At 41.1% G+C, this 144,179-nt stretch overlaps 2 protein-coding genes across 16 annotated transcripts; both read left to right on the forward strand.

Annotated features, from left to right (window-relative positions):
• Positions 1–13,038: 13,038 nt before the first annotated feature.
• Positions 13,039–88,410, forward strand: plekha5 (pleckstrin homology domain containing, family A member 5). 14 transcript variants are annotated; one of them, XM_069695118.1, is made up of 29 exons: positions 13,045–13,152; positions 13,257–13,333; positions 15,462–15,519; positions 52,973–53,056; positions 61,782–61,902; positions 62,088–62,192; positions 64,277–64,349; positions 66,427–66,527; positions 67,790–67,905; positions 69,345–69,851; positions 71,934–72,414; positions 73,477–73,560; positions 74,266–74,385; positions 75,337–75,390; positions 76,252–76,332; positions 78,831–78,893; positions 78,982–79,062; positions 79,963–80,112; positions 80,200–80,301; positions 81,094–81,252; positions 81,875–82,030; positions 82,572–82,692; positions 83,293–83,408; positions 84,500–84,715; positions 84,860–85,021; positions 85,756–85,889; positions 86,351–86,493; positions 86,771–86,870; positions 87,269–88,410. In XM_069695118.1, the coding sequence occupies exons 1-28, from the start codon at positions 13,061–13,063 to the stop codon at positions 86,860–86,862; spliced, it is 3,849 nt and encodes a 1,282-aa protein (XP_069551219.1). In that variant the 5' UTR covers positions 13,045–13,060; the 3' UTR covers positions 86,863–86,870; positions 87,269–88,410. The 14 variants fall into 14 exon arrangements, with proteins under 14 accessions (XP_069551232.1, XP_069551219.1, XP_069551217.1 ...); XM_069695116.1 differs by having other exon boundaries at positions 86,771–86,852; XM_069695117.1 differs by having other exon boundaries at positions 86,771–86,852; positions 87,274–88,410.
• A 2,409-nt stretch (positions 88,411–90,819) lies between these two features.
• LOC138618988 (zinc finger protein aebp2-like) lies at positions 90,820–110,782 on the forward strand. Of its 2 annotated transcripts, XM_069695132.1 has the most exons (9): positions 90,822–91,402; positions 92,276–92,486; positions 93,929–94,036; positions 94,717–94,903; positions 96,085–96,209; positions 99,733–99,800; positions 107,583–107,696; positions 108,767–108,796; positions 109,820–110,782. In XM_069695132.1, the coding sequence occupies exons 1-9, from the start codon at positions 90,885–90,887 to the stop codon at positions 109,824–109,826; spliced, it is 1,368 nt and encodes a 455-aa protein (XP_069551233.1). In that variant the 5' UTR covers positions 90,822–90,884; the 3' UTR covers positions 109,827–110,782. The 2 variants fall into 2 exon arrangements, with proteins under 2 accessions (XP_069551234.1, XP_069551233.1); XM_069695133.1 differs by lacking the exons at positions 107,583–107,696; positions 108,767–108,796; positions 109,820–110,782 and having other exon boundaries at positions 90,820–91,402; positions 94,717–94,892.
• Positions 110,783–144,179: the final 33,397 nt, after the last annotated feature.

Genomic DNA, 144,179 nt, shown 5'->3' on the forward strand with positions numbered 1-144,179 from the left:
GCTTTAAATCCTTCTGCCATTTTTTTTCTGATGTGTTTTGTAGAATAATCCAGTTCTAGGTAAAAATTTGGGTCTTTTTTTTTTTTTTTTTTTTTAGATGTTATGTAAAAATGTGAAAAAAGTGTATTTTTCCTTCAAGTTGTCAAAATGCTTCATTGCATCACCCTCAAAGAGCTTAACAGGGTTGAGTCCTGTCTCATGCCAACTTTTAAACACAGAGTCCTGACATGAAGGAAGACAGTCCAGTCCACTGTAGCTCGGAGGGCTCACTAGCCCTTCCTGAACGTGAAATGGACAGACTCCCCCTTGGCCTGCAGATCCTCCTTAATGCTTGCAATGATGATTACTGATTACTGAGAAAGTATGAAATCACAAGACTCTACTTCCATGTTTAAATGACTATTAGCAAGCTGTTGAAGTTTATTTATCAGACCTACTTACTCTTTACAACCATAATGTTGACATGCGAATGCACAGGAGAGATTAATTAGATATTTATATTTGCTTTATTAAGGGGGCAGTTGAGGCACCTTAACTGGATTATCCACCACGGAAATAACCCAAATCCTCAGTAACATGTGGTCTAACATGGATTGTTTAAATATTACCACTGTCTCCTGTCACATTTAAGGTGCAGGAAAAGTACTGCTGTATCTTGAAGGAATTGTTTTTATCATTTTAGGAAATGTGCTCATTTGCTTTCTTCCCAAGAGTGACATGAAATGATCAATATCAGTCTCACATGTCTGTTAAATAGGAAAATGAGTCCAGCAGGTGGTTATTTTAGCTTAGCAAAAAGACTGGAAGCAGAGAGAGAAAAAAAATAGATTTGTACTGTCACAATGTTAAAAAAAAAAAAAAGAGAAGAAATTATATCTTCTTTGTTTACTCAGTAGAAAAAAAAACCTTCTTGAGATTTGTCATCACCAGGAGGTTGCCAGCTAACCAGAGGAACTCCAGAAAGTCACTGCAACCAGCCAAGATGCAGCCCAGCACATAATCCCATTAAAATTAGTGACACTGGTCTTTAAAACTACATTTGTTTTAAAGCTTTGGATAAAAGCAGCCAGCCGTTTGGCCTATTTTCAGTCTTAAAGTTAAACTAACCCTCACCGCCTGATGGATTTTACAGACAAATATGAGAGTAGTATTAATCAATTCATCGAACTCTCAGTAAGAAATTAAATAAGTGCTATTACCCAACATTTTTACTTCAACCTTTGCCTCAAAGATCTCCTGTTGTAAAATAAATGGCTGTGTGTCTGTTAAGTGTGAGAGGTGGTGCACTCCCTGGACCGCTGGGACTGAAAAGAGCTCGCCCACTCTGGAGGCTCTGCTAATTAATCAGTTGCTTGGCAACCTCTGACAGTGATCTGATTTTTGCCAAATAGTCTAAACACTTGTTATACTGACATAGGAATGGGTGGAAGTGGAGTCATTGTGCAGCCAATCAGGCCCTCTCGCAGTGTAAACATCTGGCAGCAAAATTTGACTGAGGAACATTTGAGTTTGACTGGGACATTTACATATTTAGTCCCCCCTCGCTCCGGATTTGCACAGATAATTGGGTTTCTATTGTAAATGAACACAATAGCCTGCAGTGGAGGATGTTTCGACTGAAGTCTTATTTACATTTTTCACACCAGCATCGCTTCATCAAATCACATGCGGCATGCCAGTTGTGATTAAATGAAAAGCATGCACAACATTTCTCTTGGTACGGGGAAGATAAACCGAGGCTTTGTGACTCTACAAATGTTTCCCTCACACCCCCATTAATACATCATACATTGAATACATCATATTCAAACAAAGCTTAACTACAAAGAAGAGATTTCCAGAGGGTCCCTCCAATTATTAACACGTTGCGTCCTGTTTTCCCCTAAATCTTCAAGTAGCTCGCTCGCACATGCAGGAACATGGCAGTCATCCAGAGAATCTTGTTGTCTCACATTTTTCAGACTGTTCCCCTGGCATTTGTGTCTTCATAAAAAAGACAGATAGACTGTGCCCTCCACCTGACTCATTCCAAACAATGGGCTGCTGTTTTGACATCTATGTCACCTCCTGTAGACCTCAGAGTGACACAGTGCTCCAACTGTCAGGTGATCCCCTGCTTTCTGTCTTACCTCAAAATATAAAAATCTTATTTTATTCTTTTACATAGCTACATCTAAATTTACATTTCTTTGATTGTACCTTTCCTTTTCTGCCTCCTTTTACACCCTCAGAGACAGAACAACTTGGCTGTCTGAGGGGAACTGATGCTACGCCAGGAAGGAGTGTGCGCCGCAGTCTGTCTCAGTCAACTCGCAGTATGTCGTTTATCACAGCTCACTAATAAATAAATCAGGAATCCATTAATTGCATTTCACAGCAGTCATGATCTGCAAATTAGGAATCAAAGTGCTCATTTTGTGAACACTGGTGTAATTGCATGGTACTGTCAACACAAATGAAATTATTTTAATCCTTTCTGCTCTGACTCTTTGCCACTTTATTCTTTTTCTGTCATTTACTTAATATTCTATCATGTATGAATATGTATTATTTATATACAAAAATGCTTCATGGTTAACAAGAAGGCCACAGGAAGTAGAGAATAACCCTTTGCTATTTAGAGTAAATGATTCATGTGATCAGCACGGCCTGTTTAATCCCACCAGTTACAGTTATGACTGCGTGTTTCTGGAAGCTCTACAAGTGTTGTTGTTGGCTTCAGGCGAGAAATGTAACTTTTCACTGTCATGTGATCACATGATCAGATCAGTTTACTTGACTCTGGAGGAAGATGTTACCCTCAAACTTCTACAAAATTAAGTAAGACACCATAATTAATTGATAAAAGTATAATGTTTAAATTATATTCTTTAAAAAGTCTACTACTGATGTAATTTAAGAATTATACTCCTGCATATATGTTTTGTTGATAAGATGTAAAAATACATTATGACCAAGTGTAAAACCTAATATTTTACTAAGTTAACCAACATAAAACAAAAAAGGGCATAAAGTCTGTTTTGTAGGGAGGTCTAAGCAGTAAAATGCATATACTCTAATTGCGAGGAAAAAATTGGGATAACAGATGGGTGAACAGATCCGTTTCTGTTTTTCTCAACACCACAGGCTGCCTGCAGTTGATATTACACCTCAGGACTCCAGGAGGAAAACCCTCTGGATGCTTTCAAACAAACTTATTAGTCATCAAGTTAAAGCGATCTTATTCTGAGTAAGTCAACAAGTGGATATTTGTGTGGACACTCCCCGCACTGAGGAGAAAAGTGTTGCTTTGGATCAGCAGGGGATGGGAAATCAGGCAGCAAGTGAGAATTTATGCTTCTCTGAGTGTGGTGCGACAGTCCAAGCGTGTACAGCGATGTTACGGTAAGAAATTCTAAAAAGAAATGATTGTACACAAGTCAATGTATTAACAACCCAGGAAATCTGTCTTTGCAAGCTTTACGAGAGGTGACAACGGCTCATTGTCCATGAGGTTGCTGCATACACCGCTTATGGTTAAGCTCAGGATCAGAACCACAGAATCACAGGTTTTATGCATCAAAGGCAGGTTGTCCGTCCATCTGTACGTCCATCCCATATCTCAAGAACACCTTGATGGGAATTTCTTTAAACTTGGCACAAATGTTTTAGTTGTTTGAGTTGAGAACTTGATGAACTGAGTAGGTTTTGGTTGTTAAAGGTCACTGTGACTTCATGTCTGTCCCATCCATCTGTGTCATTCTTGTAAATGCATGATCTCAGGAATGCCTTGAAGGAAATTTGGCACAAAACGTTTAAGTGGACTCAAGGATGAGCTGATAAGATTTTGGTGATTAAAGGTCACTGACCTCATGGCCGTCCCATTCTCATGAACGCAATACTTCAGAAACTTCTTCAAATGTGGTACAAACGATTACTTGGATTCAAGGATGAACTGATTACATTTTGGTGGTAAGGTCGCTGTTATCTCATGTCCGCTCCATTCTTGTAAATGCGATTCCATAATTCAGGAACAGAAGGGGAGATTGTGACCATATTTTGCATTTGGTTGAACACTGAACTGGTGACACTAATCTTAAAACTACACTGATTAATTTGATTGTCTAAGCTGTTGAGCTGAAGAAGTGTGTGAATCATCCATGTTGTAGAATATGTAGCTTCTGTATGTATGTATGTATGTAAATATCTATTTGAAGCATTGTCTACTGTCATGGCTTTGACTTTGTGTAGCTTTATTGGTCAAATGTCCTCAAAGTCTTCTCCATATATCATATGAGTCCGGACAGACATGGAGGTAACTGCAATTGGACTAGTTGCTGTTAATTCTAGTTTCTGACTTTAAGCAGAATCCATATTTTGTGACAAGAGTGACAGTGTTCATGTATGGAAGAGGTTGGAGGTGGTTGGATGTCTAAAACACAAGACCTTCACCCAGGAGACGTCTGTTCAGGTCAGCGAGAAAGCACAAATCAACATGGACTTATTTTAAGTAACTAGTAAACATTTTTAATATACGTATGTAATGTTACTTTAAGTACCGTACTTATTGTGACCCAAAACGTGATCTTTTCCCAAACATAACCACGCGGTTTCAGTGCCTAATTCTAAGGAATCTCGTGCAAAATGTCTGTGATGCCAGCAGGATTCGTTTGACAGTAACGTGATGTGGACGCAGGCCAAACAAAACAGAGGCCTGTCACGATTTTCGCTTCACTTATAATTTTGTGTCAAAAAGTTTAGTATGCCACCACTGTTTTTGTTATTCTAACTTCAGAATCTCTACGTGTGTGACATCAACCCTGTCTTTCCGTCGATGTCCATCCATCCATCCATCCATCCATCCATCCATGTGACTGTCAGTTTAGATGGTCTGCTCGCTCTTTATTTATTTTACCTTTCTGCTGAGCACAGCAGCTGCAGTGAATGTGAGCCATCCAGCCGACAAAGCAATGATTAATTGTCTGCCTGCAACAAGAGAGAGAGGGAGCAGCAGCTGGAGGTTTAGAGATGAACGGTAAAAGGAATAGCAGCTTTGACAAGTCCAATCTGAAAAAGTAGATAGCTCTCTGGCTGAATAATTGCATGCCTCTAATGTTTGAATCCAAGTCTGTGCATACCTGTCCCTTTCTGTGTGGAACTGTCTTTCTGTCAGTCACTGTGTGCTTAAGTGTTTGTTTTCTTAAAACTAAAAGTACTCGCGTTGTTTTTTGCTTTTGCATATGTAAATGTTGCATCTGTGTTACACAGCACGCCGCCTACCAAACTAACATCCCCACTCCCCTCTAGCTGCAGGAGGTCAGATGTGTGACATCTCATCAGCCTGGCTGCATTTGAGATAAGTGAGGGATCAATACTTATTGATTAGAGAAGCCGCCACAAGAAACTCTTCCCCTTTCCCCACCTGCTTTGCCTGAGCATCCCAATGTAGAAACCAGATGGCCTTTACCCAGTGGTGCTCAGCACACGGGACGTGTTTACTGGCCCACACACAACCTCTCCACAGGACTCAGCTGTGTCCTGCTGCCTCTCCAACAGACTGACAAATTTAGATTCGCATGCAGACGCACACATACTGCGGTGCTCTCTCATGGAAAGAGATATCAAGGAATAAAAAAAAAAAAAATAAAAAAAAATCATATGATTTTGAAGAACATTGTGAAGTGCGTTTTAATCTTGTGTTTTTACTATCGTTGCTCTTTTCATTAGGGAGAGTGAGTGTAAACCATTCTGTTCACCTCTGTGTGTGATGTGCAGTAAACGCCTGAATGTTGATCTACTGCCCTCATGCTTGCTGGACCTTGACAAGGGAGGAAATGAGCTCAGATTTCCCACAAGCCAACGCTCCCCCTCATCGATTTAGAGACAATTTACTGTCCCGGCTCTTTTACTGTTGCTGACACTTGTCCTCCTGCCACATGGCTCCACTGTATGCATTTATGTTTCAGTTTGTAGCATAGTTAGGGAGCCCTGTATTCAATATTTCAAAGGAAATATTGAAGTGACTGTACCTGAACAGGTGGAGAGTGGGAAGCTGACTCAGCAGTATGAGCAATCTGCCACATAAGCAGAACAAATGAACCACCAGCGAGAGACTCTCAGAAACAATTATACGTGTCTTTCTACAATTACAGTGTTTTGTTTTAATCTATAACTGATAGGGTGACTTAAAAACTGAGATAGAGACTTGTATTTGTTTCACAGATATTATTACTGCGGCGCACATCGGGAACACTGTGACCTCAGATATTTTTGTATTCATTTCATTAGAACAATTTATAACAAACATTGAACAGACTGAATGCTGCAAATGATAGGAAAGTGCTGCCTTGAAGCTGACACATGTAGTATCACATTCTTCAATGTCCCAGCTGAACGGGTTATCTGTGTTTATTTTTGTATTGCCGTAAATTAACACATTGTGAGGGAGTACTTCTGATGCAGAGTGACTGAAAGTGCCTGTTTTGCTCGGGTAGTTTTATGAACATGCTATAAACTGCCAGCCTTATAAGGTCTCTGAGGACAGATCATCTCTGGTGGAACATTAAATGCTTGTGCAGCCTGTCAACACGTCATGATGGCTTTTATGAAGCTGTGTGGTTTCTAACAATCGATCATAGGCAGATCCATCCTTTTATGAAGTACAGAGTGGGGCATCATTATATACACAAATAAATAAGGCAGAGCATCTCCCACTCAGATCGCTCTCTATTTCTGCAAAAAGCTCATTTACTCATTGCCGAAGGATGTGGGTTGGGCTGTGAACAAAAAAATAATAATTACCAAAAACCCCCAAAAAAACAAGCACTTCTGTGACAGGCTTTTGCTTCAGTTGATGCAACTCCCTCATTTTCTTTGGGAATTGAGTGTGTACACACTCCAGCGAAGAGCATGATTAAGCAGGCAGACACAAGAATCAACACTGCCGAGCTATTTATGCAGACTAAAGGAGTGACTGACTTTCTGTCGAAATCCAGGATTTCACAACAACTTCCTGTGTTTGTGACTTATAGGAGTCAGGAACAAAGCCAATGAAGAAATTCCCCTGAAAGGAAAAGGGGTGCAACCAAACAGCTTTTCATGTAAAACAAATAAGGAAACTTATTGAAGCAGCAATGAGACTTTGATCATGAGAATGGTTGTGTGGATCTTGCACATTTTGCGTGACCTTGAATTTGAAAAACTCCAGGCCCAAAATAGCCCCGAGCAGAACAGATGTTCATACATAAATATGTGCACTGTGATGTCAAAGACGAGATCATGTGTTTCCTCCCTTTTGAGGAATATTTAATTTTGACTTTTTACATAATGAAGTACTTTGGAGGTTACTCCATCTCAACTGGAAAGTGTGCTTTCAAAGCTACTACTAAGAGCTCTATTAAGCATAAATCTCAGTTCATTTTGCTGAGTCAGCATGAAAAACTACTTTTCTGTTCCTTCTCATTTGGGTAAGATTGAATCACATCTATACTTTAGTGTGCGTACCCAATTAAAATGGAGACTTTTTCTTTCATTAGGAAGCATTATTAATGTATTGAATTAAACGGGGCACGGTGGTGCAGTGGTTAGCATTGTTGCCTCACAGTGAAAAGGTTCTGGGTTTGAATCCGGGCCTGGGCCTTTCTGTGTGGAGTTTGCGTGTTCTCCCTGTGCCTGTGTGGGTTCTCTCCGGGTGCTCCGGCTTCCTCCCATCATCCAAAAACATGCACCTCTAGTTAATTGGTGGCTCTACAAATTGCCCATAGGTGTGAATGAGAGCATGAATGGCTTTTGTTTCTATGTGTTCCTGTGATAGACTGGCATCCTGTCCAGAGTGGACTCCTGCCTTTGCCCAAAGTGAGCTGGGATAGGCTCCAGATAAAGTAGGCATAGATAATGGATGAATTAAACAGAAGGGGGAGGGGGTGTAGTCAGATAACCAACATGTTTACTTTATTGTCTTAAACTCCAGCCTCAATTGGGAATGTAAATGTTGTCCTTGAGGAGTTCTTGCTGTCCGCCTTTAAGAATTTTTCCAGTCCGGGATCCTTTCTCACTGTCGCTCACATGACCCTCGCTGCCCTGAGAAGATGCTCATGACCTGTTCGTCACACGGCTCCGCTTTCCCATCAGACACAGGATATGTGTGTCAACAGGGGAGGACTGCACGCTGAGACATCCTGAATATTGCAAAGCCCAACAGATGTTGTGTTTGCACTGTTAATATGGTACATGTCATCAGCTTCCGCATTAAAAAAAAAATACAAAAAAAAAACCAAAGCAACATTTGTTGTTTGGTGTCACATCCACAACTTAATTAAACACTATAGATCACCTCAGTCATTTAAAGATGTCTGCAGTGGAACGCGGCCTCTTCCATCCCCACAGCGCCAGATAATCATGCCTTTGAAAAAAGCACTTTGCCTGAAGTAGTTCTCCATGAACTGATCTATAATCTGCTACTTAAGCATAAATACACTGCAGGGTGAAGGTGCAGGCTTGCACTCATGCAGATGAAACCAGGAGGTGCTGCACATCAGAATTTGGTGATGTCAGCACATGTGATGAGCTTTAATGATTCGGTGAATCACACACACATCAGCTCAGGTCCCTGATCAATGTTAAGTAGCTCTTCATCTTCATTAATAATCTGCTCCATTACTTAAATGACACAGCAGGATCCTTTTAGTGATGGTACCATGTATGATCAAAACAGAATCCACTTCTGTTATGTGTGGATGATTTTACGTCCAGTGTATATAGCAGTTGTCTTTTGTGGAGCTTTCTAAGTACAGATAGAAATGAATAAAACTGTTCATGGAGCAGAGAGAGCTGGAGGGAGGCCTGCTAATTTCATTATCTAAATGAAATGTCCTTGTCTAAACCAATACGACTACATGTAGGTGAGATTATGAGGATTATGTTGGTATGTTTAACAGACACCTGCATCTTGAGTCATCTCTACTTCATACTTGATACTTTATCCCTGTCTGGTTCTGGTCTTGTTCTTACTGCTTTGGCCCCCTAACCTCGGTCTGGGGCTCTGCGGGATACAATACAGTCAACCTTTTCAGTACTTAAAGCACGAGTATGCTATCACACTAAACACAAGCCCAGCTCTGTTTTTACTTTATATGGCCAAATAAAACCCAGCAGGTCTGAGAAACATAAATTTGCTGAACAGCAATGTATTTCCTCTCACAATCATTTCAGTTACAACTGACTCAGCCCACTTGCAGCATCCTCTAATTACAAAATAGCCTATCTATGCATTCACTCCTAATGACACATACCGCTGGTGGAAATGTCATAAACCTTGGGTAAGAAAAACACTTGGACTGCATCCAAAAATGCAATGGATACAGTGAGGTCATCACTGTGGTGAACAGAGAGCCGTTCGTGGGTTGGGTTTTCGTCAGGCTGTGACTAACAGTGATTCAGTGAGGTGTGTTTAATGATTCAGAGGTGAGTTGTGAGAACTACACCCCCCTTCAGGATCTTTTTTTCCACAATCTTTCAAAACCCCATCCTCTCATCCATATTGCTACCTCTGCATACTTGCAGCTACAACTGAATTAAGTGTTATACCATTTTTCCAAAGTCGCCTGTTGACCTGGTCTGCTGACTTGACTGGCGCTAATAGCTGTACTGGTTTGTGGGTTATGCATGCCAGTCAAATGATACTATGTGTTGAAATTGGCAATGACATCATATTCACAACACGTGTAAAGGACAGACTGAAGAATGCAGTACAGTAGGAAGTTATTGTTTTACTCTAAAAGTCTATATGAGGCACTGTTTTTTTTATTTTTTATTAATCAAAGAATAACTTCTGACTAACTGATTTTAAGGTGCAGTGTCGAGGCTGGAAGATGGCTCTATCTGCACTGGCTTTTGATTCCAGCAAATGAGAGGTCTGCACAAATGCTGAGTGGCTCCAGTCTAAAGAGGAGAGTCCTCCCTCTTACCTAGCACAGACAGAGCTGAACTGGCAGCAGAACAAAGCCCTCCAACAGCTGCTTGATAATGTGCAACCATTAATTACATTCTGATGCCTCAAGTCTGGCCTGTGTCGCTGAGCAGAGAACCCTCGCCTTGCTGTGCACTGAGCAATTATGTAAGAATGCGTTGCACAATGTTAAGCAGACACAATACTGTGTGACTTAATAATGATTGTCTCTTGCGCTTTTACATATTCAAACCCAGGGTCTCCTTCAGGACAAAAAAAAAAAAAAAAAAAAAAAAAATCATATTTTGTGTTGTACTACATTTTTGAGTGGCTGCTTGTTTTAAGTCTTCAGCTACTTGTGTTTTTCTTTGTTCTGTCTAAAATAATGATATAAAATAGCTTTGTATTTGCAAGCAGGAAAATGTTTCAGCAAATTTTCTACTGAGTCAGTTTTGTTTTTGTATTTGGTTAAGTGTGATATTTAGTGGATCCCAGAAAGGTCAGCACCTGACAAAGCACCTAATGGCCACAGAGCTGTTTGTCTCAACTTCCATTTATTTTGATTTTCTATTTCTCTACTAGATACTGCTAAGAGAGGTTTATACACTGCTCATGTATGTCGTGTTCAGCTCCACCTCATGCATACAAAAATATACCTATTTTCCACTCTCATTTAGGCTCAAACTTTAACTAAATGATGTTGGGCTGTTTGAGTGCGGGTGATAAAGTATAGCTCAATGCAGCATCGTTCACCCTGGCAACTGCGGGCCACAGTTGAAAAATGTCTGCTCCTTCCAAAAGAAGAATTATATGACCCACAGTGTTCGACTCTGTTATGTCAATACTGTCAGACCTTGGAAATAGAAGTCCGTGCACACATGCATATTGACTCGGGCAGCCGTGAAGTTCCTGATCAACCCTCTGACTTAGGATGCTGTAAGAAAAAGAGAAACAAAGCTTTTTCTGGAAATATGTTGTGCGAATACACCTATTAATATAAAGTGCTATGTCATAGCCTATTATTTAGAAGAGTTAGGTATCGACAGAAACAGTGCTTCTATGTTTTACTTTTCTTTTCTGCATGAATGGCAGGACACTGGTCCAGAGGTCCCAATGAGCAGATTGAGAGTGGACTGTTGGAAAACTGAGAAGGAAAGATCTTGGCTTCCAGACCTCACTTTAAAATCCCACGGGTATACAACCACATGCAGGTAGGTGTCGGGCTTCAATCCAATCATTTCCACCCTAATGGATCTTATATTCTGAAAAGGATTAAATCGTGATTGAAAAGCTGGGGCATGGATAGGTGAGATATCTGTCTCCTTTAGAAGGCAGTTTAAAGTCGATCTATCAGACAGTTGGGCAATGGATTGTATTTTATTGTGCATTTGGAAACACCGCCTATGTAATTTATCTCAAATCAACATGAGGTGTGTCAAAAGGACACGTGAAGGTCAGTTTTTTTTTTTTTAAATGTTATGGTCTGTCTTCTTGTAGATCACTGTCCTGCTACCTGGGGACAAACAAGCCATTCATTTGTTTGTCACAGTATTCAACCTCAGGTAAGTAGAACACAAAGAGCTCAGTGTTTGACCGGGCCAGGTATCAGTGCCTAAATGCTTCCCCTTCCTTTACAGTGACTCTCCAAGTGGATGACCCGGCAGTTGGCAGATGTGTCCACTCCCAACCACCACCACCACCACCACATGCTCGCTCCACAACAGTGGCTTACCATGTGTCCAGAAAACAATGCAACACAATGCACCAACAGGCCCGGCACAGTGGTGTTGGATGACTTGTCTTTGTGTGCTGAGAAAGGCTGATGCTGCAGTTTCAGAGCACAATGACAGAAGGCGGAGACCAAGAACCTGAAGGTGGAGTTGAAAGTGTGGGTGCGCTCGTAGACTTTGATTGTCTCTGTGTGTATGCCAGTCTGTGTCACCCTTGCGAGGCTGGATTACTCTCCAGGTAATGCAGGAACCTCCCTGGGGCACCAGAACTGCAGGGGCCACGGAAAAACTCCAGACTTACTCTGTTTCATCCAACCTGTTCTCATTCCCAGGGCCTCAAATATGGCCATTTTATCAAAGCCTTTCACGACTCCCATGTGCACAAGGTGCCTCATGTTTTTGGCACCTAAAACCATGCGGTGTGAGTTTAAAAAACAAAAAAGTACTTTTACTCACAAATAAACAGATAAAATAAGTACCTTTATTTACATTGCTTAAAAGAAGTTCACATTGACCCGACTTCTGCGATGTAATAGACTCAAACACCTGTCTCCCAGGGGTTAATCAAGAGTGTATTCCATTCAACCACCCCTGACCTTACCCCTTTTTGTGCTTTATCACATGACCTTCAATCTACCTCTTTACAGAGCACAAGACATAAGGTACGTTGTGCGTATGTTTTAGATGCCAACGGGCATCAGGTGCGCACCACAAGATGCTCTGACGCCAACGGGTTTGACAAAATGCCATTATTTCACCGTAGCATCATCTGGTTTATGCCGATTTGACTGATCATTTGTTTTGAAATATGTAGCACTAAAACACACCACCAGCTGGAAAAAAAAAAAGTGTCTCCTGGTATTACCTGACCTGAGGGCACAAGTCTTGAAAAGGGCCCCTGTATCAAAGACTAGTTTAAGGATTTTAGTTTTCATTAAAAAAAAAAATAGCCTATGTGCTTTGAAAAAGGCTTATAAGGGGCCCAGCAGATCAATTTTGCCCTGGAGCCCTGGGGCAGGTTAATCCATGCGCCCATGTCTGATGTGTCTTTGTTCAGAACAATATAGCTTAAACCCACAGCCATGCAAAAGGGCGCAAAAACACAGCCACAAATGAACGAGAAAAACAACAGCAAAAAAAAAAAAAGAAAAAAGTTTTTATGCAATAATGCAATTTCCACACAGATAAAACACAAAAACAAAAACAACCTTTTGAAATGCCTATGAATACATGTTCAGCATGTCAGTCAAACAGATCCTCTCCCCTACGAATGAATCCACTTTACCTGGCCGCCCTGCCCCCTCGGCTCCTGCCCTCCTCTCAGCCATCCGCCGTTGCCAAGGTTTCCGTGTACGCGCTGCCTGCGCGAGCGGAGCCGCGCGATTGTCATACAGTACTGCCAGACATGGCGGCGGATCTACAACCCGAGTGCATTTCTTGTCTCCCGTCTTCCTGGAGTTATGGGGTTACCCGGGATGGACGCGTCTTCTTCGTGAAGTAAATATCCCTCCAGAGGAAAACTGCTCAAGTCATTCTGCTCGTTTCTGATTCGAACTTAAGTCAGCGTTTAATTATGAATGCATTTCCCCCTCTCTCAACAGCGAAGAAGCCAAGAGTACAACCTGGCTGCATCCAGTGAGCGGCGAGGCAGTTATAACCGGGCACAGGAAAACTCCAGGTAAAGATGTCACTCGGCTGCTGTCAAGTTTCTCTGTTATCCGCGGTCACGTCGACCGTCATGTGTTGTCGGCCGTGTGTCCGCCGCGGACACTTCCCACACCGGGAGAGAGAGAGGCTGTGACATACGGTGACATTACGTCTTTCTTAACGCACGAGTGGGCTTCTGGTCGCTCGTGCGGTGTGGAAAAAGTCAGCCCCCCTCGTGCCCACCTCTGCCCGGCTCGTGCCGCTTCCTTCCTCCTCTCCTTCAGGTTTGGTCACTCAGTGGAGTTGAAGAGTGCACGTACGCTAACGTCACTTGAGAACTTGTGAAACGACGACTTTTACGAACAACCGGCAGCATGTGAATGATTTTCCGGAAGCAATCTTGAATATACGAACTGCTTTCTGTTGGCCATATATATATATATATACCAGCATATATATATATATATATATATATATATATATATATATATATATATATATATATATATATATATGCTGGTCAGATGGGTAGCTTCACTTTGCTCTGTTGACCAGTTCGGAGAGAAAGAGCCACCGGGCTCTTGTGTGACAGGTAAACAGCAACAGCTGCTCAACACGAGACTATAGAGCTAGCGAATAGCTGTGCATTTACAAAATCCCTGCAAAAAAGCTGCACCAAACATTCAAATGTTAAATCAGATGCTTGCAGTGCATATGCTGGTGACGTTACCATGCAGCAGCTGCAGCAGCCCCCTCTGTAACTTCAAGCATAATGTTATTGAGCGGCTGCTTCATCTCAATAGAGCCTGCAACTAATACTTATTTTAATTATGGGTTAATCTACAGATGGTATTATGAATCATTTTATTGGATAAAATGTAAAAAAAAAAAAAAAATGTCCATAAGAATTTCACAGAGCTCAAAGCAAGGTTAAACATAGGGGGGGCATGTATTCTTATGAATAGTGATTTTTGCTGGTAATACAAAACGAGGAATTTGAAAATGTCAGCTTGAGATTTAGGTATTTGTTATATTGCTATTTGCTGATATTTTACTGACATTTTATAGACCAAACTGCGAATGCTGCTTTCAAACCAATGACCAGGGTATCTCACCATTGTTCAACCCGTCTTTTGTCAATTCAAACCAAGTCAATCAGCATCCCTTGTGATGACAATTAAGATAGGACCTGGGTCACAACCCAGGAGAGATGCTTAGAGGTTAACTCTCAGACTGGAGACGGGTGGGTGTGGACAACAAAGCAGCCCCGGTGGTGCCATTCAGATTGAAATTGACCCTTGTCTGACCCCTGCTGAGAGGTGGGTCGCAAGGCCGAGCTGGACAACGCAGGTTGACCCGTTAAAACACAAAATCAATGTTTGTATAACCCTGGTTGGCTCCTCAGTGTGAGAGGTATAACTGATTGATCAGGGAACTTATTGACGCAATAATTGACAATGAAAACCATCATTAGTTGCAACCCTAAATGTGAGGTCTTCAGATTGTTTAATTTTCCAACCATTCCAACTAAAATATATGGGATCGATTATTAAAAATGTCAAAAAGCAACAGATATTCACAGTTTACAGTTTGTAACCAACAAATCTTTGACATTTTTGTTTGAAAAACAATTTAAATTGAAATGAGTTTTTAAGATAGTAGCCAATTTAGGTTTTTTTTGATTGACTAATCGCTGCAGCTCTGTGTCTTTGTGTGTGAATCAATAGATGGAAAAGCATTTCATTAAATTAAAGATCCCGTACTTTACAATGTATTGGTGTTTTATTTTTCCGTTTTGATATCCATAAGGATTTTCTTTTTTGGTCTTAAGTACCAAAAACCATGTAAAGGATTGGGCAGTGGGCCTTGCTGAGGGCAGACACATGACATGAGGTTAAATATGTGACATCCCAAAACTACCAAACTCCAAACAGCACAGTTGCCGAATACAGGATGTGTGTACTTCTTTGTGGACCAAGTTTTTGACTCTTTCACAGTATTTGTATAGCACCTAGACCTGCTTTATAATCAATAAACAAATTAAAACCTGAATTTATTAAAAAAAAAACAAAAAAACCCGTTAAAACACACAACTTACTGTATTCTTCTTCAATTAGCTTGTGTTCACATATTTTCTTCCACCTTTTCTGCTTTCACAGACCTACCAACTGGATGGGAAGAAGGATTTACTTTTGAGGGAGCACGGTGCTTTATCAAGTGAGTGTAACGCCCTTCCTCCACATGACACACAACCATTACAACCTGAGCACGTGCATACAATAACTAAACATGCCATATGAATTCAAAGCACTTCCCTGTTCCAGCTCACCAAGGTATCTTTTTTACAAGCAGAAATGTATTCATTCCCAGTCCAGTTTAGTCGCCTCAGATGAATTAAACGCTTATTCAAGTTCCTGTTGCTTCTGAATCCATGCTGTGTGTTAAAGGTAAATATTGAAAGGTTGTAAATTTAGAACCTTTACTCCCTTTTTCTGTACTGGCAAAGCCTATCGCCAAAGTTAATGATTATACATGAACATTGTGCAACTACTCGACAAACGTGGGCAAAGTGTCGTTTCTGTCTTGTGCGAGCTGTTTTTATTTATTCGGACTTACTCTGTGCAAAGCTCAGCCTACTTGGAGAGTTGGAGCCAAAGTCGAATGCTTTCTCTTTTTTCCTGACACTTATCCTCACCCTTTGGGTTTAAATGGTCTGCCCTCAGTAAAGAGTGACGCTTGTCTTAAGCTGATGCTGGAAAATATTCCTGAGATACATGCCAGTCCACTGCGTTACAGGAATTTGAAAAGACTTAAAGTCTCCTTCCATTGATTTTGGATGTACATCATATCCCCACGATGCTCATTTGTTGTGGTTGTGTGGGCCGGAGATGTATTCTCCATGTCCAGTAAAAGACTTTGTTCACTCTGTGCCCCTCTCTGTGTGTGAAGACCAGGATCGACATGAATCCCATTAGTGGCTGGTTATGTCACATAGTCTTTGAACTGCAGTATATCTCTTCTTCTTTCTGTAGTAGCCTGATGTATGCAGCTAATCAAAAGACATCACAAGCGCTGTCATTCAGTCGGCACTGATTCATCATCTGTCCTCCAAATCCAAGGATATCCGTTGATATATTTTGTTATTTTGCATGCCCTGCTGAAATGCTCACCTTGCACCGCATGTATACATATTTTGTAGATGAACTCCTCTTCCAAAATACAACAAGGTATGACTTGCAATGCGCACCCCACAAATGTAGGATATTATGCCTTATGAATCTGCTCTCTTTCTGTGACTTCCTCATGAATTTGAGTAGCTCATGTGGCAGCTTGCCAGGCAGTCTGACTGAAAGGCAATCATTTTATATCGCTGTATTTTATCACAGCTTCTCAGTGCAAAGCAGACGTTAGGCGACCACATTCACGAGTTGATCACTGTGATTCTGACATGGTAATGTTCCCTGTTACAAAGGAATCATGTTTTCCTCTTGAAAAAGGGCAGACGACATTTTGGTAAGCGTAAAAACCGTCGGTTTCATGCATTAGCTGAATCTTAGAAAAGTAAAGAAGTCATTCAATCTCGATTCTTTGGCTTTTGTCTCATATGCGAGATGTACCTGGTGTGCACACCGTTAACACACGATCAACAAGCAGTAAACAAAAACATGTGTTCAACCAGGTTAACTGAGCCTATTTTGAACTGAAGCAGGTGAAAATGTAAAACACATCTACAGCATCTGTCCTTGTTTAGTAGTAGCAGCGCCCTTTTGTTTGACAAAGCTGAAACAAGAATCACAATCTAGTAATGTGACCAAATCTGTGCAATGTAAAAACATTTTTTAGAAGAACATTTCCCCTTCGGTTCTTTGATGCAGCAGCTCAGCACTGCAGGTTAACCTCCCCTTTGTCCCATCATGTTGCCTCTCACGACTCTCTCACATCTCTTTTGCTCCGTTTCTTCATCCCCCTGTTGCTCATTAGTTACGCATGTCACTTACTTACAATATCGGTAACTTATTTTTGAATCTTGCAATAAAAGGAACTAACTGAAAGCTAAACTATGAGCAACAAATTTGAAATGCAAACTTTTGTCATACTGTCAGTAATTACATGTCGTGTATAGTTTTTGGCCTACAGAAAATACCGTGACATATATTACACTGTATTCCTGCTTTTAACGTCATGTGGATATACAGGCTTTAGGTCTGATGAAAGCTGTTGCATATTTTGTGGGTAAAATCCGCATAATTAGCCTGTATTTGACCGAGCCGGTCGGATATCTGCGGGCTGTTTTAATCTCGTTTTGTTGATTCTACTTAGCACGAGTCTTTAGAACTCAACAACGAACTGCGAGTGTCATTAAGATGGCTGCATGCACTGACGTAAGCGCGATGCGTGGTCAGTTGAAAGCATCGGTTGGTGTGTAGTGCTGAAGATATCGTTGAGACGTTCTTAGGCTCGGAGGCCGTGTTAAACCATGGCTGTTCATTTCATTGTGACTCATTGTTTTGACACAGAGATTTGTTGACAGGTTTATGTGATAACTATCTTGGACAGTGCTTGGGACATTTTGAGGCTTTGTGTGAGGCTGCCAATAAAAGCCTCTGAGAACTTTCCAAAACCATTAACCTGGTGACAGCTGGATGAGCCGTGGCCTTATATATTACCGTCGGTTATTATTACTTTGTCAACAGTTTTGTTTGGTATTACATGTTTGGGGCTCTTTTGTTTGTACTTTTTATGCAAACGAGGTGTGAATGCAAACAGTTTAAATCAGAAAACAACACTCTCCTCCATGACTCCAGATCTTTGATTAATTTCTTTGACTATTGTTGCTTAAAAAATCCTGCAAAAGGATCTGGTTTATTCATCATGCTGGCTGCGTGGCTTGGCTGTTACTGTCGGGTTGCACAGTGGGAGCATCAAGCAGCAGATTGTGCTGACGCACACTGTCCTCTGAAGCGATGCGTTGGGGGGGATGAGTTGCAGGTTGTCGGTGTGATAGTGCGAACCAGAGGCATGGTCCCATCCCAAGATTTGATTAAGTTATGGTACTGTGAGTTTTGAATGAGTGAAGGTCAGTGGAGATGTTAATTGAATAAGTCACGGCATCCTGCTCTGCTCAGACAGTGGCATCTTTTTGTTGTTGTTGTTGTTTTTTTCTAGGTCGTTTTGCAGGTGGCTCAATGCAAACATGGCATTTTAGTTTTGGGCGTTCCAACCGGTCGGTACTTGCTACTCCACTAACAGAGACTGAGATCACGACGAGGTATAAATCTGCAAACTGTTAGCTTGTTAATTTTTTTTTGACAGGCAGACATAAAAGTCAGTGCGTTCTGACGGTTTTGTTTCCAAGTCTGACAGCAATCCAAGCAGTGAAAATGTGCCCACCTTTTGTTGAGATGCTACAGTTAAAAAAAAAAAAAAAAAAGTACCTATGCAGTATGCATCCAGAAACTATCATTGTCATCTTCCCATCTCACGTGGCTCATTGAGAGGAGAGTAGTGGGTCAATTGCACCCACCTAAGTTTTCCAGCCAACATCTTTAGGCCCCTGTCACAGCTGCTGAGCTTGCCAATAAATCAGAGAACGCTGAACTCCATCCAGCTATTCTGCTGCTTTAGTCCTCCAAGAGCAGAAATAATATTCCACACATCAGAGTAACAGACACTTTTTTCCTGTAGATTAACTTGTCTGTAACTCTACCCTGCAATGAGAATTGGGAGCCGGGATGCTTATCTCTTGTTGGACTACACTTCTGTGCAAGGATCTACAGCTGGGCCCTCTGATGATGAAGATATGCACTTTCAAAAGTACACATGCATAAGTCTGTATGCTGCGTCGGCTCTGTGCAGAATAGAACACAGTCTCAAGCAATTTCACATTCATTTTCATGACATTTTCTCTGTATTATCTTCCTTTGTGTCTATTAGCGAATCCACCAGCCACCCTGAGCACAGTGTCTGCTCGGCTTGTTTTCCTTTTTGACATTAACAGCGTTTTGATGAGACTGTTCCATCTGGCAGATTTGTGGTTTTCATTTTATTTCTGCAGCACATAATCCTACAGTTTAAGATGTATGGCACATGATTTGGGCAAATTTTACTGTGATTTTTCATAATGTTTATCTGTCGCCATCTGCTAATGAGGATTCTTGATGTGTGAAAACCTGCCAGAGTTGTGTACCAGGATAAATGGAGCAAAGTCCATTTGGCTGGTGCAAAAGGCTTAATATTATAGTAGGAATGTGATAACCCTAATTATTTGTTTGTTGCCTCATGGATGCAGGAAGTATTTACAGCAATTACGTATATAAATTGACAGGTGCAGCTTCCTGCCAGTTCCCTCCCTACCTTTGTTTGCTATTCTTGTCTCATTAATTCGGTCTCAGGAAGGAGGGAAACACGCTAACTGCTGAAATCAGTGCTAACTGCTCCAGGTTATACACGGATGTAGTTCTTATCTTGGTTTGAAGGCTAATGAGTGAATAATAAGTACAGCAGACCCTCACAGTGCTATAGGTCGGCACTGCAGCTTGATTGCTGTCCACTTATTAATGTTTCATTTGATTGTCAGCGTCCTTTGAGGGCAATTTGCCGTTTCAGAGTGCTCATCAGCATAAAGTGCAACATAAAATATAAATATTGTGCCTGTCTGCTCTGCAACACCACTTTCATTAGGCTATTCACTTCTGCTGCTGCATAATTCATCACTCAGAATAGAAGAAAGCATGTAAATTGAAATGTGGCCAATTATGAGAAAAATCTCTCCAGTGGATCTCTGTTTAGGTGTTGGCTCATCCTCTGCTTTGAAGGCCCACACACTTTGCTGATGGCGCTTATCGGACTGCTCTCGGATCAATATGAGTTTGTGGTAATTGTCACTTAAAACTAAATTAAAACTATATTTTTTTTTCCTAAAATAATTACTTTTATCTATCTCATTTAATGTATACGTATTTGTAAATGTAGCCTTATTGTGTGCACCTTTTTTGTGTTCCTTTGCTGCTATAGCAACTGAATTTCCCCACTGTGGGATTAATAAAGTCTAAATCTACGTCTAAATAATCAAATGCTCTTTTTTAATGTTAACCTATTAGAGCTCCTGCTCGCCTGCTTGAAAACTATTGAGAAGCCTTACATTTCTTGTGACTGATATTTATCATAATGATAAAGTTTTAACTCCAACAAAGATGATGCTGTGATTGATGTTTTTCTTTAATCAGCATCCATTGTTGTGTAACTCAGATGAATGCTTGTATTGTTGTGTCATTTTTTTTTTTTTTACATTTTTTTTTTTACATAGCTTCCTTTGATTTATGACTGTAGTCTGAGAAGTTAAATTATGCTTTAACAATGCGACTGACTGGTGTCCAGAGCAATGCTTGTCCTGACTTCAATGCTTCACGTACAGTCCAAATATAATCATATCTACCACAGTGAAAGAGAAAGGAATGGTATTTGTTTATATCACTGCAGAAATTTAGACACAAATTAATTATATTCGTATTGGCTCAGAGAATATAAGATCTTTCCTCTGACTTATTTCTTGGAACAAGTACAGCTTTTATTGTTTCTCTAATCCTGCTGTAACAGTAGAAACAAGCTCAACACTGACATAACGTGTTATTACAGTTTAAGTTGACAAGTTGTCTAACTAGTTTTCTATTTATACATCCAGCAGATAATAGAGCAGCATTAACATTCATTTGAAGGGGTGTTTCTGGCTAATTAATAACTGCAAGTCCAATATTTATTCCCCTTTCAGCTCTGTTTTTGGTCTCCACCAACTCCTGAGGGAAACGTGGCTCTTTAGCTGCTGAATGCTCCACTCAGTTTACCGGTTTTAGAGCGTTACGCTGAAACCTGCTGCCGGTTTCAGGCAAAAACAAAATTATGACAACCGTGAGAATGAACCAAAAAAGCACTTCTTGCTGCCAAACATAGCCTCGTTCAAAATAACCTCCCTTTCAAAACACATCACCGTTACATTCAGTGTACCGAAAATATACTTATTTGTAGGGTCTACTAGTTGCATTCGTTTCGATGGTGTCAGCTGAATGATGTAATGCAGTTTGTTCGTATCAGTGCTTCTGTTCTCGCCTCTTCTCTTTCAAAGTTTCCTCTCTGGAGGTTCATCTTCAGATACTAACACCTCAGGCTTTAGTCAAATCAGACATCTTATCAGAGATCTGAGGAAAGGATTAGAGTGTCACAGCCTGCAAGCATAGGGGACTTGTTTTTAAGGTTCATGTGTGACACCAGCTAAAGTGAATATAAAATCAGTGTGAGGGGTGAGTTCGGATTGATTCTCTTTTCTGTCTACGTGGGTTTGCAGTGGTTTCATCTGTAGCTTTACCTGGATTCTTGTAAGAGCTGTGAGTTGAGGTCTTAACCTTCCAGGGCGAGAACGAGAACCATCCTCGACTCTTGAGACAGGGAGGGCAGACATTTAAAGGCTCCCCCTTCTCTCCAGGGAATAAGCCGATCTCCTACCTGTGAGTAAAGCCCAATATCAGACCTGATTACGTAACCCTAGAAACTCCAGCCACAGTAGTGACAACGAGAGAGGCGACCACGTGTTTGGACTCGGACTGGAATTCAATTAAATGCAAGATTAGTTTTGTATATTTAATTGTTTGATTAGATAAGTGACCACAGTTTTGCCCTCCACAATCAGGCTGTTTAAACTCTGATTAATAAAAAGAAAGCTGTGATCATCCACAAGTGTTTGTTTCAATCATGCTGTGATTAAATGCTCTCTGCCTCCAAAACATGATTGCAGCTTCTGACAAGAGCATCGCCACTCCACTGTTAACCTTCAGTGTAATGTAACTCCATTTTCTATGCTGGGATCAATTGGTTTTATGCCATGGACATAGAAAATGCTTGTTAGCTGGCAAGTGTAAAATTATTAGCGGGACATCTCAACGATACTTCCAATCAACAGTTAAATTGTTCTAAATCAGCGTGCACGACATATTAAACTCTGCCAGACTCCATCCTTAAAATGTCTTCCGCTTGTTGTGTAACAAGATACTAAATGTAATTCTGCATAGATTGTTCATACAGGAAGTAGAGACCCGGGGTTCAAGGTCGTTGGTGATGAGAGCAGAATAAAGAAGCTAGCTGAGCTAGCAGAAAGTTTCAAACTGGATATGTTTAATTTGACCTATACGAAACATACTAAATGCATCAAAATGTGTCAAACATACAGCTGAAGTTGTGTAAAAAACATAAACATTTAAACCGGCACTTTTATTTTGCGTTTTATTTTATGGAATGACACAGCTGTAAAGTTTTCTAGTTTTCATTCAGGGTGTGAATCTCATGGCTTCATAGAAATTTGGAGGCAAACAAATACTCACTATATTATATTGGTATTGTATCATTCAGAAGGTAATGCAATTAAATCAGGAACAACAGTCGACTGTCTCACACAAAGCGCTCCCTTCCTCACTCTGTGCACATCAAGTACGTGAAGAGACTTATTATGAGGGGAACAAGTAGAGCCCGTTTCTTTCATTTTTATTGCCTGAGCCACAGCCTGTCATAGGACACGCTGGCTGAGAGGCAGGGTGGACACTGGAGAGCTCGCCAGTCTGTCACACAAAGACAGACGACCACATTCACCCCTACGGGTGAATTTGGTTCCAGTTTTCCGAACCTCCGTGTTTTGCACGTTGGAGGAAACTCAAGCGCCCAGAGAAAATACACGCAGGTGACATGAACACTGTGAAACCGACTATCACTGGGAACCCACATTACAAGTCGCTGAAGCGTTTGATCAGTTGAATCTGCACCCACTCCGACCGCCGCTCAGCCGTCTCTCAGCAGCACAGAGGAGTTGAAAGGAATGCAACTGGACAAACGGTTGGCATTGTTTTTATGTATGGATTCATTCATTTTATTGATTTCTGTCCACTGGAGAGGGTGGGAGTCCTGGTGTGATGTGTGCCTGTGAATCACTGTGGATTGAAATATCAGATAAAGTGGAAGTTTGTTCTGTAACACGGCAGTGGTGGGCATCAATAACTCTCTGTATGTGGATTGGCCGCCTGTAAGTAGATTTTAAAAGATAAATGACAGTTTAAAATGGTGGAAAATTGCCATAGCATAAAAAGAGAAATGCCCTCTGAGGTGTTCCTTAATTGAGAATAATGAACTGCGTCAGATGTCATGCAGATAAATAATGTGTCCTCAGTATTGAATACTAATTTCAACCATGACCGTGAAGCCCATATCCAGTTTCTAGATCTTGAGAAATAAGACGTTGCCACATGCATTAACAAATAGCACACCGGGACAATGTCTTATTCAAACTGTTGAAAAAATATTTACTTCCCCCTCTCGGCAGGGGGAGGCTCTAGTGGCTGTGACCGCTGACTCACTAACCCTGCCGGTGCTCAGTACTTTTGTAGCTCACCTGTGATTGCGTGTGTGTGTGTGCGTGTGTGTATATATATATATGTGTGTAATGTGATTTAGGAGGGAAACCAGTGGATCTGGATCTGGATCTGCTGTACATCACCCCCGTCTCTGGCTCCATAAGTCTCTGTTGTGAGGCCGGGCGCTGACTGGGACACAGACTGGCAGCTATCGGCGAGCTTTGAGCGGCTCAGACGGCTCTCTCACGCATCTCGGTCTCTGTGGGGTCCCAACCATCTGTTTAGCACGGGAAGAAAAGAGCCGGTGTGTGTTGGTGTTTGGATGCTCTGCGTGTGAACATATGTGTTAGAGATCGTCCGATGTCGGTGACTGCCCCGGCTGCTGATTAAGACAGTTTCTCATTGAAAGTCCACAATAGACCAAGTTAGCAATAGCGTCATAGTGCATTTGTTTCTTTTTTTTTTACAAATGTTTGTGCGCTAATAGTCGATTGTTTCTCTGTTTTTTTCACAAGACTGGAAACGAAATTTACATCAGTTTTTCACAGAATCAAGAGACTCTTTAAAAGATGGTGGGTTTAAAAAAAAAAAAAAAAATTTTTTTACATGAAATACTTTCCTCTTTTTGCTGCAGTGCACATGAGTCTTGCTGCTCTGGCCAAATCTTCTCGTTCTTTAATGGGAACTCTGTGCAGTGTTGTCCAGTAATAAATCCCCACTGGTGCAGAATATGTAAGTAAATGTAGGCCCACCTCTTAGGTTTAGTAGGGGAGCACACAAACTGCAGTAATTCTTTGGTCCTAAAGCCTCTTAGTTGTGTGGTGTCTTTGATTTAATGCTGAGAGAGCTGTTGAACTTGATTAATCCCTGTATTAATCTACAATGAGCCATCCTTTGCTGATGTTGTGCCAGGTTGAATCCTGAAACAGCTGCCATCATGAAGATCCTGTTGTTGGTCTACTTCTGTCCCTCTCATTATTAGGTCTGCAAATGACGTCTTGGTAAACCAGGCCTTGTTCCAGTTTTTTGAGAATGAATCATACTTTGTATTTCTTAGGGAACAGCTTGTGTCTCCTCCTGGTTTCTTTTCTATACAGGCCAATTACCTTTATTATTTTTTTATCCATATAGGTGGAAATTAGAGAGGGACATGAAGTCCGAATCAAAAGGAGAAGTGAGAACATTTTTGCAGCATTTGATGTGAAGCTGAATGTGTGTTTGACTCTCGTTTCCTGGCTGTTCTCTTCTCTCCTCTGATGTCGAATGTTGTAAATACCCAGCCAGCCTGAGTGGCTGCTTTTGAAAGGCCTGTTTAGCTGAGGATGTCAAAAATGCCTGCATTTAAACTCGCAGTCATTATTGAGAGTGTCCCGTGGTAAGATCCTGTGGCAAAAACACAAGAATTGATCAATGGATGTGGAGGTGGCTTTCATTACCTCTGCAAAAGAGGTTATGTTTTTGATGCGGTTTGTTTGTTTGACACATTACATTAAAAAAAAACAAAAAAAACACAGGATTTTCATGAAACTTGGTGGAGGGCTATTAGCATGGGTCAAGGAAGAACCCTTTCAACTTTGAAACCAGATCCACAAATAACTTTTCACTCCCATTGTGAGGGCATCTGGCCGACTTCATGCCATTCACCGTCGAGGCAATCATGTTCATTAGCTGTGGCTCAGATGGAGGAGCAGGTTGCTTCACTAATCATAAGGTTGGCGGTTCAATCCTTCAATCCGGCTCCCTCCTGGCCACGTGTCTGTAGTGGGCAAGACGCTGAACGCCAAGTTAGCCCCGATGCCAGTCGAACACCTTGCATGGCAGCTCTGTCAACGTTGGTGTGTGAGTGTGCGTATGAATGGGAGGCAAAAAATACAAAGCGCTTTGTAAACCCAGATGGTAAAAAGCTGCTCCATAAGTGCAGACCGTTTCTCATTTCTCATTCTATCACGAAACATTCTAGAAGTATGCAGACGTTGTGTCCCAGTTTATATTCTCGGTTCCACGTAATCCTCTCGGACACGCGTGCACTCGCTCAAACTCAAAGCGGCAAGCTGTCGTCGTGGAGCATGCGGGGACGCTGTTTTAACAGAGGAGAACCAGAACCGGTACAGTTGCAAAAAAATATCCAGACATATATTGTGGTTGCAAATTTGCATATCGTAGAAGAGTGGACGATTGGCCTTGACAAATGTCTGTGCTCTACGAATGCCCTTTTAGTTTGCAGATGGAAATCCTTTTACTTCGGGTCCACGTTATCTGTTCTGTGATCCGTAGGTGGTGGATATCTCGTACGCTCCTAAAATGTTGCAGCTGCCATATCGTACCCTGAAAAAGCGTAAACTTTCTCTCCGCATCTTTATCTTCCTCTCTCTGCTCTCCCTGTCTGTCTACCTCTGTCCCGTGGACAGTGCACGGCCCAGTTGTTTTCCAGATGGTCCGTGATGATTAGAAAGCTTTTGGAAGCCATCACTCTGTTCAAATGCTCTACAGCTGTGAGCTCTTGGAGCACCATGTTAAAATGTCCACAGAGGATTTGGGACCAGTGTACGGTTTCCTGAAACAGATTGTTACAAATTCAGCTTCAAATTTGTCTTCATCCACATCCAAACAGGAGGCCGGTCGACTTTTTTGTTGTTGTTGTTCTTTTCTCCCTTCAGCTGCTCTGTCTGTTTCCACAGTCACACCTTCACGCGAAGTGTCCACTAAAATATGGCAGCCTGTGTTGTTTTCACAGTGTTCCAGAGGGTTGACATAAAAGGCACAGTGCTAAACTGATGAACTGGTTGGTGCCAAGTTTTCAATTTAGCCTCAGCAGTGGAGGGTTTAATATCGTACCCTCTTGGTTCTGTGGCTTTATTCGCTCCCTTCTCTCTCCTGGCAACGGTGTCGCCTGCAGCGCCCCTCCTGCAGACCTCACAGATCCCACACTGGTCTTTCCCAGGCACATGTCGATCAGGCGAGACGTAATGTATGCTAACAGCAGGACGTTGTTTCTTTCTCTTCTCAGTTTTTAATCCTCGCACAAATCTCATCTGTGTTTCATGAGCTCTGTGACAGCACAAATGCTTTTGGCTCCTTAGGTGTGAGCCTTTGATGTTCCCTGGCTCACGAGAATCTTATAGTGAGGGTGAATAATTGGGAATAAAGTGGCTGGCTCCCTAATATGTAGTTTGATAACCCTTAGCGTTATCTTTAATGGTTTATTCATTTCTGGTAGAGATTTCATCTAATCTCTACTGATTTTTTTTTTCTCCCTTAAAGTCCAGCTCCATTGCTGGCACTTGTAGGAGCCAATCATCTAAAGAGTCCTTATATCATTTTCCATAGTTCCTGTCAACCTTATCAGGCCTCTTGCATGTCTGTCTGCATGCGTTTTCTGTGAAGCCCATCATGACTTGAGTGCACTGCTGCCAAATGGGGCACTCGACAGATATAAATAGTAGCCAGGTCATCACGACTTCTTCAAATAGTACAAAGTTCTCTGAGTATCAGAACATCAGACCCGTCAGATTAGACATAGTAGAGATATTTAAAACTGATTGAAAATAAAATGACATCATGCCGTAACGTCTATACAGTACGAGGGTGAGATCCTCTCCTGGGATTTGGTTCTCTGTGTGTGGGACAGACAGACACGCATTGACAGTAGCAGTAATTGAATACTTGGCTTTTATTGCTCAACTGTGGGTTAGTAACTCCTCTCCCACACTCTGTCCTCATCTGTCTCTGCTTAAACAAATATTTGAACTCTTTCTCAAGTCTCTCATTGAATAACGTGTACTTGCTGTGATTGATATTCTACTTTTGTTTATCTCACAATCCTTTTTTTTTTTTTTTACATCACCTGAGTTACCATAAGAGTAATGTTGCCACGGTGTGGCAGAGCACGAAAAAAATTTGTCAGTCCCTATTGCAAGACCCTGGAGAAAACAAACTGCTAAATGGGCATCCGTTGATCTAAATTGGTGCCTTGGAAGTACTTCATGCGTCCTGGATCCTGGAGTTCTAACAAAGATGGTGAGTAGATTTAATGCAACATTTTTGTTGTTGATACCTGAATTGTTTACATTGGCCACATTGTGGTTTCTCCACTTTTATAACTCAGCCTCACTGCCAACCGTTTACTGCACTCAGCAGTCTGCAGAAATGTGCATCACTTTACCTCGTGTGTCCTCATGATCATCAGGAGTCGAGATATCAACATTCAACAAAACATCATCCTACATTGTCACCAGTGGCTGAAAACTCCATAGGTTAAGACGAGGTGCAATAAAATCAATCGCTCCCTCCTTTCATGCTGCATATCAGCTCTGCACAGCCTGTTTTCACTCCCAGTTAGGGGCTGTGTGAGAGATGAGGCCAGAGTGGAGTGAGCTGACAGGGGCTTCATAACCGTTGTAATGGTTGCACCTCATGGCGATCCATCAATCTAATCAGCTGTCAGCCTGCTGCAATATGTTTCTGCAGCAGCAGGAATGAATTGTCTCTGGAAGTCAAGAGTCTGGCTTGAATATCAGCACTACTTGCTCAAGAATAAATGCAGCCTTCCCACCTCTGTGCTGCAATTCACAAACTGTTGTGTGCAGCCATCCCTCCTCCTCCGCCTCCTCCTCCTCCTCTCTGAATGAGAGGGAACCCACTGTGTTTCTCTGCAAGACCTCTGCTGGTGGTTCAGATAAATAACACCCTCGCCTTTAACTGTGATGCTATGATTGCTATGTTTCTGCCTCTGTGCTTCTTGTGTAAGGAAGCAGGATTTAGCCGCTACCTTACCCAAGACTTTTAGTCCGTTTCCAGATGTCTTCCCCGGACAGCTTTAATACTGCCCGCCACTCGTCTGAGGATGGTCCTTATTGGGTCTGTGCTGACTGTGTGGTATATGTGTGTTTGTAGGGTTGGGAAATACAGCCGGTTTAAATGTCACAACTGCGGCGAGATGAGCCACGAGATCTTTTGGACTATACTGTTGGATTGTGCACTGTGCCATATAGCACATCTTGATGCATGCAGAGAGTACAGTGCATTTAAATCACGGTTTAAAAAAAAAAAAGAAGTATTAACATGATTAGAACTGCTACAATTAATAGAAATAATTTGGTGGGTGATTGGCAGAAAGTTCACATGCTTTGACAGTTAATTCACCGTTTCAATCATTTTTGGAGAAAACATTTCTCAATTAAAATGTGAGAATCTGCTGCCTTTATTGCATTTACATTACAATACATTGAAATTACTGGGGTTTTGGATTCTGTTTCTATGTTTATTATCAGAGAAGTAAATCAGCAGATTTGGTGATTTTCACAGTAAATCATTTTACTTTGACTTTTTTCTTTCATGTATCAAATGACCTTACAGAAGGTAAGGTCTCAAAAGAAGGTGTCAAAATCCACAATCAGAATGAAATATAATGACGGTCTGTGTATGAAGGTTCGTGACTAACTCTCAAGTAACTGAGAATTTTTAGTGTGAGTCAGACTTAATGTGGATCATCTGTGAAGTCTGACTTTTTAAGTGCTTCATAAATGTGGTTCGTGGTCAGTGATATTTCTAAAGACTCTGAAATCTTGCCCCGATCTACAGCAGGTTTCTTTGTAAGGATTTTACGTGGTCTGTAAGATCTTCTAAACTGTTAGAATTTGCCACTCTGCCTATTTGTTTTCATTGTTTATTTATGGGGGAGGCAGGCTCATTAGTCATTCAGCGTGACAGTGTAAATATGTACACAAGAAGTTTGCTCTTTGCCAAGAACTAAAGCACGGTCGGAACAGGCTCACTGCCAAGCTTAAAAATTGGCTTTACCCTACCTACAGTCAGAACGGCAGCGTTTTCAAAAACATGTTTATTCATTTTTTTCAGAAACCTGGCCAGCACAATGCCTGACAGGACTTGTTGTTATTTTAGGAGAATTGGTGTTACATCTCTTACCCAGCAATGAATTCACATAACTCCTGAAGATTATGTTTCACTATTTACTTGGTGAAAGGCTAGCGCTTGTATGATAGCTGAGCACAACACGCATGCACTCGAATTGCCAGAACAAAAAAAATGAACTGCTAAATGACTGGTTCTTTGACTGAAAGTCGGAGCCTGTGTACATAATAACCTGAGAGGAGAAGGAGGCTGCTGCGAGCAGCATTTTTGAAAAGCTACAAGCAGTCATCCAGCTGAAATCCTGTTGCCTGTGTCGCTAGCAGTTATCAGCTGCTGCAGTCGTGCCCTCGGTGGCTCTGATAGGCTCATTTGTTTCCTTCGTGGTTCCAGCTATTCACCAAAGGAACGTCGGACATATTTGATTTGCTCGACAGCCTTTTAATTGTGGTCCACGTCTGGAGGGTCAAGGCTGGATGAGAGACACTGACAGTGATATCTGTGCATTTTGGTTTTCATGTTTTTTGTGATACCTGTTTAATCAAACCTGGAGGTTTAAACTCTTTAGTTCTGTCCACAAATATTAGTTCCGATGTTTGGTAGTTGATGGCCCAAAAAAGCACAGGTTTTTACTGAATGCACGCTGTCTTCCTTTTGAAGCATCAAACCGGTCTTTCGGCCAGTCTTCACACTGAGCTGAGTTGTTGGCTGAGTTCCAGCAATGCTAACAGAGCCATTCTAGTAATGAAGTACTGATGGATTCACGCTAAGAGCTTTCTTCAGTAATGGATGAAGGACGTGTGTGTGTGTGTGTGTGTGTGTGTGTGTGTGTGTGTGTGTGTGTGTGTGTGTGTGTGTGTGTGTGTGTGTGTGTGTGTGTGTGTGTGTGTGTGTGTGTGTGTGTGTGTGTGTGGATCAGCCTTTCATTCTCATACTTCCACATGTCGTTGCAGCACAGCACACAAAATACAAAACATCTCCTCAGTGCAGTAAGATATTGGGAATCGCCGTGTGTTGTAAAGCCTCAGTTGTGCATTCATTACTGGCAACAATGTGAAACATCAAGGCTGTCCATTTCCACCTCAGTTAACCTGACATGAGAAACAAAAAAAATAGCGCCCTAAAGGGATATATTAATTTACACAAGGGTTCATTTTCATCCTCGATGAAAACGGTGGCTTCATGTGGCCTGGTGTGGCCTCCGTGGATTGTTAGTTGATAACACTTCGATAGAAAAAACACGCATAGAAACACTTGAACAGGCGTGAAGAATTGTAATAAATTGGCAACGGACTTTTAGAGTATTGTGATCAGTCCGTCTACGTGCACGGTGCAGGATGTTTTTAAAGACTCATGTCTGTGGTTGTCATGTAATCTATGACACTTACCATCCAAATCAAAGGTGCATATTGCTTTGATTTGGGTGGTAACTAATAGGGGATATGAACTTACACAGTGTTGCTCAAGATGATTGTGCCAGTTCAAACACGACCTTAAAAATACAACTACGGAAGTGCTTTGTTGACAAACTGATTGTTCATATTGCATTTGCGGTACACCCATTCGATTCTGCTGCTCAAATGTTTATTTCCTAGTTTGCAGTGCGGTGCAGTGTTGTTTTGCACTAACATGCTCAATGTTTCAAAGGATTTGTGCATACTTTTGTGTTATGCAGCCTTTGGAATTTTTTTTTTTTTTTTGTATTCGACACCTAAGAGATTTTCTGTGTTCTTCTGATGTGACCTGACAAAGTGCGGCATTCCTTTTCACTGCAGCGGAGTCAGAGGGCAGTTTAGGATGTGTTCTGTTTCGTTTCATGAAGAACACAAGTGTTTCAAGCTGCCTCTCACTGCAGGTTTACTGCAAGAGGATCCTTGCTTGTAAAATAGTTTTCTTATGTTTGAGAACTTTTCTAATGGAAAATGTTAATTATTCCCTTGAAGTGGATCTCAGTTACCACTTTGGTTTACAACTAGATTTGTTGATGCAGCAGGGGAAATCAACCAGAGTCTGTTGGGAACAAGTTCATATTCTGTCTGCAAAAATGTATCCGTTTCCCATCTCGGTCTCTGAAATGCACAGCCGTATGCTGGGTGCTTAATGGACACTGCTCAGACAGATGGCACTTTCCCTTACTGCGGCGGCCTTGAGCCTATATAAAACAACACTAAAGATGATTCTGATTATCCATGAGTCATGGAGATCTGCTAATCCTGTTTACATGCGTGTTGTGTGTGGGAAAGGTCCATGTCAAAGTTCCCCAAGGAATCTGGCAGGAGCTGCTGCGGGTGAGGCAGAGGTTTCCCCGGGTCCGCTTCAATACTCTAAACAACCTCGTTGGAATAAAAGGAAAGGAGGATTTAAGTCTGACTTATGATGGGATTTAAGTATACGTTTTATTTATTTGAGGTGATTCGGGCATGTGAAACGGATGCTCCCAGCATTTGAACTTTTAGAGGTTATCGGGGAAGAGATGACAGCAGCAGATGACGGGTGGCTCAAGAGGAGAGGCTCCGTTTTCAAACTGGCCTGAGGGCAGCTGGGGTTGCCCCCGCCAAGCAGCACTCACACCTGGAGTGGAGAAAAAAAAAAGAGAAGCGTGAATTGAAAAGTTATTTAGAAGTCCTCATGAAAGCGATTTTTGACAATGCCTGAGCTATGTGTGTCTGTCTGATTGTCTCGGTAACAAATGTGCTTGTTTTATTCTCCTCCAGAACAGCCATTAGAACAAGTTACACATCTATGTGCAGAGTAGAGAGATGAAAGGCACTTTGATCTGAATTATTTTGAGGTTTCCGTATTTGATTGAAGTTATTTTCCCAAATTAAATGGAGGCTGTTCTTTGATCAATGTTTAGTTTCTGACATTGTCTGATTGAGTTTTAAACATTTGTCTATTCTTTGATCTAAATAATATCCGTGCCTCTGCAGGAATTGAAAAATGCACAAGAGTATGATTTGTGTAAAAAAAAAAAAAAAAAAAAAAAAGGAATATGACTTTTTCACAACTCAGAAGCCCTGATGGGTTTGGCCTGTAGTTTGTACTTCTGTTTGATGCCACAACCACAACCCTAAAATCAGTATTATACACAATATTGGGCTTGCGTTTGTCTCGATAGAAAGACAAGTTCAAAAATAAACCGGTATATGTGCATGTTTTGTGATTGATCTCATTATTCATAAGCAGAATAAACATCTGCATATGTCAAGTCCTGATGTAATGAAGTGCCAGAAATAACCATGAAACATGAGAAGATTTTTTTTCTGGACTAGTGGCTGCACACTCATGACTCAAAGTAGGCGACACTCTGCTGTTGGATGTTTGCATGTGGTTGAAAAAGGAGTTGACAGAAAAACAAAATAGCCCGTTTTTGCTTTGGATTTGTGTCCGTCTGTTTGTAAGGCTTCTCATCCAAACACAGATGAGTCTAAACAGTCTAGCAGCTGTGCTCACACAAATCTTCTTCTTTGTGATCTTTGTGATGATTATTCATAGATTTAGTGAGATCATGCATGGCTCCTATCATGTGGGGGAAATTGTTTCATGCCTGCATGCGTTCCTTTGCTCGTCTTCAGAGAGTCATTTTCTTTTGCATCGTTTTCCAGCTGCAGGGGTAGCTGACTGTGCTGCTGAAAGTGAGAAATAAGCATTGAAATTAAGACCAGATGTGAGCCTGCATGCTATTAAGTGATTTTGCTAACTGCGTGTAATTACTGATTTTACCCAGCAGAGGGCGTCAAAGTAGCACAACATGTTCCCTGGTATAAATGCCGTTTTTTATATGGTGGACACGTCTGAGACGCTTTGTCACTTTTAATAAATTGAGACTTTTGTTCTAGCAACATTTCTAATGAGATATACGATCTCACAGAGTGTATCAGTATTTCCTAAATCTCCGAAACTTGTACTGGCAACAGTTTTTGTATCAGTGCATTTTATAATACAATTTTTGGTGATGCAGTCGCACACTCTTGGCCGGCTATAACGACTTCTACCAAATGTGTCTTAAAGTAACTTTCAACTGTTTTATTATATATGTGATTCATGTTTGCCATGCCAAACGTTTGCCATGTTTTGTTTTGTACAAATTAAGTGTAACAAACTCGAGTTGCCACTAGAGGGCAGTGTTGGATTTTGGCCATAACGTCAAGCATCTCGGTGTTCATTGTAACTTGGTAATTGTGATTAAAGTAAGCATACCTCTCACTCAGAGTGTGTGCAAATTAATTAATGCTTTTGTGTGGGAGTGTAAAGGTTCACAGACATGCTTGTGCCCAATTACGAACAACACATTTCCTGTTTTTCTTATTCTCTCCCACCTTGCACCCACTCTGTGTGCTTGTTGCATCATCCATCCAGGTAAGTGGCACTTAAGAACGTGTTTCATCTCAAAATAAAAAGCTTTTCCAGGAGTAGGAGGATGACTCGGTGTATTTTACCTTCAGGTGTTTACAGTCGAGTGTGGTGTCCCACAGGGAATATTTCTTCCTACTGTCTTCCTGAGTAGCACACAGCTGCTAACTCTTTTATGGAAATCACCCTGCGCATGTGGCCAATGCAAATCTGGTTTTGTTGAATCTTTTTTGGAAGGTCTGTGTTTTTCCTTCAACAGGAGAAGTTGGCTGCTTTTGGACTTTGGTTTTTATATTGTTTTTGTTCAGTCAGCTACCATTCGCCCACTTTTCTCTGGCCTCTCCAAGTCCTTCCCTCCCCTTTTTTATGAAATATGTGCTTGTCAGGGTGTTGATGTATTGCCCCCGTGACCCGTTACAACTGTACACCTGACACATGCAGCTGTTGGTCAAAGGGCTGCAACCAGGAGGGAGCTGCAGCCCACAAAATTTACAACAGATTGTCACGGAGCTTATTGATATGAAAAAATATCATGCGTCCACAGTTTATCATGAATAAGCTGGACGTGACTGCTTGGTTGTAGGCGTGCTGAGCTGTAGAGGGACAGGATTTGAAGCCCTGACAGGAATAGCTTGTTATCCTTTTTCTCAGAGGATTTGCGTAATACAGCTGCTGCACCTACGAAAACAGCAGCAGGTGACCTAAGAGGAGACACTCCCTGTAAAACAGATACAAATATGGCATCTCCCTCTAATGTGCCTGTTTTTAAAGAGCTAATAAAATTATGGAAAATATTTAAACCTGCCTCAAGAAGTAATGTCCTCCAGATTTAAAGCTTTAAAAAAAAAAAAAAAAAAAAAAAAAAATTGTTATGCCATAAAGAGTACTTTGATTATTTGATTGAAGAATATGATTGCAAGTGACAAGTGAGATGATAAATGAATGTGACAAACTCCCCTTGGATTTAGTCACTTACTCAGTTGACTGCCCGGCACAGAAAGCTGTCCTAAATTTGTCAGCTTCCTCTGCAGGCTGCGTTCACCCAGCCCCTGTTTTTGAGTGGCATTGATTGCCCCCATTTCAAACATGGATTAACAGGCTCTTGTCGTAGTCAAATCGGGATGTGGGCAACTTCAGTAAGGGCATTGTTTGGGTTGCCCTTTGGCCTTGCTGTTTTTATTTTACTTATTCATAATACTCATTTATCTGCACCTCGCACAAGAAAATTGCGTTTACGTACAAAGTGGCCACTTATGAGATACAACTGGTAGGTTTAGTGCTCTGAAATGGTCTGACAGACTTGAGATACTCTAAATACAATTATGGAAACCTCCATGACCATCCTTTAAACCTATCAGTAACATGTTTGCATGTGCTGACTGAAAAACTGAATACACGTGACTCCCTGTGAATGTGGAGCAGTCACGGGCTTTCTTTTTTTTTCTTCTTCTTCTTCTCTGTTTATCTGTTGAGTTGAATTTGGCCTGCTGATGAGACAACAGCCAGGTTTTAGTTTTGAAGCTGTAACCGATCCATTTCTTCGAGGATTCAGCATCCAGCATGACGTCACGAATTTGTGTCGAGTTTTGTGTCTGCTCAGAGCTTTTGTCCCATGATAGGTTTTATCAGTCACAGGTCTCATGCAGTGCCACTTGGTTTAGCTAATACAGATTTTACATAACACAATAAATGCGTGACAATCTAAAAAGTCACTAAAAACGAGGCTATAGAACTAATTGACTAATTTATATGCTGTTTTCCAAGGCACGTCTCTCACGTGACTGGAATTGTTTTCAAGAACTTGAGTATGTGCTCTCCACAATGTTTGCTTAGTCATCTGGTATTTGCTTTGTTGGAGCCTGAAGTTGATAACATTTGACAATACACAGCACATGATGAGTGTTTTTGTGTTTGCTGCCAAAGAGCTCATCTGGTGAAAGTAAAACTAAAAAAAAATAGGATTCTAATCAAAAAATGTACCTGTAATTGTAAGGTACTGCTCATGTTGCAGTAAATATTCCCCTGCATGATTACTGAGTTTTTCAGGTGTAAACAAACACTGTTTACTCCACAATTTTTCTCCTTCCAATTTCCAACATGAATCATTTTCTGAGGCTTGAGACTCATATTTACATGAACTTCCTCTGCCTCTAGCGCTCCCTTTCTTTCTCTCTGTCTCCAAGTATCTTCGTCTGTCACTCTTATGGCTGACCCACTTCTGTTGGTCATCTTTTCTATAATCAGCTGCACCAAAGTGAGCGAAGCACTGCCTCCCCATATCTCTGCCCGGGGACTCGGGGAACTAGAGCTTAACAGATCCTGCATTGCGTTTCATTACATTGTCAGTTAAAGGCTGCCTTTCTCTCAATCTTTCCGTCGGTCGAGAAGGAAACTCTTTTTCCTTCAGTTACAGTTGTAGCTGTGGCTTTTCCATCAACTACAGTTTGTCCATCTTTGCTTGTTAAAATTGAGTGTGATAGACAGACCAATAATGCCTATCAAGGGTGGGACTATCTGTTTGTGCTTATGATTGATTCAATTTGATTATTTTTTTTCTCCTAAATTGAGGCCACACATACTCCTCTCTATCACCCATTGTCTGTCAAACACACACACACACACACACACACACACACACACACACACACACACACACACACACACACACACACACACACACACACACACACACACACACACACACACACACACACACACACACACTGCAAAGAAACTTTCCATGACATTATTGGTTTTATCAGAAGTAGGCCAAAGCAGGAGCCTGGCCCTCTGGCAGGCCTACTGAGCATGCTCAGCACTGCTGAAGGCTAAGTAGTGGATCAAAACCTTGTTTTATACTGTCACCACATTTCACTCTCTCTCTCTGTGGGTCTGTGACAGCGTGGCTCATTGAGCAAGACAAAGAAGGAGACCACACAGGGTTTAAAGAAAGTTAGCCAATGTAATGGTTTAGGGCCACTGCTGTTACTGTTATTGTTGTTTTCGTTATTGATTTTCTTCAGATAGTTTTGCAGATCATTAAGTCAGTCCTTTGTGGTCGCAAATTGATGTCTTTAAATTTGTTATTTGGTTGCTCAGTCCAAAACTGAAAGATAATTCATTTACTAGCACATAAAACACAAAAAAAATCTGCAAATTCTCACATTAGGGATGGAAGACAACATAATGTTTGGCAAATCTACATAAACCATTACTTCATTCTTCAAATACTTGCTGATGAGATAACTTTCAGCTGTTTTATTTAAAAAAAAAAAAAAAAAAAAATCCTGTAAATTGACTGGATACACAAATTTATGGGATACACCACAGCTCAAATACCTCAGCCAACCTAGATGGAAAATATCAGGTCTATCAGAAGCCCCTCAATTAACTCATCAAAAGAAATGCTTTACAATTTCAGTCCTTTGTTCCCATTCATATGCATTTAGATGGTTATCTTGGTCTTCAGTAAGTGAGTGCCATACAACTTTTATTGAAGGGTATTTGAGACGGTGCTGTAGCCCTTGAATCTTTGAGTTGGATAGACCATTTTCACTCAGTTCTCTTCTTGTGGACAATGAAGAAGTATTTGCGGGAGAAAAAAGGAGCCGTTGGAGTAACTGAATTGTCCTACTGGCTGTGATGAATGGAAATCTGATGTGGATCTGGGGATTCACTGAGAAAATATGGTTATGGATGTTTGAAAGGAAGATCAGGTCAATGTTCTATTGTGTGAAGGCAAATAACTTTTATTACATGCAGACGCACATTAGCTCAAGTCTGGTGGAGCAGAGTTGATCATTCATAAAGTTGGGCTCAGCTCAATATGGTAGACATTTGTGTGGTAATGGCTGATGCTGCATCTCCAGACCTCTCATAATCAATCTTAATCTAAGCTAGTAATCTCAGGTGGGAAATGAGCTGATAGGATGAGCTATTCTACATGCTGAGCCGTGTTTTCTCCGCTGTTGTATAATCATCAGTTTTGTTGTTGGTTATGGAGACTCCCTGTGTATGTGGATGAGGTTGTTGTTACTGGCTCTATCAAATCAGCACCACAGCTTCCATTATCTGTTCCCAACCGGCTCATTACACCCGGACACCGAAGAGTTGATACGTTCATTAGGCTTCACAATGAACTGTATGCATTTTTTTTATGGGTCCATTGTGATAACTGAGAGTGAGAGGCCCGGCTGATAACTCTTCTCAGCTAGCGTTTACCTGGGGGAAGTGTGATTGGATTTGAAAGGGTATGTGCAGTTTCACAGTTTGTTTATGGCTTCAAAATCAATATATCTATATCTATATATTTCCATTGATGTCATGCATTCAGAGCCATTTTAGTATTTACTCGCGTTGTGTCCGTAGACGGAGCATGTCTCTGAAGAATGGAGTGCTGCTTCCTCTTGGTCAGTGCAGCGGTCCAACTCCTGATTAGCAAAACACTCCCAGATTTGAAGATTCCCACCCCCATGTTTCACTGTGGGTTTCATACAGGTGTTTCTTAGCCCATCCCAAGCGTTTGGCCTTGTTTCCCCTCCTGAGAAGTGGTTTAGAGACACTACTCATCCTCTGAGAATAATTCCTGCATGCAGTCCTGGCTCAATAAATACTTTTTTCGTCACACGCTGCGTTGTCAGTTTATATATAATCTTCCCAGAAGAAGACAGACAGCTTTCTTTGGGCTTTTGTTGAGTGGAGTCTTGCGTTCTTTGTTTTGCAGATTTTGCATCTGCGATGAAGTTGCTTTTCTTTCGGTGAACAAAGCTTGATGTATTGATCTTCTGATGGTGGGGTCACTTTTGGTCTGCCTGATTGTGTTTCGGGTACAACAGATCCAGTTTCTGCAGAATGCTTTTAAGCACCATGCAGTGCCACCTTAGAAACCTTCCATTCCCGTGTAATTTAGCATTTTAATGAATACACAAAATGCCTCCTCTTGTATTTGTTATTGAGAACTAAAAATATGTAGTCTATTTTCTGTGATATCTTCAGAGATGACTATTTATGTGACTGGATCAGATTCCAAACAGCTTTTTGGTATTCTTCTCGTAAATCACACTTGTCTCCTAATTCTGCAAAACCGAAGCCCCACAAATTGACACAGTGCTTACCCAAAGATTTTAGGCTTTACGTTGACAAATTGAACTATAAATAATTAATATCCCAGTAATTACCTCTGTGCTTGGTTGCCTCAGTGTTGTAAACACCAGTTGACAAGTTGACGCTGTCAGCTGCGTGATGATCGATGTAAAACATCTATACATAGCTGTTTCTAGAGCAGCGGCGTTGGGAGCACCTCTACTCTTTACTGATACACTGAATTTAACGGCAAAAGATATGAGAGTCGAGCCTAGTCAGCATGCAGTCATGACTTGGCTGAGCTGTGAGGGGTGGGCCAATCCTCATGCTGGATAGCATCACTATTGGTGTTCTGACTTGCAAACTTTGGAATTTGTGACTGTCAGTGCTGCCAAGGCTCACCAAGCAGCCTGAGCAGTGGAGCGAGCCTGTCCAAGCCTTCTGTCGACCTTCTGTGATGTCGCTCACCACGACCATTGTGCTTGACAAATACTGTGGCTTCCCTGGTCTGCTGACCTAATTTCCCTCCCACTCCTTTGCTTTATTATTGTTTTGACTTGAGCACCTTGGTTTAATCCCTGTGCCTCCAACTACCGTATCTGCTCTTCGATTCAACATGTCATTAGGACGGGATTTCTGGTTGGCTCATGTAATTATAGTTAGTAAGGTGTTAGTGAGTTCATTACAGTATTCAGCTTTCCTAAACTTCCTGGCTGCCTGTGGGACTGTAAGCTTGACTTCCTCATTGATTGGTCCATGTTGTTAGCCTCAGCAAAATGAACCACGTTCCTTTTGATGTTTTTGTAATTAGAATTTTTTTTTTTTTTTTTGTGTAAACACATTTTCCCTTCATTATATCTCCCTAGACACACATTTAGAAAGGAGTCGTGGAAAAAAAACTATCAAGCTGCTTATATACTTCAGTATCTTTTCTTTCTCTAAAAGATTCCTCCAGCTCCGCTGTCACAAGGACAGATACAGGAGATCATTCCTGCCCACTGCCATAAGACTTTACAATAACTCACCTCTGGCAAAATCCATCACAGTACAATAACACTGTTGACTGTGTTTCTTGGTTTCTTGCTTGTATATTATATGTATATTATATGTATATTATATATATAGATATATACTGTAACGTATGTATATATATATATATATATATGTTGACTGTGTTTATTGGTTTGTTGTATATAATATATATAGATATTTAATGTACTGTATATATACTGTATGTACTGTGCATTTTATATTTTATATTTATATTTTTTATTTTATTTATCTTTACATTTGACTGTGAAGGATCGTGTTTCTCTTCACCCTGAATACTTAAAAACAGTCATCCAGGCTGACCTATTCATTCAACACAGTGATTGCAGGCATTTTACTTGCTTGAAAAGAAATACTTCCACATCTGTATCAGATGCTTTCATCTCTGTTGTAAAGGCAGATGATAAAACCTGTCTTGTGCTGGGATTTCTAAATTCCCATCAACTGTATGTCTTCTTCAAAAAGATAGAAGCAGCTCAGGAGGTTTGTCTCTTGTTCTCTTCCTGTGGAAATCACATCAGATAGTATCAGTGGTGGCTGGTATTTCCCTCGTAGTACACCATGCCTCGTCACAAATTAGCAAAACGTCCTTTAGATTTGTATTTCAAAGGATCAAGTGTGTCACTTTAGAATTCCCTTGGCTCAAAGGTGCCATATTTTGCACATTTTATTTGCGGTCTTGATATCTGTAAGAAGACACTGTACTTTTGTGGGTTTAAGTAGCAAAAACAATCCCAATATAGTTTTATATCGTCCGTCCTCAGCTTCTTTCTGAGGCTCTAACAAGAACATGCTGTATTTCTGTCTGCGTGTTAAAGGCGCAGTGATATCAGTGACCTCTCTTCTGATTGGCTGATTCTTGTGATGCACACCCAGGCCAGCCACAGGTTTTCTTCGGTCCTGCAGCTTGCTAGTTCCGTGATGGAACGACCGCTTGGTGTTTTCTTCTACACGAACGGTCGGACAGTGGGTCGTGCTGAGAGCTGACGTAGTGAGCCTTAGTTTGTGACATCACAAACTTCTAGAAGTCCAAACAGCACAGTTGCAGAATACAGGCTGTGTGCATTTCTCGTGAACTGAGTATTTTGACAGTTTTACAGTATTTATATCGCATGTAGATCAACTTTGTAATCGAAAGAGAATTGAAACTCTAAATTGATAGAATATGGGACCTTTAATCAGTACAAATCAGTCAAGGTCAGTGTTTATTGAGTCCTCAGTTAAAGAAAACATTGTCTAATTCACTGATGTCACCAGGGTGACTTGATCTTGGTCTTGTTTGTCTGGATGTCACCACTCTGGCACCCAGGAGCGATTGTTTTTCTGCTTCATTTAACACATACAGCTAATTACCGGAGCAGGGCACACCCCCACACTAATGCACAATAGAGGGTGGCTATTTCAGCCCGTCTTCTCGCTGGCTCCCCGAGGAGAAAGCGGGGAATGGAACTGTTTATGCATGCAGTACTCTTCCGCTGTCTCTCAGTAGGAACAGAGGGCCCTGCAGAGGGCTGGCAAAGCCTCTGATTCTCGGTGTCTTCTTCACCATCATCAACCTCGGGCTGCCTTTGCTTGCAGCCACCGTACCTGCTGCTGCTGCTGCTGCTGCTGCTCAGAACATGGGCAGGTAATAATCTGCACCTTAGTGACAAAGGAGAGTGCGTGGGAGTGTAGGTGGAAGAGGAAAGAGCCAGTGATGTGAGCGAGTGGGCAGGTAGAAGAGGCTCGTCTGAGAGTGGATAAACATGTGAGCACTTAGCGATTCCCTCTCCCTTCCTGTCTCTCTCTGACTCTGAGTGGGCAGTTAATGAGTCTGAAAGCTTCTCCTTGGCATCTGTCAGCTGAGAACCAGATGAAGCCTGTAGTGCAAGCTGTAACTGAGAAGAAACAGTCTATTGCTCATTGATAATTGGTACAATGTATAGACCTTTTTTTTTTTTTTTTTTTTTTTTTTCCAGTCTCATTACTGTTTAGCTTCATCCGAGGGTTACTCCGTGGCTCCGGCTGCCGCTCTGCACTGACAACTGGTTAATAAACACTCAGTAATCACGTCGAGATAACTCATCAGCTGTCTGACGCAGTATGAACCAAAATCAAACAGAAGCATTCCAGGGCTGTTGTACCGGATCGCGTTATGTTGCACAGGTGTTGCAGTTGTGCGTAGCCCCTGTACCTCCCTTCACACACAGTGCATCGTTACTTTACAAGGCCTTTGGCTCTGACGGCCAGACAGCAGCGGCGGAGCCAAACCACTCTGCTGTGATAACATCAGCAGATCTGAGCGAGCCCACCATGTAATCCTCACTTTGTCATAAAGCCTTATGGTGCGCAGCCGTAAAATGAAGTGTAGTTAAGTTTTGGTTGGGGATGAAACAAACTTTGTATGACCTCTGTTTGGTCATACTCACTCTTAAACAGCTGACTCTATAGTCAGGACTAGCACTGATTCCCCAATGAACTGACCACTTTTTTTTTTCCCCCAACGTGAAGTCTGACTTTGGCATCCTTCCCTAAAATATAAAAAGAACATTACAGCACGTAGCATACAATTGCAATCATAACAAATGTTCCCTCAAACATTTTGAGCAACGAGGCACCAAAATGTCAAATACCTCGAGGAACTGAAGTTGCAGTGTGTGATTTTTACAGTTAGCCTGGAGATGTACGCCCTGGGTATTCCAGGCAGACTTGGTGGTTGTGAATGGCTCCATTTCCATTTTGATGTAACAGATGCCCTCAGACTGACTTACGATGAGCGAGCGGTGAGGAAACTTCTCTCTGAGAAGATATTAGTTAGACACAACCTGGGTGTTTTGAGGATGGTATCTGTGCACTGCTGTTGTCTGTAACCACCCTGTCACATTGTTTATAACAGTGTGAAGAGTTAGACAGTGGAAACACAATTTTTTTTTTTTGAACAGCAGACAGTTGTTTGATTTGGACACAGACAGCAAATATTGATTCAGTTGTTCTGGATTAAAAAAAACAACAACGTGCCTCCCTGCACAACACACAGCAACACACAGATGGCTGAACAGCTTGCTTCGACTTTCCCCTCTGACACCTTTTTTTTTGTGGGCGTCGGAGCACAAGCTCCTTATTTGCCACGGATTCATCTTCCACAGATTGGGTCACTCAATATCATATCACATATTCTCCAGATACTCATTATTCCCCTCTCCCTCTGCACACTATCTCTCGGGGTGTGCCGTCCATCCTGCGCCCCAGGTGGTGGCCATATCCCCCGGCTCCAAGCTCCAGCGTGGGAGGCCCTCCCTGGAGGCCCGAGGAAAGCTGAAGGACTGAATGCTGTAGTGCCCCCTCACCCCTCTTTGTAATGGAAGCGTGATGCATTATTTATGTCGGAGGGCTGGTCAGTTCCTGATGATGTTATCATGTGTGATGCCTTTTTACTGTTTTCAGCCCATGAAACATACATTTAGTATTTGGTCAGTGTTTGTTAACTTGGAGAGCTACAGTATATTTAAATTTTTTTTTTAAGTATCATTCAACGGGGAACAAGGAGAGAAAAGCAGCACACTGACGGTCTCTGAGTGTCTTCCTGCACCATTGACTGCACCCAGCAGGTTGGTGAGTGGAGGAGCTGTTTGGCTTCTTGGTCGGGGCTGAGGTCATTGTCCGGGCTTTCATGTCCTCAATAGCTGCGGGCTCCCTGCTGAACCTACTTGATATTCAGTTCTTTCTCTTGCTTCATCCTATTGAAGCTAACGAGCCTCAACCAGATAGCTCGGCTCCAGCGTGGCCACACATGGAAATCAGAGATAAGATACTGTATTACAATATCCTAAAGTTTAGCCACTGTTTTTTTTTTTTTTTTTTCCAACACATTTACTACAACTTTATCCGGATGATTCAAACTATTTTCATGGTGAGCCTCTTGAAGCCTAGTGTAGCACTTTTCTTTTCAACATGCCTCTGTCAGGACTTGCTGAAGAATGAGCTGAGGGGAGGTGCACTTACCCGCATTCATATTTAAGGCACTCAGTGCCAGAAATAACAGCTCACTGAGGAAATAATGCTTAAACGTATGCATGTGCATACACCACTGACCCGCTTGGATTCACTCCTAAACAAACAACAGAGGAATGGAAAAGGCTCAGTTTCTCCATGCGGTTGTGTTATAAATGTCTTCAGCCCCATTTTTTTCCTCCCTCTTCCATGCAGCTCTCCTCCACGTGTGGAGGAGTTTGGGAATGTGTTAAGTGCGCGTTAAGAAACGCCGCTGAAGAGCGAAGTCGTCTTTTATTCATTATTCATTTCACCAGCATCCCCCCCCCCCCCCACACACACACACACAGGAGCGCTTCCAGTCTCGGTCTGACTGCCTGCATACACCTTTTGTTTGGCGGGATCGAAGCTGTGCTGTGAGGGAATAACTAAAAGCGCCACCGGCCACCTTGCTTGCTTTACATCCGGACTGTGACATCACCGCCTCTCGGGTTTCACTGTGTCTGTACTACGGGCGCACGCGGCTGCACAGTCAGTCAGTCAGCCAGCCAGCCAGCGCGAGTCCTCCTGCCCCGAGGACAGCAAGCAGCGGAATTGAGAGCGCATTCAACAACGCACGTTTTCTCCAAAGTAAAAAAAAAACCACACAAAAAAAACAACCGTTCACGTCGTTACATCTGACGTCCACACCTGGATAGAGACGGCTATCTGTTTTTTTTTTCTGCACGTTTTTCTGCCCCGGACAATCACGGAAGCTTTTCTTTGTAAGTAAAAAAAACAACCAACCTGACTGTTTGTAGATGTATGCGACATGCACTGAACGGGCTTTCCGCTTAACGCGGTAATGATTGGGGTGTTTACTTGTATTGACGGTGATGGGTCGATGCCAGCAAAAGGCTGTTTAGATGCAGCCCCCGTGATTGTCTACTGTATTGCAGTTATAATGAGCTCTGGTCAGCGTTACGTGGCTTTATGTAACGCAAACAACGTTTTCACTGGACACTATCGTATCCTGATCAAGTGTTTTCATTGCTTTTGCCAAAGCTCCTGGTTCTGTTGTGTATTCCGTTTATTTACACTTAATATAAATGTTATAGTACTCACTGTTAGTGTCCCTTTTAGCCAAATCTAATTATGTTAATATTTGTTCATAATAATTGTTCTTTTCTATTCTTATTCTCAAAAAAAATAAAATAGCGCATGCTTGGTGTGACTCATTCCCTACTCTACTTTGGGATCTGAAACGCTAAAAGGAAATTACAATTCAAATATATATATATATATATTTTTTCTTATCTATGATAGTTTAAAAAAAAAAAAAAAAAACCTCATTCTGTTGGACAGTTAAGTTTATCCCCATGAGTCTAGAGCAGAGCAGTGAAAGTAAAGCCCTACAGAGAAAATACTGTAATACATACTGAGACTTTCTGTCTCTTTTTTTATTTGCATAGTTATTCTTGTGTTTTTGTGTAGCATGATGTTGATGGAACTCCCTCCCCTCTCCCTCTTTTCTGAGTGCTTTAAAAAAAAAAGTATTTTCCTGCCAATTTGTAGATATTTTTGCAGCTATTGAAACAGCATTTCCATGTCTTCTGAAGTGTTTGCAATCATTTAACTGCAAGCAGTCATGAAGCATCTTTTTCCCCTCTTGATTCCAATCCCTTACTTTTCATCAGATCACATTTTCTTGCAGTACTGGACTGCACAGTGATGGCTGTGATGATTTCTGAAAGCTTTTATCTGTTAATCATAGTCAGTTCAGCCATCATTAAAGCATTGCCCCATTACTACTGAAGTGAGCCAGACTGTTCTCTCCCTTTAATAACCAACCAAGCCCAGATAACATCAGCTACATTGTCTAAGCAATATATTTTATATTGTTTGCAATCTTTTTGATCTTATGGTTAATTTCCTGTTAACAAGCAAACAAACATGCAGCTGAACCTGTTCCTCCTGTTCCAGGAGGATGTGTCTTTATGTTTTCAAGCGTGAGCCTCGGGTCACGACCAAGCATCATCTATAAAGGACATTGAGGATTTGTGTGGTCTGGATTGATTCATTACTGGATAAAGACAGAGTGGAGAGCATTAAATGGGTGTTGGCTTACAGCTATTAAATCATCCCAGAGTACACATTGGTTTATCTCTGCAGAAAGCATAAAGGTTACGGTGACACTTGTCAAATCCAAAATTGAGCGTAGGAGTAATTATTCTGTCTTCTGGACTCATTCACTTTCATTGAGAGATGCATTCAGTTTCACAGAAATGTGTTCTACAGGCATAATGTGTTTGTGGTGTTCAAGTTTGGGGTGGAGTGCTCCATCATCCAACACTTGAGTCCTCTGCAAAACATTAGTTACATTCACCAGCTGGTGTCTGTGTAAAGAGGTCCTTTTACGAGTCAGTGTGATTCAATATGAAATGAGCAAACTATTCTTGCGGACTTTTTAGACAGTTCAGCTGGATACACTGTTAAGTGTAAGAAATATTGAAAGAAAGATGCCGGATATTTGTGTATGGGAGACACAGTATGATTAGAGAGCAGATCAGTAGTAATGGAGATGCCCTGATGTTAGCAAATGATCCAGCCTCAACACTCACTGAGCAGAAGGCATGAAGGGGGGATGAGGGCGGAGCCGCATATGGACAAATGGGATTTTAGGAGTGGCCTTTCTAGTATTTGCTTTTCAAACTTTGTTTTTTAGAGGCACTTTTACTGTGCATGAAGTTATGTGTCACTGGCTCATGTGCACGTGGCCAATTGTAGGGAAACATTTTCAGTTCTGCATGAATTTAAAAAAAAAACTCTAGTATGTGGCAAAAAAAGGGGAATAAACACCTGAAAGCAATTGCTACTTTCCATTTTGACAACAAGTTTAGGCTTTAATAGCATACATGCACCATCCCAGCCTCTCAGTCTATTTTTGTAAGGAGTTGAACTTGATTAGGAGAGTTTTATTTTGGGTGCCACACTTCTGCTCTTTGTCATGCAACAGACCTAAATAGTTACAGTATAGTTTTTTTGACGTGGCTATATTGAATGTAAGCCTGGGAGTTGTCTTTAATGGAGCCTGAAATTAAACATTGAGTTTTTAACAAAGTGAGTTTCATAGACACGGAAAGTGAAGATAGAAACTCTAGATGTGTGTGGCTAATGTAAGGTTGCACAGTTAGTTTCTGCTTCATTAATACACCTTTAAGGAACCGTTCCTTTTGTCTGATGAGAAACAGTCTTGACTGGCCTTTGGTCAGAAGGTCACAGTGAATCTTAGTTCACATGACTACAGATGGTAGTTTCCCCCTGCAACTTCCTTAATTTTCTTCATAAATGTTTTACTTCGTTCAATTTGTGTTTTGTTTTTCTTTGAGAAGGCAGCTTGTTTTCATGCCTCTGAAATTGTCTTGAATTGCGTGCTCAGCTGTCACCTTGACACACTTTGCACACAGTCACAGCTGCTTCGAGGCGGCTGCTAATTTAATTATCCGTGGGAGAAAAAAAAAATCTGATTTGTTGCCGGCATGGGCAGCTGTTTTCTGTGGTTAAGTAAAAAGGTCTAAGGTGAAAGTCAAAAGCTTAATAGACATGCAGCTGAAGCTAACCGTCATGCTCTCTGCAAACATTCTGGCTTGGTGCAGCTTTTCCCTCAACATTTCCTTGTATGTTCCCAAATTAGACATTACAGTGGGTATCCCCATTCTGTGACAGCACAATGCTCCATACTGCAGCACTGCATGTCATGTGGCCTCTTGGGGACTGCAAAGCCCCTATTTAGTCCTTTTTGTCTTTTCTCCTCCTGTCCCCCACATACCCTCCCATAAACTGCCTATTCGGCTTATTCAGCTGAACTTTTGTGAGGAGGGCTATTCATACCTCTGGTCAATGTCTGTGTGGTATTGAAGAGTTCCACTGCAGCAGCCCAACTCTTTTTCAGGCTTTTTAAGAGTACTTACCTGATGGTATGAAAACCTTAATCAGTGCTCCCGGGCCTTGTTAAATGGAATGTTCAAGTTACTTCCTGTGTAATAGGATTGGATTTATGAGCATTAAGAAGAGAATTAAGTATCACAACAAAAAACCGTTTGGTGAGTTACAGTTGGATTTTTTTTTTTTTTAAAGGACCAAGAAGTTTTCCTTTTAACCTGTAATGGAACCATTTTTAATCTTGTGATCCTCATCTAATATTAGTTAGCTTTAAATGTCACCACACAGTGACGTGTCAATGCAGAGTTAATGCGATTTATTCAGATGTGTATTATGGATATGGGTTATGCTCCTGTAAGGTGCTGTGATTAGAGCATCTACTGTACAGTATGTATCATCACATCATGTCCTTGGGAAAGGAGGCTGGAGTACTTGATTGCTCTGACCTGCCAAAACTATAGCGCTTCAATTCTGTAGCGGCATGACTTTCGTGAGGTAAAGAGAAGATAATGTGACCATGAAATACACATTAAGGCACTTAATGGTTTAGGGTTTGGCTAACAAGCATAGTAACCAATCAGTTTCTTCTATGCTGCTCACCACGTGTTTAAAATATAACCATATAAATTGATCCTTGGTCCATTTTTACATTCTATTTTAGTGTCATACAGGCACTAAATCATCAAGTGCCATCAATCAAAATCTTCCGCCTCCTCTCAATTCAAATACAATGCAAAGTAGATAGTACAGTTCCTGGTTCTTATTGGTTTGGTTGTTTAGTGTCAGTGTGTCAAAGTTGGTTTTAAAAGCCCCTTTTTCACAAATCCCCCGTATCCAAATGTGCCACAGCAGTTCAGACTCCTCACAACAACTATGAGAAATGTGTTCCAGTTTTTTAGCACAGCACAGCATGAGGAAATCCCCTTCAGTTTTTAGACTTAACTCAGTGAAAGATTTGACAAAACATATGACCACGGATAGGGTTTATAGTCCTTTTCCTTCCATATTCTATTTGGCCTGAAGAAAATAAGAATGTAATGATCTTATTTACCCTTGAACTATCTCTTTATGTGTTGACAAACAACATGTCTCTATTCTATTGTACTTTTCTTGAAGTATTTTGAACCAATTGTTCTTTCAAATAAATAGAGCGTTTGACAGCGGCATGTTTTTGAGTCCAGGATTGATTTACATTCTTGACAGTCTCACAAATTTAGTTTTGTTTTTATTGAACTTAAGACTGTTGAATGGACATCAGAGATCATTTACGAGGTTCCAGTCAGGCCGTGGGTGTTAAAATCCAATCATATGTTGTCAAAACTCATCAAGCCCTTTCACCTTCACCTCTCTAATGTATGGATCTTTTTTGAAGCCTCTCAGTTTGTGGTTAAATTGCAGTCGAAGGGGAGTGACGGATCAAAGACCCACCCGGAGCAATAAAAGCTTACCCTGTGGAGTGCAGGAGTGACCCCCCAGACCTTAAGCTCTTCATTACGGCAGCTCACTGCTAATTATTGTGGACAGGAGAGTACAGAAGCCAGAAAACTGCCCAACCCTCCTCACTGCAGGGTGGTCAGCTATTACTCCCACTCTTAGCTCCCCACCTTTGTACGTCTAAGGTAAAGAGAAAAGGAACCTCCTGGTGCCCTTCACCCACCCCATAAGCCACCATAAGCCAACATCTCCTTTTGGATAACCCCAGATAAATCCTCAACCTAAATGAAGAGCATACAATGTTTCCGTCCTCTGTTGAAACAAAAAAAAAAATGCTCCCACATGCTCCATGTCCTCGACAGCACTGTGATTTTATGTGTACTTAATCTGGACTGTGGTGACCACAGACCACATCCTCCAGAGCATGTGTGACTATTTTAAATGGTGTTGTAAACTAAGATTAGTTGGAAAACATATTCACTCAAGAGGAAGGTTGAATTTTGAGCTGGTCGCAATGTAATTTGATATTCTTGTAACAATGCCTGTTGCTACTTTATATTACGTTGTTATCTAGTAATATTTTTTGAGAGTTCCTTATTACAAAGACAACAGAATCAACACATTCTGTTAGTTGTTGTTTCCCAGTGTGATCCTGTCATCTTTGAGATCAGCTCATGATGCCATATGGGGCCAGTAAAATAGATTTTAAACTGAATTATTTTGAAGGCTGTCGCTGTCAATATGGGGAATGTCGCTCCTGCATAGTTCGAGTAGAATAACAAAAAGCTCATATGGAGACAACCCCTGTGTCTTACTCTTGTAGGTTGTCCAAAAAAATGGGAAGGATTAGGAAAAGATCAGGAAAGAGAAGATAAGATAAGGGAAATGTGTATTGTATCATCCTGCCTATTTTGACCCACATACAACCACTGCCACCATGTTACCTCAAGGCCGCCATGTTTCCCACTGAGGTTCAAGAACTCACTGTCCTTCTACATCACATAAATTCTGTTGGGAATGTTTAGGACCTTCTCAAATGGCTTCTGTCCATAAAGGTAAACTATAGGGGACACTGACCTTGCATGCCTGGCAGTCAGCACTTCTGCATCAACTTTTGTAAGGATGGCCTTTTTGTTTCAGAGAGGTGAGGAACTGTCTCGGTATCTTTTGGCTTGCAGTGAATCTTTGATTTGTTTTCTTTGGCTGTTTTTACTTTGCCAGTTTCAGAGGGTGACTACTGTACGACTGGCTTCTTCAAGCATGTTTGTTGAGAGACTGTACCATCATCATTCCGAGTCACTGGGACTTCACCACATAGACGGCCAAACCAAAACAATGAGCTGAAAGAAGCTCAAAACTGCACAGACTTGTTGACAGGGTGTTGATTCTCAGTGGGATCTGTAATATTGGCAATCCTTTCATGAAGTTATTCAGACTTGTCATTCAGTGCGATTCAGTTTTAATACAAACGTATTGCCTTATTAAGAATTTAACAATATTTTTTAGCAAAATATAAAGTAAGCAACTCAGTACGTGTAGTTACTTTGTTGCATGCTGTTTCACAACTTAAAAACATGCTAATATCACCAATCATTTTCCAGTATATTGTAGTGTGTAGGCACTGGGCCGTGTAATTATATGGGAGTATTGTGGTCACTGCTTTTTGGATGTATTTGAAGTCATTTAATTATAAATAATGTACCTCCCGATCCAGAATAGATTTCTCTTTTAAATATCCTAGAAGGCAACACTTTCTCCCCTGTAATCTTAAATGGCATACATTGCCAATTAATTAAAGGCAATGATATATTTGAACCACTTTTCCTTATGTCCATGGATAAAGTACCACATGAAAGCAAACTTGATGTGCATGTATTAAGTGATTATAAGCAAGCAAGAGTATCAAAGCTAACAGATTTTTTGGGACTGTGTTTTTAAAAAAAAAATTCAAACGATTATTGGCACCCATCTTCAATCCTACATAGTATCATTCTTTTATCCCACTATTGTGTACTTGAATCTACTGTATTTCCAGACTTCCTCTCGTCTCTTAAATGTGTAGCCAGCCTATGTGCAGAGCAGTATAGGCATGTGTGAGGGGTACCAAAGAAATATGGTGCCGCTGTCCTGCCCAAGACCGCACAGAGTGCTCTGCTGCCAGCAGTGCCTCCAGTAATTATAGACCAGAGCTGTGGCGACTGCTGCTCTCCAGGCTAAACTGAAACTAAACCCTCTATTTCATACTTGGTATTTGCTCTTTTCAGTACACGACTACCCCGTGTTTAAAAACTGTGTTATTTTTGGGCTGTAGCTTGACTCTCTTCTGTTTATAGTACAGCCTGACTGAGTTAAAAGATAGAATAACTTTCCAACATGTAAAGGCAGTAGTGGCTTTGAAGACGTTACAGCCCTTCCCTTTACCCATGTCGTCTGATGTCTTATTTAATCTCTGCTGTTGTCAATATATTATATTCATGTTTTTGAAGCATATTTGTTACTGCTTCTGAACCTCCATGGCTGTATCTGACTGATGGTATACTCAAATAACTAGATTTTCCATCTCTAAAGTGTAGGTTATGGAATAAGAAGCTGATTCATTGTATGTTGATATTGATTTAATTGTGCACTCTAGTCCTTATTCCAAGAACTGTTTGAGCAAAAAGTAGATGTAGTATTTCCGAGTAGCAGTGAAGAACATTAAAGCCAGCGAGGCCATCCACATGCACACAACACTGACCAGGCTGCACTTTACTGGAAAGCTGCTGTTGTAGATTCCTCCTCTCCAAAGACTGTGAGGTCTGTGTCCTGGTGTTCTAATTATGTCCGGGTGGAAGTGACTGTGGGCTGCCGTAATTGGCCTACAGGATGAGTGGGTGGCATCTTCTGTGCCTCTGTCATTAGATGTTTGAGAGTAGGATGGCACAACAGCCTGCTGGAGCCCAAAGAGTCTGGTCATTTTGAACTATTTTGAAGTTCTGCATCTGTGCTGTTCTTCTCTTTTTATGCTGGTCTGAGTAATTGTAAAACCCAAAACTGAGGCATCCTTATTTGAAAAGGAAAGAGCTTTGTTTTTGTTTTTGCTGTGGACCTTTTGTTATATCGTATGTAAAACTTTGCTGTATTGTCTGGGGTCACTAATGCCATACTTTGTCTTGTCTTAAGTTGTCTGTTATTTTTCTCATAAGCGCCATCTGCGTATGACGTTTAGTGTCCAAGAGTGCTTGTTCTGGTGTCACTTGTACCCAGTGTATGTCGGGTTCGACCAGATCCCACTGTTTTGAAAGTTGGTCCAGTTTGATTGGCACAGGATGCTAATATTTCCATATTGTGTGTCCGTCCTCAATCCACTTCTCACCTTTACCCAGCCAATAACAGCTCGACCTCAGCTGCTCTCATGATTTGCAAGTAAAAATGTCTCTCAACCCAATAGCAAACATTATTCTCTGATCATTTGTTTTTTGTTTTTTTACAGCATTAAGCAGCAGATCCATGTGCTACTTTTAAAGATTGATCGACTCTTTATCAATAGGCTTATTTTTACTGATGTGCATGCAGTGCATTCAGACACTGACCACCCTTTTCTCTCCTCTCCTTCTTCTCTATAGTCACAATGAGCGGAAGGTGACCTGCAAGCATCCTGTCTCAGGCGTACCCTCACAAGACAACTGCATCTTTGTGGTCAATGAACAGTAAGTCTCTTGTTTTGGCTTTCAGAATGCCACCGGGTTGCATTTTTGAGCACTACAGTATGTCGTAGTGATGTGTAAGCAACATTGCATAAATTGTTGCCTCGCCATCTCGCTGCAGCTCTGCCCTTTCCGTTCAAAGCTTCCTCTATTCAATGCCTCCTCAGTTATCTATTTCAATAATGTAATTTCTTGGGAATAGGGACCAACCCACTGTATGGAAATATCACTTTATACATACTTCTCATGAGATTTTATTTATTCCATTATTGGGCTGCTGTTTTCTACAACTGCGAAGGTAGGATAAATAATCTCAATGCTCGTGGCTGAGATTAAAAAAATCAGTTTTGTCATGAATACATCAGTTGGTGGGAATGCAGCGATTCACATTCCGTCCCTTGTTTTGGCCTGAACAACAGATCCTGGCCTTTTCATTTGTCATAAGTAGAAAGATATATCCTTCAACAGTAATACATGCGTCTGTGATCATCAACACTTCTTACAGCACGACAGTCATCACATGTTTGCACACATGACTGGATTGGAAGCCAGTCCTTGTGAGCTTTTACTTCCAGCAGGACAACGCTACAAATACTGCATGTCGGACTAAACTTAGTCAGTTTATATCCCCCTCACCAATGATCAGTATAGCTGTTTTCAGATGTACCCACCTGTAACCTTGTTCATCGACGGCTCATAGCAAGGTGTTGACAAAGTCAGGTGTTCTGTCCGGACACTTGCAGGATGTCCAACACATAAAACAAGGCAGATACTGATCTGTAACTGTGACTTTCCTCACCGGTTTCCATTCAAATTACACTTCTGTGTCCCTTCTGTGTAAGCTCACTAAATATAAACATATTAGACTGTTTGCATCACAATCCACATCATGACTTTAACATCCACTTTCATGATTCATCCAAACCATCTTCGCTTAATGTTGTGCAACAGTATCATTTCTGCTCAGTTTCTCAATTGCCACAGTAAATCCCTGTCAAAGTAGATCTGCCACAATGTTCCACTGTCGCACTAAAGTCATTCCATTACAACTGCTGTCACTTATTTTAGCACTGAATGCTAATTGAAAAATGTTCTGCTTCAAGACATAAAATATCACTCCCATGTGGGAAACTGTGGCCAACTAGTGGCGGATAATTTCCCTGATGGCCCATCATGGGTATCAGTTTCAGCCTTTTTTCAATATGTGGCTTAGAAATGAAAATCCTGGTGGCTCCAGAACATGTTATACTGGGCTTTTTCATGTCTTTAAATTCTTCTGAGCTGCATTTTGTTCAGTTGAGATTGAAAAATGGGAAAATGGTTGTGAAGAAGCTTGTTGTACCAGAAGTGTCACCCTGCACTCTCCCGACAGATTCCTCTCTTCACTGTGACGCTCTCACATCTCTGCTGTCCTTCACGCTAAGAAGCACAACATGCCGCTGCAAGATGACATCTAATTTAGCAATTACTGCTTTATTGTCAAGATAAAATTAATGTATATCAGATGTAGTAGAAATGAAACAGAAGGTAAAAGCCAAGCGGTAAACCTACTACTTGACTCATTGTTATTTTAAGTTTATTACTGTGAATTTCATCCAACATTTGGCTGTGTTTTAGCAATAATAATAAGAGGGAAATCTTCACCCTGGATGGGTAATAAAAGGCAAAGACGGATTTAAGCTGCCACAGGGATAAAGAGGCCTGGCTGAAAATCTTTGCCTAATCTGCTTTGCACTTTAAAAGCATCCAAAACACAAATCTTTGCTTCACTTTGCTTTCATAATCAGTCTAGTGTAACATAAAGAACATGAACTCAGCCCACCTGAGGAAACATTAAGTAAGATAAAACACAGTGCAGCTATGAAGGCTCAAGGAGTAGTTCAGATGAACCTAGATTACTTTTGAGTTAAAGGATTTGAGAGGATTAATTGTCATTTCCTCTGCAGTTACAACTTGGTCGAGGAAAAAAGCTCAAAGGCATCCCATGATGAGTGACACTTATTTAGGTACAGTATCTAAGACGAAATGAGTAATTTTGAGATGATGGCTTGCCTTCCATGAAGAGGCGACATACAGGGCTCTGTTTTAATGATCTAAGTGTTCGGTGTGAAGTCCATTTATTGTATGTCTTAATCCACTGTTGCTATTTTAATAGCAAAGTAAGATGCACAGTTCAAAGGGGTGTTTCCTTGATGCCCTGATTAATCATAGGTCATTTTTAGGTGTAACATGAAATAAACTAATCACAGTGTCTTCCAGCCTCCCCTTTATAGACAGGTGCTCTTTCACCCTGGCAGATTGCCATTATAACGTGGGAAAGGCAGCTTCTTTGCAGAGGAGTACAGATCTGCTCACGCTCAGGTTGAGCAGATTGATGTACACAACAGTAACATTTCACAGTGTGATCTTTTTATTTTCAATCTTTTGCATGTTTTGCGCTGCTGCACGTCCCTGTGTGTGGAACAACAACAGTTTAAATGCATTATGTACCGACCTATGTAAGCGCGTATGATTATCTTCATAATGCGCACTTAAAACAACATTAAGATACTGCACCATTGTCTTAAGATCAGGTCTTTGTTGGTCAATCATGTCATCGCTGCCTCAAAATAATGCACCAACAAAGTGCCTGACTAAACCTCATCTTAAGACCAACATGCCAATGGGTTCATGTACATGTGCTACTGAAACGGCGTGCTCGAAAATAACAACCGTGTCAGTCGGAAACTATAAGACACTTGTCTTTTGTGTCTTGCGCTGCTTGTAAGATCAATCCCGCAAAACCTGAAAGAAAGGCAAAGCTACTGTACTGTAGTTGTACCGCAGAATTAAGTGTATTTGCCACTGATTAGGACAGACACTTAATGGTCTCTATCACGTTCTTAAAAAGTTTTGATAAAAGGAAAACTCTGCCTAACGTCAACGCAGCCAGAACTATAACCAAAATGTGATTTCCTCCTCTCACAGTCACTCCAGGATTCACTTCAAGGTTCAGTCTTTCAATTTCATTTTGTAGACTCGCACTTAAAAGCGTGTCAGGAACATACAGAGTGTCGTCACTGTGTTAGTGAGGGACCAATTTAAGATATTATTTGTACATTAGAGTGTCCTAATCTGCTTTAGTTTTCCTCATGGGGTATAAAAAGGTTATATTATGTCCGTCACTCATACTTAGACTTTAAGCTTTGCTGTGATGTGTGAGTTACTGCTCCAGCCATGGCTCCGGTCTGTATGTGACACGTGGCTTCACCCACCTCTGTGAATGCCAACCTCAGCATTCTACTGTTATTACGCTACATGTCCAGGCCTATTTTTAGTGGTTCACATTATCATGTGCAAGCTAACAGTGAATATTTGTGTACAGAAACGCATGCGTAAAACATGTTTACCAAAACACGATCTCATCACATGTTCAGTGTGGCTCGGTTTGGAAATATGGCAATATACAGTCATGATGTGTCAGCTTTTTTCACCGTGCTATTTATACTATTCATTCAATATCTGCTTTACTGCAACATTGGACTGATGTTTGTGCATCAACGTAACATTGGTTAAATGAACTAAAACAGATATATTCTGTGTGTATTCATAAACACTTTTTCAACGACTATTCCTGCAAAGTTACCATTACCCAGATGCATAATGATGCAAATGCAATATATACTGACATACCTATACTATGAGAAAGGATTCACTCTCATCACCCACTCCTAACTGCAATCAGTCCTGTGTGGCAGTAGGTGAGAAGACAGCTGAGCAGGATGATACGTAAGCCAATCAGAACATAGTTCACATTACAAACACCGGTGTATTAAATATGTGCAGTCTCACAAAAAAAGATGGATGAACTCCTCAGGAGAAAGAGACAGATGGTGGATGGGAGAGTTAAAGTACACGTCTCACTGCATATATCAACAGATTTCTGTGTTATATTGTAACTCTTGCTCGAAAAGGCCAGTTAGGCTGTTTCGCTGAAATTCTCGGTGGTGTCTCATTGAAATTTAAAAAATGTGTCATGTTTGGTGTGCTTTGAGTGAAACTGTCACCAACAAGACGTATTCAGTTAAATGTTTCATGTCAAAACAATCCGAATACACCATCATACTAAATAAGGGAGAGCACAGTTGTTGTTGTTTTTTTTTCAGGTTTCTGTAACGTGAACCCTTGAAAGTGAAACACTAAAAAAACACACAGATTTTCTAATAATTTGTTTTTTCATGTAACTAATGTAAGCTCTTCCGCACCATGTAGGTTATGGTCAAATGTCTAGATAAAGTAAATCACAACACAACACTGCCCGTACTTGCAGCTGGTCTTCAAAACCCTTCACGTATCAAAATGTTTGAACTTTTATTCTCAACAAATTTGTCTTTCCTCTATTTTGTAGTGTGAATTGTGGGAAATTGTGTCACCCAGCGTTTAACAGGTAATTTACTATTGGATGCAAATGGACAACTGTGTGCTCTCCACATTTGTTTTTATGTAAAACACTTGAACCTGTTTGTCTCTCTATAGTCATTGTTGTCTTGCACTAACTGTGGGTGTTTTGAATGGTGTTTTGCCTGATGACCTGTTACTGTATGTATTTGCACTCCAAAGTCCGGCACACTTTACTGTTTGAACCATTTGTTGTGTTCATCTAAACCTCGATGAACAACTAGCCACAGGGAGATCATCACTCGTCACTTTTGCTGGCAGGTTACTGATTTCCCAGGAATCAAACAGACAAATCTGCTCTGCTGTTTGGTGGAAGAGTTCGAAGCCCGAAGGCGACAAATATATTATTGCGTTACATAGCTCAGTGAAGTGTTCATTTTGTTTTGACAAACTTTGACTTTGTGAACACCCTTTCATCCTTGGTCCATTATGAACGTACAGCCTAAACAGTTAAGCATCCTGACTCTGGTCCTTCGCTGGGCTTGACCTGGGTGAGACGACCGAAACAATCAACATCATTTTGCATATTGGCAGAAATATTAATAAACACTCACTTCTCAATGCAGCATTAACTCATATTGCATGCTGCCTGATTTTGAATGAGGATTTAGAACAACAGGAGAATGAGTGATGACTCACTGTTGTAGCTTTTTGAGTGGACTGCATCATATCTTTTTGAATAAAAGATTGTTTCATGAGTCAAATTAGGTTGGTTTATGTTGTCTGTAAATCTTAGGTTTGTTATCTAGCATCAGACAGTGGACCTGTGACACTGTCAAGTGCGTGTACTGATATACGATCTGAATGTGCTGGCCCCCCCTTCTCGTCTTTTGTTCATTGAAACGATAGAGGTCCAGTTCAGCAGCACACAAAGTTGTTTTAAAGCAGCCATTTCTCTTTAGAAATGCTGTGTGGTCATTTTAAAATGCACCCTCAGCCACTCAGTTCAGCGTTCCCCCCCCAGTGTGCTTAGAGCGCCAAGCTTCAGTGGCAGTATAATCCCTCCTCACTCTTTTTGCACACACAGACTCACACAGGCACACAAAATCCGTGCAGGACCCGGCAGTGATCCGACACTGGAATACATGCGGGTTAGTTGCAGCATGTGGAACCGATACAAGGACTTTAGTATTGCTCATCTCAGTCTTCAAACAATGTGCTGTTTTTGTTTACCGCAGACAAATGAAATGACCTTGTTTTACCACAATAGCACTATTAAGGTAGAAAATATGCAATTTTCCTACAAGTTGAACCACTTCAGAGTGGTAATATTTCTGATAGTTCACATCGAACCTCTGGTCAAGATTTTGTGTATTCAGGTCCATACTGAGAGCTCTGTTCAATGTTGAAAAATACTTGCATGACATTGATGAAAGATAAAATGGAAAGGAGTAAAAAGCAAAAAAGATCATGACATTGATTGATGAAGACAGACTGTCAACCCGTCTAGACGGCTTTCTCGCAGGTAACGCAGCAACTGTGTGTGTTCATTTGTGAAACGGCATTGCAGAAGACAGAACATCACACGGCCTTTTCAGCATCACTTTGAGGTTCATTGACTCTGCTGCTGTTGACACTGAGCTGTGGTAAACACAAAGATGAGCCTTGCTCATGGTATTCTGCTCCAACTATTACTGTGCTCTCACATTGCAATCGTTTCCACTGTGGGTTGGTGCCGTCAGGAGACGAGCACCAACTTAAAACCAGAAAACGGTAATTCAAAGCAGACAGACATTCAAAACGGTACGAGGAGGATATGTATAGAAACATGATCCGTGCGGAGGTTCGTGCTATCATTTCAGAGGAAGCCAGTTAAAGAGGAGTTTCATGTGGAAATGTAATAATCTGGTGGTCTATGTTGTGTGTGTGTGTGTGTATTGGATTTACTGTAAGTAGCTGAGAAATAAATAGTGGAGAGGCCTGAATGGGGGAAACTTAGAATGATAGAGTGAATAAACTAGTGCTGAAACAATTAGTCTTTTAATCATTAAATCTGCAATTATTTTGATTACTGATTAATTGCTAAGTTCCTTCTTGAGTATAATGCCAAACCTTGCATACATGTAGTTTGTATAAACTGTATTTAATTCTGAATATCTGTGGGTTTGGGGCTTTTGGTCAGATATTTGGTTACATTTCATCGATCAAATGTGTAAATGATTAACTAGGTACAGAATGGGCAGCTTAAATGACAATAATGATGAGTTACAGTTCTTCTTGAATGCATGTTAGCAGCACAGTTGATCATGTTTTAGGCATCAATACTTTTAATATTGAAATGTTGGTAAACCACTGTACAAATAACTAAATACTGGTATTCCACTGTGCTTTTATTATCTTTTGCCTTGCTAACATTTGTGTGTGTGTGTGTGTGTGTGTGTGTGTGTGTGTGTGTGTGTGTGTGTGTGTGTGTGTGTGTGTGTGTGTGTGTGTGTGTGTGTGTGTGTGTGTGTGTGTGTGTGTGTGCGTGCGTGCGTGCGTGCGGTGAGGCATATCAAAACAATCAATTTTCAGGTTTGGATTTAACTAATATTGTAGACTTTTTATTTCATCATAGACACAAATACCATCATATAGTTGTTATATGTTCTTTATGTGAAGTGACTACATACTCTATTTACTTGTTAAAAAAAAAAAAAAAAAAAATCCATATACCCATTGGATTTGTGTATAAGGGCTGCAATGCAGATTCATTTCTTCCCACTATTCTGCAGTTGCCGGCCAGCTCTTTCCCTGAAGCCTCCACTTCGACACTCACTACTTTTCAATTTCGCAGCATGCAGATTGGTTATCAGGTCCAAACTAATTATCTGCAAATCAGAGCCTCGACATGGTCTGCTGCCAAATAGAGCATCAAGTAGAGCAACAGCTCTCTTCGGTCCACCCCTTCCGCCCTTCCCTTCCCTTTCTGTTTTAGAAGGCTCGTCGACACGCCATCGATTACGGTTCAGCGAGGATTTCACCCGTCACTGGAGTCGCTGAACATCTTCAGAGCTCATTTTCTGGAACAAGCTCATTAGTTGGAGAAGGCAAAATCTTAGTGACAACTCACCACTCCACACAAGCACCTATTTTAGAGCAGTGAGTTTAAAGCTGTGTGCACTTGAACTAGAGCGAGCATTAGTCACCCTGTGACTTCTCTGACGGTGTCCCCCATGTGTCACCACCACACAGAACCCCATTGTATATTAAGTCACTTGCACTTAAGACAGACAATAAACCGTAGGAAGAAGAAGTTTCTCTTTCATGTATGAAATTCTCTTATTGACCAGGCAATCATAAGATCTTACAGCTGCTGCTTCATTTACATAAACCTTAAAATGTGTACCCTTCCTAAATACAGGTAAGACAGAGTCCGTCTGTGATTGTCACTGTTTTGTCTCATCTTTGGTTTGAGTGGTATGCAGGTGGTCTCAAACCCGTCACTGTGCTGCACGGGAATGAACATCCTGTGTGTTACCTGCTCTTTTGAACCCACCGGACATTGTGCATTGTGGTCCCTTTTGTGTTTGTGCACCTTTGAGTATGACAGCATAGAGTCTTGGATTAAAAAGTTTTTACAGAGTTCCCTTATTTTAAATGTTTAATAGTTTTGTCTCCGTAACTAATAGATGGGTAGACTGAAATATGGAACTGTGTGGTATGGATGTCTAGTGAGTATTAACTCATTGATCATATGTACAGGCTAGATGGGGCAGTTTTCAATGCAGGGTTAGCAGTTTCTCTCCTTATTCAGTGCACTTTTTTTTTTTTAACTGCTGCAGTATTTCTGCTACACTCTGGTTTTCCTGTCCCTCCAGACCACAGCGTTGTTCCCTTCCTTAAGAATGTAGGGCATCTTCATGGGCCAGAGACAACTAATTTCACAAGGTGTTCTATCCTATGGCAGCCACATTGAACTTACAATGCTTTCAACCTTTGCTTTTAAAAAGAAAACTTTTGTCTTTTTGGAGACATTCTGACCTGATTCCCTGCTGCAGCTGCTGCCTTTCAATGTCAGGCAGACTTTCCAGACCATTTACTGAAAAGCTGTTAGAGAACTGGGAATGTATCTACAGTGACATGGTGGGAGTAATTGGCTTGATTCATAAGCCCATGTTGAGATCTCATTAAAACAGGGAGTTCGAACTCCAGAGGAGGCATGGGAGAACAGATGATAAAGTCTGCTTCCTCCTATTTTCCTTCTTTTATGGAGGTCATTGGACATAAATATGTCGAACATAACGTAGTCTGTTTTTCTGACTGATGACTTGCCTCTGTGGTCTTGGCTTGCTCTGTGTCTTTTGTTTAGATCTGCCTCCAAAGTGCCAGCGAATGAGAAGAAGGAACGGCCACTAAGCACCATGAGTGAGGCCTCCAACTACACAGGCGGCTCGGATTATGCTGCAAACCCCAGTAGCCCAGCAGGAAGAGTGAGTGACACACATGAACACAGGGTTAACGCGCATGTCTGTAAAGTTAAGTGGGTGGGGTGGGGGGGGGGGGGGAAAAAAAAAAAAAAAAAAAAAAAACTGCATCGTAATGTACTTGTGAAAAGTTTAGCTTTTTTGTTAATTGGGCTCACTTGACTTTTTTCTCTTTTATACTGTATTTCCAGCCCTCGAGACCTTCTAAAAAAATTCACAACTTTGGGAAGCGATCCAACTCCATCAGGAGGAATCCCAGCGCCCCGGTGATCAAGAGAAACTGGCTTTATAAACAGGTGAGCAGGAGAAAATGACTTCATGTACAATACATCGAAGGTGAGAAGATCAAAGGTGAGAAGCAGAGTAGGTAATCATGGTTTCATTGTTAGCCGTGCTAGCAGTGTGGATGGTGCTGTCTGCTTGTTTGTTGCTTCCACCGATTTGGTTCACACTGAAATATCTCAGCAACTATTTGATGGATGCCCATGCTGATCACGACCACCTAAGGATGAATTATTTTAGTGACCACCTGATGTTTTATCTAGTGCTACCCATTAGGTCAAATGTTTTAATTTGTTATTGACCTAAAGTTTTATTTTGTGTCAAGTGCTAATTAGCAAATTAGAGCAAATTTAATAAAAACACAAATAAGCTGGTAAACATGGTAAACATATCCGCTAAACAGCGTGTTGGTATAGTCAGCGTGAGCTTGTTACTGTGCTGACTTTAACATGAATTTTGCAGAATTTCTGATAAAGTTAAGGACAGTTTCATAGCCACTCTTGTGTCAAAAGTCCTGTTAAGCTGACAGCAACAGCGACCTAAAGGAACATAATGACACGAAGATGATCTAAATGTGATATGTTGTTGAGTCTATTCTTCTATGTATTATCTGCAAGTTGTTACGTAGCAGCAACAGTCTCAAGACCAGAGCAAAGAAAGCTTTTTGATATCTTCCGGGATCTGAGCTTTTCTTTGTCAGGTGTTCCTGCTCAGCCAATCAGCCAGCAGGGGTAATGTTTAAATACAAAGCTGCAGGGTTACTACCTATAGCAGCGTGAAAAGGGGGTGCTTGAAGCAGCACTTGGCCAGACAGGATTCTTTCATGCTTCCTAGCTGGGAGATCTCATTTAGTTCTGATTGCAGGCTCTCAGTGCAGTTTTGTGAACACGTGATGGCCTCCTTTGGTGCAGCTGCCAGCTGCTTTTTCTTTGGAGACCTCAATCGGGGTGACGTAGATCAAGCAAAAGACTCACAAATCTGCTACCCTGAATAAAAGCTGGATTTGCACTTTTATTTTCCTGCCTCATTGAAACCTGGAAGCTATTGAAGTCCTTGGCAGAGGGAAAGCTGCAGTCCTCTAGTTGATCCACTGGGAGATCAAAATGCCACAGTGATTGATGTGATGGTGAAAACCCCTACAGAGCAAGATCTGAAAGAACTTTTGATAAAGTTTATTCATTAGCATGTTATAAAAATACGTGGTTAAAACCTTGATTGATTGGAGGTAAGGTGGTGAATTAATGGACACGAGACGATTAAACCTCGTTACGTTTCAGCTCTGCCTCCTCTATGAACACACTGAGCAGCATCTGGTATTGTGAATCTTTTTGATACTAATGTGTTAAACATTCTGGTTTGTGGAAGCGAATTTCCATTTAAAGTGAACTGCAGCCCACATGCCGTTTCACCATAATGACAGAGTTGTTGAGGTCCCTCCCCCTGCTTTGTCTCTGGGTGGAATCTACGATGAGGGACTCTGCTCAAGTTTTCCATTAAAGCAAACGGGGGAGTTAATACTCTTTACATCACCCCTCATCCTTTTCAAGCAGCAGTATGAAAAGCGCTGAGTTCATGCTGAAGAACAACTTAAGCTAAGTTAGTTTATTTTTGTTGTATTTTGTTTATTCCATTTCAGAAATCTTACTCCATCTCAGGCAAAGAATATGTCAAGCGTGAGTGTCAAAAATTTAGCAGTGCAAGTGGAAGACTTCTACTCAGATTACTAATAAAGATTACTGTAAGTAATTCTTGCGTAATTACCTAAGTCTAATGAAGAATCTTAGAGCACAATTTGCAGAAAAACATGCACAAAAAGATAAAAGGGATTCCTTTTTTGTGCATGGACTGTTTGTCAGCAGATTATGTAACATTCAAACTTCAAAATACAAATTAAAAATGAATTGATTGGCTGCTCCTTTTGAAGATACTAACCCAGTTTATAAAGATTCATGGAGCATACAGTTGATCATAATGAAGCAATTCAGAATATGATATCAGGAGGTGAGCGGACTACAGGAAGTGCAAGATAGGACTCGGAAGAAATCATTGCTACTAGTTTGTAGAGTAAATGTGTCTTGTTCCTCTGCTGCCTTTTCAGGACAGTACAGGGATGAAGCTGTGGAAGAAGAGGTGGTTTGTCCTCTCTGATCTGTGCCTCTTCTACTACAGAGGTGAGTCCTGTCCTGTCAGCCAGCAGCGTTTCATCAGTACTCCACTGCTAACAACAGTCGTGGTTTTTGATTCGTAGTTCGAGGGCTGTTGTGACCTTCAGAACTACAAGCGGTGCTCCTGCTAATTGTTGATATATGTGGATACAAGTCCCTGTTGTAAAGAGTCTGTCAGGAGCAACTGAAAAGACATATTAAGTTAAATGACTTTTTTTTCCCCCCAAGCAGTGCAATGGTTTTCAAACAAGGCTTGCATATAGCCAAAAAGATAAAGCATAACAGGAAATTGGATTTCACACTAATGAAAGTCATGAAACAAGTTTCTGGAATTATGCTCTCTTTATACAGAGGTAGCATACTTGTGTAATTCTTAGATTCAGTTGAATTAAACAGAATTGTTCTCAGTAATATTTACATATCCTCATTATAGGGACTGCTATTGTATCATTCACCTTTTTTGAATTTGTGTGGCATTTACATGATTATGTAATTAAGTGTAGATAACCTAAATCTTTCCAAACTGAGTAATTAAATGTTCAGTTTTGACGGAAACTTGAATTTGAGTTTTAATGTTTATTTAAATGGCCACTCCCTCCATTATCAGTCATGTTTCTTCATCATAGGTTTATTATGGGAGTCCGAGCACAGTTTAAACGTTTTCCATTCAATTATTAAAATCTGGCTCCTTTTAAACCTTCCGCATTCCCACTTATATATATAACATATACCATGTTATAGTAGGAAAATATTAGATGTGCTATGTTAGTAACCTTCTATTCACCTAGCTGCCATTGACTAGGTATTTCATCCTCTCTCATGCAGTACTAATGTTCATATCAAATATTGACACAGCTGTGTCCAGAGGACACTTGAGAACTTTTTTACTGAAATAAAAGGAATGAATTCTGGTTATCGATGAGGCTAAATGTAGACAAGGTCTATGTTCAGACTTCAGCTAGAGAAAAAATACAAGTATTACCTGGAACAAATCTGCCTTTCCCAATGCCACCACTTTATGCAGACACAGTCATCATTTCTGCTGATCAGGATGACATCTAGTCTGTGTTATTTCTAGTGTCTGCCATTCCTGTCGCCATCTTTCCGCCCACTGACTGACAAAAGCCACAGACAGCAGCAGACCAAAAGCCTTTATTCAGATGGATATGTTGCAGAAATTGTATCCATCAGCACAGAGTGGGCAGAGAGGTCATGAACTGAGCTGCCTCAACTAAACACGACTGCTATCCACTGTAGTTATCAGACTATTATTGTGCGCCCGGGATCTCCCATAATGTTGCTTATATTAAGCAACTGCTTTGCAGTGGGGTTTTTTTTTTAAGAGAAAGAGGTAGAGACTTGATGAATGAATAAATGTCAGGCTTGTGGGTTTCAGGTACAGCTGATGCTGCCAGATAGATGAATCCATCAGTCCTTTAGACTTCAGTAACAGCTGCATCTAAATTGTCAGGGGCCGAGTCCCACTACCACTTATTCCCCCAAATATTACCCACCGTTCTTCATGAGCCTTATTCATCCCAGCTACTATCAATGTGGGTTATGAGGCTTTGATTTTTATATAACATGCCCAGGTAACACACACATGCACATATACCAAGCAAACAAAGCAAAAGCACATATGGGAGCGTGGCAGTCAATTCCCTGATACGTTTTGTTTTCCTGCATTGTTTTCGGTAAGCAGTGCAGTTTGCTTGTGTCAAATTGGAAGAGTAAGCTACTTTCTGCTTAAAACTTGGGACTCAATCTAATCCCCCCTGTGGAGAGTGCCCCATTGTCAATGTGGAGCCCTGTCTGTTAACTTAATGAGGATTAGAGCAGCCTAGCTGTATAGGACTTTGAATCAGTGCTCATCTTTTCTACAGATTGGACTCTGTATCCTCCATTTATCTGAACAACACACTCGTCATTTAGTTGTTGTTTTTTCTCACAGTCCACTTGGTTTGTCTCTGGATTTTCAAATTAATGTTCAACATGAGGGTTTAGACTGAAGACGTGTACAAACTCAAGTTGACTGACAAAAATAGCCCCTAATATTTTGTGTTGTCTTGTTGTTTCATTGCAGATGAAAAAGAGGAGGGGATACTTGGCAGCATCCTCCTACCAAGCTTTCGTGTATCCATGTTATCTGTGGATGATCACATTAACAGAAAATATTCCTTTAAGGTTTGCATGTTTTCATTCCTTTCAAACTTTGTTAGTCTGCACATGTTATTCTTTAGTACACTTAAAACACAGAAAAGAACAAAGTTTGTATTTGTTTCAAAAGTTCTGAATTTATGTCATAAGAGTCGAATATACAAGTCTCCCAGAATAATAATATCCCTGGTATACAGTTAGAAAGTGTTTTTTTTACTGTGGTGGCGTTTATAATACCACAATGTTTTCTTAAGTATATGAATCAGCGTCTTGGTTTACTTTCCTTTGAACAGGTTTTTCTGTTACGTTAGAGGTGATTTAAATATTTGCTTTATCTGCAAGCTGCTAGTGCTCAAAAAGCAACCACATGTCATATCTCTGTGCAGTACTAGAGTACCGTGATACTCTGAAACTCCCAAGTTACAGGGCAACAGGCTTATTTTTATGGGATCTCAGTGGTGTGTACAATATTTGACTGTGGGTTCTTCATAAACCCTCCGAGACAACAAACTTGCCCTGCCAAGTACAGCCAAACACAGACGCCCAGGAGTCTGCTCAAGGTCTCTCCGACCACACAGCCCACTTCTTTTCCAGCAGAGATCCAGTCTGAACGAGGGAGAGTAGAGGGAGAGAGAGAAACACGAGAGCAGGGCACAACCTCTTCAGTTTACAGTGATTCACTCAGGAATGGGATGACTTTTTGACTGCATATTTTTAATTCTTAACTTATCCTTTCTCTTGTTGTTGTGGCCAAAATGGCTATGTCATTAAGAGTTCCTTATTTTTTTCCAAGATAATTGTGAAGTAATTACAGAATTGACAGAGTGTTTTTTTTGCCATTGGTAAACAGGATATTGAGGTTGTTCACTAAACAATCTGTCTCTCTGTCTTTCTCGTTTTAACAATATATTGGTTTGTTCACTGCGAGGGAACAGAGCAACAACGGAACAATGTGTTTGCCGTACAATGCACAGCATGGTAAGTCCTACAGTACTGTGGCAGATTTACTGCCCTAATCTAGTGGTATGCATGAAGCTCAGGTGACTCGAGGATTTATTTATCTGGATGGCACAGATGGCCACAGCCAGGAGTTTTCACAAACCAGAATCATTCAATGCTATTCCCTAAGAAATATAAAATGCATGAAAGTTATAGTCTCAGTCTATGTTCTTATTTTCTGATAACCCTACATTAAGGCAAGCAACCCTGATTTTCTGTCTTCTCTCTTTCAGATAACTGTCCCTGTGTGTCTCTCTTCCTGTCCTTCATCCTGTCCATCGTCAATACAGGCGACACATCCCAACATGCGGACATACTATTTTTGCACAGACACAGCCAAAGAGATGGAATCATGGATGAAAGTAATGACAGATGCCGCCCTTGTGCATTCAGAGCCAGTCATAAGGTTTGTAAGAGCTTCACTGTTTTAGGCATATTGTCAGTGAAACGAGAATCTTTTTTTTGTGTTTTCGAATACCTTTGCGCACAGTTCCTAAAACTAGCAGTCATGACTAGTAAGTAAATGAGTAAAAAATGTTTCCACCCTGATTTTTCTTGTTCTGCCTTTGTACTGGAAGCACGCACTTTAACGCTGTTAAATACTTCAACACAAGTTCAACGCCCACTTTTGACGTTTCTCGTCTCCGGGTTCTTTGAAGAAGCTGCGACTTTCTTTCATGTTGTGTAACTGTTGTTACAGTTGAAGTTTATTACAGCGTAACATAAGTAAGAATGCCATGTGCATGTGGGCATGTGTGCACTGTGTATGCATGGTGCGGGAGGTTGATGGGATGTTGTCCACAGATGTGCTGGCTGATCAGGATCACTGACTCGTCAGGACAAGGTTTTTTTCCTTCTCTTAAATTTATCATTTCTGTTAGATGTCTGTCATTTGGCAGCCTGCCTGTCTAATGCCCTCCTTATACATGACTAAGCAGAGGCGTAACAGTATAAAGAGCTGTGTAATTATACAGAGCAGTAGTGCCTGAAATCCACTGAATAGGTCTGTTGAATGGGACTGCGTGATGTTAGTGTAAGGCGATCTAATATAACAGCGTCATATCTATCAAAACAAAAGGTAACTTCATTTCAGCTGTCAATATCTAGGAAAACTGAATGCACACAGACCTTCCACAGGGCTGAATGTGTGCTCTGCTGCCTCGGTGGAGTCACAGAAAGCTGGAGAAGACATTACGTGACCAGTTCTGCTTTTTGAAAGTATACAATGGAAACTCTGAAGGAATGCTGCCTTCTTATTACGAACCCAGTGAGCCATGCTACTGAGGGGAATTTGCCAAACTTTGAAGTCGTGACCTTGACTCTGTCTAAGGCCAAGGAGTGCTGGTGTCTATTACCTTCGGGTGCCTCCCTCGGGGCCTTCGAGTGATAGATAGGTCTTTTAGAGAGGAGGCAAAAGTGGGCTGCAAATGGATTACTGGGGTCTGAGCAGCACCTTTGAGACATGCTTCAGCAGAGGCAGTGCTTTTTATTGGAGATATCTGATTTCCTTTTCCACGTCTGGCCTTTGCTGGCAGCTGGAAGGAACATTGTTCACTTTAATCATTTACTTCACACTTTTCACATGTTTGTTTCACAGCTGCCCCCATAGCAGAGTTTACAAAAGGTAACACATTAGGTCTACAACTATGTTTTGTCCACGCTTCTTACATCATCTCAGACACCTTTTATATGTGACACAGAGGAGTAATGAAGCTGCCAATCAAATCTAATGAAGTTATTGTTTTCCATCTCTTTTGATCTTTTGTGTCTTTTCTATTTATAGTTCACAGGATTTGGAAGATCTTTCTCATTATTATTCTAAGCCTCTCTTCCTGTCTTTTTCAGGTTGGACAGGCTAAAAGTGGAGCAGTGTGGACCACAAGAGATCAACCATGTGGTTAACCACAGGCTGCCACTCACACAGCCTGAGATCCAGAACAATGAACGCAACCGTGAAGTTGACCGCGAGCGCATTGCAGCAGTTTCCACCACCACAGATGAAGAGGAGCGGAAGCAGCGGGATGCTGAGCGCTATGGCTTCCAGAAGGACGGGGCAGAGCGTGAACGTCCGCTCACCAAGATCAACAGTATCAAACTGCAGCCAGCTCAGGCAGCGGCCATCAAGGCTAGTATGACCTCGCCGCAGCCTTTGACTGAGATGGACAGGTCACACCAGAGCCCCCAGGTGAACGGATCTGGGGAGCAGTGTCAAACCGACGGGACCGGAGTCCCTCATCAGCAAAGTCCCACCCGTGAGCCGGACCGCAACCTGAGTAGGACCAGCTCTATGCAGCAACTGGAGCAGTGGGTTCGCACACAGAGAGGACGTAACCAGGATGACGATACCAGGAGGTTGGTTTGATTATATGATATTTTATCATGTTTTTACAAATCTTGAAAATAAATGATGTGTGCCGTAAGAGGAAAAGTGATGGCAGACACTCTATTCCACAAGGTCCTGCACCAGTTGTTTTTTTCCACATGAAATGGAACTTGGCTAAAGTTGGTGTAATCTAGAAATGCTGATCTTGAGACTAGAGTGAGTCTCTTTTAAGTGTCTGAGTGCTCACATACGGTGATTTATATGCAGATTTAGATTTTCCAGAGCTTCTTAAGCCCATTTCTTTGCATGTGTTGTTTGAAAGCAAGAGACACTTTAATTATGATGTAAACACTTTGACATTATGGTGTTGAATTTACCAGTAAGCAGAAGTGTGGATAAACAATCGCTGAGTCTGCTAGCCAGAGTCTCTGTCTACCACCGACCCTGCGGTGAGAAGCGCATCTTTATTTCTCAGCATCGGCAGCAGCCGTGGCCGGAGGCATTATGTTTTCGGGTTGTCCATCTGTCCTTCCCATCATTGTGATATCTCAGGAACGCCCGGAGGGACATTCTTCAAATCTGGCATAACTGTTCACTTGGACTCAAGGATGAAATGAGAATTTGTTATTGGTGGTAAAAGGTCAAAGGTCATTGTCACCTCACACAGCACGTTTGTACATTACTGAAGATTTCATATTATGTAACAATTTTACCCAAATTTCAAACAGGATAAAATGACCCTCTGGATGTTATTCAACACCATAACTCAAGAACAAAAGGCAAATTGTGACCATATTTTACATTTGGTCAGATACTGAATTGGTGGCACTAATCTTGGGTGTCCACCTTGAAACTGGTGACTGGATAGAGCGTCTGTGCTGTTGGGTTGAAGCATGTGAAGCATTCCACGTTTCATAATTTGCAGCAACATCTATATTAAAAGTATCGTCTACTGACAATCAGCTTTTTTGACCAATCGTCATTGAACACAAACAAGTTTGTTCCTTTCAATGAATTTACACACTTAAACAGTAGACAACAAGCAAGACTTAACAAAGCACATCCCTAAAAATACACTGAATAACTTTCATTAAAGTCTTTACCACATGTTATGTGGGCCTCGACAGATATGGATGTGAACTGCAACTTCATTGGTCGTTGGAGGCGTACAGCAGTGATTCTAGTTAATTGGTTGAGATAAAGCCTGTTCTCTCACCATGTCAGTCTGTCCGCCTCGCTATCAGTTTGTTTCTTGTCCGTTTATTTATCTGTCAGTTGATTGTCACCAGGCTTGTGCTCAATTTTTTCACAGTCATGCCTATTTGCCTCCACTCACTCTATAAGTACGTTTGTGTTAAGAAGTGGATATGCAAACCCAGTTTGAGCAAGGCATGAATTTAAAGCGAGTCATGGATAAAACTACAAAAGGCCTCAGTCCTTGTATCTGTCGTGGTCCTCTGTGATACATCCCTTTCTCTCTCTGTTCATCTCTTTCAACAGCCTCCTTTTGTCATGACATGCATGTCCTCCAGACTGATGTTTGGTTTCCATGCAGTCACGTGCCTTTTTTGTAAGGCTACTGTACAGACCAGTGAGTGCTGTAGCCCGGATCTGTCAGGGAGTCTTAATAGGGAGCTCTCTTGATGCCAGCTGCACTGACTTTGAACCCACATTGGATGTGGAGCTTTTATAAGCCTTGTTGTCAATGAAAAGGTCTAATTTGTCTGAGTAGCGCTCCGGCTTTGCTCAGTGCCCCAAAGATGCACATATAAACACGCGAAATGAGGAATATACGTGTCACATACATCCTTGTCTCTTACGCTGATACATACTGTGGTACTTAATGCATGTACTGTTTGCAGACAAAGTATCGGTCAAAACTGAATCCAAGTACAGGACTAAAGTTGAAGTTAAAATTTAACGTTAAACAGGCACATGAAAAAACTTTCACTGATAAAATACCATTGCGTTGATAAGCGAGTTCCTAAAAGTCAAGTTGTAATTGGACGTTTTTGTTTGGTGTTTTTCAAAATATAAACACTCCTGTATATTCCTACCCAAATAAATATGATAACTCCCTCATAACCAAGTCCGTTTTTCTTTTTCCTCAGCATCACATCGTACCAGACTCTGCCTCGAAATATGCCAAGCCACCGGGTACCCTATATGCCACATTATGGAGATGGCTACCGCAGCATGCCCAGGAATAGCATGGCACAGCGCGACAGCATCTGCAGCATGTCGCCATCGCTGTACGACCAGGCCCTGGGTCCCTCGCCGACTGACAAGCGGCGCTCCATGCGTGACGACACCATGTGGCAGTTGTACGAGTGGCAACAGAGACAGGGCTACACCAGGCATCCAGGGCTCTACAGCAATATGACCAGTCCCAAAACCATGATCAACTTGTCGGAGCATGCCGCACTGAGCCACTCCATACCCCCCTCGCCCTCCCACGGCTCCCTGTCCATGTACGGTGGCTACTCTCCGATGAGATCTTACAATATGGGCAGTACTCGTTCAGAAGTTTCCTCTCCCATCTACAGAAGAGACCTGAGCATTGACAGACGGCTCAGACCACAAGTCAACAAGGTCAGTAAAACCTGCCGTGTTGAAATTTGTCTCTAATTATAAAAAGCCTGTTGACACATGCTTACGTCATCGGCTCCAGCATAGCCTACTCTGTGTGTAAATGGTGGATGAATTAAATGAAAGGTGTCTTAAAATGACTTGTTTCACTATCAGAATGTAATCCAGTCACTTCAATGACATTTGAGCTGCATAACTGAATTATTTGATCCCCATTCAAGTTAGCAGAGAGGTAAACAGGCTCTAATGTGCATGCTCTGCCCATCGGGCACGGCCAGCTTGCATCCATCCGATGTGCAGAAATGTCTCACTAGACAGCAGGTGTAAAAACATTGTGAAATACAAAGTAATCCTAATAGGCTTAATTAGCACTGTGTGAACACGTTTGGCACGGGCTTGAATGTAACACGCATTCATTTATATGTAAAAGTAACGCATAGTAAATGTGCTGTTCTCCCACGTACCTAGAAAACACTTTATTTCTCTGGTGGTATCTGTGCATACAGATACTGTAGCCTTGGTTTTATATTTGAACCGCTTGAGATATCTGACTTTGGAAATGTCTACCTTCAGCCTTATGTAAAGAAGGGAAATGGAATGTGTTTGTGGTGCTCCCTGCATTCAAAATGTCATAAAAAAAAAATCAATAGCGTCACCTTTCCTCACAATCAGTGTCAGCATATTCACTTAAAGGTATGTTTCACGCAAGAAATAGTTCCCCTGAAAACTGTTGACAGCGTAAACGTGGGGGGGGAGATTTCAAAACAGACTTTTCTCAGTTTCACTTTGTAGCTTGTAGAGTGTTCAAGCCAATTTTGTTACATGTGCATAATCCATGTGTTTCAATGGTTTGAGCAGCACAAACAAAATGACATTCATCTTCAATTGTGTTTGTGGTGGCAGAAATCTGAGATGCAAATATCACTACAAACAATATGTAAATGGTGAAATATAACTAACAGTATGTTCAAAATGGTTCTGTGTATGCCTGAGGCTGTCTGTGATTATTTAAAACAATCCATTGCGTATGTGACATTTTCCATAATAATTGGTTGTGTCCTGCAGTATGCCTACACACCTGATAGGAGGTCTATGCCTGCAGGGATCCCAATCCAGACAGTCACTGCTCAGTCTCTCCAAGGCAAAACAGTAAGTCTTCATCCAAGTGTTTCCTTTCCTGTGTCCATCCTCTAAGTACGCAGGTTTAGGTCACTGCGGTGCTGAGTGGAGATGCTTCACACTTTGGTTCTCCACAGTTTTACAATCTGGATTCAACTGGATTTCTATAAAAGACAATACTAATGTCCTATCACAACTGGCCCTCTCCTTTCCCATCTCCCTCTCTCTGTCCATCATTTCCTCCCAAAACATTGTGACAGAAGTTTTCGAGTCAGATTTGGGCAGACCTCTGATGAATGTTCCAAGTGGTAGGATTTACTACGTTCACTTCAGGAGCTCCTTAGACTCACTTCACATCTGTGAAGACTTAAAAACCCTGTCACTCACAGCTCTTTAAGCCAGATCAGGAATTTATGTCAAAGCCGTGCACAGTGCTCCGCACTCATGGAGCCGCTGAAGTGTGAACTGGATTCTGTAATGAATGCTAACCGCTCTTCTGTTTTCAGTGGACGTATAGAATTTGCATGCTGCTGACAGTGATAGTACATCGGATAATCTCATGGTCCTGAACTGCATGAAATCTCAGTAGCAGGATGCAGCAACTGTTCACCTATCAGGAGCCTGACACCTCTAAATCTCCTATCCTGGTGTGCTCTCTCCTTCCCTCTCCCACTCCTCCTGCGGTGTTTCCATCGTTGCGGTTGTGTGTCCCTCCCTTCCTCCCCTCCCCTGCAGCCTGAGGAACTGACTTTGCTGCTGATAAAGCTGCGGCGGCAGCAGGCAGAGCTAAACAGTATCCGGGAGCACACTGTAGCGCAGCTTATGCAACTTAACATGGATGGCGACAACCCAAAGGTCAGGCCCCCAGAGACGTCTCCGCAGGCGTGTATGGTAGCGTGTGGTGTGTGTGCGCCATCTTTACCCATTTCCATTATCCATGTCGATCTGAAGGGTTTCTTTGGTCTTCACGCATGGCGGATTGAAGGCATTTTCAATATTAAGAGTGTCTGGAAACACAATAGTTTTTAGAAGTTGCAAAACTATACCACTACCAGTATCTCACTTTATTCAGTCAATCAGATCATCGTGTTTGGGGCATTTTTTATCAAGGCAGCCATTCCTCTTCTACCTTTAAAGTGTCCAGACCGATGTTAGCTGGAAAGGACACTTAAAGCCATTGGCAAGCTTATAGAGCGACTAAATTAAGGCCATTGGCATATGTTGACATTAATTCAGGATTTTTGCTCTCTAAGACTCTTTAAGATGCCAACTCCAGATTTGTCCCTTACTGATGTAGGTCAACCAGGTCTGAAGCGGAGACTGGTTGAAGTTGTAATCACTTTTACACTCTTTTTAACCACTACTGTACAATCTTATTTGAAGTGTATGAGTTCAGCCAAAGACGGTTACCGTACTTCATGTAGTTTAGGTTGCTGTCAGGATGCTCATAACCTGTTGTGTAGTTTGAGAAGGATTTCAACCATTTTCTTCATGTCTTGCCTGCAGTTGTTCGAGACTCAATGTGACCATTTCACCATCATGGAGCTCTAATCTTCCATGTCCTGCAGTACACTCATCCTGCTACTTTCTGTAGTACACTTGGTTCCTGACCTATTTGTTTCACCTTGACTGGTCCTTTTGTGTCCTTTCTCTCTGGTTAGCTTTGAGTACAGAACATGTCTGTGTGAGACTGTGTGTGTGAGAGAGAGAAAGAGAGAGAGAATCAGCAAAAGAACATGACTTCCTTTTTCTTCTGTCTCACTCTCCGGTTGCCTTTTCTTTCCTCTCCTTTGCTGCTGACGCCAGAACGACATTCTCTCGCATCACCTCCAAAGGAACCTCATGTATTTGGACAATCAGGTGGGGTAATGCATGCATGCATGCCCTGTCTCCTCCTGTCATGAACTGAACTCATTTAATGCTTTGCTATTATTGTGTTGAGCAGTGCTGTCTGCTGTATCAGATGCTTAGCTAATTTACCTTTTATTTATCTATTTATTTATTTAATGGGTACAAGTGCATAGCATGAACCAGTGTCACATACCACAGCATTTGTAGCCTAAGCTAGTTTGCAATGCTTGTCCCTCACAGTCAGCTGCACTAACTGCTTATCACGCTATTCTGTATAGTTAGGAAATGTGGACAAGTTTTATCTCTGCTATATAAAGCAGCTGTCATGACATTGAACTTTTAAATGCTTGCGAAGCAATTTTTTTTTTAACCTTCATTCTCTGCTTTTTAGTACTTTGAAAGTTTGATTAAGTTCACTGTTTAGCACAGAGGCACAGTAACACCTCTCCAACAATTATTTTAGCAAAGCTAGCCTCAGATTTGCCTAAGCATTGAGAAGTATGTAATTTTTCTCTCTATCCTGCAATTTAAGGGATGAGATTTAACATTCGCCATCTACTGCCACATACAGTACATCCCAACAATAGTGCTTAGTGTATTTTCTATCACAATACATCAAGCTGTAATGGGAACTTTCCATGGGGTAATAAGTCAGGATCTTAGAGCTTTGCATAACAATGTCTTGCTGATCCTATTTCTGAGCATCTCTTGTTGCTGTTTCCATCCCTGTCCTCTCTGGATGTGTCAGAGTCTGCTCCGTCAGAGAGAGCGAGTGAGGTGTAATCACACTGTGGGTGTTTGTCTCAGAAGTGAAACACTGCTGTAAACTTTCTGACACTTGCTATATCGCTCCTCTCCACACCGGACTAGATGAAGGAAAATGACCCTTTAATCGTCATGACTCACACTTTGATTGAGAACTCTGCCCCGAGGCCTCAACTTTACCAGCAAGTAAGGCCAGCCGAAGGCTTTGCTCCGCCTCATCCTCACCAGTCACTGTTGTTCTTTTGGTCTGTTTTGCAATGCTCCTCTTCCGATGTCCAAGTCTTCACGGCATCTTGAGACCGGTCTCCCTGTATCGTTTGTATTGCCAGCACCTCCCCATCCATTGCTTTTGACTGTTCTCCTCTTATGATGAGAAGTCATGCTCAGATGGGCATGACTTTTATAAAGAGTAGTATGATGTACATATGCTTCACTGTTCACTTAAATCTCTTCCTCATTCTGGTGTGTGAATTTTCATAACCCTGTGCAGAATGCGTTCCCTCTCATTAGCTGAGCCACCTGAACTTGGCAGAGGGACTCTGATTAGTGTGACTTCATTCTGTACTGCCAGACTTGTCACTTGTTCAGCCCAGTTCATACAAAAATACTTTATCTTTTGGTGGAAAAATGAGCCCTAGTCTAAAGCCAGCAAGGATATTGTTTTTATGGCATCATTTAAGTGCAATAACATAATTTGCTTTTCATGTTTTCAGGAATTTAGGTGCATGAATATTTCAATATAGTTAAATAGCTTAAGTATATAACTCAATACCCCACTTACAGTTTATGCCGAGTCTGCTTTTTTGTGCACATCATTTGCTACTCAGTCAAACACTATTCACATGTAATGATTAGGAGTATAAGAGCTGACACTCTTGAGCATCAGTCACTGAATTGGCTCTATACGTAATACTGACTGCCCGCGGGGGGGCATGCTGATGAAATGAAGACAGATGTTTTCTAGGTAATTCCTTCCCGTTCACTTCCACTCGTCACTCTGTTGATGGAAAGGATAAAGGGGCCGGCTGGAGTGTGTGACGATAGCTGTGACATCACTCTGCCACTTCTGTGACCCATCTCAAGGTGTAAAAGTGCTACAGAAAACTGACCATCCCCCACCCCCCTTCTCACCCGCGTTCACACCGTCACTCATTCATTGACATACCGGCTCCGCAAACAGCTGCATTCCCACCTGTTCAGCTGCCAGACATCTTGTCGCCCTCCTCCTCCTTCTCCCCAAGTCACTTGTAGTCCACACCACACGACGCCACAGTGAAGCTCTCCAAAGCTGTGGGAGAGTCTGCATGTTCTGTGTTGAATGCCATGTGGTTCTCCAGTCCCACCTGCTTTAACTGTGCTGTGTGGTTCAGCTGAAGAAAAAGGTGTTAATAGAAGTGCGTATGAAAGAATGCAGGTGTGAGCGAGGAATGTTTAACACCATGGAGTCTGAAAGTATTCGGACAGTGAGTCATTTTTTTTGTTGTTTTGTTTTTTAGCGCATTGGATTTGAACTTGTATAATGTCTGAGGTTAATGTGCCAGCTCTTAGCTTTAATCCCCCCCCCCCCCCCAGTGCAGGGTCATGAACCTCAGTGCACTTTTTAACCAAAGCATCCAAGTTTTTTTTTTTTTTTAGGCCAAACAGATATATTGTCTGACATGTGATATGGTCGCGTGTTTCTCTTGCTGAAGACCAGACTGAAAGCAAAAAAGCCCCCCAAAAAGTAAGAAAGGATAATGGCTGCCGTTCTGGCAGAATGTCACAAGGGAAGATGCCAACTGTCTGCTGTGCCTGCAGGTTGTACATTTGCCAGGAGGTGAATTAAATCTTACATTTGGCCCTTTGACCTTACAGTCATTATGTCATTTCATATCCAATGTGGACACAAACACACACAAAAAAAAACTGAAATAGGCCACTGTCCTGATATTTGTGGACTGTACTTGTATTTCTTTTCATTTAGAAGGCTGAGTGAATGATGATATATGTGGATTTTCTGGAACCATGGGATCCAATGCAGCTGAAATAAATTCCACTTGTTTTGACATTGTTTTAGTTTTTTTAATTACAGTATTAATACAAGTGAAAAAAAACCAGTAACAACTACTGTAAAGTAACTGTATTTACATTCAGGCACTGAAATCCTTTTGACTAAAGTAACTAAACATCTGTTTGTAATTGTTCTGGACAACAGAACTGCCCGTTAAAAAGTAGATCTGTGGTTATCTTGTCATTCTCTTTGATTCAACGCAACGAAGTCACAGAGTCCTCGGACCAATTAGCTGCAGAGCGCGTGCTGGAGAAAACATGCGTGGTGGACACCGCTTATGCGCTGACTCGAGAGTTTCGTAAGGCAGATTGTATTACACGCCTTCCTCTTACATTTCCAATAAAACCACTGCGTAGTACTGATGGAGACAAACGACTGTGGGTGATGAAACACGAGGCACAAGAATTATCAGCACAGAGACTGTGTTTAGAGCGGCCGCTGGCTTGGTAATGTGTCTGATTGAGTGAAATATGAGTTCGTACTCTAGAATAAATCCCGTAGCGCAGTGTGAGAGCGAGAGAGAGAGAGAGAGAGAGAGAGAGAGAGACCTGTCGTGACACTGCATTAGATCTCCAAATTCTCGTGTATGTGCAGATTTGGTGTCTCTTGTCTGACGCTCTGCTTTTCTTTACAGTTGAGTCCAGAAGACTACAGGGAACAAGCCTACACATGTATGCCAGAAGATCTGGACACTGATGTGAGTTCACTGTCGCACCATTGTGTGACGCGATGCTCCGTTCAGCTTTCACGCAGTGGCTCACAACTCCTCCTTGTTTTCTCTTCAGTCTAAACTCAGCAGGTTGTGTGAGCAGGATAAAATGGTGCAGACGCAGGAGGAGAAACTTCAGCAGCTCTACAGAGAGAAGGTGACGCTGCACATTTGTCAACGTTACATTCCCACACAAAACAAACGCGCACAAACATATGGCACCGTGTCGAAGAGAATGAACTTAAAACGATACACAGTATGCAGTTTGTTTCCATGATAAATATACCCCGAGTTCAAATTTATAAGCAAAGAGGGGGGAAAAAAAAACCTCAAAAGTTTTGTGTATCTGTTTTAGTGCTTATGTAGCCTATAACGAAAACTATTGCCATCAGCTTGAAACAATTGTCGTGCTTGCAAAGTCATATTCAGCACGCTGTATGCTAATTCTCATTATCAGCAGACTGTTTTGTTGTACTGGTTGCTGTGCAGTGTTCAGAGTACACCACGAGAAGTCACTTATACAAACATCATTCACAGAGGATTTCCTATATAGGTCTCTTTATTTGTGTGATACAATTACTAAGGAAATTGTCAGATGTAGCATAATTTGCGGTCTATTTGGAGTTACTTTTATCCTTAAAAAACAAAACTATAACTCACTCAATTTAAATTCTGAAATGATTTGAAGATTTTTCAGCTGACATGCAGTAAATTTAATAGATCTGGTTATGGATTATTGAATAAAGTCATTGCTCAAGGAAAGATACTGTTAAATGTTCTTTTTATGTATCTTGTAGATTATTGTGAGTTACATATCTGACTTTTTGAACTCTTGATAAGAGCAGCTGATGGGCATTTTATAGACCACACAGACACTTGGTTAGTTACAAAACAGGGCTTAAAAACAGGCTCATGGGCCATAAAAAGCATAAGAGGCTTCGCCACAGGCTTAGATAATCCATTATGACTTTAGTAGAGTTAGCCGATCTACAAGGTTATTGTGACAGATTGAATTGTCGTGCTGCATGTGAATCTGATGTGTTGTGCGTTCCTGCAGCACACCCTGGAGACGGCACTTCTGTCAGCCAGCCAGGAGATAGAGATGGGCTCTGATAGCCCGGCTGCCATGCAGAGCGTCATCCAGCAGAGAGACTTACTGCAGAGCGGTCTGCTCAGCACATGCAGAGAGCTGTCCAGAGTCACTGCTGTGAGTCATTCAGTGCATTCACACTTTCTGAAGCTCTCTTTCTTCAGGAGTGCTAATGAGCTGAGAGTTTTTGCCTGTTTTTGCCAGGAGCTGGAGCAGTCATGGAGGGAATACGACAAGCTGGAAGGAGATGTGACTCTGGCTAAGAACAACCTGCTGGAGCAGCTAGAAGCACTGGGAAGCCCTCAGGTGGGATCATTTATGCGAATGAAGCTGCACTGCTTGAATCTTGAACCACCTTTACTGTCTTAACACTTTTATGGCATAATAGTCTGACTTTGGTGAGAGTACATATACTGCAGAGCTTCAAAGAAAGCTGAACACCCAGTCAAACGTTTTGTAGACACTTTAAGGGAAAAGGAAAGAAGATTTCTGCTCCAGGGCCCTCAGCTGAGTGTGGAGAGAGGTAAAGGAGAGATGAAAGCAACATAGTGACTGATTTATGACAGTAATGATGACAGAGCAGGTCTTAATTAAGTTAGTCTTTTATCTTGTCCTTCATCGAGGGAGAAGTGTAGAGACAGAGAAGCTGTTCGAACAGTTTTTCCTGGTTGAGCCTGAGTCAGAATAACCCATGTTAATTCAGAGTAGAGACGTCAGAGGGCCAGCAGGGAGTCTGGACATCCTCTTCACACAAGACAAACCTGTCATCAACAAGGGGGAGATAATTACATGTCTGTGTTTCTTGCCCTTCTGTTTCCGCTCATCGCTTCTTTGTCCAGTCTAACTATAACCCTCGTTTCATCTCCTCTCTTTGCTGGTCCTGTTCTGAGGTTCATATCACAGCCAGTAGGAGCTTGAATAGATCACTGGGCGTTTCATTTCAACTGCACACTCCTGTCTTGTCCATTTTCCCTCTGCATCTTGAATCTGCCCCTTGCATGTTAATTTTACATCATTAGCTGCTGTACTCCAGCTTAGATGTGTATCTGCAGGTAATGTTTGGTGATTTGTGAACGTGTGTCTTCTGTGCATGCCCAGACGGAGCCTCCCAGTCAGCAGCACGTCCACATCCAGAAAGAGCTGTGGAGGATTCAAGATGTGATAGAGGCCCTCAATAAACACAAAGTCCAGAGAAATGCTGTTGATGGGATGGGTTGCTATGGGCCCAAAACCAACTTCAGTAAGCATAAAAGCGAGGTGAGGCACACTGAAATACAAAACAGCACATCTGGTCTCACTCTTCTCTACTGCTGAAACTACCAGGCCTTTAATAGAATACTTGATCAACAGACAATTATTCAACAAGTTTGGTGATTATTTAACTGTCTTAATCGTTTATCAACCAATGTTTTTGTGTGTCCAGCTTCTGAAATGTAAGGATTTATTCCCTTTCTTTTTTCTATCAGTGTTATCTAAATATCTTTACATTTCGGACCAGCGGTCGACATGACAAGCAGTTTGAAGATGCGAGCTTAAGAGTGTTATTTTAGTTTATGGAACTGAAGAAGACTCCATCAATAAGCAGACATAATTGATCACAAAATAAAGGTAGTTGGAGCAGCTTCTCCTGTAAGTTGTGTGGATGATGATGATCGACTTAAGCTGAGAGCTCAAACTGGACAGTATGAGTGGTGGCGTCTGAAGGAACGCGTCAGTCGAGCTCCAACAGCGTGTGGAGGACTCTCTCTGGCTGCTCAGCTGGTTAGCCCCTCGTATGGGCGCGAGATGCTCTGTGCCAGATGCCTGTGGCCGTGAGCCTGCATGGTGGCACCATGTGTCACCTTGCTTTCTGTCCTGTCGTGCCCTGTATAATCCCCAGGAGGAGGACTCGGTACCCCCACGGCCACCTCTACCCGAGTCCTACGAGCCCAACCCCCCCACAGTGCCCCCTATGCCCTCTCATGCTGGTGTGCGCCCTTCATCACTCCACAGGCCAGAGGACAAGAAGGCCAATCACAGGAATAGCACGCACAGCGTAAGCCTGTTGACCTGTTGACCTCATGGTTGACCCTGCCCTGCTGTGTCATCACATTTCATTGCCAAATGCAATGAGGTTCCACTTTCATTTCTACAGACATTTCATGTCTTTTGGATTGCTTTTGTTTGAATCTTATCCATTTATTTACTTGATTTTATGCTTTTTATCCATCAACTAATTTTTTGTGAGTTGACTGAAGCGTCACTTGTGCATTTTTTTCTTCATCTTTTTTAATGAATCATATTGTCTCCCTTTTCTGTCTTCATGTTTGTTGAAAAGTAGTGATTGTATATATCTGTATTTTCTGTCTTTGGTTGCAAATTAAGCCATTTCTGAGTTTAACTGTCTCTGTTTGCTGTTTACTTTTATGTTTTAAGATTGCTCAGTCCATAAAGCATGATTTTATTGATAAAGAATGGATGACTTGTTTACTGGTGTCTGTGACTTGGTTCTGTACTTAATTTTACATGTTGTTTATGTCAGTTTGCAACCAAACCCTGGATATCTAAATCCTGATATCCTTATTTCTCATCGGCAGGGTCCTGACTACAGGCTGTATAAGAGTGAACCAGAGCTCACCACAGTGGCCGAAGTGGATGAGAGCAATGGAGAGGACCGATCTGAACACCCATCTGATAGAGAACATGCTGGAAACAAAGGTACAAATTACATGATGTTACAGTTTCTGATGAAAATGCAGTTTAAAGGTGGGTAGTAGATGTTGTGCAGTATACAGTAAAGAGGGAGAGATTCGGACACAACCATCTGTCTGTAGCGCAGATCTCAGTTTCCTTTTACACGGATATCACATTGGTGGGTCAGTCATAAGTATCTCTCATGGCAACCATTATTTGTCATACAGTGGTTGCCATGGATACAGGGCCATCTGAACCTGCACTTGCGTGGCAGAAATTGCAATTACACTCAGTTTTTATTACGAGGTTGAAATATGTCAGTGCTAGCATAACTTGATGAGATATTTTATTTACTTCACTATATTTAGACATTTTGCAGCCTCACATGAATAGATGGATAACAGTTTCCAAAAAAAGGAAATTGGCCAAACTTTGGTCTCAGAGCTTTACAGAAGACATTCATTTTCTAATTAATGGGAAAATACCAGTACCGGTATCATTAACCATACTCTTAATTATAAGCTTATGCGCTAATGTGTCTGAAATTTGAATTATTACCCATTACAAATTTGAATATTGTGCAAACTAGACCTCTTATTGACTTGTGTCTCTTTTCTTGGCCAGGGATTTCCTACCCAGTTGGTATCGTCCCACCCAGAACCAAATCTCCAGTGCATGAGTGTTCCTCCATACCGTCATATGTCACATTAAGGAAGAGCAAGAAGCCTGACCCCAGGACGGTGAGTCTGTGGATTTTAGCAACTGTAAATTGTTCTTAGCGTTTGTACATCTGGACGCACTAAGCAGCAGAACATCACTTTTCTTGTCTTACTCTGCTGTCACTGTGAGCCTCTTGTGGACACCACTTCATCTGCTTCAATTGCATTTACTCCCCTCTTAATTGTTTGTTATTTTGCTTGTTAAGCTGTTAAACATGTGCAGGAGAGGCCAGTGGTCACATGGCCGGGGTGTGACTCAAGCTCTCAAACCAGACTGTTGTAAAATAGATGCCGAGTTTGGTTTATACAGTTTCCAGCCTCAAACACTATCAACTGAAATACACCAACCATGTCATTAGTGCGCCACAATGTAGGGCGTGTCCTTTTTTTCCAGTGTGTTTGTACGAGTTCGAAAAAATATGGACATATAGTATAAATGACCCTCCGTGAGTAAAACGCATATTGTTTTCCTCCCTGTAGCCCGTGGCACTGAGAGCGAGTGTCACAGGCCCGTGGAGTTCAGCTTAGATACCAGCTTCTTGAACAATATGGACAGTTGAGACCACATCTGCCAGCCCTCCGGCGTGGCACCAACCTGCGAATGAACAACTTCTCCTCAGTTCACTTCACATCATCAGCCTCTCTTACTCAGGCATGAACTAGCCCCCAGCTGCTCTTGAGTGCGCCCATGTGTGCCAGCGGGAGCGTGTGAGCGCACAGCAGTCAGTTTGTTTGGACTTTAGCACATTTTGGTTCAAAGAGAGTGAACATTAAAGAGCCATTTAACCCTCATTATTATGGTTATTATGTCAATCTAATGTGTTTAAAGAAGCAAAATGTTTTTCCAGTGCGTGCAGTCTTGGCAGAGATTATTCTGCCTGATCGAGTTTAGACCGTTTTCAACAATACTAAGTATTCACAGTGAACGCTGCTTCATGTGATCTGACCCAGCCAGACCGTGACGCCACTTAGCAGCACACCCCCACCAAGCACAAGCACAAGAACAAGAACAAATTCGCCATGTGTGTCATAGTGCTGAATATGTTGCTTATATTGTTATTAAATTACATCCATTGTCCGTGTTCGTCTGCGGTTTTCGTCTCGGCTGACAGGAGCGACCACGCAGCGCGGTGGAACAGCAGCTGTGTGCAGTGGAGAGCAGCCGGCCCCGCATGAGTGTGGAGGAGCAGCTGGAGAGGATCCGTCGCCACCAGCAGGGTGCCCTCCGGGAGAAGAAAAAAGGCCTCAGTATCCGTGGTAGCGGCCAGGACAACGCTCCATCTCGCAGTCACTCATTTACTAAGGAAAACCATTTCCGCAGCATGCAGGTATTGGATGACTGGAGCAGTTATTATTTGGACTCTTAAGGTCGCACTTAAGCCAGAATGTGTTGAAATGAAATCCTGGAAACCTTTCACGTGATCTGATGTCTCTGCATATTTTTTCTCTTGTTTGTTTTGTGTCTTTTCCAGTCCCAAATGAGGCGCAGAGATGAGGGGATCAGCAGTGACATTCAGGAGCTGGAGGCTTCTCTCAGGCAGCAGGAGGTGGTGAGGGAGCAGGAGACGCCCGCAGAGGAGATCGCCCGTCTCAAAGAATCCTCACAGGCTGACCACTTTAATGTAGACCGAGAGGTGAGGCACAGCTGTCCTCCTCATGAGCCTCCTGTCTCACTCATTATTACTCATACTGCCATCTAATATCATCACCGCCAAATTATTTATTTAAATCTTTTTATTTTTAAAACTTAAGTGGAAAACGGATATTATTACATGGTAATGCTGTTTTTAATACAGTAACATTTAAATCCCAAAAACATTTAGTAATGAACACAAAGACTTGACAAGCTCCTTCTGTAGCTAATTGAAGAATTGAATAACTGCTACTGCTACTACAATTTTAGAATCTACCAATATGCAAAGTTGCTAAACATTTCAGTCATGTTTTTTTGCAGCGCTGTACTGAGCATTACACAAAGACATAGGTACAAAAAAAAAAAAAAAAAAATCTTTTCACAGGCTGCTTAAGAGCTGTAAACTTTATTTGCTGTTTTTGTGAAGTTTACAGCCTTGCTTTGGATTACATCACTGAACTCCTTACAGTTTATGTTCCCATAACTGATCTCTGCATGCTGCAGAATGCCTCACATTAAATATTAGTAAGTAAGATGCTCCATTTAGTTCCAAAACACCCAAAATGTGGAATAGTCGTCCGGGACTGCAGATGAGACGTTGAGCTGTTATTTCTTTACAAATGTAATTTTCTGATTTATATCTGCATTCTCCTTTATTAGTAAACCCCATAGTAATCTATGAATTTCTATAAACTGTGCGATTTGAGTGTTTCTTGTCTGGTTGTGTCTCTTCAGCTTTCTGTGCCTGACAAAGTGCTGATTCCTGAGCGTTACATCGAGTCCGATCCAGAGGAGGCTCTGAGTCCCGAGCAGGAGGCTGATAAGCAGAGGAAAGTTGACCGCATCAAAGCCCTCATAGCTAAAAACAGGTAAACAAATACACCATCTTGACTTGTGTATAGCAGGAATTATTTATGAGCATGGACAGCTCTATTCAGGCCTTTGATATCAGATAAGGATCTGTTGGTGAAAGGGCTTTCTTTACAGGTGAGCAGTCATGTTTCCCAGCAGATGTCATGCGTGAAACTCTTTTTAGAAGTAAGGGGTAAGTTTGGGGGTCATGGCAGGATGTTACCATACATGCGTCAAAGGGGGCACCACAGCCTGCCTCGTCCTTCCATGCAGATCAATGCCTCAGATGTGCAGAAAAGTCTGTGTTTTTGTCTCTCAGCCACCGTGACATTTGATTCTAAATGTCAATCCTCTTGAATTGATTTCAAAGAGTTAGCTGGTTTATTTTGTGATTGTGTTTATTCAGAACCGATGTTTATAATTAAAGCTGTGCCATGCCTACTAAAGAAACCTTTTATGTGTTTGTGTTTTCTCCTAGCATGCAGAACGTGCTGCCTAGTATGGCTCTAAGCCCAGCGGAGGAGACTATAGAGGAGGTTACTGTACAGGAGAAAGAGAAGATGATTAATATCTCCTACGAGCTGGCAGCAGAGGCCTCCAAACGCAGCAAGCTGGTAGCAGGTATGTCTCCGGAGAGAGAAGAGGGAGTAGGTGGGGGGATGATTGTGATAAAACAAAAGCAGGGTAGGAGCCTGTTCTTAGAGACAAACTAAAGCTGCTTCCATTGTGTACATTTTCAGTCATTTATGTTATTGTAGTTTTTTTTTTTTATTACTTTCATTGACCTTATTGATTATTTCTGTTGTTTTGCCATTTGGTCATTATTAAGTGATGTAATTTTTTTCATTTTTCATTTTGTGTGTGTCTGTGTGTTCATCATGTTGCTGTTTCATTGCAGTGAAAAGCCTGCCGTCCTCCTCCCCACCCCTTCCACAGTCTCCCAACACACCCCCTCAACTCACTGATGGCTCTCACTTCATGTGTGTGTAGTAGTACCAGTAAGGGCCTTCATCAACCTGTTTTGTCCATACTTATATTGATAAAGTGTTTTCAGTGTTTGATATTATGTCTCTGTGAATAAAAAGCAAAGTCAGAATAAAGGGACTGATTATTTTTTGTATGTAAAAATATGGGAAGGGGAACAGTTATGATGCGTTTATATGTATTTTGAGACCTTTTTTTTCCTCATGTTGTAATGTTTCTTGTTGTCTGTGTATTGACATGAATTAGCTCAGTGTTGCTGAGGGGCAACACATATTTATATTTTACAATATGTGTTAGTAGATAGTAGAAGTGTGAGTCTTGGGGGGCATCGTATTCATACCTACGATGCCCCCCAAGACTCACAGTCTTGACTTTGGCCCTCCTTATGACCTCTCATCCTCTTTTCCTTCAGCACAGGCCCTGGCGTCAGTGAAAACCTACACATGAAAGAAATAGCAGGGGAGGTATAAAGACTTTCCCGAGGTGATCAGCACAAGGCCTTTACCTACAGAGAGTGAAACTGACGACTCCATACTCACAGGTCTTAACCTCCAACTTCTCCACTATATGCTCACTGTGACGCCTTCTGTTGCTATGCCACTAACGACACTTTTTTGTGACATTTCTCTGGTATTGTCCCGCTTTGGGGCACAACACTCTCCTCAGCCTGGCGACACAACACATGCTTTCATATAGTTACCGTTGCAGTTTCATTTTCAGTTTTTACAAGGATCTTATGTTCATTTTTATTATTTATATGGTTTTACTAGGTTCTTATTTGAATGTCTATCTGTGTATGAATAAAAGGCTAATAGACTGAGCTCTGTTGCGAGTCTACTGGCCTGGAACACAATAGTTTGGGCCATTCTAAATTCATGTTTTACCACCTGTTCCAAAAAGTTCCAATAATATGGTTCCACATACTTTTAGTTCAGTTAAGTCTTTAATAATTCACTCGAAGTTTTTCAGACATTGACCATCAGCTAACCAGTCATATTTATCCATTTATTGTAAAGAACATTTGTCTATGCGAAAGATGAAGACAAGAGATACGGGTCCCTCCATTATAACCAAAAGAGGGGCCACTCTACTGCTGCAGACTAAGATTATTTGTAATTTCTCATGTTTCTGAGTTATAATACCTTAAAATCTGCAGTCCATGGCGCATTGTTGCCAACATATGTGAATGTTCTGACTTCACTCACTCTATACTGTCTTTTTTATTGCTGAGAGATATATTTAAACTGAGGGAAGGAAAAAAAGAAATCAGAACTTGATTATATTTTATGACATGTTGGTTTGAAGTCCTGGAATAAATTTTTTTTTTAAAAAAGGATCAGCATGTGTAAAAAGCAATAAAAATAAAGCCTTCAATCCTAGATAATTTTTTTTGTGTGTACAAATTGTAATTATCAGAGGTTTACTGTGTATATAATGTACATGGTACAGCAGGATGGGAGGATATGTCCAACATATGGGTTACATACTAGATTTGATTTGCAAATGTTCATATCCCATCTGTTTTATATGTTAAATAAATGTTTCTGTTCTTTATGTGTGGTTGTGTTGTGTTCTTTACCACCCTTGTGTCCAACTCGGTGAAAAAGCTACTTGTTCCTCTTTAACAGGTCGAGTTCAACTTTAGCCTTCAACACACAAACTTTAGTCAAAGATTGTACTGACATGAACTGCAGCTCTGCGTGACCAGGCTCCATCGTATCTCAGAGATCTGTATAGAACCATATCATCCTAGCAGAGCACCTCGCTCTCAGAACGCTGGTCTACTTGTGGTTCCTAGAGTTTCCAGAAGTAGAATGGGAGGCAGAGCCTTCAGTTTTCAGGCTCCTCTCCTGTGGAACCAACCAGCTCCCAGTTTGTGTTCGAGGGGCAGAAACCCTCTCTAGCTTTAAGATTAGACTCAAAACTTTCCTTTTTGATAAAGCTTATAGTTAGGGCTGGCTCAGGTGGACCTGAACCAACCCTTAGTTATGCTGTTATAGGCCGAGGCTACTGGGGGACCTTGTTACACGCTGAGCTTCTTTTCTTTCCTCCTACTCTTTTAAGTAACTTATACCTCACCATCTTTTTCTCTCCCATAGTTTTTACTTATTGTCTTTTGTCTCTCCATTCAGTTCCCTCGCTCGAGTAGTTTCTGTTCTTTCTTTTGCAGATGTCTCATCATGGAGCTGCATGTCTCTGCTCTGCGATTGTCGTCTCCACCAACTTCTTTTGTATGTCTGTGCTGTCCTTTTCTTTCTCTGCTCTCCTCTCACCCCAACCGGTCGAGGCAGATGGCCGCCCACCTCTGAGCCTGGTTCTGTCGGAGGTTTCTTCCTGTTAAGAGGGAGTTTTTCCTTCCCTCTGCTGGAGGTTTTTCTCCCTTAAAGAGGAGTTTTTTTTCCCTCCTAGCTTATGTGGGAATTGTTGGGTTTCTCTGTGTAATATTGTAAAGTCTTGCTGTAAGGACTTTGATGTGTTAACATGAAATAACCGGTGTTGTGATTTGGCGCTATATAAATAAAATTGAATTGAATTGAATGAACTCAGGGCTGAACAAACTTTGACACAGTGGAAAAGTTAAGATACAGCCAGGGCTTAAAAGATCTTTTAAAAAATTAAAATAGTTATTTTGAATGTTGGTCTAATGATGGAAATGGTTTGCTTCATCAGTAATAATCAAAGTTAAATTTAAAATGTGTTCTTGCTTGGTTTAAACTGTCTTCAGGTCTGCTGGATGGAGAGACAGCCAGTTTAAATGTAGGACTCTGGCTCCCTCTGGTGGTCATTCTGCTACTGCAACATTGGCGATGCTTTACAGTAACATTGGAACTTTAAACACAGTATTTTAGCACGGGCCTCATCTTTCCCAGAATCCAGAGATTTTCGCAGCCCCTGGTTAATTGTCACAGGTCACATCTGCCATTAAAATGTACACGATATATCCTTCATCAAGTACCTGAAATGTTTTTAAAAGTTACACAAAGAAAGCAGAGCAGTCCCCCCCCCCCCCCAAATACTCATGTCTATCCATACTGTGTGATGAAACTGCTGTTAAATTATGCCTTTAACCAAAATCAGTAGCTAAGTACTTACTTTTTTTTTTTTTTAAAGACTAAAAGCTGTGTGTACACAGCTATGTGTTAATAGATAGTAGAAGTACGAGACTTGGGGACATCATAGATATCCAGTGTGTACTATCACCGTTTGACTTTGGCCCTCCTTATGACCTCTCATCCTCTCTTCCTTCTGCACAGTCCTTGGCCTCAGTAAAAACCTACACACAAAATCAAGTTAATATGAATGGTCTTTTAAGTGAAAACGGCCCACTTTTTATTTTTATTTTTTATTATTCCTCTCTAGCTTGGTCATTGGTGTGGCAGCAAGGCCTTAACAGTCGATCAATGTACTCTGATATTGATCAGCCAATTGGTGAAAAGTTGACCCCATGACGCACTTTGAATGACAGTGCTGTGATTTGCAGAGGGAGGCAGAAATGCACGAAACATGTTAAAAGAAAATACAGAAATGCGTAAGTTTGAGGAAATAAATAGGTAGAAATATAAAGGGAAAATAATACAATATATTTGAAAATGTTTAAATTAAATGGTAAAGTAAATGCATAGGGGAATCAATGCAGAAGCGAATCAAAACAGACACATAAGTAACAGAAATTAAAGAAATGCCTACGTTTATTTTCAATATAATTTGTAGTGCGTTTCATGGCATACTTAATGAGTCAATCATGTATTTATTTTTTATTTTGGCTGTGTTAGTACTGCGCATTAAAAACAAAAGAAGTTATTTTGTCGTTAATTTGTGAGCGCCGACTCTTCTATTGAAAAGAAGCTGTGTGGTTTTGGAAACACATGGAAAGTTTAAATACCAACGTCAGAGTTTCTCCTCCTCGTGCCGCCTCTGACCAATCAGGGAGCAGACGGTGTGCTGTGACCCCGCCCTCCTCCTGCAGTGACGGTGGCACTAGTAAATTTTAATACCGAAAGTGTCCCCCAGCTACGTGCGCCGCTGAAATGGCTGCTGCAGCTACCGGAGAAACACACGCACCGAGTGTGGAGAGCGATGCTCCGCCTGTACGCACGAATGGAGGCAACGGCGAGGAGAAAGAAAAGGGCCTCAACGAACTGGAAGCAGAACAACCAGGCGCTACCGTGAAACCGAAAATGGAAGAGGTGGACGCGGAGGCCGGCGAAGAGAAGCCCGCTGCAGCGGCAGACAAGGCCGCGAGCGAGGTGGTGACAGACGACGGTGCTGCGGCGGTCAGCCCGGAGACGACAGCCGCTCCTGAAGAACCAGAGCAAAGGCCGGGAGACGGTAACAGCGAATCGACCAACGATAGCACGATACAGAAAGCGAAGGAGGAACCGGGAGAGGACAGCCGGTGCTCGGGAATAGACTGCGAGAAAAGCAAAAGTGTTTGTGAAGATGGAGAGAAACCGGGAGGCGGGGAGCTGGGCGACAAGAGGCGGCCGAGTGTGGAGATCTCCTCCTCGGATGGTGAACCACTGAGCCGCATGGACTCGGAGGACAGGTTGGTCGGGGAGATAACCGGTTATCTATTTACCAGCTCGTCAAAGGTTTTTTTTTGGTTTGTTTGTTTGTTAATAGGCCAAACTATCAGAAATGCTCACGTTTAAATCATCAACCTGTCAACCAAAAATGGAGCCATCCCACTGCACTCATTTATTTTCAATGTAACACGTCATATTTACTTACCGACTTTAGTTACAATAAACCTCAAACATGCTTTAAGACACAGAATTACTCTACCCATATACTCACACCTGATATGGTTTTCCCACACAAAAGTTTAAACACTTCTTCAGTTCATCAACATGTTCTCCTTTCCCCTCAATGAAAGATGCTGAAACTCTACAAATATATTTTTAACACTTTGACTGCTGGATGCTACATTTTCAGTATGTATGTTTGTGCAGGGTGTTTTAATTTTCCCCATCACACTTCTCTTAGTTGTATTTCGGGGCACGGATGGCTTACACACCAGCTGTTCTGCAAGAAAATCATTTTGTACTTGTTTGCCATAAACCGTCATGATCTATCATAATGCATTTTGAAGTGAAGTGGAGCGTTTAAAACAGGTGGCAACAATTACATTATGAACAAGTGGCTCCAACGTGCACTTGTTTTTTGATGGATAAAATGTTGACTATACAGCAGATTTATAATAAAGTGCCCGGAGCATCAAATAGTACAATCATGTAATTGATTTGGGGTGAGTGACAGTGGCACGCGTGGAAAATGAGTTGGAGGCTTTCACCCATAGTGACTACGTAATGTGGCAAGTAATATCTGCACCTGTCCGTGGCTTTGTTTTACAACTGAAACTGTAATCATCCTCCCTCTCTTTCTCTGTCTAACCACCCTCTCCTCTCCTCTCTCTCAGTATTAGCAGTACCCTGATGGAGTTAGAGAGCACGGTGTCCAGCGGGCGTTCCACCCCTGCGATGATGAACGGACAGATGAGTGCCAGCTCCTCCGGGACCAAGACGCTGGCTTATCCCTGTTGCTGGGACCTCTGTCCGCAGTGCTTCAACTCTAGTCCTGATCTGGCAGAGCACATCAGGGGAATTCACGTGGACGGGCAAAGAGGAGGGGTCAGTAGACTTAAATGTTTTGGACAAGATTCGTGTTCATCCTCGTTTTTTTCCGACAGGTTGCCTGGCATGCTAGTGGCCCTTCTTGCTCTGGCTTCACATTGACATTGAGTGCAAGGTGCTCAAGACAGTGTTGCTTCAGCCCGATATATAGTTAGTCCTTTTTAGAGCCTTAGGTTTCTTAAACCCTGGAAAACAAAACATCGAACCTCTCAAGATCCCACTACAAGAACATTAAGTGAGAACATTTTTTTTTTTTTGTCCTTAAATTTGATAAACTGATTATTTTTGTTGATCTCTGGATACTGCTTGCCATCCAGTGTGTTGTGCTGCTCACCTTAACGATTTAGTTAAAATAGCTGTTAAACTACTTGAATGCAGCAGTAAACACGTGTGGCTTTATTTTGCAGGCTAAGCAAATTTTTATAACCACAAAGTTGTTTTCTCTAAATTGAAATGTGTTTCTTTCTTGACAAATAAAAGAGATATCAGAAGTCACACTGGCATCTTCCACTTGTGTGCTGCATTCAGTAAAAGTCCCCAGACTACAAAGAATGGAAGTTAGGATGAAGCAAATTAACAAATATAATCTGAAAAATCTGTCTTTGTTTTTCTGTTTAACAGCCTTTACCCAAGCTCTCTTCAAACTTTAGCTTTTCTTTTAGTGTTGTTTTATGACTCTTTTCTCTTTTTCTTACGTTTTACTTTGCCTACTTTATACAGTGGTGGAATGTGACTAAATTAATTTACTCAAGTACTATAATTATGTAAAACGTTTTTGTATCTGTTAGGAATGTTTGAGGCCTTCGTTACTAGTTACTTTCAAGAATAACATTTTTTATATCCTCCTTGTCCAGTGGAAACCATGAATCTCCAAATTTGTTGATTTGGAATTTTAATTTTTCTGATAAACTGATGGATTAGATTTTTATTTGTGGGTTAAGAAAAACCTCCTACATTTTAAGATAGTTTAAGTATTTTAAACCCCATGCTGATTTGCTGAAAAATGCATTGTTTGAGTGTGTTGGCTTTTTAGAGATACGTGCTTCTGACAGAACAGAAACGGTACATGTGTGATTTTAATCTTATGGAATAGGATGCATTACTGCAGGTTAACATGACCAACTATTATATAAACACATTCCTAAATAACTACAGCAGCAAAATGCACATTAATTCAACACGTAATCCAAAAAGATAATATATAATAGTAAAACACTGACAGGGAGCATTCACTGCATATGTGTACTTTTACTTTTGTGACTTTAAGTAAATTTTGCTGGTAATACTTCCATACTTTTGCTGAGGTAGGGTTTTGAATGCAGGACTAGTATTTTCACAGTGTGGTATCAGTAATTTTACGTAAGTGAAGGAGAAGAATACTTCTTCCATAACATACACTTATCATCCTTTTCTCTTTCCGTCATGTGTGTGTTGCTCAGGTGTTTGTGTGTCTGTGGAAGGGTTGTAAGGTGTATAACACACCGTCCACCAGTCAGAGTTGGCTCCAGCGACACATGCTGACCCACAGTGGAGATAAACCCTTCAAGGTAAAAACAAGAGCTTCAATGTGATGTACATATCTTGCTCTTAAGTTCCCAATCTCATCATCTTCCTTCATTCTTAATATGGGTACGCCACAGCAGGAGTGACACGAGGTGCCACTCCAGCCAGTTAAGAACAGGAAACCGAGGATCCAGTGGGAACTGGCTCACCAGACATTGACAATAGAAGATTGGAAAAACGTTGCCCGCTCTAATGAGTCTCGAATTCTGCTGCAACATTAAGATGGTCATAATTTGGTGTAAACAACACGAAAGCATGGATCCATCCTGCCTTGCATCAACATTTCAGGTAGCTTCCGGTGGTGTAATGGTGTGAAGGATGTTCTCTTACCCCACTTTTGCCCCCTTAGTACACATTGAGCATCATTTAAATGCCACTGCCTACTAGAGGAGTACCCATCTTTTCATGGCTACTTTCAGCAGGACAACGTGCCATGTTTGCGAAGTTTATTTCTCAGGCTAGCTTCTTGAACATCAGCTCACTGTATTCAAATGGCCTCCACAGTCACCAGACAGATATCAATCCAGCAGACCTCCTTTCTGAAGGCAAAAGGGGATCAGACTTAGTACAAGCAAGGTGTACCTAATAAAGTGGTAAATGAGTGCATATTTTCAACATATAGATCAAGCTGAATGTGTTTCTTGTTTCCACTTCTCTGCTGCAGTGTGTAGTGGGTGGCTGCAATGCCAGCTTTGCTTCCCAAGGAGGACTGGCTCGCCATGTACCCAGTCACTTCAGCCAGCAGAGCTCCTCTAAAATGTCCAGCCAGGCCAAACTCAAGGAGGAGTCCCCCTCCAAGGCTGGACTCAACAAGAGGAAGAAGCTCAAGAACAAACGCAGGTGCTCCCTACGTACGTACCTCACAGGCACACAAAACTAAATCTGTTTAAAAATGTCTCTCTTTGTCTTTTCCTTCCTTTCTTTGTTGATAAGGATTACAAACTGAACACGTATTTGAGGTGATCCTGTGCTTGTTGTGTTGAAATAAATGTTTTCCAACTTCCAACCTCCCACATCTCTGTGTTGGAGAAGCGAGAGCTAGACGACACACACCTCGACCCACACAAACAGAACCTTCAACTTTTGCCAAAAAGAAAGACAGACTCTCTTTAGAGGGCACCTTTTGTTTTGTTGTGTAGTTGCAGCTTATGCATCTATGCTCAGGCAGATACTGATAGTTACTGTAGCTACTTGGTGGCAGGATTTGCTTCACTTGGCCTGTGTATGCATTACTCAAGTTGCCTGAGTAATACCACTAATCACTCAAGTAAATTTGTTCATACCTCTGCACTAGTGACAGCTGCGATCAGAGGCTTTATGTTCTCCGATTGTCTGTCCGTCCATCCCAATCTTGTGAACGTGATATCTAAGGAACGCCTTGAGGGAATTTCTTCAAATCTCCCACAGACATTCACTTGAACTCAAAAATGAACTGATTTGATTTTGGTGAGCGAAGGTCTGAGGTCAAAGGCTGCTGTAACCTCAACAGTGTTTGTGGCCATAACTCAAGAAGGAATGCACTACTTAGGACAACATACGCAAATGTCTCGCAGAATAAAATGAAGTGATAACATTTTATATCCAAAACGTCAAAGGTCAACTTCCTGTGACATCAAAATGGAGCTCAGGAACAGAATGGGAGATTGAATTGAGGACACTAATCTTTGGTTCCCACCTTAAAGATGTGCTGATTGTATAGATCTTGTGCTGTCTGGTTAAAAATGTGTGTGAAGCATTCATGTTTTAGAATTTGTAGCTTCTTTATGCCTTTAAAGTCTTCGCTTCATATATTATATGAGTCTGAACAAACGGATGCAACAAACATGGCAGTGATTGTAGTTTTTTGTTGTGGTTGTAGAGGAGTAGCATTTTTTTAGTCATGAAATGATTTGGACATAATTGTGATTAGTTACAGAAAGCTGTGAAATTTTCATGTATTGGGGCCACAGTGGGAACCCTAGTATGTTGTTGTTGTTTTGTTTTTTTAAATTTTACTTTACTCTCATCTGAGTGTGTCCCTCTCCCCCTCCAGCGAGGCCCCACGACTTCTTCGATGCCCAAACCATGGATGCTATTCGCCACAGGGCCATCTGTCTCAACCTCGCCACCCACATTGAAAGTGTGGGGAACGGCCACAGTGTTGTCTTTCACAGTACGGTATGTGCTTCGTATGTCTCACAGTATTTGCCTCTGTCTGTTTAAATCTTAAATCCTGAAAAAACACAATGCTAAACCTCTCTGGATGGCTAAATCCCACTAGAGGAATAGTAAAAAAAAAAAATTAAAAAAAAAAATGTTTTCTTCATTTTGGAGAACTCCTCATTTCAGTTTTGTTAATTTCTAGATCCAGCTTTCACCCACCCAGTATGCCGCTATGCATTCATAATAGACCTTATGCAAACACCTTTGGTTAACATGAATATTAAACTACCTTTTAATCAACCTTTGAATGCAGTAGATAACAAAGTTGGCCTTATTTTGAAGGCTAAGCACATTTTTATGGGCAATTTTGTTTTCTCTCATTTAAAATGTGCCATATCGCACCAGGTTCTACAAGAGGAATCAACTGTAACGGTCATATGTTGAGATTTTCTGTTTCTTGAAATTAATGTAATTCTGCATACTTTTATCTTTGACTTTAGTTGAATTCTCCTTCACATAGAAATACATAAATGTGACATTTGTGTACCCCTTGTTATTTTGAAAATGGTTTTATTTTCCTTATAGACAACAGGGGGCGTGAAAGAGTCGTTGTTTGAAAGTCAGCTTCCAATCATTGCAGATTTTTTTCTCCGTGCACTTGAATTGAACCTGTAGAAACGCCTCAGGGCTTGATGTTGTTTTTCTCTGAATCGGGCTTCACAGGAAAGACAATTGGATTGTTTTTGTGTTTTCTGCTCTGTCTGTTCTGATCCCACTGCATGATACATTATTAATGAGCTGTAAAGGGCCTTTGCACCTTATATTTATGATGCATATGAGCACTCACAGGGAAACCTTTTTTTCAGTGAAAGATTCTCCTTTTTTTAAACTAACAATTGCGTCACAACCTGAGCAGATACATTCATTTTATATTAAGGGAGGTAAACCGTGAATAAATTTTGATTGTGAATGGCAGATTTTTTTTTTAAAAATTTTTTTTTTGAATGACTGCAATTGTTAAGCAGTTCCACTAGGAGGCACTCTGTCTCTAGTACTCAGATTGAATGGTGGTATAATTTTCATCAACAACAGGAAAAAAGTAAGGAGTACCATCTGCGTTATCATCTGTGTTCACATGCTGTACATAAAACATGCAAACAATCCCAGTCACTGGTTTCTCATCACAGTCTCCCATTACATGTGTAGAACAGATTCTTCAGTCATTGACAGTGATTCTGTTTACAGTGGATTTTAATTAAAGGGGCAGTAAATCAGCAGGCTGGTGTACTGAGTTATGCCTGCAGGGCTTCAGCCACTTACGTAGAAACCATTGCATTGAAGTCGAGGAGAATCTCTGTCGCCGAACACTGTTGTTGTCTCTGAGAAATTGTCCTTTCTTCTCCATGTGGATTTACTAAGCCAGAAAGCTAGCAGATAAAGGCAGGTGCAGATAATCAAGAACAAAACAAGATACAATGCTAATTTATGAAGTGAGACTAATGCTCTGAAAAGTTGGGATGGATCTTTTTCATCTGTCAATAGCTGGGTTGGAAACGTCAAAGTGGGGTCTCTAAGAGCAAGCTAATTTGACCTCGATTAACAAAGGACAATATGTCTGTTTTGATCATGTTTTGATTTTTGTTACTTGTGAGAGAAACAGGATTTTCTTACTTTGCAAAATATTTAAAACACTCAGAACGAACAAGAGTACAACCTTGCATAAAACCATAAATTCAGTCTAACCAATGACATCATGCCTTCATGTTCACATGTGAATCACAGCACACCGGCGCAAGAGGATAGCCACTGACAGCGAAACAGATACAAAAATCTACACTGATTATAATTTATTTAATTTCTTTGGAGGAGGGGGGATCAGATTGTAATAGTTATTTGTTTCTATAGGCCGTAGGAACAGTTTACATCTCACATCAGCAGTATGTCAGTTAATGTATGAGATGTACAGGTCGTTTATCTCAGTGTCATCACTCATGCCGTTACTGCTGCTTTGCTCTCCCTACTTGGTCTCCTCTCCACCATTAGGTTTTATGCCTGCACACTGTATAAGCGACAACATGGTTGATTTGCCAACTTGGCTGCTATCTGCAAAGCTTCTAGCAGACAAATGTTAAGGCACCAAGCCAGCAACAACAAAATTAGTTTCGTCTAAGCTAGCCTAACTTTATCTTATAAAAAAGTTAATCATTCTGTAACTAGACTTGTTTGTGCCATGTTTGCTTTCTTCAAAACTTCTGCCAGACAACATTAATAAATAATAAAAATTCACAAGATCATCCATCCATCTGTTAGCAATATCCACGTATCCTTCAGGGTAGTGGAGTGTCAGGTGAATTAAACGGATTGATGCTCCTTAAAGAAAAGTTATTAATACATGTTTTAAAAGATGGAAAGGTAGGAAAAGTTGTAAGGGGAGGAGAGTGATTCTAGGTCTTTGTGTCTGTGCCTCATGTCTCAGTGGGGCCTCCTCCCTCCTGTCCTCAAACCAGTTTCCATCATTGCCACAGGAAGTCCCCCGAGTCACAAAAATAGTTTTAGATATTCATGTGCGTAAGAGAAGTTCTTCACATGTGAGGTCATTCACTATCCTAAAAACAGACACTCACCAAAAATGCCAATTGACGCAAGAGGTTATATCTGTAGCTATTTTTGACACCCCTAGTTATTTTTCTAGCTTTTATTTTCCCTATTGACAATATTTGTGAATTCCAGACCAGTTTTACTGTAAACCAACACAGCAGGATAGATGAAATGTTATGCATAAAGAGGGCCAACTATTCAGGAAAGCTGATATTGTCTCAACTGTATTTTCACAGGCAGAAAAGCCTTGAAGTTTGCGGTTGTGTCGGGAGTTGAAGAGTTGAGTATTTAAAGCGGATAACAAAATGAAAACAGTGTGGCAGGTTACTGCAGCAAACATTACCAAGGGGGTGCTGGTCTCCACTAAACGCATTCCTGGTTGAAGTGTTAAAGCATCTGGTGCTGACATGATCTACGGCAAAAGCAGGGACTTGTTTATGATGGCTCACTGTGTACTGCATGTGTGTCTTTCTGGCTCTCGAGAATAACAAGTTCAGATATTCTTAACTGTTGTCTGAATCAGATTTTCTTTGTCTTACAGTTTGTTGCAGGGGAAAGTGGGATAAATCCCATTGAAAATGGAACTCTCACTCTGCTCTTCCATGCATTATTAAGAGTACTTATTAGTGTAATGATCAGCTACTGTGTTACACGGTAAGATGTTTGAAGCATGTAGCCTCATTATTCATTAGGAAGATGGGGCCAGGATGGGGGCTTGTCTTTGAAGCTGGTCCCCCATAGACGAGAGAGGATGCTGCAATACAAGCTAAACCTGACACATTTGTACAAATATATTGCTTGTAAAACCACAAATTGGCTTGAAATAAAAAGAAAAGAGTGTTATTAGGGTTAGATTACATGCCTGTGTACATCTTTCATGGTCACTTTTACTTAAAGGATCTAACTCAATCTATGTTGTTGTTATACTGTCTCTGTGCAGGTGTTAGCCAGGAGGAAAGAGGGGTCTGGCAAAGTGAAGGTTCTCCTCCACTGGACACCTGAAGACATGTGAGTAAAACTTCTGACTCACTATACCATAAATCTTAATACCAATTTAATGCATACCTAATATCAGCTAAAATAGAATTTAATGAAAAAAAAAAAAAAACATGCAATATATCGATAAATCAATCAACCTTTATTTATGTAGCACTTTTCATACAGATGGGTGCAGTTCAAGGGGCTTAACAGATGATTGGCAGGCCAGTAATAAGAAAGTCAATTTGTTTTGTATACACATTGGGGATTTAATTACTTCCTATACCACCTACTACATGCCACGACGTATTCTAAAAGCCTTCAGTTTCTAACAACAAGAAATGATGCAGGCCTCACTGAAACTCCAGTGAGCTTGATTAGGTCGCTCTTCACCGCTGCTCAACTCTGTCCCCTGATGCGACACTCACTAGCATCCAGAATGACCAGAAGAGTAGTTATTTAGTTAGTTATAAAAGCTTTATGTATATTTTTCTACATATATAAATATTATTGATGTACAGAATAAATAGCAGTGGGCCTAATATTTATCCTTGAGGGACACCTTTATCAGCCATCTTGGTTTCCGCACAGTGTGCACTAGAAATCCTTGAAGCTATTGTGGTACCATTATCATTTCAGTTACTTCTGGGTCATCTCTCCAGATGACTTGACTACCTAGAGAAGTTTTCATTATAATTTTAATCCTATTGAGAATCTGGTTGAGATTGATTTGAAATATTGTTCAGTATGCACTCCTAAGTAAAGAGTTTGGATGCATCTAACCCCATTAAAAAGGAAAAGATATTCATTCAACACCACATGCCCTAAGCTCCTCCACATATTTAACCATGTAAAGCTGTAACCTGTAGCACAAACATTTCCTTTTTGAGCAGGGTGCCCCCATGTTTAAGTGAAACTCGGTGTATGTGTATCTGTCTCTGATAGTTTACCATTCTCCTTTCCATCCTGTTGTGCACTCAACATGGTGGCGCTCCCTCACATCGGCACTTGCTGTAAATCTTCCTCGCTTGGCTGATCCAACATTTGTTGTGTAGAGCTATTGGTGTGAGAAATCTAGGTCCCCTATAGTCCGTATCATACCAGCTCCTCTGTCTGAAACTGCAGAGCTCTCCTCAAAGGGAGCTGACTGCCACGACAATCAGCCAGTATCCTCACTCAGTGTTACGATACTCACACTCATGCTTGAAGTGCTGATGGGGGGAAGTGGACACGGCCATTCACAGTTCCGTGTCTGTCGCTCTCTTGGTCTGGCGCTGGTTCTTTACCATCTGCTTGGCCTGACGTGTAAACCTCGGACTGGTTCACTTAAGTGTCTTTTAAATATTGAATCAGCATCCAAATGTATTTCTTTTTTTCTGTGGCTCTACAATACTATACAATATATATATTTTTTTTATTTTTTTTTTTATTTTTTTATCAATTTTCATTTTAAGTGAAGACATCACACTATTTATGATGCAATCTGTGCATGGACTTGCACTACAAAATCATGTTCAGCCCATTGAGCCATGAACCGTTCTGCCCTGTCCTCACCAAATTTGTACCTATTCCCAGCTCAGTGTCTCCAGGTCCAGTCCAGTGGAGGTGAACATTAGAGCCGCGTTAAGCCCCAGCTCGGTGTTTGTCACCGTGCTCTCATAGAGAGACAACTTCACAGGCCGCTGTGATTCTCTGCAGGGCTCCCACCACACTTTCAGCTCTCCCACACTCCCATTAAAGGGTTTGGCTGCACGGCCTCTGAAGATGATCAGAGAGCAGAAAGGGGAAGAATGAAAGAGAGGAGGAAAGAAAGCGGAGGAGTTGGGAACTGAGAACAAGCAGGCTGAAAGGGGAAAGAAGTGAATTAAGAGAGAGGAGGGGGAAAAGAGAACATGGTCAGAGAAGACGATGAAATGGGTTTGGTGAAAAGAGGAGCAACGATGGCACTGGGCAAAGAAACCTGGATGATGCATTACAAAGCAACTTGCTGCGAACAGATTCCTGTGAACATACTGTAGCAAAGCCTTTGTTCTCTCGGGTTTCTACCGCTTCATCTGCCGATGCTTCCTCCTCCTCTTTCCTTTTCCTATCTCTGATCCACGTCCACAATCTTCTCCTCGCCTTGCATGTGGCAGTTTAATCTTCTTCAGAGACAAATAATGGGAGTGGGGATACGGAAGAGAAAGATGAAGTTAGGTGATCAGGAAATACTTTTCAGATTAAATCCAAAGAGAGACAAAGATGGAGATTGATGCTGAGACTCAAAGACAGATAAAAGCAGAACGGATGAGGCAGAGAAATGGGGGAGACACAGACTGGAGGAAAGTGAGAAATACAAGTGAGAACAAAATGGCTGTGGGAAAGAAAAATGTGAGGAAGAGGCAGAATGAAACCAAAGAAAATGAATGACAGGAATGGAATTAAAAAGAAAGAAGAATGAGGTGCCTTTTAGTCTGGTCCTTGCTGGAGAAATCAGCAACGCTACTGAGTCACATATTTGCCCTGCGGCAGATGAGTGCTCTGGTCATTAATCCGCATAATCAATCCATAAAGGGGAGGGAAAGGGAAGGAAGTACTCAGTGATGTCTTAACTGCAAGGGTGGCTTGATTATCTCCCAGCAGATAAAAGTAGACCAGGGGATTAAATACAGTAGGTTTGTATGAGCTCTATGCACTCTTATATCTTTTCTGTTATGTGTGTAATTCACTGTTTGCTAAGTCCCACCTCCCTTCAGCTGTTGTTGCTGTCTGTCAAGCTTTCATGTTCTCAGGGCGCGTATTTATATTTTACAGTGATAACGGGGGTATAAATTATTTATCACAGAAAATCATTAGCTTGTTAAACAGTTGATCATTTATTTCACACAGAGGTAGAAAAAAGCAGCTTCTCATCTCAGTCAGCAAACCATCATTTTTTTGTTTGCACCTCTAATAGAAACATGCAACCAAAAGTCCTACACAGGAAAACAATACATAAAAATAAACAAATAATGAAAACGATTAAAACGCCAGGATTAAAAGTTAAAGCAGATTTTATGAGCTGAAGTTAGCTAGCTCATTGAGTAAACATTAGTGTTATGATTTGTTTGGAAACTTTCTCTTGTGTATTGTTTCCAGCTGACTGCTGCTTTAAAACAAAACAATTTTGTGAATTATGTCTTAAAAGCACTTGATGTCTGCATACATGATGTCACACTGAGACTGAGACTAAAGCTACATGTTGCAGGCAAAAAGTCAACATCCTCACCTGCTGATGATCCACTTAAAAGACATGGAAATAAAGAGACTACAACATCTTTGTTTTTGTATCGCAGTGTAGCGTTAGTGAGGAAAATATGTGACTGTTCTCTTGTTATAACCGTTTCCCTACTCATGTTACATATTTGTCCATGTCTTCAAGCATGTTTTCCCTTTCAACATTAAAATAGAAAATACTTCTAGAGACGTTTTAACACTATTTTGAGTTGTGGAGCTGGAAACTTCCACAAATCCACATCCCAGTGTTGGACTGAGCTGCTGACCTGAAACCTGACACGTTACAGATCAGGCATGGTCGGTAGTTGAGGGTCAGTTGTGTCAATAGTCACCATTTAGTCCCTGACTCAGTTTAATGTCCGAACTGACCGGTGATACGGTGGTCATTTAGTCAGCCATCAAGTGTCGTGACTCTCAACACTGAAGCCGACATCTCGTGCTAAACTCTGCGTGTGTTTCTCAGAGTCACTGATTAGCGTTGTGAATGTGGGAAATCGTGTTTATTAATGCCGGAGCAAAGCATTCACATCCTGACGGACACTTATTAACTCCATTTGGATTAATGAGTAACTGATTAACATGAACCATTCTGAACACGAACCACCGGCGGTTCACTGAGGAGAGGGAGAGGAAGGGAGGGAGAGGAAAGGGAGGGGGAGAGAGAGAGGGAGAGCGTCTTTGATGGATGGGTGAATGGATTCCCCTGCATGCTGTTGATTGCTTTAGAATAACAAACACTACAGTGAACGCCTCAAGCTACTGGATCCATCACGGCACATCATTTTGGACAAACTACACAGCACTTATCTTGCACAACATGGGTTTCATTTCTTTTCTTTAGTGTGTAATTATTTTAATTTTGTTCAATGCTTTGTTTATATTTAGTCGGCTAGCAAAGTTCAATGGGATCACAAGCTCGTGGAGCTCTCACAGATGGGACTTTTCCACACTTAAGATATACAGCATAGTACAGTTTCTGAAATCATACCAGAATATGCGTTCTGCTTAGCTAAAAAAAAGTCCAATTAATATACACCAGAAAAATGTTATATGTTTAAAAAAAAAAACAGTTTTTGAACTAAATACTGGAAAAGAGGAATGACTTCTGAAACATGTGTATACAGCCTAAACATTTGCTGTTAAAAACTAATATTGAAGCTGAATAAAACATACATAAATAGGGTCTGTAACTGGGTACATAAGTAGGGTCCTGCCTGCTGAAGGATAAAAACAAAGTGTCAAAATGTACTGAATCTATTTAATCTTTAATTTTTTTTAAATTATTTGTATTCAATGTTTAAACCTCCCCACATTTACAAATTAAGGATCTCTTAGTTCATTAATCTTCTACAAGAGACATCCATTGAAGGTATGTGTCTTTGATCACGGAGGAACAGTGGCTGAATGCATGTAGTCAGGGTGAGTCAGTTGTACGCCTACATATGGCCAATTTCAGTCTGCTTAATTGAATTCCTGCTGTGATACTGCAAAAGCAGGCAGCTGCATCGCAAACACTTACACATCAGACCTATAGCAAAGAGAATAAAAGCAACAGAACTGCATGAAAAAACACTTTGCTGCAGTTTAGAAATGTGTTTTAAAAGCTGCTTGATCTAATACTAACTAATAACAAGCTTCCTCGGATTCACTCAGAGACGGGCCTGAGTCTTGTAAACATAGACGTCAATCATACGCATAAAATATCTAGCTCTGTCTTTGATTCACCTAACTTGTTTAGTTTTTTTTTGCTAGCAGACATGACATTTTATGAGAGGATTGTAGTTGAAGGAATCATTTCACACAATGGCACTAAACCCGAAACAGCTGCAGGCAGATATTAGGTAAGAACAAAGCAGTCAGAGGAGCCGTGAACTCTGAGAAGTTGTAGGAATGCACAGAGAGCCACTGGTAACAATTGAATGAGTCCTTTTTTATGTGAACACATGTTTCTTAACTATAAATATTCCCCCATAACAATTAGCATGTTAATTAACTTTCAATATTAATCAATGAACAGTGAGCCGTTGTCAGTGTCTCTGTCAGCTGCAGTGAGTTTTACAGTCCATGAACCAGCTTTCGGAGCCAGCTGTCGTTTGCTTTGCAGAACAATGCGGTTCATCAGGACGTTGAACTGCTGCAGTCTTTCCTGCTGAGTTCCATATGAAGGCCATTTCATATTTTAGCAATTTAACACACATTTTGCTGCCTTATGATGAACTTATTGCTCCTGTCAGGCCTGGAGCCAGCCATCCATTCAGGGTTGAAGACTAGGCTTCGATCTGGCAGGCAACTCCCACTCGCTCTCTCCACAGAGGTCTCACTCACAATATACATTTCTGGCTCATAAAGAAGCGAGCCAAATAACAGTCTCCTCTGGAAAATAAAACAAATCCATTTGTCTTTATTTGGCTTGTGTGACTGAATGGGGTCTTTGGGTGGAGATATCTTTTAGGTCTTGAAAATGTGTACGTGTGTCTGCTTGTGTGTGGGTGAGTGATATGAACACTTGGGTGTATGTTTGTCTGTGCCCCCCCTTCCCCCCATCCCGGCCCCATCCCACCCCACCAGTGCTGCTCTCCCGTGTATTTCCCATACAACATAATGTAATAACTCATCGGTACCACGGCACACTCGGGACATGTTTATGGTGACTGTGGAGAGGGATGTACATGTGCGAGTGCACGCACACAAACACACACATGTGTTTACTGCGTATTTAACACTATGCAGGTCCTGCTCTGTCATTTGAGGTTGGCTTTGGAGAAGGACACTAACTCAAGACTAACCCAAACTTTAAAGCTGCTTTGAAGGGGACTGTTTCTTGTCTTGTCCCTGCCTCCTCTCAACTTCCTCTTTCTTCTTTCCCCACCATTAAAGGGGATAGAGACACTTTTGGTAGCACGACAGAATCAAAAGAGAGAACGAGTTCCTTTTACACCTACTTTGCTTTTAACAAAATTAGAATTGTTTCTTTATCCTATTTCTGCGCTTCCATAAATTAAAAATCAGCTGAAAGATTACCAAATATCAGTGGCATCATATGCCCTGTACCTAATTCTGATTACTTCAACATGTGCATGGATAAGTTTCCTAATTTTGTTTTGTTTAATTGTAATCAATTTGTGATGTACAGAAGTTTGTATTTCTTTTATCAAAACATTGGTATGTATTCTAATTTTGTAACTGCACATACTTGTTTTTGTTTTGTTTATTCTTCATTTGTAAATGAATTAAGGCGTACTGTAAGTGTCAAATTCGTTTGAAATTTTTTATATCAGTTGTCAGTGTTATTTTTGCTGTGTGTGTGTATTCATTGAAGGGCACAGACACACATAACTCTAGCACCAAAATAACATGTCTTGTTTGATTACAAGTACACTGCTGAGGCTTTCTGAACAATATGGTATTTGTTAAATTGCCTTCTGTAGCTAGCACCAACTTCAGGCTTTTGAACATGCCATAAATGGATCTGCAACCACTAAAGCCAGTTGTTTTACATGAACGTCACTCCCCTGCCTCTTCACTTTTCTTTTCCCCTTCCCTCCGTCTCTTCCTGTCCTTCATTAGTCAGTTTTACATCACTTTTGTTCTCCACCTCCACCTTCAGCTGTGCTACGAGGCGCTACCTGCGCACCAACTCACTGAATGGGCTGACTAGGCATGTGAATGAGTGATTTGGCAAGGCGACTGCTGCCTGCAGAGTGTGTGTGTGTGTGTGTGTGTGTGTGTGTGTGTGTGTGTGTGTGTGTGTGTGTGTGTGTGTGTGTGTGTGTGTGTGTGTGTGTGTGTGAGAGAGAGAGAGAGAGCGACAGAGTGAGAGAGAGTGTGTGTGAGAGCGAGTGTGAGAGAGAGAGAGTCTCTGGGGGCTCCTGTGATGACGCACATAGTGACGGGGGAATGCTGGGGGTGGAGATGGGGAAGTGGGGGCTGGAGGAAGGAGGGGGGAGGCGCAGTCGACTCGCTAAGCTCTTTGTTTCTTTCTTCTGCATCGCCAGTGCTCGCACACTCCCATCTTTCAGGGGATCACGCTGCTGTGGGTACAGTAAGGTGCCAGAGCAGTACAGTACATCATGTGCTCGTGTCCCTGTCTCTCTGAAGACATCACCTCCCTGTCCTCGAGTTTCATGGGGTGAAAAAGTCAGCCCGTCATTTTTATTTGACAAAAAACACAGCCAGTTGCATGCCACACACACACACACACACACACACACACACACACACACACACACACACACACACACACACACACACACACACACACACACACACACACACACACACACACACACACACACACAATATGATCATTCACAAGAGAGGACGTTGTACTTTGTCCTCTATTTGTGTGTGCTGGTCTGCTCGTGTGTGTCTGTTCCAGTGTTTTGGTCAAGGCCACATAACTTATGGGAATGTACTCAGTGTTCAGAGGAAGGTGTTAACATGTACTCTCGCCTCTTTCAAGCCTACTCCCACTCCGTCCCCTGTTTCCGCTCTGTCTTTTTTGTCAAATCTTGTAGCTTGACCACATGTCCTCTCTGCTTGTGTATTGTCTTGCAGACTGCCTGATGTGTGGGTGAATGAAACCGAGCGATCTCAGCTGAAGACTAAAGTGGTGCACTTATCCCAGTTACCACAGGACACAGCCATGCTATTAGACCCAAACATCTATCGGTGAGTGTGTGATGATGCCTCTTTGTGCCCATGCACATATAGACACATCAGCACACAGTGCTGCAGATGTGTCTGCCTCAGTAGATCATATTTGCACATATTCCCCATGTGTAAATATGATCTACTGTAATTATCAGTTGTATGTATTGTGTGAAGCATTAAACTGACATGAGAAAATGTTTCGGCTTTTGTCTCTGCTCGACACACCTGTGTGTGAGATCATGTTGCAAGTAGTTCTGTCAGGTTTGTGTTTTTGAGTGTGCACACAAACTTTCATCCAGCAGGTGGCAGCTTTTCAGGAGTTACATCCCAAAAGCTGAGTGTAGAGAAAACTCATTTTCAATGAGAGTCCCTGTTATTGAAGTATTAAAAAGGGTTCAGTCACTTTAAATTTAATTTGGCTAAGTGATGCAGTCATAATCACATTCATTTTCATTCTAAAACGGAATTGACCGTTTTTTAACACAGGGAAATATATTTCTTGCTGCAGTGCAAATGTAACTCCACAGCCTATACTTTCTCTGTCTTCAAGTGCACCACATACCACTAAACATTAGCTCTCATATCATTTGAATCCTGTGCAGCTATGCAAGACTTGGTGCACTCATCACTGAGATGAGAAAATAAGGTTAACTTTATGGTACACCATAAAAGGTTGAAAATGAATCCTGAAAGAGGAACAACGTGCCTAAAATAACAGAGTGGTCATCTTACTGGAGATATATGGCACACAAGTCTGCTAATCAGCACACAGGCTGACTGATTTTAATTAGACCTGAAGGCTCAGTAACTGCAGGGACTGCTGCTGGACTCTGGTTTCATAGTTGAATATAACCGTCAGCAGCCAGCCAATTTATGTCAAGGTTGTCCTGGTGCATGAAATCCCCAAACAAATGTGGTGGTTTGTTTGGACCACTGTACATGCAGACGAGATGGACAGAGAGAGACTGACTGTCACTTTATAATTATATTATTTCAACAGTGTTTTCATCTTAGTCATATTAGACTGAAATCAGCTTATATCAAAAATAGCCTTGAACAGTGGTCTCAAACTTGTTCTGTCTTTTCAGAGCACTTCCTCAAAAGCGTCTGAAGCGCAGGTAAGCTGCACCCAGTGAACATTTCGGTATTTATTATCTAGAGCTAAAAATAAATTGACATACACTCAGAAATATTTAGAAATTCATTTTATAAATTGTGTTTGTGGCTAATACCACAATTAGAATTGTGTTAATCAATTACAAGAAGTGCACAACTAATTTGTGAAGGATTGAAAGTAGCTACTGAATGAGAATTTATTATAGAGAAGTTATTACACTGTATCACAACCCAACATACACAATACAAGTGTATGCAAGTTTCTTGCGCACAAAAAAAGTGGAGAGCCGTATGCCTTTGTTTTATTTCTTTTTTTTCTTCTTGCAAATTGATTTTTAAATGACAATGTTGAATGTATTTTTAATAAAGACAGTATTGGCATGGTTTGTAGCAGCAGTGGTATAGTTACAGATGCACAGAAAGTCGAAGCAGATGCATAAAAGATAGACGTGTGAAGCGTTAACATGGCTACATCAGTATCTTTTATCAACATCCGTGCACAGGCAGCGTTTGAAGTTCACAGCGGTGTTGGTACGAGCATGCAGACAACACAGAAACTGCTGACTTATTCTTGCTTGTTAACTCGGCTGTCTATATTGCAGTAGGACACAAATTTAAGATTTCCATACACTCGTAACGTAGATCAAATGATGCTGATGCACCGGCGATATGGTAATGTGGCATCTGCAGAATTACCTGTGACTCCGGTGGTGAAACGTCATTGCAGAAGGTTGCGTATCGCCCACAGTTTCACGGTCCTTACGTACCATGAACTGAAAATGCAGGCTACTTTGAGGCTTTAACTCAAACATGAGGTCAAAGTTGGACGTTGTTTATTCTTCCAATAATTTACATCTGCAGTTCAGTGCAGCGAGCGCTACTGTAAAAAGTGCAGTGTGTCTGTAGAGTCAGCTCAGTGTGTGAACATCCAGGATAAAGAACATTTTTCATACTGTGATCTCTCTCATGACAAACTGAGAACAACTCATTCTCTCTGTGTCTTTCTCTCCTGTCTTTGTGCTCAGCCTGTAGGGACTCATCTGTGGACTTGATACTTTATGGGAAATCCTTGGTCATAGGAGGTTTATCTATATGGGATGGGACGCTCTTCATCTGTCTCCGCCAAACGGGGGGAGTGAAGTGGCGATAAAAGGAAGTAAAATTGGCTATGCTGCAGTTCTCCTTTTTTCCCTCCTCGAGTTTGTGTCTCTAAAACGACTCGTGGCCAAGTGTGGTGTAAAGTGGGACTGAATATTTTTCAAAAGTTTGTGTTCATCAAAAACTTAAATGAATGTTGTTTTTTTTAACAAGCACCAAACTTAAAATATTCTTTAATACCCAATACTGTAAAAACTGTTTTGTGTAAGCTTGTCAGATAATACAGCATTTTTTTTTATAACTGTTTTGTGTAAAATATTTATCCAGATTTGTAACTTATTTTTATACCATGGAAATGCTGGTGTACTGTGGATTTTTGTGAAAGCTTTGAATAGAACCATATTTACTGTGATAATATATATAACTGTCACTTGTAGGGATATTTTGGACATTTCTAGTTGTAATTACGTCATACGTGACATAAATCTTAACAGATTATCCTATTTATACTTACTGAATGCAGTCCCATTAACTGTGTGTATGAGGTTGTGCCAGTCACGTCAGACTTGTATTCAAAGCGATTCAAACTGTTGCAGGAGCAATAACTCAGTAGTTAAAGACACTACCATGTAGCTCTTAATCTTCACCAGTCTGTAGAAAGTACACCATAAAAATGACTCATTTCAGCAACACCTACTTTCCCCCCTTCCCCACCTACTCTCCCCCCCTCCCAACATGAACTGTGTACGTACATCATACTTGATATGATACATTTACGTTACTGCTATTTAAGCACTCATAATTGTTGTAAATAAGTTGTGTTTTCTACTCAATGTTGTCCCTTTTTGGAAATGAAATATTGTGTTTGTAATAAAATTGGGGAAATGACAGACGTTGACAGACGTCAACTTGCCCGTACAGATGAGGACGGAAGGTGTTTGAATGGCAGAAAGGAGCAATGCATCCATTGTGGTACAATCGTCGAATGAAATATTAGTTCCTTGTGTGTGCTTTGGAGGTGATTGGATGGCTTCTTTGGCGTCCATTAGCAGAACAGCTTTGGGAGCATGCTGTGGAGGAGCTAATGACTGGGCCAGCAGGGCAGAGCCCCTGCCAGCCTCAGCTGTTGGTGAGCATGCCTGCAGAGAAAACCGAGTTCAGGAAGAGGTCTGCTACAGTACGGCGGTCCCACTCTCAAACATCTCGTGCTTTTGTGTGCTCACACACGCACAAAATTCACTAATGAGGCTTTTGGTTGTTGTTTCACTGTTTAGATGAGTTAAACACTGAACGTTTGTTTGCACCCCGCTGTCGTCTTCTACTTTGTTTAAAGGTGGATTTCGCTGCTGGAAGATGGTCTTGTCGTAAAACTGGGCTGTAGGTGCAGTAAAAAAAAAAAAAAAAAACCCACACAAATATGTTTTAAATTGGTGCTACATTATCTGAGAAAACAAGAACTGTGGTATTCACTTTTACTCACAAGGTAGAAAACGTATAACAACCAGAATGCACTTGGCTTGTTCCATTCCGAGGTCACTTGCCCCACTAAACATCTAACCGAGCAGCAACACAACCAGTTGACCCCGTTCCAGATCTGCTATCTTCACCAGCTAGCGATGCTCAGCTCTCAGCTTGAGCGGCCACTTCCTCCTTCATTAGCTGTAATTCCTACAAATTGTATTTTGGCTCATGTAATTGGATGTCTGAATGTCTTTTTCTTCCGTATCTACAGGAACATTGCCTTCTAACATGGTCTTCCAGTGGTTGTTAGTATAGTGAGTCGAAAACATGGCGGATGGCTATTTTGATTTTGAAGAGCTCGGGAGCCATTCCTCTGTCCTTCTAGGCGGGCATACAAAGAAGGAAGAAGTACAGTCATTACTTCAAACAACGACTGTTGATCCAGAAAAAAAAAATGACGATCTGTCGGACTTTTCCTGGCAAAGGAGCACGTAGCTCTGTGCAGGCAACACTCGGAAGTTAAACATGAGGATGAGTTTCCCTTTTAATTCCAAGAAATTCAGGCAACACAACGTGGGGTCAATACAAAAATCCTTGTCGTGCTACCACAAGCTCAACTCAGGCAGTGACTTGTGAACCTTATGATGTGTAAAAAATGTTTTGATCTGAGAATCCACAGAAAAAGACGAGTTTAAAAAAAACTATGAACTAAAAAACTATTCTTGTCACTTTCAGCTAGTCTGTTTTGCAGTCTTCATATCTGAAGCCGTCTTTTGGATGCTGTTATCGCTTATTGTCAGAACTCCAAACTGTGAACAAAATAATTTGTCAGTGATAATAAATACCCAATACATGAGTCATAATGATAAAATAAATATTTGTCCAGTCTTTTCTATATCACTATATTTGTCGGTCTTTTATTCCAAGTTGCCTGAGTCTTTGCAAGTTCAACGTTCCATAAAGACTGAAAGTTAAAGGTTACCTAAGGTCCCATTCATCCTGTTTGAACAGCTAGAAGTTGCATTCAACACCCTTTACCTTTGCCTGCGGTTTGATACGTAGACATTAGCATTCAGATCGCAGATTCAAATCCTCTGATAAGCAGGAAGTTGTCAATGATAACCATGTACCGAGTCAACACATCGTTTACGGTAATTCCGTTGCTTTGGGGTCTCTCAGCTGAAGAGACCTACCAGTTGATTGTAGTATTGAATAGATAACATTGCCATAGTTCTGTTGATGGCTTCTGCTCATTAATTGAAGAACATTGAGCAGTGACAAAGTTAGAGTTGAGACAATAAACAGGAAGTGGGTCAAAATCCCATCATTGGTTGATATTGCTCATTCTCTTGTTTTTTTTTTTGTCCCCGAGATCTCCCGTTTGCAGCTTCTTGTTTAAAGCTCGACCTTATGCCCTTCTCCGTAGCCTACATCTTTTTGCCGATTATTTTTTCCACAATAATTGAGCTGCAGAAGGAAAATACGTTTCTGACAGCACCAATTAAAAGTTTAATTTCATGCATCCCATGTGTGGTGATCTAACCTTGAGTCAAGCACTTTATTTTTCACTTGTTTCTTTTGAAATCACTCTTACTTGTTATTGTAAAGTTCCTTCATTGTTGCTTTATTGTTTTGTTATGGGTCTCTACAGGAATCCAGGAAGCCTTTGCAAAATTACAGATGTTTATGGCCTAACAATTTCTGTTATTGGATTGAATATCCATCTTTTTTTAATGTCTTCATCTATCCTATGCCTTGTTTTTCCAGCTTTTTCCCCAGTCGTGAATTTTTAAATGAAGCAAGAAAACATTGTTTCCAAGGTTTGTCTGAACCGTGACTTCAGGAGTGACATCAGTTGGAGCCGTCGAACAGATTGATAGAAACGGACAGTAGCTCTGCCTGCAAACCCCAATCCTGCCTCAGCCTGCCTGAGCTGGGCCGCTACCCTGAAGTGACGTCTGTTCACTCAACACTTGAAATGACTTTCCCTCCTTCATCTTGTCCTCTAAACACCCAGTTTGATGCCAATCCCTTTGCTCTGTCTCCAGTGGAAAATCCCAGACAAACAGTTTTTGTTTTGGATTAATCGCAGCATGTTTGCGGATGTAAAGTTATTCCTTCTTTCATATCAGTCTACAAGCAATTGAAGCACTCTCTATACTCCTTAAATGTGAACCTCATTCAACGGGTTCGTCATGTGTCCCACTGCATCTCTAAGTGCTGCCCGGTGGTTCTGCGCTCCTACCGCTCAAACCTGGAACCCTTCCATCATCTGCGGCTCTGTTTACACTCGGTCCTGAATCATCCATCTGAGTTTCTCAATGTGCACAAAATCTTCCCTTCACTTTGGCTACACACACTGCTGTCTCAGTGAAGAATGAAGGCATTACATCAAGAACAAAAACGATGAGCTGCTGCTCTAAATCCCAGCTTGGAACTGTCCTCAGTCCTCGAAAGAAATACAAGGAAATAGGTCTGACTGGTTCACAAGGAAAGCGGAAAAATTCAGTATGGTTTTACAGACTGACCAATATTGTTGTGGCAACATGGTCAACAGACATGTCACCAAAATGTTTTAATTGGTTGGTTTATATGATTGATTGGTTGTCACTTCACACAAAACAATTTCACTTCCTACATCATTACAAATGTGTATGCTTCAGGGTAAAACAATGCGAGAAAGTCGTATAACCTCTTAGCAAACGCATTCCTGTTCTCAAGGCCTTAAGCCTCATCGACACCATCTAGCTTTGGAAACAGGGATTGTAAAAATGACAAAATCAAAGACATCATGGCACAAATGTTTCAGTGTTACAGCTCTTAAAGTAGGAGGACAAGCGTGAATCAGCTGGCAGACAATCTTTAGAGCGCTTTACTCCTTCTTCCTAAATGTCCTTTTCATTGGTTTTCCATCATGTTTTTGATTCCTATACGCCAGCAAGAGGCCCTAATGGTCTTTTTATGGAGTCTATTTATCTCCGTCTCACTGTTTTTCGTTAAAGTCTATTTGAGACGGTGCAAGTCTGTGTTGTGACATAACTGTCCATCCATAGCTTCATCGCCGTGTATTATTCATTGTGATGGGTTATTCATTTATTTAAGCATTGTGCACAAATATATTTTGACAGCTCTGGACTCTTCCATTAGCACAGACAGCATACTGCAGAAACGGTCAATAGTCTTATCCTTAAGTGGCCCTGACTGTTGACCCCTCCTGTTAACACGTGGCCCTGACCCTGTCTAAACATCTTCCAGCTGGGGAAACCAGTCAATCCTCAGTGGTAATCGTAGCTTAATAACTACCGTGTTACCGTGCAAGGGAGCCCTCCCGTCAGTGTATGTTGGATGTTGTAGGACTCATCGATATATCTTGACTCATACTGAATTTGTGGACAGACGCAAGAATTTATAAAAAATTTGATAAAGATACAATTACAACCAAGACGTGTACTGTAAGCATTTAGTCAGAAAAATAAACGTTCTGTTACTTTTTGGGCAAATTATGAAATCATGCTAGTAGTATGTTTTAGAAAAGACAGTGGTATTTCCGCATTCAATTTTTTTTGTCATTAATAGGCTGGCACGAGCTGATACCAATATATCTGCAAAGAGTGCTGACATTTACATTTTTAGATCATATTTGAACAGTATAATCCAGATAGTTTATTAAATGATCTTAATGTGGCTTGAAGATGTGGATGTTTGGACAAGCAAGGTCAGAGTTTGGATTAGGATTAGTGTAAGGTTAAATTCATATGTTTGGCTCTTCTAAATTGAACATGTAAATAGCAGAATATCTACTTAAAATGTTACCAATTAAATGGCTATGCGTGTACATCTTATAATATTTAAGTAATGGGAAAACATTCGTATTTGCTTTTTTTGCTAGAGGTGGATGATAAAGAATATTGTCTCATGTACTTTGTTTCAAAGGTTTTAGGCAGTTTAGATGTTTTGGATTTATATCTTTTAATTAGTCCCAAATGTATTCTGCAGTGCATGATGTCATCCCCAAACACTCAACCACAACCATGAAGAACTATTTCAATCAACATGCTTTTTTTTTAATAACGTATATACAAATTGAAGTTCTAAATTCACAAACACTTTTATCTGTGAAGTGGTGTTCCTCCAAACATTAACACTACATACTGTAACCAGTAAAGCCATCAATTGAATCATATATTGCCGATTGTATATAGAGTGAACAAACATGATCCATTTTTATTTTTTTTTTTTTGTGAGCTGCAGCTGTTTTGGTCGGGACCCAATTTCCCCCTCCCTCCAGTCATCATGCTAGGCCAAGCTAATCATATCCTGGCTGTAGTTCCACAGTTAATGCCAACACATTAAAGTGGTTTGGATCTTCTCATCTTAATTTTGGAGAAAAAGGGACTTATTATGTTTCCCAAAATGTAGAACTATTCCTTTAATATGTCATGCTCTTCAGTATCCATATAAAGTGTCCCGTTACAAGGAACTATGCGGCTGCTCCCTCGGTACAAATCAGTCTAGTTGACTCAGTTGACATGCAAATATCAAACCGCAGTCTTCCAAAGTGGGGAAAGTCAGAGTGTAGAGATTATGTAAGTCATCATTACAGTTGACCTGCAAGCAGTGGGAAAGCGTGCATTAATGCCTTAATGTCAAGCTCTGTCTTTGTGCTTGCCCAAGACTCATTCATTGCTGTTGCAACATTCTGGCTCTGCCACAGTGACGAGTGGCCCGTTGGCCATTTACCCGGCATCATGCTCCCTGCCGCTTCCCCATCAGACTGCGTAGCTGAACAATAGTTACAGCTTTTATTTTATAGGCAATAGTATTTCATCAGATCCACAGTGTGTCATCAGCACTGGAGGTAAAACGGCATACTAGATATGAAGGAGGCATTTTGTGTTTCATGGTTAAGGACAGAGTTATGCTTTGCATTTGGATTTGTTTTAAAAATGTGTTCATATATCACAGTGTCCCGTTTCATGTTTATTTTCTGGCTCTGGTGGCTGTTCATGAGGATCTGACGGGATTGTATTCTGCAGAAATAAAAATGTATGTCCTCCAGCTGGTGGTCATCATGTGACAAATAATCAACAATATAAACATACCAATAATGTCTGCTTCCAGATTGACATTAAATTAGGGAATTTATCTGCAGATGAAGTGTTTACAGTTTTCTACTACATACAGTGACAGCAAATAGAGATTACACAGTTGTGTTTAAACTCATTTTAGGAGTCCATATGGCTACATTTGTGAATCCTGGCTGGAATTAAGACAGCAGAGGTTGCATGATGGTCAAGCACAGCGAAAGGGATGACAGTGATTGGAGAACGTTGTGCTGTGGTGACAGAGGCAGAAATAAATGTTTTCTGTGTTCTGAACTCAGGCCGTGGGGAGAACCAATTAGTGAAGGCACATTAACCATGCCTAGCATCAGCTTCCCTTCCACCTCATGTGAAATAGAATAAGTCTCTCTCAGTCCTTTACGTATTGTGCCCTAACATTTCCCATGCATATGTGTCTGCATGATAGAGGTTGTGAGCGACTGAGGTCGCCATATGGGAATAATTCCATGCTTCTTTTCTGCTTTTAACCAATTCCCTCCTGTCAGATTGCTTGAGAGCATCTTCAACCTCTGACAGTATGAAGACTGTTTTTATGACAAAGAGGACCCACGAGAAAGATGGAGCAGCACTGCTAATGTGCAAGATAATGTCAAAAGAAATAACTCACAGGACATCAAGTTGTACACTAATCATGTCCAGAGCAGTCAGGCTCATCAGAATTATCTCCACATCATTGACATCTACCGCCTCGTCACGATGGGTATCAGTGAAGGAATCGGGGCTTGCTGGTTGTATGTATTAAATTTCCTCTATCCTCTGAGCTGGATGCTCTTTTTCTCTGATTAAATACATTTGTCCTTGAAATATGATTGGCCTGCTACCTTTTCTCTTGCAGCCTCCCATTTTCCAGGGTTCAGTGATTTGTCAGAATTGCTGCCCAGTTTTCTGTGTCTCTCTCTCTCTCTCTCTCTCTCTCTCTCTCTCTCTCTCTCTCTCTCTCTCTGGTCTCTTATCTCTCACCCTCTTTCCATCCCCTCCTCCTTCATTATCTTCTTACGATATCGAGCACCGGGGGCCTGACAGCTACAACTCTATTTCTCTATTTCCTCCTCACATTAGGCAATATCTTAGACTAAGATGTCTTTCATCTTAGCCAGCAGTCCCATATGGCTTTAGCAGACCTGCCAGCAGGAAATGGAATATGATGTGTATGATTTAGCAAGTGTGTGAATTGCTGAACAGCATGTTTCATTGGTTACACATAAGCATTCTGTCATTTACACAGCCAAAAAAGCAAAAGATATGCTGATGATGCAAATCTAATAAAGATGATTCATGACGTAATGTCATTACCTCATAATAACATTGTGCAAGTTAAAACAGCTCTAATGAGAGTAGTTTATTTTGAAGCTGGATATTCCTGAGTTACTCTTTTAATAATCTGTTATTGATAAAGCATTTTTAGGCATGAAATGCAAAACTTGAACAAGATCTTCACAGTGTACCTATAACTCTCAATAAACTGAATTTAATAAAGCATTGCGATCTAAAAGAGGCCTACGTCTTCTCAAGTGAATGTCTCATGCCAAAACAGGCTATATACACAGATCAGCCACATCATTAAAACCACCTGCCCAATATTTTGAAGTTCCACACATAGACTGTACATAAAAGTGGACGCAGCTTCCCGCTCTGAAAAATGAGGCCGATGTGGAAGCGCCTTAAGCTGCGATACCACCGGCTGCCGCTAGAGGTCAGCTCCAAAAAGCCTCCGACTCCATAGACTCCTATTCAACTGGTCTCATAAAATTCTTCGTCAATAAAATTTCTCCATGAGTTATCTCGGTTTTGTTAGCTAAAGTCGCTCTTTTTTTATTAGTTTTCTGGCCGTCCATCTGAACATAATCGCATGATTAATTAGAAAATAAACCTTAAAAAAGATGTGTTTTTTTGGGGGGGGTGTCTGTTTGATTGACAGGCCTGTGGTGCAGTCAGGTTACGGCTATCAGCGGGTGGGACGTAGTATCGCCGGGTTTTCAATCAGATCAAGTCAGATTCCCCGCTCTCTCCTCCCCAGCTCGCCCAAGTATGGTTACTACCGGCTCCAAACCACTCGGGACTAGCAAGACGGCACCGGCCAAATTTCGAACTCGAGGCTTCATCATGGCCGTTCACAAACCAACAGGTGATGTCACTGCTGGTTGTCGCTTATTTCCACAAAGCCTCTGAAGTTGTGCTGTGGTATCAGGCACCAAGACAAAAGCAGCTGGTCCTGTAGTTGGACCCTCCACGGATCGGTCATGTTTTCCCAGCACGTCCCACAGACGCTTGATCAGATTGAGATCGACTCTTTTTCACGTCACTCAAAACTTTCTTAACAATTCTTGCGGTGTGGCAGGGCGCATTATTCTGCTGAGAGACGTCACTGCCATCAGGGAACACCATTGCCCCGACAGGTGTTCGTGGTGTGATACAATGTTTAGGTAGGTGGTACATGTCAATGTAACATCCACGAGAATGCAGAGAAGCGAGGCTCCCGAGCACAGCACTGCCCAGAGCATCACACTGCCTCTGCCTTCTTCCCACAGTGCACCCTGCCATCCTGTCTTCCTCTCGTAAACGACACAATGCACCTGCTCTACATGGTGTGAAACAAAACGTGATTTATCAGACCGGGCCACCTTCTTCCACTGCTCCATGGTCGATTTCTGATGCTCACCAGCCCGTTGTTTTTCGGCGGTGTACCGGGGTCTGCATGGGCAATTTGACTAGTCTGTGGCTACTCAGCCTCATGCACAGCAAGCTGTGTTGCACTGTGTGTTCTGACGCCTTTCTATCATAGCCAGCAATAAGGTTTTCACCCATTTGTGCTTCAGTCGCCCTTCTGTGGTGCCCATGACCCTGTAACCAGTTCACCAGTTGTCCTTCCTTGGTCCATTTTTGGAAGGTACTAACCATTGCATGTCAGGAACCCCCACAAGACCTGCTGTTTTGAAGGTTGTTCTGACCCAAGTGTCTGGCCATCAAAATCTAACCTTTGACAAAGTTGCTCCGAATCCTTACACCTTCTCATTTTCCCACTCGCTTCCTAATAAATCCTACCCCTTAGCACCATTGAAATTAGGTAATCAGAGTTATTCACTTCACCTGTTAGTGCTTTTAATGTAGGCTGATCGGTGTTTACATAACTTCACTTAACTTCTTAAGGTTGCGATCTGCATAAATAATAGTGAATCTGCTCACACATAAAACCAATCAGAGCAGCACTAGACGATACTCTCTTAAGGACCCCCAGAGAATAGTAAATGTTCTTTCATTAAATACATCTATGAAAAATATAGTGAATCTACCACGTCACAAATTAGATAAAATATATAAATTCATATATAAATTATCCAAAAAGGAAGCAATTATCACAGAGAGCACAAATGCACTAAAAAGAAAAGATAAAAAAAAAAGAGAAATGGGGAAGAAAAGACAATTCTAACAATAATATAGTAGTCACAAATAAATAAATATATAAGTAATCAGCAAAAAGACAAGTACCAAAGGAGCAATGGCCCAAAACTACTACCAACTTCAAAGGGGTTACATGTTTTAAAAATGTAACCATCTTAAAAACTGTAAAAGTAAAAACTACTTCCATTAATCACACTGCTTATTAGTCATATCTCATGCAAATTAAACTGTTACTGAGCTTGAGCTGATCTTGTTGGATCTGGCTGACTCGCAAGGTTAGTGTTTAGCTGTCTGCTCAGGTCACATTACTTAATGCAGTGGTGACCAACCTCTCTTACACACACACACACACACACACACACACACACACACACACACACACACACACACACACACACACACACACACACACACACACACACACACACACACACACACACACACACACACACACACACACACACACACACACACACACACACACACACACACACACACACACACACACACACAGATGAAATGGGCATGTCACGCTAACTCTGGTGTGGACATTACCTTTTTCATCTAAGAGCCAGCCCACCTCTTTGAATGGACTCCCCATCACCAGCTAGCTGCATTGCCTGATATGGAAATAACTAGTGACTGTAACACAAGTGTGTGTGTGTGTGTGTGTGTGTGTGTGTGTGTGTGTGTGTGTGTGTGTGTGTGTGTGTGTGTGTGTGTGTTGGTGTGTATGTGAGTGAGTGAGTGAGTGAGTGAGTGTGTGTGTGTGTGTGTGTGTGTGTGTGTGTGTGTGTGTGTGTGTGTGTGTGTGTGTGTGTGTGTGTGTGTGTGTGTGTGTGTGTGTGTGTGAGTGTGTGTGTGTGTGTGTGTGTGTGTGTGTGTGTGTGTGTGTGTGTGTGTGTGTGTGTGTGTGTGTGTGAGTGATGTGTGTGTGTGTGTGTGTGTGTGTGTGTGTGTGTGTGTGTGTGTGTGTGTGTGTGTGTGTGAGGACGCTTGTCGTTTCTAAACATCAAATTAGCCTCATGCACAAAAAAAGAAGGTGTTGTCCGTGCAGCATTTTTAGACATTGGATCATCAAGCACTAGACATCTTGAGAACAGCCCTGTTGCCAAGTAGACTATATCTTTCCAAGAATGGCTGGGAGGGTTTTGTACTTGACAGAATTAGCAGTGTTTGCACACAGGTAATAGCTAACTCAACCATTAGCCTCTGATCTTTTTTGCCAGAAGTGACCATTTGACAGCCGTGTCCTCCAGATAACGTCGTGAGATTGAGAGTTTCTTATATTTAAGAATTTTCCTTGAACACAACATCAAACAATATCTAATCTCTGATGATAAATCTTTTTCACTTTGCTTTTAGCTGACACATTGCTGATACAAGCCCAGCATGGAGCTTTGAAATGGACTGTCTTGACTGTTAAATGTTGCTTTTCCTTTCTAAATTGGTTTTCCAGGACCATATATCATGTTTGTTAGTTGTTATTGGTCCCACTTGTGTGGTAAATCACAGTTGAGGAAACAAAAGTTTAGCATGCAGACATAAAAATGGAAGCTTGAATAAATACCTGAGCAGGATTAATGTTGATTATCCATCTGTTTTGTTTTGGTCAGTGAATTTTCATCCAAAGGGAGATACTAATAAAGATTGCAGATTATAAATTGTAGTTTAAAATATAAATATTGACATCATAGTCATCTGAAGAAATAAGTATGTCCCATGGAAATTGTTGACTTTTTTGATGTATTTGGTTAAGTAAATATCACAGGCATAAACACAAACAGCCTACAGATAGGAATGATATACTTGAACAACACCACAAGGAAAATTAGCTTTTTCAATAATTTTAAAAATTCAAAAATAGCTTTGCACTTTAGAAGAAATAACTTGCTGTAGTTGTTTTGTATCATTGTCTAATATTCTCTGATATTGGCTAGCTGATCACTCTTAGTGCAAAATTCCTATACTTGTAACATGTTTGAGGGTTTACTTGCATGTACTGCCCATTTCAAATCCCCCCACAACATTTCAATTTATTCAAATCTGGACTTTCATTGGGCCATTTCATCACTGTCCATTTCTTCTTTTTGACCCATTCCTCGAAAGGATTTTCGCATCTGCTTTCGATCATTATCCCGTTGAAAGGTCCACTTCAACTTTTGGACGGATGGCTTCACATTATCTTCCAACAGCCTTTCATGCAGATTTATTGTTGTTGAATCAATGACTTCAAGCTGCCCCATCCTTGATGCAGTGAAGCAGCTCCAAACCATAACACTTCCACCGCCATGCTTCAGAGTTTCTTCTCCTGAAAACATGTCTGCTGCCACTGTGGCCAAACAACTCTTTCTTTAAATTGTCTGTCCACAACACATTATTCCAAAAGGCCTGATCTTTGTCTGCATGTTTATTTAAAAGCTGTTTTGCTCGAATGTTCTTCAGGCTTTTGTTATGATACAGTGTTGTAAACAGACCCAAACGCAGATACAGGACAGCAGAATCCCTTCTCAAACCAAGGTTCGTTATTATCTCCAGGCAGAAAACAAACAGGCCACAAAACCGAAAGCCCAAGTTCTTGCTCTCTTCCGCGATCGCTGCCGGCAGGCAGACAGATAGGCAGGCAGAATGCAGCGGGGCATGGCTTCGCTGGGGGAATCCCGAGGTCCTCCTCAGCTAGTGGCAGGCTGACATACCTTTGTGGGGAAATCCCAAGGTCCTCCACAAGTGCAGCAGACAGGCGGGGTCACTGTGTGACACTCGAAGCTCGACACAGGATTGCCAAGGCTTCTCAGCTGATCTCCGAGGAACGAACCGGAAGCCTTCTTCGTACAGGTGATACCCGAGGCTTGACGCTGGACTGCCAAGATCTCAACAGCTGATCTCCGTGGAATGAACTGGAATCTTCTTCGTTCAGGTGAATGCCCGTGGCTCGACGCTGAACGGCAGGAAACAGGAAACAGACAGGGAGTCAGAACCGGGAATCTCAGGCAAGGAAACAGACAGACTTACGGGACGGGATGTCGGGTAGGTTAATGGACGGACTGACGACGAGGTGACGGAAGCTCGGGTATTTAATCCGGAGGGGTGATCAGTGGCAATGAGGCACAACTCTGCTGACGGAGCGAGGTGCGTCAGAGGGCGGAGCTCAGAGAAGGGTATTGCGGAGGAACACAAAACAAATCACAAGCACGTGGCAAACAATAAGAAACAGACAGGGAAATGACAACACACATGAGGACAGGTGATCGGGGGACAAAAATAGAGGGAAACACACTTGGATCAGACAGGAATCCTCACAGCTTTTTCCTTGCATGCCTTTCATCCAGGTCTAACTGGCAATCTCTTCCTGATTGTAGACACATGACATCTGACACCAACAGTTACAGAGTTACCTGCAGATCCTGTGATGGCATTGTGGGTTTCTTGGAGACTTCATTTGGCATCAAATGGTGTGCTCTGAGGATGAATTTGTTCGGGAGGCCAGCCCTGGACAAACTGGCAGTTGTTCAAAATCTACTGTAGATGATTTTCATCACACTGGAACGATTTATTTAAAAAAAACAATTTTACACTGGTTTTAAATCACTTGCCAGACTCATGGAAATCCACAACCTGTGTGGTAAATGTAGGGATTTATCTCCTTTTTTAGTATCACTGATCTGTTATTTTAAATATATGAATTATATCAACGTGAATTTTGTGAGTGTCAAATGTTTGTCCAAATATGGCAAAAAAGCCAATACATTTTATTAGATGTACTTATTTTTAACATGACTGTATTAATGAAGGACTAATGAGAAACTAATACCTTTATTTATAGCACTCAGTTCTACAGTCTCTCATAATCGTGTCATTGTTGTCCACATGATCTAACTTTAACTGCACAATGAGGTGCACAACATCTGCATGTAGCAGCGGTTCTTAAAGGGATGATGACACGCTGCCTCCTTCTCTCAGAGAGACTGAAGGAGGACATTAATGGTGAGGATGAACACAGAGCACTGCGATGTGTATTTGCGCTGCAGTCAGGGACGACATGTGGAGGAGGGCTTTGGTAGCCTCCTGCCTCTCAGGGCTCCTTTGGCCTGTGTATAATTGATGAGTAGAGTGAATAAGAGATGAGTTTGTGACTGTCAGCCTGCCTGATGGGGACAGACAGAACTCAAGTTTGGCTCTCCTCATCTGGCTGATGATGACAATGATGGTGATGATGATGCCCATGTTTCTTCCATGACTCTGTCCCGGACTGTGCCCCGGCCGTGCCTCACCATTATCATCACTGTTACCTCTTCTGGATGGCAAACAAAGACAGAGGGACGTGCCAGAAAAGGAGAGGCAAGCAGAGGAGGAAGAGACGGTAGGGCATGGTCGGTGTGTGGGCGAGATGAAAAGTGTAAGAATGGATGATAGATAAAAGGACAGAGGGCAGGGGACTGAAGTGGGGGATGGAAGAACAGAAACAGCCAGAGAGTGGAGAAAATCACATAAAAGAAATGGTGACATGGAAATCAGACTTAGAAGAAGTTTACATGAAGAACAAATCATTCATCACAGTCAGCAAATTTTCAATCGTAAGAAACTAGAAATGTTGGATGGCAACATACCATAACGTCACACTAATTGAATAAGTCTTTGGTAAAAGCAAAAGTAATCTGTAAACTGAAGACAAAAATATTGTCTCTCTCACAGGTATTTCTCAATTATATTAATAATCATGCCATCCGCATTCTATTTCTATCTGAGAAAATAGAGTCACTTTGGGTCTTCGCTCATGAATTCTTCTGTCATAGTGAGGTCAACCAGAGTCACCAAGATTTGGTTTGCCATAAACCTTTAAAACCCATGGTTTGATGGGATAGTTATTACATTGAGAGATTCTCGCTGCATGAACAGATTATTGTTGTTTCAGTGCACTGCAGGAGTCAGGACATTCACTCTGCCTCTGCACTCAGCTGATCTCTCCTAGGGACTGAGATTGATGTGAACGCACATAGGTTAGGAGCAGGGAGAAAGAAATGTCAATATATGCCCTTATCATACATGTTGGAGCAAGCGTGTGGAAACACGATGGCAGGGCCACCTTTAGAAATCTGGGCTACTGAAAAGGATGTGGGCAAAGAACTAAAAAGCCTTTGACAGTTCACATTGGGCTGAGAACAAGAAATGTTGAAATATGACACTTTACTTCAAAGTTTTATTTTGGAATGTTTGTAATACATTTATAATGCCCAAGAGGATACCTCGTGGCTATTTGTCTTTAAATTTAGAATATCTATTTTCACATTGTCACATGCAGTTATGGAGGGTGTGATGGGAATATCTGGGTATAAATGAGCGCATACATTTAAACAGCTGTATTTCTTTAGCTTTTGCTCTGTTGAGCAAAGCTAATGTATCAAACATAATTATAAAGTAATGATTGCGAACTGAGTGCCAGAGATGGCGTGTTACACTGGAAATGTGAGGACAGCAGTGTGCTGCTGTGGTATGAAGACATTACTGAGGTCGTCCCTGAATCATTTTCAATCTGTCCCCCCTTTTTAACAACCATTCTGCCATTCCGAGACAACAATTTACATATCAATGCGTTCCTTCAGAGAGGGATTACCAACAGAAATTGGACTTGTTACAGATTTGATGGAAAGAAGCGTTCTACAAATGGCTCATAAAGGAATGCATTCCCCCCCCTTTCTGAATGCTGATGCTAAGCTGTCATTGTTGTGTCCAGACATAAATCAGCCATGTTCAAAGCTTTGAGAGGTGAATGATGAGTCTGTGCTGCAGTAATGAAAGTAACATTACAATATGAGATCAATGTGTAGTTTTGTGCGTACATAATTTACAGGTAAAAGAAGAAACATGCTTGTTTGCTACATAATAAGACACAATAGTTATTGACCAGATAAAGTCTTGCAGTTTAAAAATATCAGTGGCAGATATGCCATCATGAGACAAAAGGGTAACACTGCAAAATAAAGGTTTCATAAAGATCACAGTTAGTTTGCTAATTACAATAATCTTCTCTGTTAATAAGAATATGCAAATTTAGCTTTCTAACCTTTGCATGAATCAGTTGTGGTGGAAAATAACCCTCATCTGGCATTAGCTGTTGATTAGCTCTAAAATATACAGTCTACACCACAAGTGTTATTGCAGTATATTAAATTTTAAGTTGAACTCTCAACTCTCAATCAACTCTGAGCTACTTGTGAGCTCTTTGGTGCATGAACTAACATTGACATGGCATACAGCTATCCAATAAATATTTAGCCAGGTCAGGTGCCGAATTTGTTAAGGCAAGTCCAATTACTTTGGACACCTGGCAATTTGAGAACAATGTGTTAAAGACTATATCTCACAAACTGCTGTGTACGGTATAATCAAGTAAACCTGTTTAAAGCAAAGCTGAGACTGATTTCTTTAATGTAGTATCCCGTATTTCAATAGAAGGTGCTGAAGCACAGAGCCAGTAGAACCAAAATTGTGTAACTGTTCAAATACTTCTGTCATGTACTGTAGAGGATTATGAGAGCAGCTAGTTTTGTTAAATTATTAACCCCAAGTTGTACAGGTTGGTATGACCTTCAGCTGGAGCTCAGGCCAGCAAACTGTGAATATGTTCAAATATCTAACAGACTCGGGGGGGGGGGGGAGGGAGAGGGTGCTGAAAGATGACAAGCTGCCCAGTGAGGAGAATCACCCTACAGGATATGACAACGTAGTACATCATTATTTCATCGTTTCAATCATTTTCAAATTTTCAGTTTGTAAAGTGTTTCTGCACTAGCAGTGACTGTGAAGAATTTTGATGTCGGTCAGTCAGTCAAACTATGGTGCCATCGACCACATTGGTATCAGAAGTCTATCTACTGGACAGATTGCAGTGAGGTTTTCAATCAAAATCCATTAGGGATTGGACATGATTTTCAAATATTTGAATAGTCATTAAAATATTTAAAAAAATCAATTAGTATGTGCAATGATTGTTCTTTCTTATCTCCCTTGTCTTTACAGTTGTTGTTGTTTCTCCTCAGAAGGTGGTAAGGTCATGCACGTAAAAGTTGTCTGCCAGCCATCATGAAGCAACATAGGGGCCGGTCATAGAATCTTTTTTTAATCGAGTAGTTCAGCGTGAATTTCGAACAGTAATTTGCTTGAAATGCCCATCCCTGATATCCATATTGTGACATGTCAGTTAAACCAGGCATGCCTCCAAACATAGCTTCTTTGAAGCCTCATAACTAATCACGGAATTTAGAAAGATCCCCACAACACTGACCAGATGAGGTAGGAGTCTGTTGGAGCCAGAGGGTTTTTGGAGCAAGCCCCTAGTGGTGCTCAGTGGTATTGCACTTTAAGGCCCCTCCAATTGCTTCGATTTTCAGACTCGGAGACTGCATTCATTTTTATATACAGTCTATGCTATGAGCTGCCACTTTCAACTTTCCCTGCTTTCCTCAACAGGAAACTTTCAATGTGCTCGCTGTCGATCAGATCACAGTGTTGGAGAGCAATGGCAATACTTGCAAGAATGACAATGCGGCTCCCAAGTATTGTCACATTGGCTGTTGGTAAGGGATCACGTGTGGGTCGTTACACGAAATGCGTAACACTTAACTCAAATTTGAGTATCTATGATGGATATTCATGGTCATTTGTTGATGAATTATAAACACTTTTGTGACTCGTTGCTGACTCCTAGTTTTAAACAAGAAAAAATGGTCAGTTTGCCATGAAATTCACTGAACACATTCATTTTAGTTTTCTAGTAATTTAACTGTTGTGATTTTTGACATTCTTCTACCCTCCCAGGTGCTGATGTTAGATTTTACACACAAAATATGTTGTAATTTAACAGGCAGACATCCATTGGAGCACATTTATCATCTCAACCCTTTAGAATTTTTATGACACTTCTCCACAGGGTCAACCTCTCAAAAGAACCTTTGTGATGAACTCTTTCTTCTTTTATGAAACAATGTCTGAGAGTTTAAGAGGAAGACTCCTCAAAAGATTTTTCTGGTGCTCAAAGACCGGTGCGGACATGCTTATATCATCTATAGCTGTCTTTGTCCTGAGGAAATGAAATGAGACCTGCTATAGAATGCATTGGTTTAGTATATAGCCAAGAAAGTCTGCCCTTTACACAACCTTTGGGACGGGGTGACTGACATTTCTGCTAATGCCATCACATGATCTGTGCCATTTCAGTGAAGTCATGGACGGATGCCACCCTGTGCTCGCACCACTGTGACCACACAGGAAACTGCATGTCTCTGTGTGTTTTCAAGTGAAAGCCTGTGGAGGTAAAACTCTTGCAGCCATCTATGGAACTATATGCCCTCTTAAAATGTTGAATTATTCAGTGAGTGCAGGTGACAGTGCAGAGAAAACGCTGGCGAAAACGCTGTCGTTTACAGCGAACATTTTTGGATGTGTTGACTTCAGATGAATCCTATTCGTTAACAATACATGATCGAATTTTTCAGCAGAGCTTCGAGTCGGAGGGAGTAAGAGTTTGCAGAGCTCAAGGACTCGCTCTGTCTCTGATAGACTGCACTCTCCCTCCTCTACTTTCTGTCTTTTGGGGGAAGGTGTTAGTTGGATATGAAGCAGGCGAGTAGGCAAGCAGTGTAGCGAGGGGAGCCGAGAGTTTCAGCTGAGTCCAGCGTTTTTCTCTCCACTCCCTGATGGTTCCCAGATGTTTTTTTAAAGCAGACGCTCTCTCTGCATTTGTTCTCGTTATGCACCCCCCTCACCTCTTTGTCCCTCCTTTCACATATTCTCCTTCTGTGTATTCTTCCAATTTTTCCCTCTCTTCAGGGATCGCACCCTTGACAAAAAGTGCTTGCTTCACCTTGTCTGATCGTAATCACCCTTCGTCAAATAAACAGTCCTTCTCCACACTTGTTCTCTTTATTTCTCCTCAGCTACTCCCCTCTTCTCCCCCTTGTCGTTCCTCTCTTTGCTTCTCTCTCGCTCGCCTCGTCTTTCATTAATCATCATTCATCTGGTCTGATCTGGGGAAATGGCATAGTGTTTCTCCTGTATCGTACCAGACCTTGTTATGTTTTTGTAGTGTTTTACCTCAGAGCCCACCCTCTTCACTATCAAATGCAACGCCAATGCAAAAACCATGTGATTCTAATGCAGTGCAGCACAAGTAAGATTCATTCATCTACTCATTCACAAGGGATCCAAAACACAGTGAACAATGACTGCAGTACTTTAATGCCTTTGGTTCGATAGCAGCTATGTTTGACCTGCTTTATGAAAGCCCCTTATGGTTGTTCCTGAGTGGAAGGATGGAGGCCACACCATTTTGCTGTGTGTCAACAAATAGTGCCTCTATTTCCCATGCTCCCGCCACATTGAATTAGATACATGAGGTAATATATTTTTCACTCACAGATGCACTACAGTCCTTTATCATATTTGAGCCCAAAGTGTTTTTGGTTAACATAATTTCCACAACAGCTATAAACAGATTGCTGCACCAGTCGACTGATATGAGGGACATCTGTGACAGACTGTGCGACTGGAGCTCTGTTTCTCTCCCTAGATGCAGGTTTCACATGAGTGTCCACTGACAGACAGTGAAGTTGACTGTAAACAGAGGGATCTGTTTTGATGACGCACAACCCAGTGCAAGCTCATTGATATGGAGAGGAAACTGAGGGCAGGAGCTGCCTCACCAGCAAACGCATTCCTGTGATGTTGACCGAATGAACTCCATAGTCCACGTTCTATTTAATCAGGGTAGAAATGCAGAAATGGTTAAAAGCCTAAAAACTAGTTCATGCAGACAACCTTGAGGTAAACTCACGTCACATACTGTACTGCCATGCACTGTTTCCCACCTTACACTCTTCCTTTCCTTTTAATCTTGTTTCACTTTCTTTAATTTTTCTGTTTACGTAACCTTTGGCCTCAAAAATGGTAAGTGAAAAGACGCAACGTGATGGAAGAAATCCACAGGGAGAAATTTGTCTCTTCAGAAGATATGGGCTTGAATGTAATCATTGCACAACAGTGCCTATAATTAGCAGGAGTACAAGCTAGTGCACTTCAGCACGATAACAAACCTCCCAGATTCTTTGAGTCATATTGTTATTTATTATAAAAAGGCTCATTACTATATGCCAGACTGGGGATCTGCCTCTTCTTACACCTGTCCTACTTTATTTATTCTGTTGCTACAGATAATTCCCTGCTTGTTCTCTTCCTTTTTCTCTTTTTATGTATTGTTATTCTTCAAAAGATGTTTACCCTGCTGTTTTTGTGTCCTCCTGCTCACTCTCATTCACTGAGTGTCACTTAGTGTAAATAGTCCCTTCCATAATCATTCCCTCTCCTCCCTCTGTCCTTCCCCAGTCTTATTAAAAACTCTCCCACTTTGTGTCGCCCTGCCCCAGGTCCCACTTGCATGGACTAAATGATCCGAGGCATCTTCCGGGCACTTTGACTGCTTTCCATCCTCCTTCCCTCCCTAACTCCTCTCCCGGTCCTCCCTCTCTCCTTCCTGCCCTCTCTCTCTCGCTGGCTCGGCATGCAAATAGTGACGCACAGCGCTGCTGTTTGGGAGAGATAGCAGACCTTACTCCGGCTGTGACGTCACCTGCTTATTCCAAGCTGTCCTAATGCAGAACTCAGACCTGCTGTACATACACGCACATGAACTCGCACGTATGGGCGAGTGTTTGGTAGCATAGAAGAACAACCATTGAGATGCGGTGCCTCTGCTTGTCTAAAGTGCCACACACATGCTCTCATGTTTCACACTTCCCAAACCCCAAGCCAGTTGTCAGTGCAGATGCCTCAGTGTCACACTCCTGCATGCCAGTCACATACAGTGAGAATCAATACATACACACCTTCACTACGTGTGTCAGTTATTAACGTGGAAGAGCTATCCTTTTCCCATGAGCGCAGCTGCAGTGAAATGCTCAGTGTGCCTTGGTCTTGTAATTCAAAGAACCACCCATGAACAGATATTATGTTATATTAGTGTGTTAGGATCAGACATACAGTATGTGGTTTGACTCCCTAAATGTAGAATGTAGGTTTAAACTATTTTAGCCGACCTCTTGGTCCTTCTCTGCTATCTGTGTTTCTGTTTTCAAAATTGCCTTTGCAACAGGAAACAACAAGAAAAACCTGTGAACTAGCAACCTGCAAACTAAAAAAGCAAGTTTTGACACAGATTTGGATCATGCAATAAGATTTGCTTGGTTGTTTTTGGTGTTTTATGGGGATTAAGGGCTCGCCGTCTTACATGCAAATGTCCCTCCAAAAAAGTATTTTGTCGCTGTGTCCTGGCCCAGCGCCGCCCAAGACATTTATGATTGGTTTCAAAAAAAAAATATACAAACAAGTGAGAGTGTTTTCCCCTTTTGTGGAATGATATATGGGTTGCAGCCAGGCCATTCTTCAGTGCTGGCTATGAGATTACTGCATATCCAAAAATGACAATGTGTCCTACTTTATACTCCAAAATATCAAATAATTAATGAGAGCTTGAAAGCAGAATTTTTGAGTAAGGATGTGTGACATAAACTGAGAAAACTTCATTGAATTATAATAAAATTTAAATATTTTTTTCTTTCCTATCTTTTCACATTATTTCATTTTATGTTTCATATAATCATTATAATAATTAAATAATCAATCATTTTGTGTAAAAAAACAAAAAAACAAAACGGTAATCATAATTTCCCATAGTCCAATGTGGCATTGTTAAGTATGACCAGTGACCCAAACTCCAAAACAGTACTTTAATAAATATACTTTATAAATATACTATATTATATATATATATTATAAAATATATATATATAAATATATATATATATGTGTATATATTACATACACATATATTATATTGAGGTAAATAATTATAATATAATTATTGTTAATATATTAATAATAATATTATTAATATATTAATTAATATTTATATTATGATTATTTATTTTTATTATATATGTAAATATTAATAACTATATAATATATATATTTATAAATAATATATTAGTAATAATATATACACATAATAGCATTATATAATATTAAGTTAATGATGTACTATTTATTAAAGTATAAAGTATATATAGTATATTATAAATATATATATATATAAATATAGTATATATATATATTATAATATATATATATTAACTTCCAATGATATGAGCAGAGAATGCTCACATTTAAGAGTCCAGTACCAGAAAATGTTTACCAATTGAGTTTGAAATTTACTCAAACAATTAATCAATCATCTAAAAAGATGCTGATTCATTGTCCTCTTTATTAAATGACTGATTTGTTTTTTTCATCCCTGAAACAGAATCACGTCATAAAAATTAGAGCAATAAATAGTAAAACCAAATTCATCGTTTTGTGATGCAGTTGTACCATTAGTGAACAAGTGAAGTCCTGGCCCAAAGACAGATAATGGAAAAATATACCAGCTGTCAAACCATTACTGGGGTTAATTTGGAACCAGTGAGCTCCATTGCCGCACCATCTCCTCCAGTAATGAGAGGAGAGGTGTGCTGTGCTGTGTTTTCACAGGTGGGCAGTGGACCCAGGCTATTCATGATGGATGGATAGGGAGCTACCAAACACTGGACAGCTGTTTGATCAGGACTCTCAGCTTGTAACTGGCATCTCTGTGTTCAAATTCATAATAAATTCATCATTTTTGATCTTCTCCTGTTGCTGTCTTTTTTTCTTTCTTTCTTTGTTAGTTTTTTCTTTGTCTCTTTCTGTCTCACTGTTTTTGTCAACAAATGTATTTTTTCAAGTTTTACCTCAAATATGAAAAAGCACCTTTAACAGTAATATGTGGGCTGAAGTAGGTCACAATGTGACAATAATGATTTGGCGTGCCATCACTCATGTTCCATCTAGTTTGAACCTCTCCTAATGTGCCTTGCTGCTCATACAAAGATAAGCCTTTTCTCTTGTTCTTTATTAATTTGACAGCAATTTTCCCTGAGGTGCTGTCGAAAGTGCACCACTTCCACAGAGAACTCCACAGGAAGAGAAAACATTTTTTTCAAATACAAATTTCACATTCCCAAGTCCCAAACTGATTGGAACCATTATGAACAAGAAGAAAAAAGGGCCACTCTTTCAATATTCCTTTGAAGTGGAAAATCAGGCAATGGTGAAGTCCGATGGGTTTGGGTGGGATTCACATGAATAAAATTGGACGGCCCACTTTTTTCCATTTCATTGAATTCAGATGAGGATATGATGCCAACTCTTAGATGTGTCGCAGAATGTGGCATCGTCTGTGATGGTAGAGACAGCTGTATTGAACAGCCCCCACCTCCATTAGAACTAGAAAACTCAACCACCCACAATGTTCCTGCATTTTGATCATCCTGTTCTTTATTATGATTTATGGATTCTTCTTTTTCATCAGATTCATTTTCTCTGTCGCTTTCTTTGAAGAGGACATTTTAAATTGCGTTCATATTGCATACAGTTGTTCTCAGGATACAGTCAACAGTATCCTGTCCAGCACTTGGCGGCATGGATCCATAATGTTACCAAACTAGGATAACCAGACAGAGGCAGATGTTTGGATTGGTGTCTGGGTGTGGCCACGGACAATATCGCAGGACAATAGAAACAGTGAGACAGGTTTCCCCAAAGTAATGATGCTGGGTACGAGAGCCGAGCGCTGAGGCTGATGCAGCCGTTGCCTTTTCCTGTGTGTTCACCAGTTTGCATCAGCCAGCCATGATGCAACACGGCAAAAGAAAAGAATGTCACAATACACATTGCAGTGCTGCAGAATAGCACTCTGAACATGAACTGTGTGAGCATGATGTGACATTTGCAGATTGTCAGCAGAACTTGGATTCTTTTAAAGCTGAAGTGCAGAGATCGTAATACTCTTACCATTTGATCACACTCTCCCTCTGTTAACTCGCCTACATGTATAGTTTAATCTGAGCCCTGTGGAAGAATGGTAGAATTACATGTGTGTGATTTATAAATGTTGAAATTAGATGAAATGCAATTGAGCCAGAGATTTCATCTCATGAACTTCATCAACAGAGTATAAGAAAATAAAAAATATCAATGTATAGACAGAGACCTTGTGTTGAGATATTACAATAACATGTTGTTGGGCAGTCTCTTGCAACCTCTGCTGCAAAGATGGGAAACAAAACGAACCTTTTTCCGTCATTTGAACATTTACCATCCCATCAAGTGCACCAAGAGCCAAACTTTGTTTTCCCAAGCTTTTACCAGTTGTACTTAGGCTCACAAGCAAGTGCCAGCATTGATGTGCAACATACAATATGTGCAGCTGAACATGTTGACAAAAATTTGAGATATTTTTGCCTTGTTAAGGCTTGAATGTTAAATTGTGTTTTCTGCAGTCAAGTTATTGATTCCAAAAAAAAGTATAGTTTCAGAGCATAACAACCTTTATTTGATGTATTTTTTGTAAACAAGTGCTGTTTTTATGTTTTTCCTGAGGTCTGGCAAACATGTTCTCTATGTCTTCCTGGTTAGTTAATTCTAATAAATGTATATTGTGATAATTATCAATATTTATCGATATCATGTGTATATACATATATGAAAAAAATATTGTCATTGTATCGGCCTATATCGCCCAACCCCATGTACTCCTCACCATCAAGTCATTATCAGCAGCAGTGTCAGTGTGGTGTATCCCAAGATATCACATGGGAACTTTAATCCACCAAACACTGTCTGCTCTACTACTACCCGTACTCCTTAGTAAATCGTAAGATATATACTCACTGTATGCATCTTACGATTCACTACAGAGTACTGGTAGTAACCTTTCACTTACATTTTTAGATAAGGTTTCCCTCCTGCATACTGAAACAACAAAATAGGTCTATTTTTGATCACCCCCAAAACTTCATGCATTCTCAGCTCCCTCTATAGCACCAACATGTCCTCATACTTAAACAAAAATAGGTAATTTAACAAAATATATATTACATATATGATTGCCGAAGGGTACCAGAAACAAGCGTACCGGACCTTTGTTGTCATAGTAACATTAATAAAGACCTAGTTAACGTTGTGAAATAGTTGCATTTTGGGCAGATTTAGGCCCCAAAGCTGTTTGGTTAGATTCAGGAGAAGATCATGGTTTGGATTGAAATAACTATAATAGTCACTTGAGTTATGTACTTAACAAGTTGAAAATGTAACTTAAGTCAGCTTACGCACATACAGTAAGTGGAAATAAGTCCATGTTAACTTCAGTTTTCACGCTGGATATTAACAGTAGTCTTTGTCACTCTATGCTCTATGACAACTGACTTCCTCCTTTGCTCCCATTATAATTACTACAACCACTAGAGGTCGCAAGAAATGTCGCGATAAATGTCAAATGTGTATTATGCTGCTTGCACTTTCAACCCATACAGCTATGTTTTAGCGGAGGGCAGTCTGTTCCATCCGACGGCTGAAAATTAGGACAGAAATCATTCATTTAATTTCTTTCTGTGAACTGTGTTTCTGTTGCATTAGCTTGACTGCAGGCTCATGGGAAGCAGGCTTCTTGGAAGAATGAAATAACTCTTCACACGTATGTAGCATATGCAGCTGTGAGCTCATTCTTTTCAAATATGCAACATCCATAATGTTCTGGATGTACACATTTTTTTGTCAGTCCACCAGTAAACGTCATTAGGCCAACCTTGATTTATTGTAATCCATGAGTAATTCAAGAAACATAAACAATTCTCCGTAAACAATGCATGCAAAGTGTGGCAGCTAAAGAAGTTGAGAGTGAAGTGCTTACAAGGAGAATGGATGGATGAAAATCACCCGAGAGGGCTGTCAGTCACATTTGATTACAGTTGGGCACTCAGCATCATCATATATTCATCATCTGAAAAGAAACAGATATAAAGATGGACACTGAAAATAGATTTATGGACAAAGACGAAGAATGCCTTCCCTTCATTTTTTAATGATTCACCTCCAGAGTTTGTTAGAATGGATTCAAGTATTTCCACAGAATAGATGCCAATCCAAAGAACAATTGAAGTTAAACTCTCCAAACAGAAAGTGCTTCATTTCAATCGTTTGGAGTTAAATGGTAGTTTTTAAGAATTTATATTATTCAATTGTCCTGTCACATCTTATAATGTGCAGTGTACTTTGATGTTATTGAAAGATGATTTAGAGTTGTGGGATACGTATAAATCAGATTTGTGTAATGTATGCATTCATACATGACCCTGAATGTGTTGCTGTCTGCTCCACATGACTAAAAGAGAATAATATAAACAATATGAAAGAATAGGTGGAAATGGGAATAGCTTCAAAGATGCGTGAGTGTTTTTTTTTCTTCATATTTCTAAGCTTATTCTTCCTGAACGCTCTGCACATAGTGACACAGCACCACGCAGCGCTACCATATCTTGGCATAGATGCATATAGATGGCAATGTGTGGCAATGACATTCTTTTTGTTTTAGGATCTCACTCCTGCAGGCATGATAATGTGATTCATTGCTCATCTGACTGTAAGTCAAAGTAAGGAGAGAGCAAGGACAGGGACGGTGACCACAATCCCTCTGAGGACTCGTGTGGGCCAGCGAGTCTGTTTTTTTTTTTTTTTTCCACCTTTACGGTGATAAGTGAGAAATGAGCTATCTGAAAAGGGGAGTTAGTCTCTTGAGCTGCAAGCTGTTAACCTGGCAGAAGGAACACAAGAGTGAAACTTCGGTTCGTCACTGTGATCAGAGGCGCCTCAGGAGGCACAGACAGTGCCAGAGCTGGGAAACAATCTCTTCATTTGCTCGACATCAAAAGAATGTACTGTCTGCGAATGTAACAACTCTGAAAGAGGACAGGAAAGAGATTAGTGAGGAACTTAAAATGGGAGACAGATAATCATGTTCTCCGTTTGCTTTGGAAAAATCCTTTAGAGCTGGAGAAATGAAACAGGTCAATGAACTATGGAGACAGATAGCCCCACAACCTCAGTAGGTTTCATCAGTCACCCTTTACTGATGGCTGATCTCCTTCCTGACTCACTGTATTAAACTCATGATCATAATTCACACTGCAATTTTACCTCTCACTGATCCCTACGCTATATTCGTTCAGTAAACGTTGGTGCCCAGTTCACTTCATGATGACAGATTGATAATCTAAAGTGGATCTGAGGTTCATGTTGTGGAGCTGGTGATGATTTAGTGGCCTGGCTGAGGAAACATGACAGAGTGTTTCTAAAAGTTTGTATCTACGATGGAAATGTCAGTGCGGTTCTGCTTGCTGTCTTGTGTAGAAGGAATTTGTTTTATTCTCTATCATGGATTGATATTAAAAAAAAAATGCAATTGATTCATTAAATTCTAAATGGCTGGAAAAAAAGGCTTTGTATGCTAAAGGAAAAAGTATTTTTATCTGTTCCACACTCAAGGCCATGGTGAAAATCCTGCCATCAGAGGGATGGGTGAAATAGTGGTGAAAATGCTTCATACATTTGGGAAAAGTTGTGTGGCTACTGCAAAAGTTCAAACACTGTCTGCGCCCACATGGAACCGCCAAACGAATTACTTTCTTTAATAAAATGAGAGAGTAAGTTTAAATCCTGTGTCCGTCCTCACCTCTGCTGCCCTGCCCTGTTGTGCAAAGAGAGTGTGTTTAGAAAATTGTAAAAAATTGTCAGGTCTTGCTAATCCAATTCTGGTTTAGGGAAGGTGACGGAGTTCCAAAATACTGGTCGACCATCTAACCAGCTCTTGTTCGAGGCACACTGACACTTTATCAGTCACATCTGCTTCTTTTAAATCTGCCTGTTCTTTTAAATGTCAACTGCTCAAGGCCTGAACAAAAACCCAGCCTATACAGTGGTGCAGGTGTAAGCAACGATGGCATTTTTTTTACACTTGCCATTTCATTCATCCAAGGTCTGTGACGTTGAGTGTGAAAGGTTGGTTTAAGTTAACAGTTAACAGATCTGTTGCTATTGTGACTGTAAAGGATCACTGTCATTCATTACAAGGCAAGGCAAGGCAAGTTTATTTGTAGAGCACATTTCAACATCAAGGCAATTCAAAGTGCTTCACATAAAACCATTGAAAGCATCAAAACATAAGACAAAATAAAAGGACATTTAAAAACAATTTAGAGCATTTATTCACAGTAATGGATTATAATAACAATATAGTTGTAACCAAGCAGTCATATTTGTTTGCTTGCATATATGTATTGTTTACATAGTGTACATCCAACTGAAACAATAATAATAATAATACTGTAATTACTATTACATATTTTAGTCTTTTTTTCCTGATATATTCCACTTTCCTGGGCTGCACCCTTCATGTTATCCAGTGATGGTGTAATTAATCTCCCGCTGTTGTCACCACGACAGCAGAAGGCCAAACCCAGAGGTGGCTGTGATAGATTATTGTGGTGCTCTCTGCACTGTTTATCAGACCTATTCCTTTTTACTGGCTGCATCTGTCAGGCTCACAGTAGTTAAATACTAAAGATAAAAGCATATAGTGTAGGGCCCACATAAAAACAGCCACTTTGCTGATTTATTAGGTTGTCCTCCACCAAAGATATGTGATTCTCAGGGTTACAGTGCAGTGACGACTGCCCTGCAACATGCCATGTATCTAGTGTTGTGTTGTATCCACTGACAGCTCTATCCACTGTGCCTCCTGGTGATAATTGTCAGCTCCTTAATGGCTCTGTTTTTCGGCTTTGATGCATTTTCTCATGTTGGCGAAACTTGGAGCCACTTGGAACAAAGTGTCCTTTAGGTGGCTACACCGAAGGCCAGCCCGTGGCACATGTTGGTGCTGCTGCTTTTTATTCATTCTGAAATTGGAAGGGTTTCTTGATTTAATATGACGCGGGGAACACATCTCCTGTGTCCTAATCTGAGGCTGACACGAGGATGGTTGTTTAAAATGTGTTGCCTGCAGGTCTTTCCTCTATTTGATTGACATTTAGAGGTAACAGGGACTGATGGAAAGGGCCTGTTTGCTCACAGCAATGCAGGAGGAGGCTGGAGAGTCAAGAAAAAGAGGGGGGAAGATAGACAAAGAGATAGAGAGGAAATGGGAGAGCACAGAATCCTAAACTACGATAACTCTAAGTCCTCCTCTGATGACACATGCTCCCATCTCTGACTGGGTTGATTATGGGGACAGCAGCCTTTGCTCATCTGAGACTTGCCTCTGCATCGCATTCCTCTGATGAAGACATTGGAAAGGAAAAAGTCTTTGTACTGGTAAGGAGTTCTTGTTCACAGAAAGAACTGATTTTAGAAATATCAAATGAAAGTTTGATATAATATTTATAGTATTTAACAACCTTGAGTCTTTGCAAGTTGATTGATAACCTAGTTATAGAAAAGATTCAAATACAATGCCCAACGCTGACCTGGATACACAGTGTGCACTACAATAGACGAAGCATCTAAAAGTCGTGACTCATCAACACCCCAACTTGCAGGGAAAGAGACAAACACTCCTTCAAAAACTATTTCCTTAGATAATAATTATTAAACAATACTTTATTTGTGAAAGTCTGTGATGTGGATGCAGTCTGAATAGAGATGACTTTACCAGACTATTGACTTGCTCAGAGTTTAGCGGACTATGGTGTCCCGATGTCATATCTCTAGTTTGGGAGGCTGTGGCTCAGACGGTAGCGTGGGTTGCACACTAATCAGAAGGTTGGTGGTTCAATCCCCAGCTCCTCCTGCCCACATGCCTGAGTGCCCTTGAGCAAGACACTGAACCCTAAGTTGCTCCCGATGATTGAACCATCGGTGTGTGAATGTGCTCCTGATGGCAGCACCTTGCATGGTGATCTGTCTCATTAGTGTGTGAATGGGTGAATGGGAAAACCACGTTAAAGCGCTTTGAGACCGAAAGGTGATAAAGCGCTATACAAGTACAGACCATAAACCATAGTTAATATTTCCCTTGTGTGATATCATCTCTATCATTAGATGTTGAACAGCTATGATGAGCATTTATTATCGACTGGAATCATGCGGGATCTTTTATAGATACTGACGTACATGTTGTCCTTGCCTGTGGCCACATTTCTAATGCCAAGGCCTGACTTAATGAATGGCTAAAATTACAGACTTTGTTACTGGTTAAATTCTGAATGAAAGATAAAAGAGATGTGATATTGTGTCATCGGCATGACTGATGAGGGCTTTGACGTCACTTTCAACATCTCACTGTGTGGTCGAACCTCTAACGAGACTTGGTGTAGCTTGTTGGCTCTGTCACAAGACTTGAATGCTCTGATTGTGAGATCACTGTTGTTCCTATTTGTGGGTGTGAGTGACAATGCATTTTTTTTTTTAAATTACTAAACATTATTTAACCAACATCTTGTTATTAAAATCATGGCCACACACTATGTCACACAAACCAACAGTAAAAAAAGGAAAAGCGAAGAAACAGCAGAATCCATTATAAGACTTTAATGCATAGTGCATACACTAATGTGCGTGCGTATGATTGTTTGCGCATGCATCCATATCTCAGTCTCCAGAGTTTCTCCACGGCCGCTGGCATTTCCATGTTCTCTTATTTCATGTCTCACATGAAATCATGAAGGCATCAAAGTGAGTGGGCCTATTATTCATGCTTTTTACATTTATTACAACATGATTCTCGCACGCATTTTCATTTCCATCTTGTTTCCCTTCTCATTCAGGAAATTGAACATACATGCTTTCAGCTGCAGAAGACACGGAGCCGGTATATGATTAGGATCTGACCACAGCCACCGCTGCCGTCGCCGCCACTGACACAGTCCTTCTAAGAAACAGATCACCTCCCAATATGGTGTTATGTAACCTTTAAATTACTGCAGATTTCGCTCTGTGCCTCTTTCTTGAGAGAAGTGGGACCACAAGCGTGCCTGGAGGCCAGATGCAGATGATGGTCTGTCAGTTTGCGGACCCATGGTCAGGCCATCATGATGACATTTGCACTCCAAGAATGTCTGTAGCACTCACTCTCAACCATCTTTCCACCCTCAGCTTGAGCAATGTAGGCTAATTGTCCCCCTGCAGAATGTGGATTGTTTTGAGTGATTGCTTGTGCTGTATGTTGATAAACCACAGTGCTCGCTCTTTAGGTGAGCCTTTTTTTTTTCTTCCTGGTATATGCAACTCATCAAATTCTTCATATACTAGGATATGTAGTGTAAGCCTGATTTTACATAAACCTTTTAGAGCCTTTAAAATGAAAGTATTTTGGCTGCATTCCTTTCGTCACCAGTGAATTTGGATTCGGGGTGTAAACATCTACTTAGTTATGTGTGATGTGGCAGCAGTGACAGTTGTGACCATTGAAGCAATACCGTGCAGTATCAGGGAGTGTAAGTGAGGACAGATGAAAAGAAATTTTTCATGCATCACAGATGTCCCTCTGGATCTGCCCATGACATACAGAGCTTCAAAAACTTTAAGGGTCGAGCCGACTTCTGTTGGCTCATTCTCACCACCTGATTCCACCCTCTTTTTCCACCGTTCTTTATCTTGCTGACCTTCTGTATAATAGAGGCCGTGATATGCTGAGGGTTTCATGAAAGAAATATTTAGACTGATCACAAGCTTGAGCCCGGGCTTTGAAGCCCACGATGGCGGTGTTGACAGCAGCTACTGGAGCGACTAATTAGGCTGCGGAGACTGCACCTCTGTGAAGGCTTCTCTGATGCAACTTGGAGGGAACCCAGCTAATGCCACCACAGTAACACTGAAAAGATAAAGCATTCGAAAGAACTGATGAGTGTTTACACTGTGTCACTTACATCTCCAGCATGGATTTACATCCAGGATGTAATTGCCAAGCACGAATAGCAGGGAGAAGCTGTTAGGCTGCAGTACATTGATCTGAAATGTGAGGTGAGCAGGGGTGCAGGAACAAGGCTTGGCGTATCCTTCATGTTTGATGTACAGCCCTCTGAGCATACATTTTTTGGCCCTGGTTTCCATCTTTATAAAATATCTGAGGCAGGAAAGTGGAGTGGCTGTTGCCTGTAAAGTCAGCTTCCTATATGGAGTCTCGCTCTGCGGGGCTTGAATGAATTAAACATGGTTCGGGGCCATTATAAATGACAGATCAGAACAGCCAAATAGGGATGTTGAAAAAACAATGCGACCAACAGGGTCTATCATGTCTGCCAGCTCGTTGAAACTTTAAGTAAGACCATGTCAGCACGATAAGACATGCTTAACACTGAAATGAGCAGAACCTCATTCAAATGAGTGTCACAGTGGCAGAGGAGCGCACTAACACTGGTTGTTTTCCGTGGTATTGTTGTTATGATGTGAATACTTATTATTATCCTCTTATTGGTTTACACATGTACGAAAGCAAATGATGGTATTATAGTTTAAGAGACACCTTTTAAGGTTAAATATAAAAACTGGTTTTAGATCTTTTGAAACAATTACCCAGGCTAATGATTACATTGAATGTTTCTAGGGTTGCAACAAATGATTATTTTTTTAACGGTAATTAAGCTAATTCTTTTTCTTGAATTATGGGTTGATTATATGGTCTGTAAATTGTCATACGATAGCGAAAATGCCCATTACAATTCCCCAGTTCTGAAAGTCACATCTTCAAATATTGGCAAACCAACGGACGACAAGTAAAACAACAAAAAAACATTGGAACTTGAGCATTTTTTTATTTTTTGCTCAAGAAGTGGTAAAAGAAATTATTAAAATTGCTGAAACAATTAACTAAAAATTGTTTCAGATCTGATATTTTTCTTTTATTTAATTTTTAAATGATTAATCTGTTAATCCATTTAAATTTCGTCTCAAACTTTCTCTGTTTTTCACTTCCGAAATCTGAGGATTTGCTGCTTTACTTGGTCTTACGACAGTGAACTGTATGTATTTAGGTTTTGGACTGATAAAATACTGATAATTTAAGTCATTTAAAAGCATCATGTTAGACTGCAGGAAGGGCTTAAACATTAATCAAAAATATTTACTTTATCTAGCCATGGCTCATATTGTTTATGTCAAGCTCATCTGGCGTCATTGTTGTACAGTATCTGTTTAAATGTTCTGTTGCCAGCGAGACACACTCCACTTTCCCTCAACAAATGAAACAGACTTGACTGCTAATTTTACAAACAAAGTCATGCTGGCATTTCCTGACATCACTGACCTGCCACTTACAAAATCCCTCTTCAGCTGCCTTGTTTTTAATCTTAAGTGGTTTGTTTTCACACATTTTGAAGTTTTAAAAAGAAAAATAACAGCTTTAGAGAGACACAACTTACAATGGTCCAAGAGTTTATGGTTGTTATTAATCGGCATCTATCAGCGGCTTTCATGCTCACTTATGTCATTGTCGCAGCAAAGGCACTGTGGTGTTGTTTCTCTCTGCCAAGACTCTGGCAGCATAATCCGAGTTTCACACGGGATAAAACCTGGTCTCTCTGTTTGTTTCACATGTCTGAGTGTTGTTATCTGGACCAGTGAAAGACATGTTGATGAAGTGGACTCACTTTTAAGTGAACTTAAAAAATAGTGGAGGTTGACCAAATAACATTTGTCTGTGACCTTGTAGAAATAAACTGGACATGTATATAATTAACACTTATGCTGGGTGATTCAAGGTTGAGCTGTAAACATTGTTAGTTTTGTTTAATTCGGAGATATGAACACATTGCAATAAAGGGAAAACTGCCTCATGTACAATCTGGCTTCAACCTGCTAAAGTGCAGACTGATTTAGAGTCAAACTGATCACAAACAAGCACTTTTATATTTATATCATCCCTGAACCCACCACTGGAAGTATGTTACACAACTATTTTTTTAGAGAAGAAATTGGACTCTACTGAGAAATACGAGTGTAGTTGAACACAACTAGATTGTCACACTGTTGAGGTCAATCCCTGCTGGGTAATGGCAGTCTCCTTGTCTGGTGATACCAAACCCAAACTCACTCCGGGAATATACGAGTCTGGCCCATAGACTTTAAAGTGGACGGAAGGCCACTAGCAGGTAGCTCCAAAAAGAAAAAAATAGAGTCCCATTCAACTTCTCTCATGAAATACAAAAGTCAATACATTTTTCCACGAGTCATTATGGTGTCATTCACTAAAGTCCTACTTTCTTATTAGTTTTCTGGTTGTGCATTTGAAAATAACCACATCATTAATTAAATATTAAGCCTCAAAAAGCGACATTTTTGCGGGGGATGTCTGTTTGATTGACAGTGACTGTGGTGCAGTCAGGTTTCTGCTATCGGTGGGCGGGGCATA

Source organism: Brachyistius frenatus, unplaced genomic scaffold, assembly GCF_029030835.1.
Source record: "Brachyistius frenatus isolate BFR_SWC_R1_liver_20210118 unplaced genomic scaffold, ASM2903083v1 Contig_19, whole genome shotgun sequence".
NCBI lineage: Eukaryota > Metazoa > Chordata > Actinopteri > Embiotocidae > Brachyistius > Brachyistius frenatus.

Excerpts from the sequence above, each read along its gene's own strand:
- plekha5 (XM_069695116.1), top strand. The coding sequence starts at position 13,061 with ATGGCGGCGGATCTACAACCCGAGTGCATTTCTTGTCTCCCGTCTTCC. Across the intron at positions 61,903-62,087 it reads CCAGTAGCCCAGCAGGAAGA|CCCTCGAGACCTTCTAAAAA; the intron begins GTGAGTGACACA and ends CTGTATTTCCAG. Across the intron at positions 62,193-64,276 it reads GAAACTGGCTTTATAAACAG|GACAGTACAGGGATGAAGCT; the intron begins GTGAGCAGGAGA and ends CTGCCTTTTCAG.
- LOC138618988 (XM_069695132.1), top strand. The coding sequence starts at position 90,885 with ATGGCTGCTGCAGCTACCGGAGAAACACACGCACCGAGTGTGGAGAGC. Across the intron at positions 96,210-99,732 it reads GTGTTGTCTTTCACAGTACG|GTGTTAGCCAGGAGGAAAGA; the intron begins GTATGTGCTTCG and ends GTCTCTGTGCAG. Across the intron at positions 99,801-107,582 it reads CACTGGACACCTGAAGACAT|ACTGCCTGATGTGTGGGTGA; the intron begins GTGAGTAAAACT and ends ATTGTCTTGCAG.